The sequence below is a fragment of the Telopea speciosissima genome, chromosome 1 (genome assembly GCF_018873765.1).
Source record: "Telopea speciosissima isolate NSW1024214 ecotype Mountain lineage chromosome 1, Tspe_v1, whole genome shotgun sequence".
In the NCBI taxonomy this organism is placed as follows: domain Eukaryota; kingdom Viridiplantae; phylum Streptophyta; class Magnoliopsida; order Proteales; family Proteaceae; genus Telopea; species Telopea speciosissima.
The window spans coordinates 53,187,460-53,319,535 of NC_057916.1; the positions used below are offsets into that span (position 1 = coordinate 53,187,460).

The 132,076-nt window shown below is 39.6% G+C and overlaps 2 protein-coding genes and 1 pseudogene across 5 annotated transcripts; 1 reads left to right on the plus strand and 2 right to left on the minus strand.

The window, feature by feature from the left end:
- Nucleotides 1–27,002: 27,002 nt before the first annotated feature.
- LOC122646510 (cytochrome c-type biogenesis ccda-like chloroplastic protein) lies at nucleotides 27,003–34,105 on the minus strand. 3 transcript variants are annotated; one of them, XM_043840092.1, is made up of 13 exons: nucleotides 34,089–34,105; nucleotides 33,954–34,032; nucleotides 33,265–33,399; nucleotides 31,836–31,891; nucleotides 30,837–30,967; nucleotides 30,654–30,739; nucleotides 30,526–30,557; nucleotides 30,202–30,363; nucleotides 29,595–29,667; nucleotides 29,375–29,475; nucleotides 28,499–28,591; nucleotides 27,425–27,471; nucleotides 27,003–27,092 (listed from the first exon to the last, which is right to left on the minus strand). In XM_043840092.1, the coding sequence occupies exons 2-13, from the start codon at nucleotides 34,021–34,023 to the stop codon at nucleotides 27,020–27,022; spliced, it is 1,059 nt and encodes a 352-aa protein (XP_043696027.1). In that variant the 5' UTR covers nucleotides 34,024–34,032; nucleotides 34,089–34,105; the 3' UTR covers nucleotides 27,003–27,019. The 3 variants fall into 3 exon arrangements, with proteins under 3 accessions (XP_043696027.1, XP_043696020.1, XP_043696034.1); XM_043840085.1 differs by lacking the exon at nucleotides 34,089–34,105 and having other exon boundaries at nucleotides 33,954–34,065; XM_043840099.1 differs by lacking the exons at nucleotides 27,425–27,471; nucleotides 34,089–34,105 and having other exon boundaries at nucleotides 33,954–34,067.
- A 22,048-nt stretch (nucleotides 34,106–56,153) lies between these two features.
- Nucleotides 56,154–57,228, plus strand: LOC122648947 (annotated as a pseudogene).
- Nucleotides 57,229–83,530: 26,302 nt separating this feature from the next.
- On the minus strand, nucleotides 83,531–114,950 carry LOC122670871 (B3 domain-containing protein Os07g0563300-like). Of its 2 annotated transcripts, none has more exons than XM_043867899.1 (14): nucleotides 114,786–114,950; nucleotides 113,097–113,178; nucleotides 112,804–112,902; nucleotides 104,214–104,559; nucleotides 103,727–104,129; nucleotides 103,376–103,472; nucleotides 102,353–102,527; nucleotides 100,916–100,995; nucleotides 93,178–93,225; nucleotides 92,816–93,079; nucleotides 91,539–91,588; nucleotides 87,485–87,598; nucleotides 84,705–84,775; nucleotides 83,531–84,489 (listed from the first exon to the last, which is right to left on the minus strand). In XM_043867899.1, the coding sequence occupies exons 1-14, from the start codon at nucleotides 114,911–114,913 to the stop codon at nucleotides 83,711–83,713; spliced, it is 2,736 nt and encodes a 911-aa protein (XP_043723834.1). In that variant the 5' UTR covers nucleotides 114,914–114,950; the 3' UTR covers nucleotides 83,531–83,710. The 2 variants fall into 2 exon arrangements, with proteins under 2 accessions (XP_043723834.1, XP_043723826.1); XM_043867891.1 differs by having other exon boundaries at nucleotides 91,539–91,591.
- Nucleotides 114,951–132,076: the final 17,126 nt, after the last annotated feature.

Consider the following 132,076-nt stretch of genomic DNA (forward strand, 5'->3'; position numbering starts at 1 on the left):
GGGATCCCAAAGAGAAAGAAATTTCATCTCTTTTCCATCCCATAGAAAGAGGGATCCGTCCCATACCCAAATGCATAGCAAAAAGAGATCGATTCGGGTTTCTTTCACATCCCATGAATAATCATATAATTGAAACAAGAGGAATTAACAGAAACTTGCTAACCTGATGAGCCTCAAGTGTTGCTCCTCCAATAGACAGTGGTTCTTCTTCCAACGAGCACACTAGGTAAACAGATCTAAACCTCCAATGGTGCAACCAAGGTTCTCCAAGTTAAAACCAGATCTTCTTCTTCAAATCTTCAAGCACAGATCTGGGTTTCCAAAACCCTAACTCTCAAAAGCTAGAGAGAACAGGAAGGAGAGAGAGAGAGGGAACCAAAAACGTGGGAGAGAGGGGGAGCACCAAAAATTTGCCCAAGACTGAAAAAACTAAACTCCCCCTCCACATTTTAGGTGTTTAAAAATAGACAGGGCTTCTGAAGTCATGTTTGGTTAAATCCCAGTGAGAGTCTCTTTCTCTCTCCTCTTAGACTTGAACCTGGTTAAACCTGATGGGCTTCTAATTGGTGAAGAAGCAAAATCTAATAGGGAATAGTTTAATTAATTATTTATTTTATATTTAATTGATAAATAATAAATTGCACCATATCCAATAAATTAAATAAAAATTTAATTAATTAGCAAATTCCAATGATACCCTTACATAATAATTAATTATTATGTACCAACCCACCACTAATCAACATCACCATTATGGAATCTAGGGCATGTACACATGTACTGCCAAATCCCATTCCATAGTACATGTCCACACGAGAGCGTCTGTGTACGTGAACGGGTCCCGCAAAACACGATAAAATATTTTCAATTAAAACTACATATAATCTATCATTTTATGTAAAATAGGTTTTGCAAAAACCATTTCTATAACGGCACTGGATCCAAATTACGATCCGACCATCCATAGACAATCTCTATCTTGATGTTCCCCAATCGGGCAGTGGTGACCATGTTGAGTAACTCTCACTCACGAAATGTTTGCGCATTCCCAGAACACCGGCTTTGACTCTCTTGTATCTCAGTCATTGATGATCCAAAGAATGTGGTCACATTTCGCAATGACAATATCCTCTCAGGTACAGGATCTCGATGACACATGTTTATCCCATCCTACATCTGGCAATAATACATGAGGGAATCGACAAAGTAGATTCTTCGCCAATGCACATCGTAATGTGCACTCACATTCGTACCCTGACATCAACATGTCTAGGCATACCCAATGCGACGACCATATGATAAGGGTGCTTATGCTAAACCCTAGTCGTGACTACCATTTTAAGTAAAACTTACGGACACATAATGCTCAAAAAGTTTATATCGCATGTGATAATATTAAACCAAAATGTATAAAAGGTTTAATACAAAGTAAACTAGATCGAACCGGACCGAACCGGATTCGATGGACACATAAATCCAACAATCTCCCACTTATACATCAAAGCCAATTTCCTATACATTTTAAACCCATGCCCTTCATGTGTTTTTCAAATACTCTAGGAGACAAACTCTTTGTCATGGCATCCAACACATTTTCAATAGTGTCTACTTTGGAGATACTTATGTCACCCAACTGGATTATCTCCCTGATAAGGTGATTGTCATGCCCCTATCGCAAGCTTAGGAATAAGCACAGTTAAGAGGGTGATTAAGATGACATGCGCCACCCCAATTCCTACTAGGATCAATGATACAGTGTCCCAAGCCATAGTCAACAACCAAGGACCCACCCAAATGATTACATTTGCGTAAAAGAGAGGAATATTCCATTAAACATCAGAGTTAATATGAGCGGAAGCAATATGTATATAGCAATTACAATATGTTCAGCTGCCTAGGTGATACAGTAATAGTTTAACACTGACTACCAACTGACCATGACATAACTATTCCAAATAATAATAAGTTATTACAGAAATGTTCATAATGGGCACAAACCCCAAAAGAATCAAAAGTGGGGACAATCCCCAACAACATCAGTGCCCGTAAGCACAATCATCACAGGGGCAGCCGTCGCTGTGTTCATCTGACACAAACTTAGGTTCCTCTACGTCAATAATGTCATAATCTACCAGCTAAGCTTCTAGGCTAGCCAAATAGCCACCATCTGCATCAAAATCTAAAAAGTTGTGTACACAGGGGATTAGCTCCACTGAGCCAGTGAGGGGAAAGGGGAGTGCACAAACACACAATCACACATACTCCATGATGCATGTAATGTTAAATATATTTTCCACCTAACAAACATATCTAAGTCATGGTATATGCTACTGTGATAACTCGGGAGACACTGAGGGTCACTTAACTTATCGCCCCAGTCAAACCTCAATTATCACACGGGAGCCTACCCTGGTAGAAGCCATCAGACGACCCAATGGCAGACCCTGATAGCCATCACTACCCCTGACCTGGCCTCTCCCACCTCCACAGGCAACAGGTGCTTAGACTATCCAACACATAAACCCTTGTTGGCAAGGATCGTAGCATGAGAAAATAAAAATCCTAGCCACAGATATACTACATGCAAGTCCTATCGTCCCGAGAGGTATTCTGGGTGCATCAACGTCCCAGTCCATTAAATACCCGGATACCAGCACGGCACGACGCATACAGACCAGGATGGCAAGCAATGAATATAATAAGAATTTCCGGCATTCCGACACCGGTATACCCGACACCGTAACCCAATACAATAAGGTAAAGTAAACATATCCACATTTCATCAGTTCATATCCAACATGGTTTTATATGCAAAGATGCAACATGGTAAGGATGAATGCAAGCATAAAAACCATCATGTAATCTATATAGTTATATATTATATATCAAGCCCAAACATCACCCAAAGCCCACATACAGTTTGTTTGCTTGTCGTTCAGTGTGTTTGGTAAAGTTTGCTTTGGTGCACGTACTCTTGTACAGATTCCGAAGTCTGAAGGTGCGTAAGAATAATGTTAGAAGTGTATAGGTGAGTCCCATGAGGGGTCCCAGCAATTTATTTGAAGTTTGGGTCAAGACAGCAAGGGCGGATGCAGGAACGGAGGCAGCCAGATGAGTCCGCTCCTGAATCCGTCCAGGCCAAACTCTGAAAACATATGAAACGGATTCACGGGCAGGTGTCGAACATGAATCCGCTCGTACATCCGTCCAAACCCTGAGAAATTTCCGAGAGCGAATTGAGCTAATGGCAGATTTACCAAGTGCGTCTGCTCGTGGCTCCGCCCAGGCTAAACGGCTTGGTTAAATCGGACGGACTAACGTGCGGAAACACAACAGTGAATCCGCTCGTGGATGGACTTTCCTTTGAAATCTGAGAAGATTTTCACCGCCAGCCTTTCATCCATGGAACCACAAGGGTCCTAGGGTTAGGCAGGTGAGTCAAATCCTTCGTTGGGGGTCCAAAACATATATCCCATTATAGAACTTAGAGGATCCACGGAGTTGGATCCATCTCCAAGGTTTTTCCCAAACTTAATCTAGGTCTTCCATACTTTGAACAGCAATTTAGGTCATCAAAGCCATGAAGGCAGCCAGGGAAAAGGAAGTAAGTCTCAATTTGAATATTCATTAGGGATTACTAGGTTCCCAAGGGAAACCCTAGGCTAAGGATCGATCCCAGAGGAATGCACAACCATAAAATGGAAAAGAGGGGCAGAAAGGTGAGAACATTAACGTCAAGAATGGACCAAAGGATGGCTTCCACCTCCACAGCTCCTCCAATCTTCCCTCTAAAGCTTTCAAAGCTCTCCAAGTCTCCAACGTTTTGGGTAGGTAGGAGAAATAAATGAGTCTTAGTGACCAAGTTTTGCCTTTATAATTAATCCCCACTTAGGGCCTGTTTGGCTTGGGCTTTAAGAGTCAAAACTCATTTAAAAGCCTACTAGGCAAATGGGTCCACCTATATGGCACACACTCCAGCCGAGGAGACCAAGGGTGGGGCCCACCTTGTCTAGGTGCCTAGATAAGATGCCCGGGGGCACAGGGTGTGGGTCCCACACGAGGAAAACACCCAAAAGCCTAAAATAGTACCGGCGGTAGCAGTCTTTATGAGTCCGTTCGTGCGTCCGTTGCTGCTGTAAAGGGCAGAACCCTAAATAAATTGATTGGGCTTTAGCATACACTTCAAGGCCAACAAGGGGAAAGGTATACTAACATTCACAAAGGCAGTATCTTACCCCTCGACCATCACGACGTGTCCTTCGTGATCCTAAAGAGTTTTTCGATCCCGATGCTAAGCTCATCGCCGAAAGAGGTGTCGAGGTGTGGGGACACAGGGAACGCCTTTTGGTACTCTTTACACCGGGGACTCGTGCTAGGAAGATAGTCGACGAAATCACCATCAATAAATCTTCCCCACTGCCGATTAAGGAACCTCTTCTCCACAGGCAGGCCCGTGAATTGGTAAACTATCTTATGGCTAAGTTTGACCACAAGTGAAAACAGCTCACCAGTGTACACGGCAGCGGAATCTACACGTCACAAGAGAGAGAAATTATAATTAATAGCAATCCGAGCACGGATGTAACATCCTCCCCACCTTACAAAAATTTCATCCCCGAAATTTGTCTTACCTTGTAAGAATCCAAGGGAAGGGTACTTTGCTCGCATCTCCACCTCAGCTTCCCAGGACGCTTCTTCTTCTGGGTGGTTGCACCACTTCACTTTCACATAGTGAATAGGCCTATTGCAGAGATTCACCATTTTGTTGTCCAAGATTTTTTCAAGCTGTTCTTTATAAGACATATCCGCTGCCAACTCTGGTGGTTCTTGAGATAGAACATGACTGGGATCACGCACTTACTTCCGTACCATAGACACGTGGAAGACATCGTGCACACCATCCAAAGATGGTGGGAGCGCCAACCGATAAGCCACCGGTCCAATCTTTGCAAGAATTTCATAGGGCCCAATATATCTCGGGCTTAGCTTGCCCTTCTTGCTGAACCGCATCACGTCTTTAGTAGGTGACACCTTGAGGAATACCTTGTCACCAATAAGGAACTCTAGATCCTTCCGTCTTTGGTTTGCATAGCCCTTCTGCCTAGACTGGGCAGCCTTGATTCGTTCACGGATCAAATCCATCTTCTCACAGGTTGCTTGGATCAATTCCGGACCAAGGATACGCCACTCACCTACCTCGTCCCAGTATAATGGAGTATGACACTTCTTCCCATACTGAGCTTCAAATGGAGCCATTCCGATAGTAGCTTGATAACTGTTGTTGTAAGCAAATTCGATAAGCAAGATGTGCTCATCCCAATTGCCCTGCATATCAATGGCACAGGCTCGAAGCATGTCTTCGAATGTTTGTATTATCCTCTCCGACTGTCCATCGGTCTGTGGATGGAAGGCAGTGCTAAAACTCAATAAGGTACCCATAGCTTTCTAGAATCCGCCCCAAAACTTGGATGTGAACCTGGGATCCCAATCCGAGATAATGCTAACTGGAACTCCGTGCAGGCGAACCACGTTATCAATGTACAAGCGGGCCAGCTTATCCATAGAATAGGTAACATTTATTGGGATGAAATGAGCTGTCTTTGTCAGTCTGTCCACAATAACCCATAGAGCATCAACACCTCTAGGTGTACGAGGCAGTCCAGTGACGAAGTCCATGGTGACATGTTCCTACTTCCATTGGCAATGATTGTAAAAGGCCATGGGGCCGTTGTCGATCTGCCTTCACTTGCTGGCAAGTGAGGCATTCGACCACAAATTCAGCTACGTCCCTCTTCATTCCACTCCACCAGTAGTGTCCTTTCAGTTCCTTGTACATTTTAGTACTACCGAGGTGAATTGAATAGGGAGAATCATGTGCTTCTGACAACACTTCCTTCCTCAGCTGATCGTCTTTAAGAACACATAGCCGATCTCTAAACATGAGAACGCCGCTATCCGTCAATGTAAAATCTAGATCTCGCTGTGTATCACCCTGGATAGCTTCAATGATCCCCTGAAAGCGTTGATCTGAAACCTGAGCTGACTGATCCTTTCCACTAAGGTTGCTTGCACATATAAGGCTACTAGAGATAGGGTAACACCCTCTACCAATAAGTCCAAATCCATCCTTCTAGCTTCTTCAACAAGTTCCTTACTGACAGCCAAGGATGCGATGGATAAGGTCTGGGACTTTCGACTAAGAGCATCTGCCACGACGTTTGCCTTACCCGGGTGGTAATGGATGGTGCAATCATAGTCCTTCATGAGTTCCAACCAACGCCTCTATCTCATGTTGACTTCCTTCTGAGTAAAGAAATATTTGAGGCTTTTATGGTCACTATAGATCTCACTCTTCTCTCCATACAGGTAGTGTCTCTAGATCTGCAGGGCAAAGACCATAGCCGCCAACTATAAGTCATAAGTTGGGTAATTCCTCTCATAATCCTTCAATTGGTGAGAAGCGTAGGCTACCACTTTTTCATTCCACATCAAAACACAGCCGAGGCCCATCTTTGAAGCATCACAATAAACTACCATCCCTCTGGTACCATTTGGAATGGTAAGTACCAGAGCCGAAATCAACCGTTGCTTCAAATCCTGGAAGTTCCTCTCGCAGTCATCTGACCACTCGAACTTCACTCCCTTCCGGGTCAGTCGAGTCATAGGAGCAAAGATCTTTGAAAAATTCTCGATAAATCTCTTATAATAGCCAGCTAGACCGAGGAAACTGTGAATATCTGCCACATTCTTGGGTGTCTCCTAGTCAACTACGGACTGTACCTTGCCGGGGTCAATTTCAATACCCTTCGCAGAAACCAAATGACCTAAGAAACCCACTTGCTGTAACCAGAAATTGCACTTGCTGAACTTAGCATAGAGTTGCTTTTCTCTCAAGCGCTGCAGCACAAAGCGAAGGTGGTCAGTGTGCTCTTCTTCGCTCTTGAAGTAGACCAGGATGTCGTCAATAAACACGATGATGTACTTATCCAATATGTCGTGAAACACCCTATTCATTAATTCCATAAAAGCTGCCGGGGCATGGGTCAGCCCGAAGGACATAACCAGAAACTTGTAGTGTCCATATTGCGATCTGAACGCGGTCTTGCTAATGTCACTACCTCTGATCTTCAATTGATGATACCCCGAGTTGAGATCAATCTTGGAAAATACCCTTGTGCCTTGCAATTGGTCGAATAGATCATCGATCCTAGGCAGCGGGTACCGATTCTTGATCATAAGCTTGTTGAGTTCACGATAGTCAATGCACATACGCATACTACCGTCCTTCTTCTTTACAAACAAAATAGGTGTACCCCACGGGGAAATACTTGGCCGGATGAAGCCCTTCTTCAATAGGTCATTAACTTGCTCTTGAAGTTCTTTCAATTCTGATGGGGCCATTCTATATAGGGCCTTGGACACTGGAGCAGCACCGGGCATCAAGTCAATCATAAATTTTGTCTCCCAGTCCGGTGGTAACTGTGTGAGGTCTTCGAAAAGACATCAGGAAAATCTCTTACTACACTTATCTCTTCCATAGGTGTAATCTTAGCTTTAGTGTCCAACACGGAGGCTAAGTAACATTGGCAACCTTGCACTAAGAGCTTCTGAATTTGGAGAGCTAAAATTATTGTGTTTCTAGGCTTTTTACTTTTGCTGCCCTTGAACACAAATTCATTGCCTTCCTCTGACTTGAAGAGTATCTTCCTCTCTGCACAGATCAGGCTAGCTCCGTGAGTGGACAACCAATCCATTCCCAAAATGATATCAAAGTCCCTCATATCTAAGATTATCAAACTAGCCTCAAGTCCATGGTCGCTTACTCGAACAGGGCAAGAGTTGAAGGCTTGGTCAAGCTCGACCTTGCTTCCAGTCGGTGTACAAACTATCAGCTTTTATTCCATACTAACCGGCTCAATTGGTAACTTCATAGCAAACGAAGATGAAATAAAGGAGTGCACGCTCCCGAGTCAAATAACACATATGCAGGTAAGGAGCACACAAAAATCATGCCTGACAAACACTGAATAGCCAAACATGATAAACTCAACATAAGGAATTTTACTAAAGTGGTTGAGTGCAATACCTGTGATGACACTAGGGTCAGACTGGGCTTCTTCATGAGTGACAGAATAAACTCGCCCCTGAGTCTTGCTTGCTGGAGGAGAAATAAGTGGGTGAACAACAGTCTTTGCTTGGGGCGCCTTGGAAGTCACAACTGGCCATGAACCTAGTTGTTGAGGTTGTGGGCAATCCTTGACCATATGACCGGATTCTTTGCAATTGTAACAAACAAGAGTCGAGGGCCCATAATAAGGAGCAAATGTGGCTTTAGGCACCTGGGCCACGTCAGGTCTACGAAACTGAATTGGAGCTACATTCGTGTAAGCCCCTCCCCTCTGAAACTTATTAGGTCCCCTAGAGTCATGAGATGGCATTGGCCTCTTGCCAGCTTGTATGGCCCTATAGTTCTCCCTCTACTGATCTTCTATCAATTTGGCAGCTTGAACCACTTCCACATAAATAGGGTACTTGTGTAGTACCATAGAAGTACTCAGGTTGGCTCTAAGCCCCCTTTCAAACCTTCTTGCCTTCACTTCCTCAGTCTTAAAGTGTGTCGGAGCAAAGTAAAAATGCTCCTCAAAGATCTGTTGATATTCAAGGACCGACTTGGATCCCTGGTTGAGGCATATGAATTCAATTTCCTTCTTCTCTCAAAAAATCCTTGGGAAGTAATTCTCGAGAAAGGCTTCTATAAACTGAGCCCAAGTTGCATTTGGGTACTTGGCCCAGAAATGTTCCTTTGAGGAATGCCACCATGCATCAGCATCACCTCGAAGTTGGAAAGTGTCACGTCACTACACGGTAGTACCTCAAAGATCCTTTCTAGATCCCGTATCCAGGTAGCCGGGAACAAAGAGTCATGGATCAACTTATAAAAAGTAGGAGGACGATGCTTTTGAAACTTCTCAGAAAGTTTGGAGGCATCGACCCACTTTGGGGCCACATTTCTGACTGGTAAGGCAACCAGAGCAGGAGGAGGTGGATTTTGGAACACTTGCACTGCAGGGACTTCATTTGCAGCTGGCCTAGGAGGAGGAATGATAGGAGTGGTATTAGCTGTGGGATTAGGGACTTCGTGCACCGGAGGTGGCACTCTTGGTCCTTCCCGACTAACATTCTGAAGCTGGGCAGTCACATTCTGCATGAAAGCTCGCTGCTCATCCTGGGATTCCCAATGTTCCCTTTGCATATCTCGTAGAATGTTCCCTAAGAGTGCGGCAACATCCGCATTAGTGTTCAGTGGAGGTGGTGTAGGCAAACCTTCCTCAGAGAAATCACCGGCATCATTCCTAGGAGGGGAACCATTCCGATTGCGAGTATTGACCATGGTTTAGCACCTGATATAATTAAGATGCTTCACATGTTAGCACAAGGACAAGGGAAATAAGTGCAAGGTAAGGGACCTCAAGGGAAATAAGCACAAAATTCTATACAAGGTGTGTGTACCAACACACAAGAGAAACTAGGGCCCTAACGGATGTGGAACGTGAGTCCGTTCTCAGGGTGTTCATTTTGGCCCAAAAAACTGAGCCGAACGGAACTACGGACGGATCCTTGGATCGTGGTTCCGTTCGTGCATTCCGTGCAGTTCAACAAATAAAAAAGTTAGATTTTTATACTCAACGGATTCATGGGAGGAATCACGATAGTGAGTCCGGTCGTGCGTCCGCTCGAAAAATTTTGATAAGAATACCAACCGCGCATTTCATTTTCACTTTGGCTTGTTTGGGAGAGGCGGAGGCACAGAGTAAGGGAAACCCACACTTCGTCCGCTCGAGATTTCTAGCCCTAGATTTGCGGGTTTTTGACTCCTTCACCCTCAAATCCAAACTTCTTACTTCAAGGTATGAGATCCTTTCCCATTTTGACCTCTTTGATTTGTTTTTTAGTCTTCTTCTAGGGTTTTTAACTAGGTTTTTCCTTCCCTTTTCCCATGGTACTGTGTTTGATTACTTAAAGGATGTTGGAATCTTTTTTTTTTTTCCTTGTTTCCTTAACTTCCAATCTATTGATGAACATGTATTACCATGTTTATACCTATCGATTAGGGCTAGGGTTAGTCAAACCCTTGTCAAAATCGAAATTTCCCACTGTTTTGGGTAATTAATTTTGTGGTGGGTAATGCATTTTTATTCTCCATAGATTTCATGAGTTTGTTGCTATTTAATTGCACTGTTACTTGTTTGGCATCATTATCAATGCCTCAAAGGGAATTAGAAGAAAATTCCCAAATTTTTTGCCATTTGAGAAGGGATTTATTTTATGCTTTGGGTATATTTTACTCCTCTTTTGATTTCCCTTACAAGCATGTTGCTTGCAAAATTTGTTTTTTATCCTTATTATTATATCAAATCTTATAGAGGGTTTATTGGGATTTTCTTCCTTGAACCCAAGTTCAAGAGAGCTATTTTCCTACCAATTCTCTTTTATTATCTTATATGAGGTTGGATCATTCATTTGCTATGTTTTTACTCTTAATTCTCTATATTTTTGTTGGAGTTGGAGTGACTAAGCACTCACATAGTCCCCCTTTTCTTTTGTTTGCGTACGTAGGCAATTCTAAAGTGAAATGGCTCCCAAGACTAGGGGAAACAGGGCTCCTACAACAGCACCACCACCACCAGCTCCAGCCCCAGCCCCAGCCCACTATGATGCCAACTTCTTTGTGTCTACTGAAACAGAAAGACTATACACTCGAAAGCTTCATCACAGGAAGATTGACGTGGGAAGAGATGTCATAGTAGAGTAGCTAATTGCCTTCAAAGTGGGGCCAAGATTTGAGAATTTGGGGTGGTTCAATATGCTAACCTTGCCCAGGTACTACTACCCCAAATTGATTGGGCACTTGTACTCCAACATGTCAGTTATTTAGGAGGAAGCATCGAATTAATTCTTTTGTGAAGGGAGTCAGGATATCTTTCAATGAGGTAGAGCTGGGGGTCATTCTTGGGGTTAGTTCTGTTGGAGACCGGGTTTACCATCTACCAGGGAGGGATCCTTTGACTTGTGTGCCCAAAGCAGAGCACAAACATCTGTACTCCACCATGACCAATGACAAGTACACATACCGGATGAATATGACTACATTTGGTAAGTCACAACGGATTTTGACCATGATCGCCAAGACCAACCTTGTTCCTGTCAAGGGCCACAACACTGAGCCCTCTCTCATGTCTGCAACTCTAGGCTACTGTCTGCATCAAGGGGTCCAAGTAAGTCTGCCCTTCATCATGGTTAAGCACATGGAACAGGCCCTATTCAAGTCTAGAATATAGAGGACACTGCCCTATGGAAGGCTCTCACTTGCATTTTCGAGCATTTCCAGGTTAACCTAGAGAATGAGCCACCCTGCGAGAGCTACAAGGAACCTTTTGGGCGAAATTCCCTGGCCTAAATGAAGATCAAATGCAATACATTCAGTGATGGGGAGCCAGTGATCCCAGAGGGTGGTGAGGAGGTAGGTGCAGAAGGAAGTGATGGTGATGAGGAGGGAGGAGTTCCAGTGCAGTTTTCTGCTGGAGCCTCCAGTTCTGGAACCTCTGATATGGGCGCCGTCCTAGATGCCCTTGGCCAGCTGAACACTAACATGGCCAGGCTTAATTCAGATATGGTACAGGGATTTACAGGCATCCATGGACAGTTTGCTTCATACAATCATCGCTTCGAAAAGATAGAGAAGGACATTCACGACATCAATGCCTACCTGTATTATGAAGGTAACGATGAAGAAGATGGGGGCAACGATGAAGAAGATGGGGGCAGCGATGATGAGATGGGGGACTAGACCCCGAGCTATTGGAGTTACTTTTTACTTTCTCTATTTGATGCTTTTTGTGGTCTAGATGGACGTTTCTGAACAATGTTTTAGTTTGGCTTTTTCTTTGTCTTTTCCTTCTTTTCTTTTCTTTTTTGAGCAAGCATGTAATTATGGTTCTTCCAGTTGTAGTTTTTGAGATTTTCTTTTTTGGGTTTGTGTGTGGTTTGCTCGCCTCCAAAGGAGGTTGAGTAAACAGACAGTTGGATGTACATGGAACCTATATAGCTATATATTGACTCTTTAATTCAGATATTGTCCCTATTATTTTGCTATGATTCCCGGATTCCACCCTAGCTAATCTTCTCCCTATGTTTTGCACACATTCCAATTATGTCAGTTGAAGGCTTTTAATTTAGACCCTATTGTGTAGAGTAAATCAAGAGCTCTTGGTAGACCATGTTTGGTGCAAAGCATCATGCTCTGATACCACGCTGTCACGCCCCTATCCCAAGCTTAGGAATAAGCATAGTCAAGAGGGTGATTAGGATGACACGCATCACCCAAATTCCTACCAGGATCAACGACACAGTGTCCCAAGCCATAGTCAACAACCAAGGACTCACCCAAATGATTACATTTTCGTAAAAGAGAGGAATATTCCATTAAACATCAGAGTTAATATGAGCAGAAGCAATATGCATATAGCAGTTACAATATGTTCCGCAAGCTAGGTGATACAGTAATAGTTTAACACTGACTACCAACTGACCATGGCGTAACTACTCAAAATAATAATAAGTTATTATAGAAATGTTCATAATGGGCACAAAGCCCCAAAAAATTCAAAAGTGGGGACAATCCCCAACAACATCAGTGCCCGTAAGCACAATCATCACAGGGGCAACCGTCGCCGTGATCATTTGACATAAATCAGGTTCCTCTGCGCCAATACTGTCATAATCTGCCGGCTGAGCTTCTAGGCCAGCTAAATAGCCACCATCTACATCAAAATCTAAAAAGTTGTGTACACAGGGGGTTAGCTCCACTAAGCCAGTGAGGGGAAAGGGGAGTGTACAAACATACAATCACACATAGTCCATGATGCATATAATGTTAAATATATTTTCCACCTAACAAACATATCTAAGTCATGGTATATGCTACTGTGATAACTTGGGAGACACTGAGGGTCACTTAACTTATCGCCCCAGTCAAACCTCAATTATCACACGGGAGCCTACGCTAGTAGAAGCCATCAGATGACCCAATGGCAGACCCCGATAGCCATCACTACCCCTGACCTGGCCTCTCCCACCTCCATAGGCAACAGGTGTTTAGACTATCCAACACATAAACCCCTGTTGGCAAAGATCGTAGCATGAGGAAATAAAAGTCCTAGCCACAGATATACTACATGCAAGTCCTATCGTCCCGAGAGGTATTTTGGGTGCATCAACGTCCCAGTCCATTAAATACCCGGATACCAACACAGCACGACGCATACAGACCAGGATGGCAAGCAATGAATATAATCAGAATTTTTGGGGTTTCGGCACCGACATACCCGGCACCGTAACCCAATATAATGAAGTAAAGTAAACATATCCACATTTCATCAATTCATATCCAACATGGTTTTATATGCAAAGATGCAACATGGTAAGGATGAATGCAAGCATAAAAACCATCATGTAATCTATATAGTTGTATATTATATATCAAGCCCAAACATCACCCAAAGCCCACTCACAGTTTGTTTGCTTGTCGTTCGGTGCGTTTGGTAAGGTTTACTTTGGTGCACGTACTCCCGTATAGATTTTGAGGTCTGAGGGTGCGTGAGAATAATGTTAGAAGTGTATAGGTGAGTCCCATGAGGGGTCCCAACAATTTATTTGAAGTTTGGGTCAAGACAGCAAAGGCGAATGTAGGAACGGAGGCAGCCAGGTGAGTCCGCTCCTGGATCCGTCCAGGCCAAAATCTGAAAACATATGGAACGGATTCACGGGCGGGTGTCGAACATTAATTCGCTCGTGCATCCGTCTAAACCCTGAGACATTCCAGAGAGCGAACTAAGCTACGGGCGGATTTACCAATGAAGTCCGCTCATGGCTCCGCCCAGGCTAAAAAGCTTGGTTAAACCGGATGGATTAATAGGTGGAAACACGACAGTGGATCCACTCGTGGATCCGTCGAATTTCCTTTGAAATCTGAGAAGATTTCCACCTCCAGCCTTTCATCCATGGAACCACAAGGGTCCTAGGGTTGAGGTGAGTCAAATCCTTCATTGGGGGTCCAAAACATATATCCTATTATAGAACCTAGAGGATCCAAGGGGTTGGATCCAACTCCAAGGTTTTTTCCAAACTTAATCTCGGTCTTCCATGCTTTGAACAGTAATTTAGGTCATCAAAGCCATAAAGGCAGCCAAGGAAAAGGAAGTAAGTCTCAATTTGAATATTCATTAGAGATTACTAGGTTCCCAAGGGAAACCCTAGGCTGAGGATCGATCCTAGAGGAATCCCCAACCATAAAATGGAAAAGAGGGGGAGAAAGGTGAGAACATTCACCTTAAGAATGGACCAAAGGATGGCTTCCACCTCCACAGCTCCTCCAATCTTCCCTCCAAAGCTTTCAAAGCTCTCCAAGTCTCCAACGTTTTGGGTAGGTAGGAGAAGTAAATGAGTCTTAGTAACCAAGTTTTGCCTTTATAATTAATCCCCACTTTGGGCCTGTTTGGTTTGGGTTTTAAGAGTCAAAACTCATTTAAAAGCTTACTAGACAAATGGGTCCACCTATATGGCACACACTCCAGCCAAGGAGACCAAGGGTGGGGCCTACCTTGTCTAGGTGCCTAGATAGGATGCCTGGGGCACGGGGTGTGGGTCCCACACGAGGGAAACACCTAAAAGCCTAAATAGTATGGACGGACTAACGGGTGGTAGCAGTTTTTATGAGTCCATTCGTGGGTCCGTTGCTGCTGTAAAGGGCAGAACCCTAAAGAAATTGATTGGGCTTTGGCCCACACTTCAAGGCCAACAAGGGGAAAGGTATACTAATATTCACAAGGGCAGTATCTTACCCCTCGACTGCCACGACGTGTCTTTTGTGATCCCGAAGAGTTTTTCGATTGCGATGCTAAGCTCATCGCCGAAAGAGGTGTCTAAGTGTGGGGACACAAGGAACGCCTTCTGGTACTCTTCACTCCGGCTCGTACTAGGAGGATAGTCAACGAAATCACCATCGATAAATCTTCCCCATTGCCAGTTAAGGAACCTCTCCTCTACAGGCAGGCTCGTGAACTGGTCAACTATCTTGTGGCTAAGTTTGACCACAAGTGAAAACAGCTCACCAGCGTACACGACAGCAGAATCTACACGTCACAAGAGAGAGAAATTATAATTAATAGCAATTCCCAGCACGGATGTAACAGTGATACTTCTGCTGCACGTTCTTGTTCCTCTGATGAGCCCTAGGCTCCTTTGCTTGTGCAATTGCCTCTCTGTTGTCACATAACAGGGGAATAGGGCATTTTACAAGATCAGAGACTACTCCAAAAATGTTAGGAACTTCCTAATCCAAACGCCTTAATAGCCGCATCAAATGATGCAAGGTGTTCTTAAAAATTGGGATCGACTGTAGATTTCTGTTTTGCACTCCGCCACATAATGACACCTCCACCCATTAAACTGGTAACGACTCACAATACCTATTGCATAGCAAATGTCCGGCCTTATACACAACATAACATACATAAGACTCCCTACTGCTGAAGCATAGGGAATCTTCCTCATCTCTTCAATATCCGTCTGAGACTAAAGACATTGAGATTTGGAAAGACTGACTCCATGTCGAAAAGGAACACTTCCCCGTTTGGAGTTCTTCATATTATATCTGGCCAAGACTTTGTCTATACAGGTAGCTTGTGACAAGCCTAATATCATTTTCTGGCGATCTCTTACAAGTTTGATCCTAAGGATATAGCTAGCTTCACCAAAGTCTTTCATCGAAAAAGTAGTAGACAACTACTGCTTAGCAGACGAAAGAAACCTCACATTGTTACCAATAAGCAATATGTCATCTACGTATAAAACAAGAAAACATACTGCATTCCCACTAATTTACTTGTAAACGCATAGGTCATCCATGTTTTGATCAAAACCAAATGGCTTGATTTATTGATCAAACTTGATGTTCCAGCTTCTGGAAGCCTGCTTTAGTCCATAGATGGACGTCTGCAATTTGTATACTTTTCATTCTTCCTCCAAGGATGAGAACCCCTCTGGTTGTTGCATGTAAATTTTTTCTTGAAGAAATTCATTCAGGAATGCAGTCTGCACATCCATCTGCCAGATCTCATAATCATAGTATGCTACGATTGCCAATAAAATCTTGATAGATTTCATCATCACTACTGGGGAAAAGGTTCCCTCATAATCTATACCCTCTTTCTGGGTATAGCCCTCTACCACCAGTCTCGCTTTGAATCTTTCAACCTTTTCATCCGCGCCCTTCTTCCTCTTAAAGATTCATTTACATCCAATCGACTTAACGCCAAGTGGTCGATCGACTAGAGTTCAGACCTTGTTGCAATGCATCGAATCAATTTCAGAGTGCATTGCCTCCAGCCACCTAGTGACATCACATCTTTAAGAGCCTTAGAGTATGTTATCGGATCATCATCCGATTCAACTGACACCATGTTGAACTCTTCCACTGTTTTCTCTTCTTTGGGGAGAAGAGTAAACTTGGTGGGTGGTCTAATAGTCCTCCCACTGCGTCAAGGTTCTTAAGGTGTTTCCTTTTTAGTGGGTATGTCAACTAGTCTCACTTCTGGAACTGAAGTTTCTGAGTTATCTAATAACTCTTCAATAACTACAGGTTCAGTTTTTTTGGTCAACATCTCTTCCTCCAAAAATGTAACATGTTTGTTAACAATAACCTTTTGGTTAACAGGGTCATAGAAATAGTAATCTATCGTGCCTTTAGGATAGTATAAGAAATAGCACCTCGAAGTTCTGAATTCCAATTTGTCTAGCTGTTACTTTCGCACATATGCTATGCAACCTCATACCCTAAAGTGTTGTATGCTAGGCTTACGCCCTTTCCACAACTCAAAAGGGTGTTTTAGCCACAAACTTAATTGGAACCCTATTCAAGATATAGATCCCTATTTCTAAGACAAATCCTTAAAAAGAAAGAGGCAGCTCACTATAATTGAGCATCGTTTGGACCATATCCAATAAAGTCTTATTGCGTCGTTCGGACACACCATTTTGTTGTGGTGTTCCAGGATTAGTTAGTTGACTGACTATCCCCTGTGAAATGAGATATTCCCCAAATTCATCTGATAAGTACTCGCCTCTGTAATCTGATTCCAAGGCCTTGATGCGCTTATCCAACTGTCTTTTGACCTCAGCTTGGAATTCCTTGAATTCATCAAAGGCTTCCGATTTTCGACGCATCAAGTAGATATAACCATAGCTGGAGTAGTCATAAGTAAATGTTATCAAATACTCAAATCGATATGTTGCTTGTATATTTATGGGTCCACACATATCAATATGTATTAATTCTAACAGATCTGTGGCTCTATTACCTTTATTGTTAAAGGGTTTTTTAGTCATCTTGCCTTGAAGGCATGACTCACAGGTAGGAAATGGTTCCACCTGTCAAACCTGCCCCTAACTGGCTGGAATTTTTGATTGAAGGATAGGAACCCCTGACATGGCATCCAAGCACACTGTGGTGTATCACTCCAATGATTGAATTTAATGGAGAACCCCCGAAGATGTCCTCCTACATACCTGTCAAAAGATGGATAGATGATCCTTGCAGTTGCACTGTCCACAGCATAATGTACTTGATGGACCCCAAGTATTCTCTCTCCTCCCCATAAATGTGGGTCCCACACCAGAAAATAGGTGCAGAAGGCCCTGGGTTAGTGTAGGTGTTAGGCCCCAACCCTGGGCCAAACCCCTGTGCAAGCCCAAAGTGAAACAGCCTTACTATATTCTCTGGGCGATGCACACATCACCCAGAGACATCGCTCAGAGTGGGAAAATGCAGTATTTTTATCTGTAGATGTGTGGGGACCACCCATACTGGTCATGGGCACCCTCCATAGGTTGAAGGGAGTCTGGGGAACCACCTCATACCCTTGGACCCCTGTAGACCCCACCTGAGTGCCCAGAATGACTGAGAATCAGTCTAAAAACACATTCTTGAAATGGGCCTAAGCAGGTAAACAGACCTTAGCAGAGGGCTGGCCTATAAATAGAGGACCCCAGCCTTGTTTTAAAACCTATTTCACTGCTGAAACCGTGGGAGAGAAAAGAAGAGAGAAAAGAGAGAAAGAGAAGGAGAAGGAGAAGGAAGGAAGGAGAAGAAGAAGGGAAGCTTACCCGTTGTGCATTAGTTCAGTCTAGCAGCTATCCTAGACCATTACAGGTATAAAATCATACCTTAAGTATGTTGTTGTACTGCTATTACTGTTCACCTCCCTAGATCTCTGTGTTTTTTATGTATATCTGGCCATGGATAGCCTAGAGCAGTTGGGGGCTACCATAAACCACCTCAGATCCAACATGCAAACATGGTGCATGGAAGATCTGAGCTTTTAAATGATGTTTTGATTGCTGTTGTACACCAGAGACCGAAATCCATGCATGTGCCAGACTGCACTGTACTGTTGCACCAAGAACAGGCAGTCTGGGCTCAGATCTGTGTACACTGGCTGCACCCAGCCTAGCCATGTGTTGCAGCATCCCTAGGTCACCCTAACATACGTGGGACAGCACTTGAATGCAGCCCAATCCATGCCCAAAAGCTGGAACACAACTGGGTTACTATTCACTGGGTTGTTTGGGCAGCTCCTGACAGCCAAGAGATGGGCCCAGGTCAAAATCCAAATGGACCAGTGCAAACTACACCCCATGAGGTCCATAATGACCTAACATGCATGGGGGATTGATCAAGGCACTGCCCATGGTGCAAAACCTTGGAATTGGAGCCTGTTCACGTTCTAAGCAGGCTCTGGGCGATGCACTGGGCGATGCACACATCACCCAGAGACATCGCCCAGAGAATTAAAGTGGGTATTTCTGCAAATCTGTTTTGGGGGCTTCCACTATGGTACTGTAAGCAGTGTAAGGAGGTGGTAAATGACCAAAATACCCCTCCTCACATCTGTTCATATATATTTGTACCTCGGGTACCCAAGTGGGCCCCGCAGGGCTTGGAAACCCTGCCTATGTTAGTCCTGCAGCACTGCTGACTTGGGGACAGTGTTATGAGGCTATTGTGACCTAGAATCATGTACTACAATGGTAAATTACCATCCTGCCCCTAGATCACATTCTCCAGATGATGCACTGGGACTTGGGCCTAAAGCCCAATGCAAAGCCTAGAGAATACCAAGTGATGACTGACTGTACACCAAGTCAAACCAGTGAGCCTAGATCAACCCTAGGACATCCCAAAATAGTATGGAATGTTAAATGACATATTTCTGATTTATACTTAGGGTTTGATCCCATGCTCGAGGTATACTGCTAGACTACAGCCGAAAGTGAAACAACAGCTGATCTCGTAGAACCAGACCCAGGTAAGTGAAATGTTATCATGTATGTACATGTAACATAATGACTTGTTGAAATTTAAATTCCTATAATAATGATACTGTGTTACATGATCAAATTCAAATCTTATAACTATTACACACTGTGTGATTGTTGATCAATCCTGCTTAAATACTTCATGATGAATGCGAATGCTAGACTAGATGCCGTAACTGGCTTGGAAATGAGGCCTGTGGGAGCCCATAGAATGGGATACGGTTAACATCGCCTGACTCATACGATGCCATATAGACATGGGGTTAGAGTTTCATCACCCGTGTTACGTACCCTTGCCAACAGGAGTTAAGGTGTTGGATGCCTGTGAGGACTACCGTAAAACCTCGAGCGAATACGCCAGGAAGCCTCGGTAATAAGCTGGGATGCCTCGGGCAATATGCCGGGAAGCCTCAAGCTATATGCTTGGGAAGCACCGAAATGGTGAATTATGGTTATAAGCCAAACTAAGTAAATCCTCGAGCTATATGCCAGGAAGCTCCGAAAGGATGAATTATGATACTAAGTCGGTTACCTCACAGGTTTAATCACAGAGGGTTGGTCGGGCTGACCAAGGGTATGTACGCTGGAGCTTACTGGTCCTCTCCGACAACTCAATGGGTGTATCGCGGGAAGGGGTTTCAAGCCCGCACCAGGGATACATGTATTGGGGATTGTAGTAGCACTAACCTGTCTTAGTTGTATTGGTATGTGGTTAATAAATAACTGGACTTGCATATCATGTAGGATCATGTGGAATGTGGTTACATATGCATGCATGATGATATGTTTTACTCACGGGCTCAGTGGGGCTCACACTGTGTTATATATGTTTTTTTTTTCTATTAGATGATTGTGCAGGTGCATGCCACTATGGCATAGAGCCTTGGTGGTTATGATGATATTGGTATGGACCCCGATGATGTGAGCGTTCTCAGTGGTTATTGACGATGACCCGTGAAGGGTTCTCTTGATGCTTTTTGTCTTGGGGACTCTTTTTTGATTTTGTCAGGAGTTTATCCTCGTCTTTGTTTCTAGTCTTAGTTCTTTCTTTTTGGGGTTGAGTTATCTCTCCCTGTACATATGTACTTTTATTTCCGCTTATGTATATGATGGATCTTACTGTTCAGTCTGTGGGTTGTATGGGGGAAATGAACAACTTTACTTATGTATATATAACAATCATTTCCTGTATCGCTACGTTTTCTCTTTCTTCCATTTCAAACATAGTATATCTGTAGCACTCTGATTTTACTTGTGGTAATGTTATGGATGTGTGTTCGTGAGTGTATTAACTGCTTCTAGATCCGTGGGATTTGGTGGATTGCCGTTATGCAATTCGGGTCACCTACCTAATCCTCCTAGGGGGTGGTTTGGAGTGTGACACCACCCTTAGACTCTGCAAGGGACCATCTCTTACAAGCCTACTGATTCGGTCCATGTTAATGTGACCTAATCTTAGATGCCACAAATATATTGAGTTCACTGGAGCTGCTTTACGTTTCAAATCAACATTTAAAACTTCATTCATTCTAACCAGGCAATCTAGGAAATACAATCCACTTTGCAAATATCCAGTTGCCACAAAAATATTATTCAAACGAATGCCCAAATTAGAATTAAAGGAAAAATAATACTCATCCAAAATTTGTTTGGAAACAAAGAGTATCTTCCTCTTCAAAGAGGGTACATAATAACAATCCTTTAAAATTAAATCTAATGAACTAAAACTCAAAGTAAAAGTTCCTACGGCCAATGCCATGGCTTCAGCTCCAGTGCCCACCCAAAGACGCACCTCATTTCTTTTCAGTTTCCTTGTCTCCTTAAACCCCTGCAATACATTGCAAATGTAAACAGTGGAACCACTATCCACCAACCAAGGATTGGTCAGTTCAAAGGACAAATTAGACTCATAAAAAATGTTTACATCACATGTACCTTCTTTAGCAGTTTCTGTATCATCTGGCTTCTTGTCTTTCACAATTTCCATGAATGCATGACAGTTTCTTTTCCAATGACCCTCCTTGCAATAGAAGCACTTGCTTTTAGTCTTCTTATTGCCAGACTTCCCAACCTTGGGTTTCAGGGTTTTACCCTTATTTCCCTTTTTCTTCTTCTTCCCATTTGAAAAAGGGGTCACATCAATTGTATTGACCTCAGTCTTATCCTTTTTCAAGGTAGTTTCCGCCTCTACGTTAGCTAGCTCGATGAGCTCTAGCTCCTTATCTGACATCTTGTAGGACATCCGAAAATGAGCGAAGGTAGAAGGCAGTAATGACAAGATCACATTAGTCTTATACTGCAGGTCAAACTTGGTCCCCATGAATTCTAGTTTTTCAAACAGATTAATCATTTTCATGACGTGGTCCATCACTTGATTCCCTTGGGCCATTTTGTAATTATGGATCTGACTCACTACGTCGTAATGCGCATGTGTCAGTTGCTTGTTAAATAATTCAGCAAGCTTATCCATTTTACCGTCTGTAGTACATATATCCTTGACTGAGTCCAATACTGACTTTTCCAATGTTCCAAGAATATAGAGAAAAGACCTAGAATCCCTCATAAGGAAATCCTACATTCTCTCATGTTCCTCAAAATCATCATGGTGGGGTTCAGGAGGAATTTGTTCATCAAGAACGGAGAAGAAACCTTCTGCAGTCGAGCAATTTAATGCTCCAGTACCAGTCAACATAATTCGTTCAATTTATTTTGTAATCGTTAATGAGTGTTAACAGATTGGAATTAACGACAGCCATTGAATTTAGAATCTATACATCTACCAATAAACCACTTGCATATTAATAACCATCGATAAAAATTGAGCATACATATCAATAGTCTCTCATAATTTAGGTCTCCCTCGTGACCCAAAAAATGAATTGGATACCTACAACCCTTGGATGCATAATTTACCCTGTCAGAAGTCATACACACCGTGATAGTGTGGACTACTCTTCCACCTCTTGGGCTTCCAATATTTTCAGCCTCCAGGGTGTCATGTCCAGATTTTGTCGACTGACATACACCCAAGTCACGTATACACCTATTGCATTAGTTAGAATCATGGAATCATAAAAGCTGGCCCACTGTCGCAGTGCCCTCTCACTATTCTTACCCTAACGTATCTAGATAAAGATAAATATAAATGATCATGTGATAATGAGCCTGGCAATGTCCTATCGGCATATGCAAGGTCATATCACATAACCTCTACGCTTACCTTCAATAGGAGGCCATGGATATGTCTACTAATCTAAACTAATCCATATCATACATGTATTGTAATCAAAGCGGGATAATGAAACACTCTCACAACATATCATGGATGTCATCAAATAACATAATTAATCAACATTAATTATAAGTGATTCTGGAATGGCAGCATTTTTATTAGAAGCAATTTAAAAATCTCTCCCAAAAAAAATAAAAACTAATAATCTTCATGGGCGCATCATCATGCCAAGGATGTTCCATGCTTCAACTCGATCATCTCCTCCATGTTCTCTTCCTTCAAAATTGGCGATCATCATCTCCATGAACTTTGAACACATGCGGATCATTATCAACATGCTCTGAGAAATCTCATCTTCTCTAAAAATTATATTTGAAGCCTAGGAAAATTTCTCTACACTTTCCTTTCAAATATAAAGACACCCCCATGGAGAAACCAACCCACTATTTTGGGCTGCCCATGGGGTGGAATACATTTGTTTATAAAAAAGTTAGGAGGAGAAAGAAAGAGAGAGAAGCATACATCCACTCATTAACCCCATAAATTAAATCCATGCCATAAATAACCATCCACATTATTAGATGGCGAATCCGATAATCACATCCATAGCACAATACTAAGTACGGGTATAACCATGCAAGTAAACAAAAACATATGGATCCATCAAAATTTGAACCACCACATCACATGTGATAACATGTACTCATGCCCTTTTCATTAAAATCCAATTTTAATCTAAGTGGGTGAATAGAAGAATCTCTTCATCCATCTTCTTCCTCTGAGTCACAAAACTTTTTATATAAAATAAAATTCTGTTTTGCCTTTATTTTTTATTTATTTATTGAGGGAAACAACCATAGTCACACATAGGTCGCACACACACACACATAGGGCCAATCCATGGGCTATGCACGGCACGCGCCAGGCCCACAAGCCTCGAGCAGCAGCCTGCACACAGGCCGCGCGCTGGCTGCCCATAGGTTGGCTTGGGGTGTGGGTGTAGGGCAGGGGTTGGGGTGGAAGCGTGCATCATGCGCTCTACCCTCATATCCATAAAAATTAAAATTAAAGAAATAATAATAATCATCACCCCCAAAGAATACAATCTTTTAAATTTGGGAAAAACATGATTTTAGAATAAAACAAACTTATAACCCACCACATAGGCAAGTTGTTAAAAAATAACAACCTTGTAACTACCCATGTGTACATGGGAAGGTTGTTACAATAACCATGTAACTACCCATATGCATCCATAACTAACTCAAGAAAAGTCTTAACTTACATCTCATACATAATATTTGCTAATAAATTTAATTATGTGATATCCATAGGTGAGAAAGGTGGCTCTGATACCACATTGTTAGTCAAATACCAGTCCATGGGATTGTTGTACTCATGTATCAAGCTGGGTTCACAAATATTGGAAAGTTTGGGTTGCCCTAAGGCACCCACATAAATTTTAGGGTTGCCCATGGTCGCCCATGGGCACCCTAAATAAATTATAGGGTTTCCCATGGTCGCCTATGGGGCGACCTAAATAAATTTTAGAGTTGCCCATGGTCGCTCATGGATGCCCTATTGTGACCCAATTAAGATATGGTATGATAAACCATTACCTAATCCATCTTTTACTTATCCCATAAAATTATAGGATCCCCAAGAGAGAAATTTCATCTTTTTTCCATCCCATGGAAAGAGGGATCCATCTCATACCCGAATGCATAGCAGAAAGAGATCGATTCGGGTTTCTTTCACATCCCATGAATAATCATAACACAAGAAAAATTAATAGAAACTTACTAACCAGATGAGCCTCAAGTGTTGCTCCTCCAATAGACAGTGTTTCTTTCTCCAACGAGCACACCAGGTAAACAGATCTGAACCTCCCAAGGTTCTCCAAGTTAAAACCAGATCTTCTTCTTCAAATCTTCAAGCACAGATCTAGGTTTCCAAAACCTTAATTCTCAAAAACTAGAGAGAGCAAGAAGGAGAGGGAAGAGAGAGAGAGAGAGAGAGAGGAAGCCAAAAACGTGGGAGAGAGGGGAGTACCAAAAATTCGCCCAAGGTTGAAAAAACTAAACTCCCTCTCCATGTTTTAGGTGTTTAAAAATAGATAGGGCTTCTAAAGCCCTGTTTGGATAAATCCCAGTGAGAGTCTGTTTCTCTCTCTCCTCTTAGATTTGAACCTATTTAAACCTGATGGGTTTCTAATTGGTGAAGAAGCAAAATCTAATAGGGAATAGTTTAATTAATTATTTATTTTATATTTAATAGATAAATAATAAATTACAACATATCCAATAAACTAAATAAATAAATAATTAATTAACAAATTTCAATTATACCCTCACATAAATTAATTATTATGTATCAACCCACCACTAATCAACATCACCATTATGGAATCTAGGGCATGTACACATATACTCATGTCCATACGAGAGTGTCTGTGCACGTGATCAGGTACCACAAAACACGAAAAAATATTTTTAAAACTATATATAATCTATCATTTTACATAAAACAAGTTTTGCAAAAACCATTTCTAAAACGACACTGGATCCAGATTCCAATCCGACCATCCACGGACAATCTCTATCTTGATGTTCCCCAATCGGGCAATGGTGACCATGTTGAATAACTCTCTCACTCACGAAATGTTCACGCATTCCCAGGACACCAGCTTTGACTCTCTTGAATCTCAGTCATTGATGATACAAAGAATACGGTCACATTTCGCAGTGACAAGGTCCCCTTAGGTACAGGGTCTCGATGACACATGTATATCCCATCCTACATCTGATAGCAATACATGAGGGAATCGACAAAGTAGATTCTTCGCCAATGCACATCATAATGTGCAGTCGCATTCATACCCTGACATCAACATGTCTAGACATACCCAATGCGACGACAATATGATAAAGATGCCCAGCCCAAACCCTAATCGTGACAACCATTTTAAGTAAAACTTACAGACACATAATGCTCAAAAAGTTTATATCACATGTGATAATATTAAACCAAAATATATAAAAGGTTCAATACAAAAAAAACTGGACCGAACCGGATCGAACCTGATTTGATGGACACATAAATCCAACAGAACCAAGATAAACTCAAGCTTAATTGGCACCTCCTTACTTAACCAGCTTGGTAAAGCTCAATTGACTTTAGATTGAAAGCTTTTCAGTACGTCATCTCTACTTTCCATTGATGTTACATTAACCTAATAATAGAACCAACAACACACATGATCCCTGTCATAGTTTAGACAAACCAAATTTCTCTAGAGTTATGCTATGATCTTTCCTCAATGTCATTAGTAGCAACAATTCTAACCTGTCTGATCTTGATGGACTTCAATTGATCTTAGGCGTTGGTTACATTTCTATACAAGTTCCTATTTTGCATTTCTGATTCGCAAGATCTTTGCCGCACCATCTTGTTGCTTTTTTGAATCTCTTTCTACCAATTAGAGTTCAGAAAGTAATAACTCCAATCCTGGTTCTGGTGGTCCCAACATTTGTATGGTGAAAGCATAACATCACCATTTGTTTTCAGCAACAATCATGTCAAAGCAACTTCAAGTAAAATTACCATAGAAAATGTACTTCTAAATGGAAATTTTCCTTTCCTGAAGTTATAGCAGGAGACAAATGGATCATTGAAAGCTTAACTTCAAGTCATGACTTAAGTGAGTGTCTAATGGCATTTATGTGACGATTGCACAATAAAACATGAATTCCAGCCATTGGCTCATGGATTATAAAGACTTACACAAGCACAAGAGTCCGCAACTGCAAAGAGATTTTGTCTAAAGAGTTCAAGAAAAAAAATTCATGGTTGCAGCACTTCCACGGTGGTGAGAAGATAAGGATTACAATACAACTGTTAATATGTTGTTGTCTAGCATTAATTGTTAAATTCTTGTTTAAAAAACTGTTTTATTAGTCAAAGAAACCCTGAGAAAGCGTCCACGGATTTACAATGTTATTAACTCCCTTGTTTTCTTTTTCTCCTTTTGGGGTGGGGTACACAGGGTTTATGAAGCTAAATACAATATTTCAACTCCTTGTTCTAGTTTAGGTAAAGAAAAAAACCAAAAGGCAAAAATTGAAATTTCTGCTTATCTGAGCAAACCGAGTTCAACCATCTCAGGTTCTCTCGTAGGTTATCAAACAGTTCACATATACACAAGTATAAAGAATTAAAACATTTGGAGCAAGAGAAAGAACAGAAGAGTACATGACATTATTGTTCTAAAAAGAAGGGGAAAAGAACTAGTAACCTTCTGCCACTTTCATCCCATATTATAATTGTTGCTTTTTTACTGTTCATAGTATGTTGCTACATTGCCATTGTGGTGGGAAAGAGCCTATCCAACAGAGTATATACACCTCCACCTAATAGGAGTCCGCCACTGCAAAACCAATAAAAAGTTCAGAAGTGTCTGAGAAACAAAAGCTATCCAAAAAGTTAAAGGTAATAACTAGCCAGCTATGAAGGATAGAGACAATTCTCTGTCCCATGATCACTATCCTATCATAACTTGGTGGTGATAACCTGGGCTTCATCCCTAACAGTTTGAGTAAGAGCACATGTTAAAAGATGGTGAAGCCCACCACAGTCAACAAGATCACAAGTTCATGAAAGCAAGAGTCGCTGGCATACAGTGAAAAAAAACATGTAGGAATCAGGTAGGTATGCTGCACTATCATCCAAAATTCAGTTGTGTCAACTAAAAAGGAGTACCTCATTGGGTTAATCCATGCTGAAAACTTGCGAAATGAAAGCAGGCTCTGCACACAACAATATATCCAGATTCCATTGTTCAATAATTCGTACAAGAGTTTTTCTAGATATGAAGATGCAACAATGAGATGAATGCTAAGAGTTCCTTCTAAACTAGGTTCCGAAATGCTTGCATTTATTTTTACTTTTGATAGATTTTCATACAAATGGGCTCCGCTAAATGCAAAATCAACTAGTGTCATAACCATAGTTGTCAATGCATTGCCTAGGCTCTTTCTTGGGTCCCAGATGACAGCATGCCTTGTTGACACTTCACAAATTTACGTTGCTTTATGTTTATTGTTTTGTTTTTTGATGAATATGTTTATATTCTATCCTATGGTTTCTTTGTTGTATATTAGTTTTCTCATATTAGGTCATTATTAGCATAACTGTATCATAGTGCATTGATATGGCTTCTATATTGCCTATAAGGACAATTAAATAAAATTATTATTGCTATATTACATATAGTCATATACTGCATGCCTACGGCACAGAGCCGTCGCCTAGGCGGGTGCTTCCTCGTTTAGACGCCACTCCAAAGCCTTGGGTCGCCTAGTTGCCATGACAACTATGGTTCGTTCATTACTAGAGAAAATAATCTACTTAATTGAAATAGTTGTCAGGATGATAAATAGAAGAAACTATCCTCCACCAGTGTGATTTTCTCTTTATGTAATGAGTTTATTAAGAGCCACCATTTGGTGAATCCATTGAGTGCAACCTCAAGGTAATGGAAATACTTGGATTGATCTCTATGACCAACCAATCTCTAGATCTCTCTCTTTGAATGACACCTTCAGCATATTTTACTGAGAGCACGAAGAATGGATCATTTAGATTCCCACTGATCAACATTAGACCTCGATGTCACGGATGGGATCCATCAAGTGGAAACCATTCCCCTTTCATGTTCTCCATTTGCTATCAGGGGGCATGGTGGACAGTTTCATTGCATGCTTCTATCTACCTAAGCAGCTCTCATTGAGGACTTCCACCATGAGCAAAAGAAGAAAAATGTATGACATTTACCTGCAAGGCGCCTGCAAAAGAAGCAGCCAGAAGTAGAGGAGCAACATAGCCAGTTGTGTATGTAAGAAGTATGCTGCCACCTATAACTGGATCCTGTCATTTGATTGAGTCCACTTATTCATGAACTAGGCAACATGCCACCCAAAAAAAAAAAAGAAAAAAGAAGTCCAAATCCAATAACAATGCACATAAATGAAATAAATAAACTAATGTTAGTGAACAGAAGTGGTAAACGAATATGAACTTGTATCATAAGAACTTTTCAAGATACATTGCAGACAAATAACATTATACTTGCCGTTAGGAATTATATGAAAGATTTAAATTTAAACTCCATATGGACCAGAACTCTAGTTTCCAATATCAAAACCTCAAACTGTGATTGATGTTCCTATCTGTAATACTCCACTTGGCTCTTTTATCAAGAAAACAAGGCTCTGTCCTTGTTTCCAGGTTCTGTTCCACATATTATTCATGCTTGCATGGTTCTCCATGTTAGTACTGCAGAGAACAGATGAACCATAAATTCGGTTCCATCCTTCTACAATCTTTTCTTCTCTTTTTTTTTTTTTTTTGGGCAGAGTGGTGAGAGAGTAGTGGAGGTAAAACAATACTGTATCACGAAGCTACTTCTTCTAGCAAATGAAAAAATTGAAAAAAAATTGGCTCCAGCTCTGAGCATGACCATCTTTCTGACCCATAAACAAGGCACACATGCAGAAAACGGGAGGGGTGTCAAGGTCTACAATTAGTAGGCCCCAAGGAGAAACATGAAACAAAAGACCATCACCTTGCCGACTCAGAAGTCATTCAGAATTCCAATCCAGGCGGAGAGAAGAAGGTCTAAGTTAAAAATGAATTCAAGACCATGAGTACCTTGGTTGAAGCCACATATCCAAGCAGGGTGGCCAGCACAGGTGTACTACAAGGAGAAGCAGCTAAGGCAAATGTAAGCCCAGCCAAGTAAGCTTGCACACCTGAAAATTCAAACTTCTAATTGTTAGAACGATGCCACCTGTCCACAATTAGCGCATCTGGAAAGTGCTGTTAAAAACTGTTTTCCAAGGAAACTTCCAATCAAGGAAGGGTGAATTACTAGAAGGGAAGTTAGCTGCAGCAGCACGGGGGTCGAAATTGTTGAATAATGAGGGAAGCTTTATTTCAATAATCTGCACCAATAACAACCAACATGAACCTTACCAAACTAGTCACAGTGATTAGATAAAAATCATACAGGATGGTACTAGAACTGAAATTCATAAATAGACAGTTCATATCATTTAGGAAATTACAGAGAAATATATAGATGTACTCATGATGTATAGAAACTCCTATTTGAATAATTTCTAGAGTTTCTTTTTTATGGTTAAAATTTCTAGAGTTTCAAGAAGGTGATAAATCAGAAACTGCATCTTCACCATCTCAATGGCCATAACTCATAACTGTCTTATGAGTTATTACTTTGCCACTAGAAAGTTAGTCCATTCGGGTGGAAAAATCAGAGGTCTCCACTAGGAAATCCCATCCGAAAACGATGGATGAAGAATCTTAATGATAACTTAAGACTAAAATACAGAACAATGTTTGCTAAAATTTTAATTAATCCATAATTTTTAAAATAATCATTGGAAATCATTAAAAAATGGAGAACATAATAAGTCAACTAGAAAATAATCTCTAATCATGTCTGAGTGGCTAATTACCTCCAGAAGATTCAAGCCCATGATGACAGCCAAGCCAGAAGCAGCCACAGGTAAGCCCTGCCCAATCTGTCCATAAGCTTTGCCAGCGAATGAGGCAGATATTCCTAAGATCGCTAACGTTGTTGCCAATCCCAATGAGAATGCAACTGAATCTCCAATAATCTACCAAAAGCATTGGTTTGGTTGAAGAAATTAATTAGGCTGACTTAAGATATAAATGAAACTTTTCACTGAAGAAATTCAGTAAGCAGGAAAAGTACAGGGGCAACTAAGACAACAAAAAGAATATGAAAAGAGGTCAAATTTATTAATGAGAGTAGTTACCTCAACTCGGCTTTTCCCAGAGCCAAATGCTCCTGGATGGTTTCCCACAATATCTTAAATCAGCATGGACCATGAAAAAAGAAATGAAAACAAACTGCAACCGGTTTTCAGGGTCAAATAATGCTTACCAATGTAACCAAGAGTAAGTGGTAATACACTTAATGTACAAGGAGATAGGCTGGTCACAAGCCCTGCCCCAAAGATAACCGCTAAACTGGGAAAAGGAATAAACAGCAAATAGTCAGAGCACTATGTATTGATCATTTGATCTTCCAATATTAAATGAGAATAAAAATGACACAAAATTCAACCTGGTAAAACTGAGTGCTGACAGCTGGTCCTGAACAGCTTCATTAGCCTGCTGTCCAGCTGAATACACGAAGCCTCCAAACCAATCTCCAAGGCCTGTATCAGCCAAAGTTGGGAAAATTGCTGCTCCTTCCTGCCTTGAAGGAAAATAATTCCATTTCCTGAGGTTATATACACGAAGTAAAGCTTGCATGTAACTGACATAATAATCTGATCTGTCAAATATCAATCACCTATCCTGTTAGGAGAAATGAAACATAAAAAATTGTAAATGAAGAAAAGGAGACAAGTTATTGTCAGTAATATTAATTTGGTCACCAAGTTAGAAAGTAAATTTTCTCATTAATAAAATTCAATAAAATATATGGAAAGTAGTTCATGAATCATAATTCATAGCAACTATAAGATAAAAAAATCTTGTGAATCTGAATGAATGTTACTATCATCAGAAACAAAGTTAACATACACATATTTGGTGTGTTTTTTTGGTTTTATTTGATCAAATATTGAAACAATATACTTTTTTGACTTGTAAGAAAACTCTGGTTGATAAAAGTATCGCAAAGTCCATTGCTAAGTGAAAGTACGAAGGAACCTAAAATCCAAGAATGCATTAATCATAGTTGTGGTTGCACAAAGGGCCAGCATGGAACGGAGGGGGGAGTGAATGTAGAAACATGGAAGTAGAGGTTATTAGAAGCTAGGATATGACACAGATAATGTTTGTGGTCGATCACAAAATTTGCTGATCCAACATTTCATTTTATAAGATTAACAACTCAACATCAACTAATTATCAAGTCAACAAAGTCTTATCTCAATTCCTCTTTTTCTGTTGCAATTAAATTCTACAAGTAAACAATAGAATGACAGACAGTATTGATCGCACCACAGCAGATATGAATGATAAGTTGAGAGAGAGAGAGTGTATAGTTGTCAAGGCGTCAAGGCACCTTGGTCGCCTAGACGCCGTGACAACTAAGAGAGAGAGAGGATCTCACCATCACGTTGTTCATGGGCAAGGCCTTTGTTGTGTCTGCTATGACCAAGTTTGCCCCTGGAACAATGGAAAATCAGCCATTGCATATAAAGCTGTGTCGAATTCTAAACTCATATCAGGGTTATAGATAAGTAGCTTTATTCTTCAGATCAATGGAGATGTACCAAATCATTCATAAAACAAAACAAAACAAAAAAAAAAAAACCTTAATTCTTTACCTAAATAAGAAAATATGACGCTAATGTAAACTAATTCCGAGCCAGAAAAATCCAGTGAAAAACTAGTACTGACAGGATCACAAAACAAGGAATATAAACCAAAATAGAAAGATAGAAGGGATAGCAGGGCAGGAATCCACCTACAACAGTTTTGGAATCCACGAAAACCTGTGAAAACAATCCACTTTTCCACTAAGGAATCCATCTTAGTCTTTACTTGTAAACCACAAAGCACACTACTGAATCCACATGAGCAAAAATTCAGAAAAACTAAACTGATATTATTTCAAATTGTTGGAGAGGCCTATGGCCTTAAATATATTTATAATGTGAGCTAACCCAAGTAGGATAACGTTAGAACTGATTATAGATAACCTAATCCAAAAGAAAATAATTAAAAAACAGCGATCTATTCTACTAAAAGACTAAGAGATAGAGATATGCTTATTGCACATCAGGGCTATTCTAGCTAAATGTAAAATAAATAATAAATAAGAAGAAAGATAGAAAAACTACTACTAAGATCCCAATTTAACTAACTAATAAATCCTGTATATCTACCTCCTACCCATTACATAGGCCCATTAAAGAAGCCTATTACAATAAAAACCCCTTGGACCAAATGCCCAACACATATATAACACAACCCAAGGCATATTTCCACTAAAATAAGCCGAAATTCTGTGATTTATCTGCAGCACATGCATTGGTTGGAAACCAAATTCAGATCAAATTCTCAAAAACAGATTTTTCATATTGTCTTAAAACTCAGAAGAATTGTACACAATACAACAATGACTCGGCTACAGGACCAGCCAAAATGGTATAGTTGCAATGTTTAATCCATTCTAAGCCCGAAAAAATCAAGCGGCCAAAGAAGCACTTCAGCGAACAATGATTAAGGCCTTCAATAAGTAGTTAATAATTCAATTTAGAGTAATAAATAATCTCCAAAGTAACAATAATCCACATTGGGCTTAAATTAGGGGATATAATGATATATGACTGTTAAGTACAATTATACACTTTCTTCGTACTACCCAGCAATCCAACAAAGAATAAGACTGATCAAGTTCTATGAATAAGGATGAAGATAAAGACACAAAAAACATACACACCAGCACATGAACATGCATGCACGTGTACATGGAAAGAGTGAGAGGAACACATATAACGTATTTAAAATAAAGATAAGTATGAAATATGTTATACCTGCAGCCAAACTAGCCAAAGTCTTTATTTGTAAGCTGCTACTTCTGTTGGTCTTTGATAAACTAGCAGAGTCTTGGGTATTATCCTCAGGAGTAGAACTACTCATAATTCTGTTGGTAGGTACTTTATTTATCCCTTAGCAAGTACAATGAAAGAATTCACTTTGTTAGATAAGGAAAGCAAAACAACGATGAGACTATATCACAACAAGAAATAAATGAACTACTAAAATTTAGAAATAAATTTTCTTTCCTAAAACTATCATTTAGAAGACTTACACCAATGTAATTTTCATGATACTCAACCTACAGATACCATATCAATCCAAACCGAGAAAACATAGAAAGAGATTGAAAGCCCACTGAGTCAACCCGACTTAATGGAAATTCAAGGCAATTCAAACGGGATAAGACGGTACATTAGCACCCAAAAGAACTGATTAATTACTAAGTTAATTTATCACAAATAATTTATAGCTATCACCTCTCTAGAGAACCAGTTGAGCAGCTTCCAAACATCAGTTATGAATTTCAACAAGGAGAGCCATTTTAAAACAAAATTAGATGGAAACTTAAGTTCGGAAACCCTATACCATACTCAACATCTCTTACAGCGCAGGGGGGAGAAAAAAGGAGTCAGGAAAAAAGAAAAGGAAAGGAAACGGTAATAAGCAGGAAATCTAAACCCACCATGAACGTTTCTTGAGAATCGAGAAGGATGCATAGCACCGCCACTCCAGTGGCTTAGAACCAAAGTCATCTGTGGTACTTACAAAGATGAGAGAAGACTATATCCCTGCAAATTTAGTAAAATTATAACGGAAAGAACAATTTATGGAAGATATGGAAAAATAAAAGTGAAAGTATTTATATTTCTACGGCGAAGAGCCCTGATGAGCTCTCATTCTTTGATAGGAACTATGAAACGTTACCCAGAGAAGGAAGAAAAAAAAACGTCACCGAGCGGAAGAACGGACGGGAGATTTTACACAGCTTGGCGCTTGGGTAGCTCTTATCTTTGTTTTTTTTTGTTTTTTGTTTTTTTTTTCCGGTAAAGAGTGGCTGTCGGCTATCGCTTCTACTTTTATTCTTCTTCTTTTTATTCTTTTTCTTTTTTTCTATTTTTTGTGGGGCAGGTTGAAGGAATGCTACCTGGTTATGTGCGGCTCATACGCCTTGACACAGGGCTGTGCAGAATGACTGCCGCACCCCATGGAAAGGCATAAATCCATGAGGGTGTGGCAGTCATTTCGAGCTACCCTGTGTCTAGATGTAGGAGCAGCGTGCCACATGCGACCAGTTGTGTTTTCTTTCACAAAAAAAGGGGGGTCGGGTTGAGGACCACTGCCAGGTTACCTGCACCAGCACCCCAACCAATGGGACAGTGCATGGGGGAATCCAAATTGGGGTTGCTTGGTCATTTCACAGTACCTTGTGAGAGGGCATAGGGGAATGCAACCAGGCAGCATTCTTTTTTTTTTTTTAAATTTATAAGGAAAAAAGAACGTTGTCGGTAGTGCCCCCACGCCCAAACGCAGTACACCGTGAAATGACCACCCTGCTACCTGATTGGATGCCTGTGCACACTCCCATTCGCCCCACATTGATGCAGTGGCTACGGAACCGAACAGTGATCCTCATTAAATAAAGGATTTTCTCAGTGACATCCTTAAGGTGTCAAATAATATGTAATCTTATTTTTTTTTTACCATTTTAATACAGCACATTTTTTTTTCCCAATGAAGATTAAATATTGTCATTTCATATATGTATTCGAAAAATGCACAAGGCAAATGATAGCTTTGATAATGAAACAGTGCCATGCTTACTAAAAGCCTTTGTTGGGCAGTTGAAAATTCAGTTACCAAAACAAAAGACAGTTACCCCAAGGGGGTTGCTTAGTTGGCAAAGATCAACACCTCAAAAGTAAGAGATCATAAGATCAACTCTCCTTGGGGCCTCCCCCCGCGCCCCCTCCCCCACCCCCACCCCCACCCCCACCCCCACCCAAGTAAAATATATATATATAAGCTCCCAATTCCAAAAAAAAATACAAAAGAGAGTTGAAACTTCAATTACGATCGGATTGGTTTATCCATTACCTGGGTCAATCAACTCAGGCAATCTGTTCCCACTTGAAATCTTTTCTCTTTGCTTCTTTTATGGGAAGAAGAATGTTGCTAGGTTGCATGGCTTGCAACAGTACAGGAGCATCCAACAAGGTTGGGATCTTTCATTTCACGGGGTGGGTGGCCATTTCACCCTTCCTTTGTCTATGCGTAGGCATCACGCAACCTGACAGCCCTTTTTTCCCATCCAACAGTTTTATACTTATACTCTTGGTGTTGGTCCTAGTAGCACCTTCTTGTAACTTGGGTCTCGCCAAGTTATGAAAGGAAAACTAGAGGATAAGCCCAGTGAAGGATCTGATGCAGTTGCTCCAAATGAAGGACCCTTATCTAAAGTGAAAGATGTAGTAATTGAACTCAAACCTCTTTCATGCCTTTGCACCAAAAAAAAAAAAAAAACTTAATCTTGATGTTTCCTCCAAGAATTCAGAATTCTCTAATTTCCAATCTTTTACTTGAGACCTGCTTTCCAACTCTCTTGCTCCTTTGGATCTTATTGAGGAAATTAAAGAATAGGGCATCGTAGTGTCTATGGGAAAGGAACAATTCCTCTTCATTCCCTAGAATGATCAACCAGAAGAAGAGCATAAGGACATGAGGATGGAAGGGGGTAACTCTACCCCTAGTCGGGTAAATATCAATTTCAATTTACTCTTTCAACCAAAAAGCTATCTGGTGTGAATTCAACTCTTTGCATGCCAATTCTTAACCCAGGTAGTCTTTTTGGTTGATTCTGATTATCTTATATGTTTAAATCATTATTCCCCGATCAATTTCTTTTTCTTTTGCAAATTTTGATTTCTGCATATCTTATACTTTCTCAATGTCCCCTCATTCACTTTATATTTCCTTGTTCCTCTGTTAGTTTTCTTTTGTGCAATGAATATCTTGGCCTAGAATGTTAGAGGATTTCATAAAGAAAAAAAAAGATGTTTACCATCATATTGAAGGAGACACAACTCAAACATCATTTTCCTATGTGAAACCAAGTGCAAAGACTACCATACCATACCCATTCCTAAAAGCCTTGAACCTTACATATCTGTGGCCACGTTAAACAGTGAAGAGAATAAGGGACTAAAAGGGGGTATGTGGATTCTAGCATCATCCAAGTATCTTTCTTTGATGTGGAACTCTTCAAGAATTTTGTGGTTGTGTGTATTAATAATGTGATCAGAGGCCCTTGGTGTTGTAGGTACCGCGACCTCCGGATGTGGGTAGTTCTCCGCCTTTCGGGTGGGGGATCCGTCGATTTCCGTGGCCCCTTGGCGACGAGGTTTCTTTTGGGTTATTGACATATTATTTCTATATTTTAACATAAGGGGTTGGGATCATGCTTCATAAATTAAAATGAATGGAGTCGCAATCTAGGGTTAGGGCCTAGAACCCAATGGATGTAGCCCTATCCGAAGTAACAGATAAAGCCATGTGATTCTATTTGATCAGGTCAGAGATAGAGTAAGGGGTCAGGTTACGGGAATGGGAAGGTATTAGCACCCCATCCCACCCGGTTGAACCAGTCTTTATATTAGATGCCAAGTATCGAACATTCTCCCACTTTATGATTCTAAATTACTATAAGATATTAAACAATGTGTGCTTAAGAAAACAAGTCTGACAGCACCTATATGCATCAAATAACAAACTTACATCATGCATGAATCCTATAAACTAATATGTACACTACATGGCATGTGATGAATGTCTATATTGTGCCAAAATATAATGCGACGAATATACCTTTATAAGATGATGAAGAGGATCTTACTAGCTGATTATCTCCTGGCTCAGGTGGAGATGGATGGTGGAATCGCTTTTCTTTCACATGGTATGAACTAGGGGATGGTTTCAAATAAGGTAACCGAAGGATCTACCCATACTTGCTCTGACAAAACGAAGACTCAAAAAGGATAAAATGAAGGACAATGGAATTGGGAGGGGGTGTGGAAGTCTCTCCTTGGCCACCCTCCCTCTCCTCTATTTCTCCCTTCCTTGGCCTTCTTTGACCTTGTTTTTTAGGGTGGGGGTCCCTCCTATTTATAGAGGTGATCCCACCTTTCGCGGCACCGCATAGACACACCGCGAAGCCGCGGTAAAAATTTCTGTGATGCCATCGTGATGTCACTTGGGTTTTCATTGGCTTTCATGAGCCTTCATGGGTCTTTATGGGCTTTTATGGGTTCGGAGTGCAGTTCCTTTCATCCGTGTCCTGTTTGTCATCATTGCCAAGAGTGGTGACCAAAATTTAGTGTCTACAGGTGCCTTATTGCTGAGATGCCCAATATTCCTTTTTGATAAGTTGCATACTCTCATATACCATAATTGGAGACTTCAATGAGATTATGTCTCAATCAGACAAATTTGGGGGCAATTTCTTCAAATCTTCTCCATCCTTCGTACAGTTCCACAGCATTCTAACCTCTCTTAACCTTGATGAAATCCCCTTCACAGGTTCACGATTTACCTGATCCAACAAACAAGCCCCATCTAATCTTATCAAGGACCCTTGATAAAACATATGCTTCCCCAATTTGGATGGGCTTGTTCCCATCAGCCTCTATTTCTAAACTACCATCTATCGGCTCGAACCATAATCCCATCATTCTCAGTATTGTTGTGCACATTGTTACCTTTAGAAAGTTATTACATTACCAAGAGGCGTGGTCATGTAAGCTCGGACCATAATCCTATCATTCTTAGTACTGTTATGCCCATTGTCACCTTCAGAAAGTTGTTACATTACCGAGAGGTGTGGTCCCATCATCTACATTTTCTTAATTTATGTCTTAATAATTGGCCTCAGTCAACTGATGACTCCTTGACATCAAAGTTGGCCAGTTTTAGCATAATCCTAAAGGTATAGAATTCCTCAGTTTTTGAACATATTGATCATCTCAAGGATAATCTCATGAAGGATTTCCTATCTGCTAAAGATTTCCTTAAACCTCCTCATAGTTATAATCTTGAATCTATTGAAAATAAGATCAATATTAATTGGACTTATGAGGTAGAGAAGAAATCCTGACTTAAAAAATCGAGACATTTACATATAAAAGATGGTGATAGAAATACAGATACTATCATGCAATGACCAAGCACCACATCCCAAAAGAGAGATTAACTTCATTGTTGATGAATCTAGGACTCACATCACTAGTGCTCAAAACATTGCATGAACCTTTGGATCCTTCCTAAGGGACATTTTCACAATCTCTAACCCCTTTGACCCATCCTTTAGGGAGAGCCTCTTCTCCCTTGTGCTTACCACCTTTGAAGCACATAACATGTATATTTCTCCTTTATAGGAGGAGATAAAAATGTGGTATTTTCTATGGACCCTACAAAGCACCAGGTGTAGATGACTTTCAAACTTATTTCTACCAGAAATTTTGGGATATTACAAGAGTTGGATATTTATTTATTTGTTATATATTTTTTCCATTCAAACCTCCTCCCCTTTGGTATCAATCACACTCTCATTTTCCTAATCCCAAAAAAAGATGATGCTTCCAAAATAAGAGATTTTAGACCTATTAACTTATGCAATGTCTATTATAAAACAATAGCAAAGCTCTTAGCTAATAGGCTCAAAGGTCCTCTCCACACTTTTATCTCTCCATTTCAAGCAACATTTATCCTAAGAAGAAAGATTTCAGATAATATGATTCTGGCCCAAGAAAATTTTCATTTCAAAAGAAAGAAAAATAGAGGCAAACAAAGCTATATAGCCTTAAACTCGACATGACAAAAACATATGATAGGATTGAATGGGGTTTCATCAGAGTTATCTTTGAATATCTAGGATTTAGTGAGGATTGGTGTGACCTGATCGACCATCTCCTATCCTCAATTACCTACTCAATCATATTGGAAGGTAGCTCATTTAATTTTATAGATCCATCCAGAGGCATACGCCAAGGTTGCCTCCTCAATCCACATCTCTTTATATCAGCCATAGATGTTCTTTCTAAACTTTTGTCTACCAATAGAGAACCGAACATGTTTAAAGAAATCAAACTAGTTCAACATACTCCAGAAATATCTCATTCATTTTTTGTTGATGATACTTTTTTTTTTTCTATGCATCAATTGAAGATACTCTAACAATAAAATCTATCATTGATCTTTTCTTTGATTTATTTATTCAATATATTAACTTAGACAAAAGTGGGGTTTGTTGTAGTCGTAATGTTTCTGTAGAAGATCGTAGGAGATTCTCTAGAATTCTCGAAATCAAAGAAATGTCCACTCTCGATCCAAATCACAAAGTCTCCATCACATCATTCAAAGAATCAAAAAAAAAATTTCCATGCTGGAAAGCAGATCTTTTATCTTATGTAGGGCGCAAGATTCGTACACAATTTGTTCTATCTGTAATTTCCTAATTATCTTATGTCTTGTTTTGTTTTTTCTCTTAACATTTGTTAATCTATTGACTCTGTGTGCTTAAGATTTTGAAATGGAGACAGAGAAGGATCTCACAAGAGTCACCTCAAATCTTGAAATACAATTTCCTCCCCCAAGTTAGAAGGAGGATTGAGTCTTTAAAAGGCTGCCACTTAGAATAGAGCCCTTTTACTCAAATTGGGATAATGACTGCTTAATGACTCCCACTCCCTTTGGTCTAAATGTCTGACAGCGACATATGCTCACAACAGATCCCTCTTTATCCCATGTACCATTAGGAAAAAAGAGTCCTAGACATAGAATAGCATTGTTGAACGCTTGGTCACTGGTTTAAGTCTTGGAAATAGCCTCTCTGAAAATAGGGGTAAGGATGTGTACATTGACCCTCCCCAGACCCTGCTAAATGCGGGACCTTGTGCACTGGGTACGGCCTTTTTTATTTTTTTAGACATGGAATAGCATTGCCATCACCCTACCAACACTCAATAAAATAGTCACTAAAAAATTAGAACATGTATGGATACTTTCTTTTGGACAGAACCTAGGACCTCACAGGGAAAATCATCTTCTATTCCCATAAACCAACCACTCTTAGACAACCACATTAAGGTTTCCTCTTTCATTGAATCTTCACATTGGAATATTGATCGCCTCTCAAGTTTTCTCCCCCCCCCCCCAAACTATTCGATCCATCAACAAAATTATCATTTCTCAAGAACTTGACATTTGGTGCTACAACTTATCACCATCTGGTACCTTTTCAACCAAAGTGGCATATCAGTACCTCAACAAAGTGTTCAATCCAAATAATACTCAATATAATCGATCAGCCTATCTCTTGATGGTGGAATTTTCTATGGAAGCTCAAAATCCATCCCAACTTCAAATTACACCATTGGAGAAATCTCCACAATGAAATCCCAGTAAAGGATACTCTAGCAAGGCGGGGGGCACCACAAATGTCCTATGCCCCTTGTGCAACTCAGAGCAAGAAACTGTGTGGCATGCTCTCATTTCTTGTACTATACCCACCAGAATTTGGGTCTCTGGACCTCTAAGATTTGAAACCAATCCTCTTCCCAGTGGTTCTCTAAAAACCTTTCTTGTAAATATGTTCTACTTTCTATCATCCAACAAGTCTACTTGTAGATGGATCTTTAGGGTTATTGCAATATCATCCTATTTCATTTGGAAACACAAAAATCATGTAGCAATGAGAAAATTAGACCCTAATCCAAGACTTATTCTTGATAGCATTAATCGATGGATTGTTGAGTTACAACTTTCCCCAATCTCTTTACACACTATGATTTAACTTGACAATGAAAATGGTAATGTATCTATCCTCAGCCCCATCTCAATCATTACACGTCTAATCGAACCTATTTTGATCTGTACAGGATACTTCAACAGATGTCTAAACAAATCATGATGGGTTGTTGATCTCTTGTACAACGAGAATTTTGTTTTTATAGAACTTAATAACGTCTTGACATGTAATTATATATATGCTGAAGAAGGGGACTTCTAAAAGAAATACAGTTTGGTATTAATTTTGGCTAGACTAACATACAGGTCTGGAATGCATCCCAGAAGCTGCATGATCTGATCAAAGATACTCTCACACCAGAAAACATGTGGAACTCTTTTTACAATTTTGAACTCTTAGGTCTCGTTTGGTAACACTTCTGTTCTTGGAGAATGTTCTTTTCATAGAAGTGCTCTTTTTTTATTCTGTGCTGTGAGAGTAATCTCGTGGAAGAGAAACAGAGCTTGGTAAAACTGTTAAATTTCTATTCCACGATAGAAAAAGAACAGAAACAGTGTTTGGCAGATTTTACAAAATCACTTCTTTTATACAAAAGAATTACATAAATGCCATTATATTCACTATTAATGTATAATAATTATGATTATATTACTCATTATCATAAATAATACTATAATATGTACAATTATTTATAATTATTTTGATAAAAATCAACATAGTTTTTTTTATCTAAGATTCTCTTTATCAGTTTGATACCTCAAATCAATACCTTACATATAACTTTTTGAAGTAGCCAACCAAATTTCTTATCTAAGATGTATAATTTAAATAAGTAGGAAAATCGTCTTTAACATTGATATACCCATAATGTCAAGATTGAAATTTCAAGAACCTATAAATTACAGAAAATGCCATGCAAAGCTCATCATCATACATGTCAACAACATGAGCCATAAGAACGCAATGATCGACCAACCGACGATAATATACAACAACCAATAGTCCCTACTAATTACTATGTGACCTTGTGGATATGCCTATGCAACTTGTGTACATGGTTGAGGTATATGTTCAAGGGGATTTTTAGACTCATACACGTTCACCCACATAAGCGACTTCGGATGCTTCCCATTGACAGGGCACATGTAAAAACTATGTCTAAAGTTGGCATCCGTATATGTTGTTCTCTTGACCATCCGACCAAGGCCGCATGAAGACATAAGATGCATTTCAGTGTCTATCATGTTTCTACAAGTTATAATAGGTAAGCAACATCACAATAATGAAATATGGAATACAAGAGTGAAAGTTTTCAATATAAATTTGTAAACGTACTAGTACCGCATTCAAGTTCAGAGTAATGAGAATTACAAAATACATTGTAATAAACAAAACCACTCCTCAAGTGTTGAAATAAAAACAGATAACAATCATAATATAGTAAAACCGTTATGTCTTGCCATCTGATTCGCAATTCATTTCCTTAGGTCATCCATCTCTGCATATTTTCGTTGACTACCATAAGAGCGTATTGTAGAAAGACCAACAACATCCTCGACAACATCGCCCAAGAATGGTCATGATATTCATCATTTCCATGTAATACAAATAATGTGTTTGTTTGTTGTTCCTCTCGAATGTAGTTATGAATCCCACAACAAGCTATGGTAATGAATGTTTGGTACCTAAGGGAGAATTGAGGCATCGAGCGAAGCAAAGGGAATCTGTCTTTTGATGCTCCAAATCTACGCTCAATCACATTCCTTGGAGAGAATGTCGATAATTGAACAATTCCTTAGTAGTTATAAGTCATCTTCTTCCTCTGTTATAATCTAGTAAATGATATTTATTTTCTTTGAAAGGTGTCAAATAGCCTTTAATTGAACTCGGGTAACCCGAATCTACTAAATAATACTTACCTATAAATTAATTGAAAAATACAAAATATTAGAAATCGTATAGAGTAGGAAAATAAATGAGAAGATATAACAAGAGAACTTAACAATTGTTGAGTGATATACCTTGGGGTGGATGAGAAAGTGCCAAAGTTGGGTCTTCTAAAGCTCTAGTAAAAACATGACAATCATTTGCATTACCTTCCCAATCTGCATATACGAATGTGAATTTCATGTCAAACGAATATACACACATCACATTCTGGGTTGTTATCCCTTTTTGACCTTGATCTGAAATTTGTTTGCCCGTAGGGACTAAAGCTGTGACATGGGTACCATCTATGATATCAATGCAGTCCTCGTACATTCAACATAAATACGTATGTGTTAAATAATATGAGAAATTTTCTTAGTATCACATCTCTTGTGACCTTAAAAGAGAAGTTAAGTGTTGAAGTTACCTTAAAGTAAGGGTTGTTTCTTAAGTAAATGATCATCATCATCCGGAAAATCATATGCTTGATAGGCACCACCATTCCCACTAGTATAATGATCCCCGAAGATCAAGACTAATTCAGGCCAATGGGGTCGCCCATTCCTCCTAAACATCTGACCATGTAGGGTTTGCCTGAAAATATATAAACACTGCTATTAAAAGAAAATCTATATATTTTTCTAATATCAGAATATGATATAACAATGCCAACTTTTAATTTTTACTTCGATATGTCTATCCTACACACTCTCATCCTCAATAGTATAGGTTTTAGTCACAGAATTCCAACCAAAATCAGTAGTCTCCAATAGTTTCTTAAAATCACTATAATCAAGCCGCATCTTATTCATCTTGTTCCTTAATTGTAATATGGTAAATGAACGAGCAACAAAAACCTCTATTTGCTTTTTTAAATTGTTCCAAGTAGTCTTGTTGAAAGTAGTGGCTGTCTTGTTTCCAATTTTCACTTGTTCAACCATTAACCTTAAGAACTCATCATATTCTCTTTGAGACTATTTTGCTGCCTTATTCGGGACTCTTGATGAAGATGATATTTTACTAACATTGAATAAAATATAATTAATTAGCTCCCTAATTAATTTACAAACAACAACCATCAATACAAATTCTATATTTCTAGTATGCTTTAAACTTTATTAATCATTGAGTTTCAGCTTTTAATTGAAATTGAAAATAAAATGTATAATAGAGAAAAAAATTCCCTTCCAAACCAGACATAGTTTAAGTATTGTTCTCTTCTCAAACTAACCCAATCGAACATCCTTTCCTCTACCATTGCCTTTTTCTTATTTAGTTTTCATCTAGAGGTTCATCGTACAACAAGAGAAACATCATAATGGTCAAAAGAAGGGACTTCTTGTTTATAAAATGATGTTTTAAATAAATATTTTAAACTGAAATTTAACACTCAAATAAAAGCACATAGCTCCATAAAGATATATAACAACATCAACAAAAGCAAGGAAACAAAAAAACTAGTGTAAACTGAAATTTAAAAGCACTACAAGTAAAAACTGAGAGCATAAAAGCAAATAGAGATACAACACACTATTAAAGAGATTAGAAATCCAACACTAAATGCCTAAATAAAAGCACATAAGCAAACAGGAAAAAACAAAAAGCAAACACATAGGAGAATATTTCTGAAATAACCCACAATCTGTCTTGAATTTGTGTTAAATCTAAGTCAGCTTACATAGGCTATTCAAAGCTTAACAAATGTAAGGCTTACACTTGAGCTCACATATATACACTTCTATAGAAAACTAGGCATGCTCTTGTAAATCCTCCACAGACCCCCCTACACACACACACACACACACACACACACACACACACACACACACAAAGAAACAAACAAGAAGATAAAAATTGATCTATCCAAAAAAAAAGAAGAAGAAGATAAGAACAGCAAATCATTGGCCCCATGCAAGTAATGCTTGTATTGTATGGGCATTCTGTTAATTTGTCAATGCTACTCGGTAGAACCACCTCAATGATGATAACAACAAATCATTGATGGATTGTTTTCAAAACTAAAAGTTTTTAAACTTCATGAGAGGTTTTCATATTTTTTTCTTCTTAAAATACATGTTGGGATTTCTCATAGACCTATATGACTAGAAAAGAAATTCAGGGGAACAATCATCTGTTTTTTTTTCTTCTTAAAACACAGTAATTTAGGGGAACAACCACATGCAACTCCATCTTGCCAATGAGAAATGGCGCAATCCACAATGGGAGAGAGAAGGGTAAAACAATAGAAAAGAAATCACACTAAAATAACAAGCAACTATTATGTTCAATCATAGGGTTTTGCTTAGTTGGTAAGATATACCCCTTTGCTTAGTTAAATAGTTCGTTTGCTTTACCAGAAACCCTAGATCAGGTTCCAAATTTCTCTTTTCTTTTCCCTGGAAAAAAATAAAATCCATTAAGTTCAATGACTAAATTTTAGGGTTACAGAAAGAAACGATAGTGAGAGACGAGCCTCAATCAAGGGATTTGTAGGTTTATCTCCTGCTGTTCATTACAGAGTATTATTGTGAGTAAATTCAATCCTCAATTTATGAATCTCCAATAGAGAGTATAAATACAATTACATGAGAGAAGAGTCCTACATGGACTTAATAAGGAAAGAAGATATATGCTATAGGGTTTACTATAAGATAGACTTGGAGAGCAAGAGTTTCTATAAGTGTGAAATTCCACATCACATGTGACCCATAGAATATAGAGTTACTATAGGAGACGCAAGCTTGATATCGCATGTTATGCACACCACAATGGGTATCCCAAAACAAGAAAGATCTCAATATTACTCAATACACCCCCTCAAGGTGGAGAATCGAGCAAGCGAATCTTCAGCTTGTCTTTGAGAAATTGAAAACGGGTCGTGCCCAAGGCCTTGGTGAATGTATCAACAAGTTGGTCTTTGGTAGAGATAAACTGGACCCGCAATTGCTTCTTCACGACATGATCACAGACAAAATGAAAATCGATTTCCACATGTTTAGTGCGTGCATGAAAAACAAGGTTGGTAGAAAGATATGTCGCACCAATATTGTTACACCGAACCATGAAGAGGAAAACCAAGCTCACCAAATAGAGATTCAAGCCAAAGCAATTCTATCGATGCATCTGCTAGAGCCTTGTACTCGGCTTTAGTGGAGGAATGGGCAACTATCGTTTATTTACGAGAAGTCCAAGAGATCAGATTTGGACCAAGAAATATAACAAAACCTCCAGTAGACTTGCGATCAACATTGTCACTAGCTTAATTAGCATCTGAGAAGGCCTAAAGAGAACATGAAGAGGACCTCTCAATGAGCAAACCATATGTTCGAGTACTCTTCAAATAACGACGAATGCACTTGACAATTTGCTAGTGCTCCACAGTTGGAGCGTGCATAAACTGACATGCATGATTAACTGCAAATGAAACATCCAGGTGAGTGGGGGTGATGTACTGAAGTGCCCCCACAATGGACCGGAACTCAGTTGGTTCAGAGAGGGAAACACCCCCTTGGTCCGAATCTACCTTGGAGGTGGCCATTCGTGTGTGAACCAGCTTACAATCATCCATGCCAGAACGGTGTAGGAGATCAAAAATATACCGCGACTGTGAGAGGAGGAGATGCTTGGAGTGTTTGATGGCCTCAATGCCCAAAAAGAAATTCAAGTCCCCAAGGTCTTTAATAGAGAACTCAACAGACAGTCATGCAAGAAGAGAAGTTACCAAATTTGAATCATTGCTGGTAACTAAAATATCATCAACATATATCAAAATGTAACACACATGAGTACCTTGTCACCAAATGAAAAGAGAGGTGTCAGTTTTTTAGGCCATAAAACCAAGTTGGAGAAGAAAATCAAAGAGCCGATGAAACCATGCCCTAGGCGCCTGCTCGAGACAGTAAAGAGAACGATACAGGCGACACACATGATGAGGATGAGCAGTATCAATAAATCCAGGAGGTTGGGACATGTAGACCTCCTCTTGTAGACGCCCATGGAGGAAGGCATTTTTAACATCTAATTGCCGAATAGACCATCCCTATGAGATGGCAATGGACATAACACAACGAATTGTTGTAGGCTTCACCACAGGGCTGAAGGTCTCACCATAATGTTGTTGGTGAAACCCCTTAGCTACTAATCGCACCTTATAGCGGTCAAGAGACCCATCGGCCTTTCTTTTGATGCGATAAACCCATTGGCAGCCAATTAAATTCATGGTGGGAGATCACAAAACGAAAGATCAAGTGCCATTTTGTACTAGAACATTGAACTCTTCTACCATGGTAGTACGCCATTCCGGAACCTTAGATGCCTCTGTGAAAAACAAGTGGGCTCAGTAGAGGTGTTAGTAACAGCCAAAGCAAGGGGACAGGGCGCAACTGCATAGAGTATTGGGGTTGGCCCGGTGGGGGGGTCAAGTAAAAATCTCGCAAAGGGCGAGTATGTTGGGCTGGGGAAGGAGGGGAATCATTGGATGGTTGGGGGATTGGCGGTGAAGCCATGGGAGATGGGTCATGGGACCTAGGGGAGGATAGCGGTGTTGGGGACCGCGGTAAGGGCGTACCAAAGGGGGGGGAGGGGGTTGCATAGGGGAAACCCGTAGTGGTGCACCTGCCCATGGAATGGACGGGGAAGGGGATGAACCGGAAGGAAAAACAGAAAGGGGTTGAGAAAAAGGGGAAGCAGACTCATCGAAACGGATGTGACGAGCTATGATAAAACGATTAATAGGAATGTGAAAACAATGATAACTTGTGTGGGAAGGGTTGTAGCCCAAAAATACACAAGGAAGAGAACGATAATCCATTTTATGTTGATTATATGGTCGCATATAAGGAAAACATAAACACCCAAAAACTTAAAGAAATTTGTAATCAAGTTGTTTATGATAAACAAGTTGGAAAGGAGAAACACCATGAGAGATAGAAGTGGGCATCCGATTAATAAGAAAAATGGCAGTCTCAAAGGCAAAGTGCCAATAATGGTGGGAAACAGAGGCATGAGCAAGAAGGGAAAGACAAATGTCGACAATATGGCGATGACGACGCCCAACCGCCCCTTGTTGCTCATGAGTATGGGGGGCCGAAAGGAAATGCCAATTTTAGCAAAATAATTAGGGAGGGTGCGGAATTCACCACCCCAATCAGTTTGGATGGCTTTGATTTTGCAACTAAAGAGATGCTCAACAAGCACTTGAAAATTAAGAAATACAGAGAAAACCTCAGATTTGGGCACAAGAGGGTAAAACCAAATAAACTTAGTATTATCATCCACAAAAATTACATAATATCGATGACCCAAAATAGACAGAGTAGGGGAAGGCCCCCCCACACATCACTGTAAATAAGAAGGAAACAAGCTTCGACTAGAAGTAACTGGTAAACTAAGGCGACTAGCTTTGCCCAATTGATAATCAGTACATGATTTACTAATACTAGAAGAATGATAAGGTAGGTGGCCAATATTCAGCATATAACGTAGTAAGCACTCATGAGGATGACCAAGGCGGTTGTGCCAAACATAAAGAGAAGAGCGAACAGAGGAATGCACGGAGGGAGAAGACAATTGCAAGAGTTCAAAGAGACCACCCTTACTCGGACCGGACAATAGAGTGGACTTGGTGACCTGGTCCTTCACAAGAAATGAGAGGGATGAAACTCAAAGTAAGCATTGTTATCACGAGAAAATTGTTGAACAGAGAGAAGACGTTTAGAAGTTGAAGGAACATGAAAACACATTATTTAAATGAAAAGAACGAGAAGAAGAAGAAGGGAGAGAGACTGAACCAATATGTGAAATAGGTAAGCCCTTATCGTTGCCCACATGAAGCTGATCCGTACCTGTGTATTCATCATACTGAGAAAGGGAATTTAGATCTGGGCTGACATGGTGAGATGCGCCGGTATCTGGATACCAAGGAAGGGCGGTAGAGGGGTGGGGATCGGTAGAAGAGGGGGCTGTTGTTGGCCATAAGAAGGGACATGCATGGGGTAAGATGGGTAGGTGTAATGGGCAGTTGGTTGTTGGGAAGAAAAGGGATATGAGAAGGGTCCTTGTTGTTGGCGATAAAACCATCTATCTGTGGAATTATTAGTACACTAGCAAATAGCACACCAAAAATGACTAGCAGAGGGTCCACCAAAGTACCCACGGCTCCTGCCACCACGGCCACTCCCCCCAACGACCACCACGACCACCATGATTGGAAGAGGTGGAGCCAGAGTCAGGAGGGGAAGTAATACGTTGAATAGTGTTAGCAGAGGGAGCTCCGATTGTAGAAGGAGCATCCGCAACAGTAAGCTTGCCCATGGAAGTACCATGCAGAAATTCGTGATTCAATAACATGGCATGAAGATCATCATAAGAAATAGGATCGGTGCACATCAGAAATGACGAAACCATGTCACGAAAATTCGTTTTCAGACCACGATAAATATGCATGTTAAAAGTACTGGGGCGTAAGTTTTGACCAACGGCATGAAGTTCAGCCATGATAGATTTCTCGCATTGAAGAAATTGAGAGACTATTTTACCTGGTTTTTGAGTAAGATCTTGCAAGGCCATATTAAGAGACATGATCCTGCTCTCAGAAGGAGAAGAAAAAGCAGTGGAAAGAGTTGTCCAGACCTCGCAGCTTGTCTTCTTACCAATTATTAAAGGGAAGACCTCCTTTGTCAAAGAATGGATGAGGAGACTTCGAATAAGAGAATCCTGGCGATGCCAGGTTGCTACGGTTGTGGGATCATCAGGGAATGGTGTCGTGCCGTCGAGATGTTTGAAGAGGCCTTGGCCATCAAGAAAACGCTCAATTTGAGTACACCAAAACAAAAAATTCTGGGGGAGAGTTTGATAGAGATATAAAGATGAGAATTAGGCAAGGAGAAGGGAGAAGGAGATGAGGGAGCTTGAACAAGACCAAGCGTAGAGGATTTTGTTTCATCGCCCATTGGAAAAAAAAAAAAAAAAAAAAACCCAGGAACAGTGGGGAGAACTCATTGGAGTATTTTATGCTCTAATACCATATTATTGTGAGGTAAATTCATTCCTTAATTTATGAATCTCCAATGGAGAGTATAAATACAATTATATGAGAGAAGAGTCCTACATGGACTTAACAAGGAAAGAAGATATATGCTATTGGGTTTACATATAAGAAAGATTTGGAGAGCAAAGTTTCTATAGAGTTTCTATAAGTGTGAAATTCCATATCACATGAGACCCATAAAATATAGAGTTACTATAGGAGACGCAAGCTTGATATCGCATGTGATGCACACCACGATGGGTATCTCAAAACGAGAAAGATCTCAAAATTACTCAATATATATATATATATATATATATATATATATATATATATATATATAGAGAGAGAGAGAGAGAGAGAGAGAGAGAGAGAGAGAGAGAGAGAGAGAGGTGAAGGATTCGATTTCCTTGCAATGGAGTTACACTTCAAAGGAGTCGATTTGCAAAGGCGTTTCAAGCGTGAGAGAGAGCCATGTATTGGTTTTGGCCAAAGGTTGTTTCATCGAGAACACAGTGAATTTTTTTTTTTCACCTTTTGATCTTTCATTTAAGCTGAAGAATAGAAGATGCTTCAATTTGGTGTTTCTCAATTCCTGATCTTCACATGTTTTTTCAACCGGTCTAGTCTGTGAGAATAAAAGATTGAACCATGTGTGCCAAACGCATTTCTATTCTATATTCATTCCCGTAGAACAAAACATCACCAGAAGTACTCTCCAGGAGTGTTACCAAACGAGACCTTACACTCTCTCTTACAGGCATTTTCTTTTTGTAATTATGGGGACAATTGTTTGATCAGCTTGCTGTCAAAGCAAACACTCTCCAAAACGGTATCTGGGCTAATGGCCATATAAACAATATTTTATCTTTACTTTAATGTTATATTTCCTTTTCTTTATCAAAAAAATAAAAAATGAAAAATAAAAGAAAACCTTACAACCCTTTTTTTCCCATAAACAAAGAAAGAAAAAAAAAAAAAAGGAAAGAAAAAGTATCCTTGCCAGGTCGTGTGGCACCCATGGTTTGAGGTATCGGATTGGATCGGTATCAACCTAAATCGACCCAATACTGATCCGATCCAGCTATACAGACAGGGGTAAAAATGTAAAGAAGTTAATTTTTTTTATAAGAAAACAGGGATAAAAGTGTCATATTTGCCCGAATTTGGATGATCCTGATCCGTATCGGTTGATCCGATCCGATCCAGCCGATACCCAGATCACGAACCATGGTGGCACTTGTGCCAAAATACAGGGGAGTGAAATGATGGCACCGTCCCCATGTAAAACCCACCCTTGTTGATGCCCCTGCAGACCCCCTCATTTGGCGGATTTTAATCGTCTCCATTTCCAGATCCATTATTTCTTGTTATTTCCCCTCCAGAGTGCGACACGTGGCAGTCTTCAATCCAACGGCCTTAAATCATTCTCTTGTTTTTAAGTAATGAACTAACTATGGTTACCCAAACCCAAAACCTAACCCGGGTCAAGTTTAACCAAACCAATACCAAACCCATGATTAACTCAAACCGAAAGACACCCAACCTAATCTCATTGTCTCTCTCTTATGCCCTCATTGAGAGACAAACAGAGAAGCTCAACGAACAGAGAAGCTGACGCTGCCTCTGCCGCCAGAATCGTCGAGCTGCGACGCTACAACACGAAGGATGGAGATCCTTTATTTTGTTGTCGCCCCCATCTCATCGTAGCCCCCATCTCGTCGGATCCGTCGAGGAGAACCGGAGTTGCAGTCGATAGGGGTTGTCTCGCTATTAAAGGTACTAAAGATGGAACTGATTTATCTGAAATGGTTTGGAAGATTGCGTGAACTAAAAATGTAAGGTTTAATCCTAAAAGTGGGATTAGATCCACATAGAAACATCCGTTCTCTCTCTGATTTTTTTTTTTTTGGGTAGAACCGTTCTTTCTCTGATTAATGCTTCAAATCATGAGATAGCTTTCAAATTATTTCCTGGATGCAACTTCAAGTTTTTCCATCAGCAATCGAACTTGGTTGTCTACTAAGCTAAAAATTAATTGTTGACTCTAAGTTTCACAAAACCCTGATCCTTAGCTCCAAGGCTTGCCTACCCCAGAGACCCACCCACATTTTGTGTCCTTGGGTTTTCAGTTTTATCACCAATAAGATCACAGTTTTATCATTAATAAGATCTACTGCGTGTAACCCCAGTTGCTCTTCCATTTTGAGCCAAGGGAAATTTAAAGCTGACCAACCAAAGATTAATGGAGAGAGCCACTATTTTATTTGACAGCCTCACCAAGAGAAATATTGGCATAAGTCTATTTTTCTAGATTTTATAGTTTGACAATTTAGATTTTTTTGGATTGATTGCTCCTTAACTAACATGGATTATGCAAATATATGAGTCTTTAGCTCAAAAGGAAGAGCTCCTGGGTTTGTTCCCAGGAGATGATGGTCCGAGTCCATCAAGACTCTCATGTATGATTCAGTAGGTTCTTTATTTATTGGATTTCTCTTTAAATCTGAGTTCTTGATGATGGTGGTGAGGCTATTTACATGTACTCCTAGTTTAGTCTCTTTTACTGTGTTACTCAAGAATTCACTCAGTTTTGGGGTCGGTGATCCTATAAATCATTTTTTCACTGTTTCAGGGATTATGAGTGCACTAGGTTTTGGGTTTCTTTTATAGATTTCTCTTTGTACTATTGGAATAAGTTTCTATCATTCCTTTTGATTTTCTTGGTGAATAAGATCTCTCAAAATGAAACTAGCTTGATCAGGTGTCTCAAGCTAATGCGAACCATTTTCGGGTCTTTGATGGCACTTGTAGGAGCATTAATGAGCTCAAGGAGAAGAAGATGAGTAGCCTTGTGCTGGTCAATAGCTTCAGTCTTTGAAAGTAATCAACACCAACAACAAAAAGAATTTAAAAAAAAATAATAATAAAGACAAGGACATTTCAACATTGCATGCTCGATAGCCATAGTTGGTAATATCATATCTATTTAGCAGTATGAGTCCTGATGGATTTGAACCATCATACCCTGGAATTCCCAGGTGCTCTACCATTTTGAGCTAAGGAGTCACCATCCAATCATTAATTGATTGTGATATCAACAAAATGATAACGAAATGCATGATGGATTTTTAGAAACAAAATAAACTAAATTGGTTCAGTTATCCATTGAAGATTACAAATTCTGAGATCAGATGTGCATATTTTAAGTCAGTTATCCATTACATTCTTCAATTCCACTGTTGCTTATAACTCTTGATGTAAAACGAAGCAGTCCATGAGAGAGTTGTAATGGTGAATGCCATTGGGAGACCATAAATCACATGTCTCCTGCATCATAGTATCCCCCAACCAGGCCCACCTGAATTGAAACAACTCAAGGAAGCGTAGATTTTTTAGGGAGAGAGAGTTAATCACATTAGCTTTTTTGCCCTCTTCAAGGCCAGGGTCTCCTATCCAAGGAAGCCTAGGTTTTTTAGGGAGCTTCCCTGACCTCTGTGCCTCCAAGAATATAATGGATTTAGTGAGTGCCTCCTTGTAGTTGAAATCACCATTGACAACACTACAAACAATAACCCATTGAACAGAGCCAACCAGGTCACAATAATGGTAGTTGATGCTCTTAGAATAAGCATTCTCCTACTAATTATGTTGTGTTCTGCTTCAATCATTCTTTCTGCTGTACTAATATAGTAGACATTACAAGGTCATATAGACCTCACATTCCCAATGATGTGGCTGAATTGCTCTGGTTTTGGTAGGTTGGTCAATTTGGAGACTCATAATTTCTTCTCTAATTTCTAATGTGCTACTGCAGTGTCATGGGCCCCCCTCAACCTGTGACTGCCCACAAAAGCTTTCCTCAACTCAACTTTGAAAGATACTCACTTGGGAATGCTGGTCTCTCTCTCTCTCCCTCCTGCACAATGGATTTCAAGTTCATTCAAGTACCATGTCCTCACAATTTTGCAGCTTCACACCCACATCCTGCATTTTTGCAGATCTGGTGCCATCATTGATTACAACAGATGAAGCATTCGATATAGAGAAAATATGAAACATAACTGTGAATGAAAGGGTGAAAGCACCACTGTTAACAGCCAGTAAGCTCGCCGAAACCACCAGAAATTAAGACCCATTAAGTATTTAAAGGAATAAAATATCCAAGACAAAAAAAATTCTAGTTTGATCAACTGGGTTTCTTTCCATTAGCCTCTGCAACTGAAGATATCAAAACTACAAACTATACCAGTGAGAGAAAAATAATTACCAATTTCAACCACCTAAAACTCTGTGTTCTGTAGCAAGTAAATTACAATATTTTAAATCAATAACACTAATTTACTTACTTACATGACAGGGCTTTCATGTCCTTCTGAGTCACTGTTTTCACCATTCAACATTATAACCGATGAGCATGCATCAAATTAATCAATGTCGGCCAAAATACAATTAGATTATAAATACATTTTTTTCTCTGATGATAAATTCAATAAGCTGTACATTCAACGATTAGCCAATATAGTTCACAGAATGCAACAAGGCGTGGAGTAACTAATTTTTGAAGATCGATTTTGAATACACAAATACATTCCTAGCTTGGATCCGCATATGCTCCTGGCTTGGATGAACTAATGCTCTTCCGATTGATTTTCTTCTTTAAACAAACATCAAAGAAACCAAAACAGAGAGAGAGAGAGAAAGAGGAGTGAGAGAGTGGCTCGAACCTGAGTGAACCGACCACCTTCGCCTTCACGTCTGAGACTGGGAGGAGTGGTAGCGGCACAACGACGTTGCTCCGGCACTTTTTCCCGCAATCCGAGAGGAGTTAGGGTAACGGTTTCGCCGAGAGAGCGCCTTCGCCTGAGGTTGCAGAGGTACAGAGGAGAGAGAATAGCGGGAAAAAGTGGAGACCGGAGGTTGAATCCCAAGGTGACTAGCCTTCGCCGCCTTCGCCGCCTTCGCCGGAGGTTGCAGATCAAACCTGACTCAAACAAATCTGCCTTCGCTCGCCGGGGGTTTCTTCGATTTCGGAAATGAGTGAAGAGAGGAGAGAGACGAGCGATAAGGAGAGGAGAAAGAGAGGCGACGAGATTAGGGTTGAGCTTTCGGTTTGAGTTAAGCATGGGTTTAATGTTGGTTTTGTCAAATTTGACCTGGATTACGTTCTGGGTTGAGATAACCATAATTAATTCATTACTTAAAAGTAAAAAAATGATTTAAGGCGGTTGGATTGAAAGATTGCCATGTATCGCATTTTGGAGAAGAAAATAACAAAAAATAATGAACCTAGAAATAAAGAGCATTAAAATCCCTCATTGCCCCCATACAAGTGCAGGGGCAAGGGGCCACAACGCCTCGCAATCAGACAACGTTCTTCCCATAAAAGAAAAGAAATTAAGAAAAGTGGTTTTGGGATAGACGGCCTGAGTTGACTGATCTAGTCAATTGATGGACCAGTCCGATGGTAATTAAGTTTCAGCGCTCAAGAGCAAAGGCATTTTCTGCGCCTGAGTTACATGGTTTTCGTAGGCACTGTGCATCCGCACCCGTGACCATCATCGCCCTCTTTCTACACGCAACCGCCAGCACCTTCTTCCCTTCCCCTCGTCATCTCTCTCTCCTCCAAATTCCATTTGCCAAGTGGAACATCCATTTTTTTGACGTTTCAGTCGCTGTAAGTTCTCTCCCTCACTAGTTTCTCCCTCTATCTCTCTCTGCTTTTGCTTGATCCTTTCTAATTTTGAAGTTTTTTTAAAAATTAATTAAACAACCATTTACAGTTATTGTTATTCTAAATTGCAGAGATAGATTTTTTCAAAATTTTGTTTTCGAATTTTATTTTTCTGCGTTTTAGGGTATATCAAAGCATTCAGAATTTGGTTTTCGAATTGGCCCCCTTTCTTGTTCTTATGTAACTCGTTTTTCGATCTCTTACAACTGATTAAGGTAACAACGCAATGAAAGGGTTGCTACAGAATATCTGATCTCCCTTATTCACCTCTATTCTCTAAATCTTAAAATTTTTTTTTTGTCCTTTTTATATGCTTTTCCAGTTCGTCCTTCTGGTTGCAATCCCTTTTTTTATTTTATTTTATCTTGTCTTACTTTTCAGGGTTTTCTTAATTTTGTTATTATTTTCGCTTATCTTTCATTTATGATGATTTTTCTTCAGTGAAGAAGGTCCTCTGTGCGCGTGTCCCGTGCTCTTCTCCATCCAGTTCCAGTAACCAAAACAAAGCAAAAAGAAAAAAAAGTTCAAATTTTGAAAGGAGGAAATCAATGGGAAAAAATACCTTCAGTTTGTTTCTTCCAATTTCAATGGAGGTGAATTTATGGAGCGACAAGCGCGAGCGGGAGATGTACGGCAACTTTGCAGACCTCTACGCCATCATCAAGGTCACTGAGAAGCTCGAAAAGGCCTATGTTCGAGACATCTTTTCATCTGCCGAGTACGGGCCGGAATCCCTGAAGCTTATTGCCCAATTCAAGACCCTAATTAACTTCCACACTCAAGGACACTGTCCCTAGCGTTGAACGCTTCGTCGACACCTACAAAATGGATTGCCCTGCTGCCCTCAACCGCCTCATTGTCTCTGGAGTCCCCGCCACCGTTGAACACCGGGCTGCTGCAGCTGCATCTTCCACAACATCGGCGGCCATCGTCGCTGAGTGTGTGCAAAATTTCATCACCGCAATGGATTCTTTAAAGCTTAACATGGTTGCTGTGGACCAGGTTTACCCCTTGCTTTCTGATCTCTCTCTTCTCTTAACAAGCTCAGTATATTGCCACCTGATTTCGAGGGAAGAGTGAAGATGAAAGAGTGGATTGGAAGGCTGCCCAAGATGGGAGCTGCCGACGAATTGACAGAGCAGCAGTCCAGGCAGTTGCACTTCGATCCAGAGTCTTCCTATAACTCCTTCATGGCTGCTTTGCCTAATGCTGGATCCTGATTGTTTCGCATAAAAGCTAAAAGCTTGAAAGTAAGGAAGGAGCTGCACTTTCATTTGGTTGTTTTATATTGCATTATTTATGTTTGATGGTACCAAGAACCTTATGTACTGCTGAAAACTGACATGGTTTTTTAGATGCTAAGATGTAGATCTTTGAAACTATAGTTTGTTCCAGATCATGAAAGTTTAGCGTTGCATATCGTTTCCATCAAATGGAATTGCATTTTATGAGTGACAATTGAGATTTGAAATATTATCTGATTCTGATGTCTCTCCCCAAAGCATAAAGGTTTCTCTATTGTTACACTTCACATTTTTTGGATTTTTGTTGATATAGCTTGTATTTATCTTGTCTAATTAAATCTCAAGAAATATATCTTAGAGGGCTAATTCTTGAAAACTTAAAAAATAATCTGTGAATGAATTGTCCGTCTAGAGGAAAACATTCATAGCTCTTGGTGCAGCTACAGAGTGAGCGATCTTATGGTACGCACCATGTGATATTGATAAGTTTGTACAGTACACTTTGGCTTCAGGTACAGAAGGATATATGCTCAACTTCTTTGATATTTTTGAATCCTGCAAAGGATACAGATAACACTCAAGCGGACATTAACCTGCGCAACCCAGTCATTGCAGTGGCTTCCTTATGTGCCATTGTTTTGGATTTAGATGATACTGTTTCATTAAACCTTTTTGAAGATAACTTATGTGCCAATCCTTCCAAACTTCCAGCTTTGTCTTTCTTGCCCCTTGGTTTTTTCCCATAATAGATGAAGGCTTTTCAAACCCCAACCCAAAGGAGGGGAGGAGGGGGGAGGAAGAGATTGGCTACAAAATTCTTTTATGGTGTTAGAATGTGGGAAAGATGGGTTTGTCATCCTGCATATTCTGGCAGAAAGGCGCTACCAAGAGGCACAATGAAAAAGGCAGGCAGCTTCCAGCAGGATCCCGCTAGACCCTAACGATGAACAGAACAACATACAACCCCAAGACCTCACCCTTAGGGCAGATCTTACTACTGGATGTCTAATCTACATCATAGTACCAATTACTGTTCTTTCGCTGACTTGCACACTATAGCATTATTTCAGTGAAGCCTCCAAAAGAATGAAATGTATCACTTATTGAGATTTATGTACCTAGTAAAACATGCAATAGAGAAATTCATTGATGAATAAGAAAATGTTTTGGGTAAGCTTGGATTACATACATCTTAATCCATAACAGGACATTGTCTAAAGAAGAGGGATGTGATGGTTCCAGCTGTTTTCTAGTTGCCATTCATCACAGCTAATGGTGGAACTAAAAACTTGGGCATTTTCTTTGCTAGTTTGATTCTACACTTAAGTCTAACCACATGAATGGGGATTTGATACTCTTGGTTGAATTAGGTGCTGAAGCCCTAAGAAAATAAACGTAATTAAAGTTCTTAAATTTGGGAGTTGTCCATCATCTTTGAAAATTCTTAATTCCTCTCTGCTTGAAGTCAAATTATAGTATGTGTTAACATTGATTGGCAGGCATTTCTGTTGCAGATATAAGTGCTGAAGTTGGAAGACTTTTAAGAGTTGGATGCACGTTCAGGGGGCAGTCCCAAAGTCCCAAACCATGGTTGATCTGGTTGGTTCGGTGTCTAATGGCAAGCTATAATTGTTGCATTTTTTATGATCCTCTTTGGATCTTTATAGGTTTCCTGATCACAATAGTGATACATGTATTTTGTAGGTTTCCTGATCACAATAGAGATACATGTATTTTGCTTATTTGGCAAAGTTTGTGGTGGTGTAAAAAGTTTATGGAAAGGCATTAAGATACTAATCTGGAGACTTTTGTAATCATTATGCCCATGTGTAAATAACTCCAAAACATTTCAAATATGATAATCCATTAAATTTTCCTTTATTTTATAATCAAATTCTTTGATTTAAAAAATAAATAATTGTTATATTTAAAAAATTTTTACCAAATATGATTAGAGTGATGTGAAGGGTTTTTTTGTGTATTTTTTTTTGGTGAGGGGGGGGGGGTGGTGGTGGTGAAAGTTTTAGGAAGGTTGTACCATCATGATTACAGAAATTTATTAATAATGCATGTCTCATGTGAATTGTCCTGATTTTTTTTTTTTATAATAGACTTTATTAACTGATTCCCCTAGGGAAAGATAAGTTTCAAGAATCGGAAAAATAGCCAAGGGGAAACAAAAGAGGGAGAGCACCCTTCCCAACAGAAGGGCTGCTGAGAAGTTGCCCCTAAATCTACAAGAGCATTGGCTACAAAATTATCCTCCCTCTGGGTGTGTTGAAATCTGACCATGGACAAAGCTCTAACCAGCAGTTGACAGTCCCATATGATGTGGGAAATCCTATCGGGTATAGCAGAGGAGTAGGCACTAATAATATTCATGATCATAAAAGGTTGTCACTCTCTATACATAGTCTGTCCATCTCGTGATTTTGCGCAACCTGAAGAGCTTTTCTTATAGCCAGTGCTTTGCCATGCAAGTATAGGTATGCTCAATTCCTTCTTAAAAGCAATAGCGAACCTGATAAAGATGAGTTTTGCAAACACTGTCAATGCCAACCAGGTCTGGGTTTCCTTGACTTGCCCCCATTAACATAGATTTTGACCATATCTGAGTTTGGAGGGTGGCAAGAAATGAGCCACGGTTCTCTAGTGTTGTGAACCCCTCTATGGACTTGAATAAATTCATTTGTAAATGACTGGGCTTTGGCAATTAAAGTTTCTGGCGAAATTTCAGTTTGGTGAAACACCAACTCCAAATGAGCAATCGACAAACCCCAGCAGAGATGTAGTGAACATGATTTGTTTGGCTTTACTTCACCTTGCTCTCTTAATATGAGGTTATATAAGATCATCCCGATATCTTACGTTCCCATCAGAATAGAGAAGCCCAAGTGAAGCCACATCTCCTGTGCCTTGTAACATCTAAGAAACAAGTGGTTTATGTCCATAACTGGATCCCCGCAGCGAATGCAATGAGGGGGAATATTAATTCCCCAACTGGAGAGGAGGCCAGCAATCAGAAGGCGACCATAAAAGAATTTCCACATGAACATCTGCACCTTTAGAGCTGATGGAATATGCCACAAACGAAGCCACACTGGTTCGGAGTTGCACACATATCTTGAATAGCCAACCTATAAGCAGAAGCCACGAGGAAGTGTGAAGCCAGATATACCTGTCTGGTCGAGGAAATAAAGGGATGGGGATTGAGAGAATTTTTTGAGCAACATCTGATGGCCAGCATTGATGTATCAGGTTAGAGATCCAAGATCTGATAAGGGGGGTCTATTAGCTACTCAACCGAGAGTGGGGCATGGAGAGGGATGGGGGTACGGGGCATCCGGGGAAGGCACATTAGGTATCCAATAGGGTGTCCATGGGTTAATAGAACACCCATTCCCTACTCGGATGAAAAGACCCTTTTTAAGAAGGGGGAGGGCTCTCAACAGATTTCTAGTCCCATGATGCATTCGCCGGAGTCCGAGCGTAGAGGAGGTCTAAACGCAGGAAATACTTCTGCTTCATGATTCTCCCCTAAAGCAAACTAGAAGGGTCCAATAATTCTTAGGCTTTCTTGGCAAGTAGTGATTGATTCATTGGTTCAGAAAACTTGATATTGAGGCCATCACATCTTTTAGTTCTCCACTATAAGCTGGAGAGCTGAAGAACTATCCTACTGGCCACAAGTGAAATCCAATGACATTGGGGCCTACCCCCCATGAGCTTCTTCTTCATGTGTTGAATGAATTAATTAATATTCCTTTGTTGATACCATCCCAATGCCCGAGGGACAAGGGAACTACAAGGGGGAATATTATATGAGGAATGGTGGTCTCAGTTTTGAGCCTTCTCAGGTAAGTGCTCTACTGCACTATGCTCCAACCATGAGCACCATTGGTGTCTCCTTATGATTGTGTGAATGGTTACTAACCTTCATCAAATTCATTAATCATCTTTGTAAAGAGGACCTACCTTAGGATCTTCACCATTATCACCCAAGCTCATATAAGAGAAGCACTTCTTTGGCCTATTCAACCCACTATAAAATTGGGTTATTCTCATCATAAATAAATATAGGAAAAAAAATCCATGTTAGGTTGCGTGGAGCTTGCGCCCTAACATAGGAGAATGAAAAATTAGTGTTCCATCCCCCGTGAAATAAAAAATTCCATCCAAATTGATGCTCCAACGTATGTTCCCATTGACCTTTGTGCCGGTGCAATCTGACAACGATCTTTTGCCCATAAATGTAATTGGAGTCAAATCGGATTGAAGTACTCATCTTCTCTTCGTGCATTTTTCATTTGGTGCGGCTAGTGCCTAACATCTCATGACTTCATAACTTTTTAGAGGCAATAAAAATATCTTTTAATAAAAAAGATCAAGGAGAAAAAAAAATTCCAAAGTCTTAAACAATACTTACATCCATCCATGATACACACCATATAAATGGCATGCATTATGTGCCGAATCACCATGTCCAATCAGCACATCCCTTTAATAATTTCCACGTAGCAGTTCATGGAGCTGAAAATTTGTGAGACCCTTGCTCGCATGTCAAATATTAGACTAATTCATATTTACTAAACGGGATTTTCTTATTGGCACCCCCAAGACATCAAATTGTAACGTTACTTTTTTGACTTTTTAGTATTACACAACTTTTTTCAAATGAAGGTAAATATTGTTATTTCACATGTATACTCAAAATATGTGCATTATAATGACACCTTTTGATAATAACATAATGATTGTCCCTTTAAAATATTTTTCAAGACCTTTTATACCCTACCTTAAAGAACTCTTAAGAATAAGATAATGAGCAATTTAAAAAATATGTCAAGTTTTAAATGCACCTATAGAGGTGTCACTCAGATACTCCCTTTTTTATATATACCTTTATAACTTTTATGAGGGGAATAAAAACACAAACAATTTATTTGGTTTTTTTTTTTTCTAATTTAGAAAATGAAAAATTTTAACTAAGAGAGGAAAGAAGACAAATCATTTAAAATACAAATACTATGCTTTTAGACCCTAGCCCAATTTATTATAGTGTGGGCTATTGATATGCGGTCCCTACCTTGCTTTAACACCTAGACATTTTTAAACAACTTAATTACAGTATTGATATCCAATAAAATTATAAAAAGTTTTCATGTCCAACTATCCATATACTGAGCAACCCAATCCACCAAATTTTGATAGTGAGTCTAGACTTCTACACCTGTGGCTCCCAAATCTTTTGCTTTTTGAAGTCCCTATAAGAGCAATCCCCTTGCTTCTGATTCTTGTGCACTCCCTCTGTGACCAAAACAATGAAAATAACTACAAAATATTTATCATAAGCAATTACAAAAGCCCAACCTGTTTCAAAGTTAAAACTTCCATGACATATAACAATGTAAACCCCATTAGGGAGAAGCTCATGGTATTCAGCTAGGGCTAAAGGGGAAGGCCAATGTTCCGTAGGATGAGATGGGATATGGACAAGATGTAAATCTGAGATCCATTTAGAAATATTGCTCATAGTTCTTATAAGGCTAGTCTGGCATTTTGGATATGACATAGTGGTTACATCCATTATTGATAAATTAGATGAAGTTAATTAATAACTTCATCAATAATTAAAAAATGACTCATTCTATCCTTAGTAGTAGCAATTCCACCCTTAAGTAGTTTCCACATGAAAATTCAAAATTTAGGGTGGTTTTAGATTTCTATAGTAAAGAACAAAAATTTGATTGCAACATCTCTTCATTCACACGCGTAGTGTTAGAAAAGTGTGTAAATTAAAGAGGAATCTGGTTGCAGCCTCGGTTGTTAAAATGCTGTTTTTGGTGAAGAGGTAAAAAGGAATATCTTCATGCAAGGTCGACGCTAAATTAGATGTTATGGACCTTAAATTAGATAAATTAGATGAGTCTGTTAAAAAGCTAGGTAGTATAGTTAATATAGATTTAAAATATATATGAAACAAAAAATCAACTACATGATGTACGTAATGTCGGCTTTGAAAGATTTGTCCATAGATATTCACAAAAACCAGCTATATTATGGAAATGATCATGAAAAATTATTAACCCTTCAGACAGAAGAGTTAATGACATTTCAGCAGACAGAAAGATTCCATAAATTAGAATATGATTAGATAATTGAATTATTAGAATATTGGCATAATATGTATAAAAATCATGATTTATTCTTAGATGAATGTCTTGGTCAGAAAAATCCAAGACACTTATTAACAAAATGAAGAAATTTTGAATTATTTTGGATTTAATATTGAATGTTTATTTTGTTGATTCTTCAGATTGCTAATCTGAAGACAATTATGAAACCACAAAAACCTTCTCTGATATGATAGACAATCAGAAGAAGAAACTGAGGTAATTCAAACCTTCAGTGATGATACTTCTAGTCAGGAAGATATCAATGATGATGATTCTCTAAAAGAGATACTTGTAGGGGAAGATAGAACATCAACCTCCACAGACCCTCAAAACAAAGAAGAGGAGCATTATCCAATTCATCAGAGAAGAGATGACTTGAATAGGCAACCCATTGCGCAAAATGGGACTCATTTAGACTTAAAAATGTTTAATTTAGAGACTAGAAACGAACAATTGATGATTGGACACAGTCATTACCTGTACTAATCACCAATTATAAAAATACTTGGTCTATAAAATGATTTTTAGATTATCGTAGCTACACTTCAAGTTGACATGTTGCAATGGCTTAAAGGCTGGGAACAGTCTAAAGCAGGTAAACAGTAGAAAACTATTTTACTTGCAGATTTTAAAAGTTTAGAAGGATAGAAATTCTTAAAGAAGAATTCATCGGAGAAGCTAGTAATGATATTCTTCAAGAAGATGCAATTTACATTCTGTTTTAATGGTAAGAACTAGCAGAAATAAACAAAAGAGAAGAGAAGAACCAAGATCTAACGTGGTTCGATCACCCAATGAGGATGCCTACGTCCACAGTGCAACTCCCCACTCAACTATCGACTTGGGGAGGGTTTATTCCCTTTAAATAATGATGTGTACAAGAGAGATTTAAGAGAATTACAATCACAATAATATTTGGATTCTTCACCACAGAGATAAGACTTGGACTCTCCCAAATTACTTGACATACTAGGACTTTGGTGTCCTAGTTGATCTACTTCTCTCAAACCGCCAACACTCCCCCTCCAAGTTGGAGCGAAAACATCATATGAGGTCAACTTGGACATCATATCTTGAAAGACTTGCTTAGGTAAAGCTTTAGTAAACGCATCTGCCAGTTGATCATTACTTCGTATGTAGGGCGTCTCAATAATTTTTGCTTGGACTTTTTCTCGAACGTAATGACAATCAACTTCGATGTGCTTGGTTCTTTCATGAAACACAGGGTTGGAAGCAATGTGAATTGCAGCCTGATTATCACAAAATAATTGCATAGGCGAACCTGTCTTGAAACCCAATTCTTGTAACAAGAGATGAAGCCAGACTAATTCACTAGTAGCAGAAGCCATGGCCCTGTATTCAGCTTCAGCACTAGATCTAGCAACGACACTCTGCTTCTTACTTTTCCAGGTTACTAGATTTCCACCAACAAATGTGCAGAATCCAGTAGTTGATTTTGTCTGTTGGGCTACCGGCCCAGTCAGCATCCGCATACCCCATAATATTAGTATGTCCATGCTTTTTCATCCAAATTCCTCGACCTGGACAAGATTTCAGATATCTCAGTATACGATCCACAAGATTCATATGATCCTCAGTTGGAGCATGCATGAACCGACTAACATAGCTCACAGCATAGGCAATGTCAGGCCTTGTAATAGTCAGATAGATTAACCGTCCAACCAATCTCTGAAATTGACCAATATCTTGGAGAGGACCACTATTGTCACCGAATTTGCTGCCATAATCCATAGGGGTGTCAGCTGGTGAAGCACCCAACTTCCCTGTTTCCTTTAGCAGATCTAACACATATTTCCTTTGAGAAATAAAGAGCCCTTTACTAGAGTGGGCAACTTCGATCCCAAGGAAATACTGTAATCTTCCTAAATCCTTAATATCAAACTTCTTGTTCAGATGTCATTTGAGAGCCTCAATCTCATGGGCACAGTTCCCAGAGATAACAATATCATCAACGTAAACAAGAATAGCCACAATATTACTACCCGTTTGTTTAACAAACAATGAGTGATCAGAATCACACTTCTTGAACCCAAAAAGGATAAGAGCCGAACTTAACTTGCCATACCATGCCCGTGGTGATTGCTTAAGGCCATAGATGGCTTTGTTAAGCTTGCATACCATGCCTTCCTTATGCTCCATATTATGACCAGGAGGGATGTCCATGTACACTTCTTCCTCAAGGTCGCCTTGTAAAAAAGCATTCTTGACATCCATTTGAAATAATGGTCAGCCACAATTAACAGCAATTGACATTAACACTCTGACAGTATTCATTTTTACCACTAGTGCGAATGTTTCTTTATAGTCTTCTCCATAGGTTTGAGTGTACCCCTTGGCGACAAGCCTAGCTTTATGACGTTCTATGGACCCGTCATTCTAATATTTGATTTTGTACACCCATCGACAACCAACAGATTTTTTCCCATTAGGCAAGGGAACAATATCTCAAGTGTGATTTTTATGAAGGGCATTAAGTTCCTCATCCATTGCTTTTACCCATGTGGGAGATTGCTTTGCTTCAAGAAAGTTCACAGGTTCTTTGTGTTCATCTATTGCAGACAAAAAACCTTGAAACCGTTGTGATACATTCCCATAACACAGGTGGGTTTGTATGGGATACCTAGCCGAGTGATATGTGGTGAAATCCTTGAGCCTAGTTGAGGGTTGTGGCACCCGTGTCGACCTGCGAACAGGTATAGGCTCAAGTACAGGCGTGGGGACAATAGCCTCCCCATCATGTTGACTGACGTCCCCACCATGCTGAGTAACATCCTCATTAAGTAAAATGTGTTTCTCCCCCTGAGTTGGAGTGGCTAGACTGGGCAGACCAACCGGTAGAGGAACAAATTCTTCTTCTACATCAAAATCACTATAATCCAGGTCCTTTACAGCCTCCCCCTGAATTTGGTTCCTACCAGAGAAAAACATGTGAGTTTCATAAAAAATAACATCTCTAGAGATAAGAACTTTCCGTATCGTAGGATCAAAGCATTTATACCCCTTTTTAACAGAAGAGTAGCCAATAAAAACACATTTTGTGGATCGTGGATCATGTTTTCCTGCCGGAGCATGAACAAAGCATGTACTACCAAAGACACGAAGATGAGAGAGAGAAACAGGGTGACCAAGGAGAATTTCCATGGGAGACTGATAGTGTAGGACTCTACTAGGGAGTCGATTGATCAGATAGCAACTAGTAAGCACCGCATCTGACCAAAACACTTTGGGAAAATGCCCTTGAAAGAGTAGAGAATGGGTCACCTCAAGTAAGTGACGGTTCTTGCGTTCAGCAACCCCATTTTGTTGAGGAGTGCCAACACACGAGGTTTGATGGACAATTCCTCGATTCTTAAGGAAAGACTCAAAAGAAGAGTTGGTATACTCGGTACCATTGTCGGTCCGCAAAACCTTGAGACAAGTACCATATTGATTTTGAATCATATTACAAAACTCTTGAAAAATTGTAAACACCTCACTTTTGACAGTCATCAAATATAACCAAGTAGTACGAGACTTATTATCAATAAAAGTCACAAAGTATCTAAAACCATTCCTGAAAACCACAGGAGCCAGTCCCCACACATCTGAATGAACTAAGTCAAATAAATCTTTTGACACATGTGAACTAGATGAAAAAGGTAGTCTATGGTGTTTAGAATAACTACAAGTGTCACACAACTTAGAATCAAGAGGATAATTAGGGTGCAAACATCGCAACACAGTATCAGATGGATGCCCCATGCGCCAATGCCATAATTGAGATGTAGTGTCTTTATTGTTACTGGCAACCAATGCTTCTCCTAGAAAGTCAATCATATAAAGGTCATGCCTGAATGCGCCTTCACCAATCATCTTCCCCGTGCTGTTGTCCTGAAACACCACCTTTTGTTTGAAAAAAACAGTAGTACAGTTTAGATCTTTAGTGAGTCTGCTAATAGATAATAAATTGGAAGACAAATCTGGCACAAACAAAACTTTACAAGGAGAGGAAAATAAGGTAAGAGTCCCACGACCCTTAACTGATATGTTAGTTCCATTAGCAACCGTAATAGGGGAATGAGACTTATCATCAATAGCATGAAAATTACTCAAAGCATGTGATGTGGAAACCATGTGATCAGTGGCACCTAAGTCAATAACAAAGTAATTTGAAGACCAAGTAGTGAGTGCAAAGGTATTACCAGAATGAGCAACATTGCCAGACTCAATAGAGGAGGAACCCTTTCCAGTAGCTTGCATAAACTGTTGAAGTTGTGAAGCAATTTTCCCCAAAGATGCCTGGAAATCCATGGTAGTACTCTGAGTAGCAGCTTTAGCTTCAATCACATTATCCTTGTTGGGTCGCAGATGTGGGTTTAAAACCCAACAACGGTCTTTAGTATGACCATCCTTATCACAATGTTCACAGTGATATTTGGTGCTTCAAGTTTTCATTTTCCCTTTTCCTGCTGAAGAGTGGCCCCCAGTAGTAATTTGGTTCCCAGTACTACCCTGGTGACTGATATTGGCCTGAATAGCATTAGCTGAATTCTCACTATGTTCCATATCAGATTTTGAGTTTGGATTCATAACTCGCCGACGGGTTTCTTCCCATTGGATGATGGCACAAATATTAGTAAAGGAAGGAAGGGTTGGGCTCATAAAAATTTGCCATTTAAGGTCTTCAAATTCAGGTCGGATACTTGCCAAGAGTTGAAAAATATGGTCTTGCTCTTCACGCTGGGTATAGATATCAACAGTTTGTGCAGGGGGATGATACTGCCGTAGTTCGTCCCATTTTTTCTTTAAATTACCCAAGTGAACAGTAATGGATTGTCCTGGTGCTTGAGATAAATGAGCAATATCCTGTTGTAATTCAAATACACGTGAGGCATTATCCTCATGGCCATACATATCTTTCACAGAGTCCCATAGAGCTTTGGCAGTCTCAGAGTAAGCGAATATCTCATAGATGGAGGGATCCATGGAATTAAAAATCCAAGACATAACTAGGTTATCGTTTGCCATCCATTCAACATACTTCGGATTGGCAATATCACAGTTAGGGGTTTTAATGGTCCCCTTGATATGGCCTTGCTTAGATCGGCCTCCAAGAGCAACTAGGACTGCCCTAGACCAGGGCAAATAATTTCGCCCATTGAAAAAGATAGTAGTAAGTCTAGTGTTTCCTTCCATGGAGGTTATTTTTCCCCCATCGGGTTTTCCTCCCTCAGAGGATGTAACAATCGCATCACCCATTATAGAATTAATTCTTAATTCTCAAAGCACAAAAAATAATGCAAGGTAACACTTATCTCAACCAGAAACAGCAGCAGTAAGAGAGTAACAGACGCACAGTAGCAGGAGAAGTGCACGTTACAGTAGTGCAAAGTAACAGTAGGCAATACCACAAATCAATGCACGCCACAGGTGTACAAGCAACAGCAGGTAACACACAAATCAGATGCACCAGATCGTTGATAACACCACAACAAGTGGCAAATTGCAGCACAACTAGCAACAAAGTTGAAGGCAGCCCAACAGATAGCAGATCGTTCAACAGGTGACAGATCGCAGTAGTAGCAACAAACCTGAATGCAGCACAACAGGTAGTAGATCGTTGAATGAAGAACAACGATCAGAGAGCAAAGCAGATCGTTGAATGAAGAACAGCGATCAGAAAGCACACAGTTGCAGATCGTTCAATGAAGCAGAACGATCAGAGAGCACACGATATTCCAATCGGCAACGAACGCAGCGAACTCACGACCAGAGAACACGATATTCCAATCGATTAGAATACTACACCCGCTCTGATACCATGTTTTAATGGTAAGAACTAGCAGAAATAAACAAAAGAGAAGAGAAGAACCAAGATTTAACGTGGTTCGGTCACCCAACGAGGATGCCTACGTCCACAGTGCAACTCCCCACTCAACTATCGACTTGGGGAGGGTTTATTCCCTTTAAATAATGATGTGTACAAGAGAGATTTAAGAGAATTACAATCACAATAATTTTTGGATTCTTCACCACAGAGATAAGACTTGGACTCTCCCAAATTACTTGACATACTAGGACTTTGGTGTCCTAGTCGATCTACTTCTCTCAAACCGCCAACACATTCTTTCAAAATTAGAATTATGTAATATTTTCCAATTTGAAGGAATCTCAAAACTTATCCAAAAATATTACTATCTACTAGACCAGTTGAAGCAAAGTTTTTGGATACAACTATACGTTCTTTCATAAACTTCCAAGGATGGGATGAATTATGTATAAAAAGTTGCCCTGAATTTCTAGAGAAAAAAATAGATAAACAGGATACTTTAGGATTTAGAATTAATTATGTCTTAAGAATAATAGCAGAATGGTATGTTGAAGTTAAATCTAAAAAACAAGTAAAAAATCAAATTAGCAATACCATTTATGGTCAAAGGTATTGCAATAAGATTCTCGAAGAAAATTGGGAAATTTGGTGTAATATTCCTAAAAAATGTACTACAATCAGTAGGAAACATTTTAAATGGAAAACATGAAAGAAAAGAAAAATTTTGAAAAATAAGAAAAATATTAGAAAAAAATGAATTCCAAAAAATATCGTTGCTATATCTACAATGACTAAGGTCACTATGCAACAGTGTCCTAAAAATAGATCAAGTGCAAGAAAGATGATTAAAACTCTTGAGCAACAGGAGTTAGAAGTCTTATTTGGAGATGAAATCTTTGATATTGAAGATGTTCTTTTTTGAAGTAGAATCTGACGCAGAAAGCTCAGATGAAAGTGAAGACGAGCAAGTCTTCATGAGTAATGAAGAAACTTCACACCAATTGCAAAATGTGATAGGAGAAGAAATCTCCCTCACTGAAAATCAATTAGAAAAATGCAGAAAATCAAGAAAGAAGATATATATAAAATTTCGGTGTTTAGTCCATTTTTCAGTTCGAAGAAACATCCCGATATTGTGAGATATATTCACCTAGGATTAATTCAAGTTACATTGACTGCTTTGTTTAGATAAGGCATTGATAGTCCAATATTAGTTGTAGCGTTAGACAAACACTTCAAAAACGAGACCCAATAAGAGCTTTGATTGGGGGAAATAGAGTCGATCCATTAATCTAGTAACAGGTGTAGTTTGGTTTAATATTAGACCAAATTACTTTGTATCAATCAATTGATGATCCTAATATAGATAAATTATGTATGATCAAAATTATGACAAGGAATTAGGTATAAGGTCTAATCTTTTTGATGTTGCAGTTCATTGGAAGACACTCCATGAGCTGACTAAAACTACTCAAACATCAATAAAGTATAAATCCTTAGGAAAAGTTTTGTTCAGTTGTATGAACCTCACAGTTTTGATACTACAATAAAGCCAAAATTAATTAATCCTAAGGATTTAACAATCCCAACAGATTGGTTCATCAGCGAGTTCACTTAAGAAAATGAGGAACCTCATGAAAAATCAATAGATATTTTGGCATCAGGAAATAATATTTATTTTCGAAAGCATAGTTCTTCCGCAAAACAAGGAGAACCATCCAATAATTGGACACCATCTTTACCAAGACTGAGTTTAGATGGACAGAAAACTAGACTTAATTTCGATGAACCGAAAATACAGTCTAAACCACGTTTAAGCTTAAGTCTTGAATAGCAACCAATACAAGAATATACTAAAGAATCTAAGCAAGATTCCATAGCAATAAATATTGTAAAAGTTCTTGTAATGCTAGGAACAAGTTTCAACAAAGATGAAGAGTCAAATGCAGAAAAAGTGTATTTGACCAATCAAGGTAAAAAGAGATACACCTATATAATAGGAGAACTAACTCAAATTCACAAGTTATAAGCCCTATAACTTGTGTATGATAATAGTAGATACAGGTGCTACAACTAGTGTTAGTATGTAGGATGCATTGCCCTCAGAAAAGTGGGTGAAGATGAAGCGTCAAACTTGCCCCAGTCTGACTTAGATTTTGCTTAAAGAGCAAGAATCAGCAGCCACCCACTCCAATGACCTGTGGTGTATCACCCCAGTGGTTACAATCAACAGGGAGTCCCCACTGATGACATCCACCATGCCTGTGAGAAGATGGGTAGCAACACCATGCAGCTGCTCAAATCCATTACCTGCAGTACAACACAGAGCATAGGTAATTCTCTCTCCTGAGGATTTGGAGGGTTATGCCCTTGAATATGTCCCTTATATGTGTGGTGGGGTGTTGGGAAAGTGTCATGTGGACAGACAATCCTCTGTAGAAACCATAGGCAAAACACAGCAGTGATGTATTCTCTGGACGATGCACTAGACGATTGGCCCAAAGCTCCAGTGAATCATCCAGTGATGCCAGAACCTACATTTTTTCATTCCAAGATTGTGGGAGCTGCACCTACTGCCTTCAAACACCTCCAATAGGTACTTGAGAATTTTAGGAACCAAACCCCCTCTTGGAATCCATGTGGGCCCCACCTATGTAGCTAAACTAGGCCAAAATTACTTTAAAAATGCATTTTCACTATGGGGCTACCTTACCAAACAGGCCTTAGTTTTATAGAAATTATAAATAGGGACCCAACCCATTTCAAGTTATTTCTACTGTTCAAAACCGTGGAGAGAAGGAAAATAAGAGAGAAAGAGAGGAAGAAGAAGGAGAAGGGAAGATTGGATCCTTTGGAGCTTGGCCAAACCTTCCACAGCCCTAAGGTAACCCAACCAAACTTAGAACTATCCTCTAACCATGTTTCAAATCTGGTTCTCTGATTTTGAACCCAAGACCAGAGCATACATGGCTGTCTATGTAGGAACTCCTATGAGATCATTGCCTGGAGCTTCAAGAATGCTTAGATCTTACATGCATGGTTAGTTTTAGGGGTTTTGTATGTGATTATACTGCCTAAGCTTACTGTTACAAGCATTCTAAGTTCCAGCCATGCATTTAGCTTGACTTCATATCTGATCATGCATGCAAACCATTGACAGTGAGTTGAATGCATAGATCCTTGCATGCATGAGCTGATTTGCATTCTAGGGCCTGAGGTTGTAGCTAAAATGCATATGCATGCTTGTTATTATGTGTGTAGATAAGGTTTGAATGACTGTGTTACGGCTTGGCATATTTTTTACCCAAACCCTAACTCGAATCCAAATGTAGATCCAGAACCCGAAGTCGTTATTTGATCATGCATGCAAACCATTGACAGTGAGTTGAATGCATAGATCCTTGCATGCATGAGCTGATTTGCATTCTAGGGCTTGAGGTTGTAGCTAAAATGCATATGCATGCTTGTTATTATGTGTGTAGATAAGGTTTGAATGACTGTGTTACGGCTTGGCATATTTTTTACCCAAACCCTAACTCGAATCCAAATGTAGATCCAAAACCCGAAGTCGTGGTACCGTGTGCGTTATAGAGTATTGATTTGATGTTCGAACGGGTAGAAGATGAAGAAGGAATCCCGGTGGTAATATGCCGGTTGCCGGTAAAATGACGTGTACCTCCCCCATACAATTTCAAAATTTATAATTTAAAGTATAAATTATGGTAATCGACTCTAATCATGCCTTGTGGCATTTTGGGCATATGAATAATGCTGAAATTTTATTTGTGCGCAAGAAAACACCGACACTCGGTGTCCCGGCACAAAGATAACAAGGATAGCAAACACTGGTTGATGGCATTGGTCGACTACTACATCGACCAGAGATTGCTGTCACAACAGATTTTGGTCTCGAGAGTGCGAGGCCCAATGTTTTGAGTCGAGGATCTCGCCGTCACGTCCCAATTATTTAGTTAGAAGGTTTTCCCAACATTGTGGATACACGGGCCCACTAATCAGTCCACATGTGCGTGTGTCGGCTTTAAACATGATTTATTACAAATTAACTCATTAATCGACAAACCATTATAACAATTGTTTAATTAACTATATAAACAAAACCCTAAGACTCTATTTATTTCTCTTCAAATCTAACCGACCGAAATAAAGTGAGGAGAGAAAAGTCGAAAGGGAGGGCTGATACCTTGATCCATCCCTGTCCTAAGGTAAGATCATCACCTTCATCACCTCTAGTCATCTTAAATCATTTTTTCTTCTCAAACCCTTGCTGAATCAAAAGGAAGATCATCAATTTTCGATCTATGTTGATGAATCCATTGCTGGATTCATTCCTTTTTCGAGTAGACCTCAAACCATATGAATTCCTACTCTTTTTACTCTTTTCTCTTAGCTACACCAAATCAGTTTCAAAAATTAAAACTATGAGATGGATTCTCTACTATTTTTCCATGACAAAATGGTTTGGAAGTTTCAGAATTTAAACCAATTACCCCATGCATGATCAAGACCTAAACCCTAACCCTAGGTTGGCCTATTTGCTATCAAATTCACATACCTACTGTTGGAATTGAAGCAATAGAAACTTGATTCAGCCATATGTGGCTGTTATACCAATTTAAATCAAAGAATTTCAGCTATGGTTATACCCATCTTCAAAACCCTCAATTTCTCATATATGTGGATCATAATATGGTTCCAATTCATAGTGATGCTCATGTGAACATCATCCCATGATCAATTGGATGAGATTCAACCAAAAACCTCATCAAAACCCTGAATTTCAACCCTACTATGTTGCTGTAAAATCTCTGTGGGAGTTCTGGTCGATTGGTACATCCACCAGAGAATGTTGTCTCAGTCTTACCTACTGTTATCTCAGGATGATGTCCTGGTCTACTGTATCATCATCCTGAGTTGTTGTCACACTCTTGAATGAGTCTTGGACCTTATCCAACCTAACTCCAAGGTAACCTTAGGACTCCACATGTACTTGGACACCCTCTAACACTGTGTGTGGTTAAATACTCTTAGGACTTTACCTTTCGATCATCGAATTGTACCGACAACCGACTCGAAGCATAACCCGACTTCACAACTACAAACATAACAAGGTAAGTGGGGGTAGGCTTTGATTTCTTTTAAGAGTGTTTCTTTCATTCTTAGATGTATTTGCTAGGAATCATTTGCATATTTAAATTCCTGTTTTATTTATGATATTTATTGATTTCATTATTTATGACTTATGGACATGAACGATGTGATGTGAAATGATGTGCAATATGAATCTTTGTGTTAGAATAGATGCCGTAGTCGACTTGAAAACGAGAGGTATGGTGTGCCGTAGTATGGGATGCGGGAGCACTGTACACCTTGTACTATGCCATTTAGACTACATATTCCTTGATGCTACAACCCTTACCAGTAGGGGTTCAGGTGTTGGATGATCATAGCCCCTTGTTCTGAGGAGTACATACTGGGATGGGGTCCAGGCTATGATTATTGGGGTCTACCTATGGGGAGGTATATAATACCAACGATCGGTGTAGGTCCCATACAACAATTAAGGTACGTCTCAAGAAAATAGGAAGGAATTGAGATTGTTTCCCGAGTTGTTGGCGTAACATTAACTTAGAGACTTAGGCATTGTTTGTTAGGTGTAATTAGGATTAAAACTGAATCCATGTATATAGGATTCTTGCTTGTGTGTGTGGTCTATCCTTTACTTACTGGGATCAGTGGAGCTCACCCCTGTGGAATTTCCCCTTTTTAGATGAACCTGCAGGTGGATGTCATGGTGGCAAGGAGGATAACTTTGAGGCAGAAGATTTCGATAATGGTATGTTTGCTGGTTTGGACAAAGGGGGTTGTGACCCCAATCATGCGGACAATTAAGGTGTCCTTGAAGAACAAGGACTGATGACGTTGTGTTATCTTCATGTTTTCTTTTGCTAAACACCATCCTTTTTTGTGGAAGAATTTCTACTGTTTATATTTTAGAATAGTTATGTGTTGACCCAATGGTCGTGAACTTGGGAATATCGAGTGAATCATGGAACAGAACCATGCTACTGTTCCCAAAATTGTTGAACAATGTTGAGCAAACCTAAACCAAACCTGGAACTCTAAGACCCTTTGTAGACAATATTTAATGTGTTCTAATGGTTCGGTCAACATAGGTTATAACCCCGAACACGAGGTGCTGTGTCAGACACCGACTGGGACAGAGCCGGCTGAAGGACAAGCAGGATTGACATAAGGTGAGTGGAATTACACCATGGGTGTAGGTGTAACATGACTGATGAGTCATGACAACAACAACAACAATATTTACTGTTTTATTTATTAAATTACTTTATATTCCTATTTATTTCTGATTCGTATCTGCTGGCTATTGGAATTGAATGTTAATGTTATACTTGTGGAAATGTTAGATTAGATGCTGTAGCCGGCTTGGAAATGAGGCCTGTGGTAGCCCGTAGAATGGGATGCGATTGACACCACCCAACTCATACTATGCCATATAAAATGCATTGGGCTAGAGTATCATCACCCATGCTACGAACCCTTGCCAACATGGGTTAAGGTGTTGGATGTCTGTAAGAGAACCTATATCAAAGGAAAAAGGCAAAAAGGAAAAGAATTATGTTACACTGGAAAGGTGATTACTTGGTTGAATGCCAGAGAAAGAAAAATATTATATCAAAATGGTGAAAGGTGATTTCACAGACTAATCCCAGAGGGCTAGTCGGGCTGACCATGGAGAGCATGCTGGAGCCAACTAGTCCTCTCCGACAACTCAATGGGTGTATCGCGGGAAGGGGTTAGAAGCCCACACCAGGGATACATGTATCGGGGATTGTAGTAGCACTTTTACCTACCTTAGTTGTGATGCTAGGTGGTTTAATAATAAAAAGAACCTCATCTCATGTAGGACTCATTTGGTTGTGCTTGCATGTGCATGCATGGTTATATTTCATTCACGGGCTCAGTGGAGCTCACACTCTTGTATATCTCTTCTTCTTTAGATGATCTTACATGTGGACGTGATGTTGGCGGGGAGGCTTATCATGAGCAAGAAGGTGGTTTTGATTATGACTGTGTGGGTGTGGACTCGGACAGAAGCTATCCCTCTAGTACGAGTGATCTCGGTGACGGTTGAAGATGGCCCGTGAAGGACGGGCAGTTTACCTCTCCTAACCTAGGGAATTCTTTTTTATGTAGATACTTGTCTACTGACTTTTTCCTTTTTGTATAGCTTGCATGGGGCTTTTATTGAGTGCCCCTTTTGTTATTTTGTGAGCTATTGGTTGGAGGTGTGGTGACTGTCTGGATGGTGGTGTTGAGAAACTTGAAAGTTTATGTAGATATTAGTTTCTGCTATACTCTGTAATTATGTTTTATCCATCGCTATGGGTGTATGTGTTTGTGAATGGTATTAACAGCTTCTAGATCCTTGGGGTTTGGCGGATTACTACCGTGCAATTCAGGTCACCTACTTAATCCTTCTAGGGGGTGGTTTGGGGTGTGACATGAAGAAACCAAAACCGGTTCAGGGAATTAATGAAAGTAAGATAATTGGCCAGTATAAAGCTAAGGATATAGCAATTTGGTTAAATTAAAGAAAATCCATAATCCCAAAAATAATATGTCTTCCTCTTATGCATCGTAATTTTATTCTTGGAAATAATTTCCTAAATAATTATCTACCAATGCAAGTTCTTCATAAATCGATTTCACTAACCTTAGCCAATGAGTCAGTAGAAATACCATTGCTAGACCAGCATATGGATAGAAATTCTAATACAAAAATTATTCAAGTATTAGAGGATGGAGAAGAAGATGCAGAAGAAAACAAGAAGCTACAATTCAAAGGGTAATATAATTACCTGAAGAAATAAGAAACAATATTTACACAAGAACAATGTATCTACCAATCATGGAATTACTAGAACAGTATGATTGGTCAATATTTAGAGAAGGAATAAATACTTCAATTAAGATGTTTTCGAACAATTTTAATATTCAAGCTGTAGAACTTGGAATTGTTTCTCTCTTAAAAATAGATAGAAATAATTCAGGGCAGTTAAACCAATTTCCGACAACAAATAATTTAGGTGTGACAAGATCAAAACTTTGGATATATATTTATTCGTCTCTAGCCGAGAGACCTTCACCAACAAGGTTTTGCCAACCTTATCAAACTTGAAGAATATCTACATCCTAGAATATTTACAAAGGAAAATAGAATTTATGGGGGATAGAAAATCCTATAAATTGGAGAACAGAAAGATTTCTTAAACTGGAGAAATTGACCCTAAAATATGAAGAAATTTCAAATGGAAAATATTGTTTGACAATAGAAGAATGGTTACTTTACCACAAATACAAAATTATATAAACTGAAGGGTCTCCGCGTCCACCCCTGCTATCTTGATGAAATGGAAATCCTATAGAGATAATAGAACATAGAAGAAATTTTGAAGATTGGTATAGCACTATTTGGCTAACGGATCAAATAGATGTATCAGATGAAACCAAAGAAGATTGGTAGAATCGTTATTATGAAAGACAAATTTTATTACATAGACATCAAATTTCGTAGAATTATCTAACAAAGTTTTTAAGTGCAGATTATAATTTTGAAGACCACTAGCCAAGTGGACTAACAAATATCTAATCCAAATGGATCATTGAATATTTATCTACAGGGTTAGAAACCTTCCTAGACAAGGAAGATGGATAGAAGACAAAAGTCATACGGAGTTAGACCAAACTCTTATGATCAAGTTGGAAAGGCTAGGCCAAGCCCCAACAGACCAGCCCATTATGCTGAGTGAGTTACACCAACAGCTAGACAAGCCCGAAATTAATCTTATGCATCAGTGGTTAGACAAGCTCGAAATGAATCTTATGCATCAGTGGTTAGACAAGCCCCTATTCCATCAAAGCAACATCAATTTCAAAGAGAAGTTGATATCAAGGATTTTTATAATCTAGGAATACCCACATAAATCTATGAAGAATTAAATAGCACATGGAAAGCACACCTTCTAGCCAAGAAGGGTCATTTTCGTAAGTATATGGGTAAACTTGCAGATAAGGTGGTTGAGCATACAACACATCTTAAGTTTTTAAAGAATCTCAGTTTTATTCTCATTACACAAATGAATTGGGATGAAGATTTTTCTTATGAAAAAATCTCATTATTTCTGGAATTATCCGACTTCTTAGCAGAAAGCTTTGAAGATCCTAGATTTGAAAAAATACGAAGAATATGTGTCTTGGAGAAAGTAAAGGCATTACTCCCAAAAGTAATCTTCACAAAAATTAAAGAGAAGATTGAAGATCAAGAAATTATAATTAAGCAAATGTTATTTTCGAATATCAACGAGATAAACTGTTTCCAAGGTATTGCAAAAATAACCATTTTTTTTGGACTACAGGCAGTGGAAATTCAAGAAATAGAGTGGAGAATTACTAGTCAAATAATTTTCCAAAGCAATGATTTTGATCAATTCTTCAATGATCAAGACCATGATTATTCATGTAGGAGCAATGTGGAATTATTCAAAATATTTAACTTTTTGGATGGCAAGTTCAGTTGGATGGAGGGTCAGTAAAAAAGTCCACCAGCCATATCAAATCTGGCATCTCAAAATATCTGATGAAGAAGAGCTAAATAGACAACATATTTCAGTAGCTTCAAGATTTATTGAGAATATTTTTATGCCAAATTATGTTGTTGATAGTCCTTTGTACCTAAGTAAGGTGGTAAAAGAAATTCAATCTGAAAATTCTAAATTCATGGTGACTAATGGTAGAAGGCTATTCGTCACTAATCTTAACATTATGTATGGCTGGTGGAGATATTATCCAACAAATGATAGACCGCGCCATAATTGATATTCCAGAAGACCAGTTAAGGATGGCTGATAGTACAAAAATATTAAAACAACAAGAATATAATACTATCGCATCATCTGCAAGTGAAGATTCGATTTACATCCATAATATATGATGGACGCATAAAGTAGTCAAAGATTCCCTATCTGACTGCAATTTTATCTAGCACACTTAAAATTTTATTTACAATACCGTCACGTGAAGATCCTAGAACGGTGTCCACGTCGACCGCATGATTTGCATAATACAGATAAAGATCAACACAAATGTAAAGAATTTTACTGTACCTGACACATGTCACTTTTCATTACTTTTACTATGTAATTTTTGTTTTATTATAACTTCGTAGTCTATAAAAGGAGACGATAGTTTCATTTGTAAAATAGTGGTCTTTGGTGTGTTAGCACTAGAGAAGGAGAAGAATCTTTCGAGAGTTTTCTTCTCTTTAAAAGTCTTAGTGTTTTGTCATTCTCTTTCCCAAGTCTTCTCTCCACTAGTCCATGTCTCCGCTCTTCTCTCCACCATCTCTTAATGTTTCACTAGTGTAAGTGTACCACTTCCTTTTGTCTTCCTTCTTATCTCTTTTTCTTATATTTATATAAATTCGTATGTATGAAGAGTCTCTAGCCTAGAATATTCTATGTAAGTTCTTTCTTTTCTTTGTTATAATATAAAAGGTCTATGTATGCTTTCTAAGTTCTTCTCTTCCCTCTTCAACTCTCTTCTCTTTATGCAATCTCTTTTATGTAATCTCTTTATGATACCAGATTACAACTAAGAAATAAGGAGGATCTTACATAAAGAGATTACATAAAAGAAATTGCATAAAGAGAAGAGCATTGAAGAGGGAAGAGAAGAACTTAGAAAGCAAACGTAGAACTTTTATATTATAACAAAGAAAAGAAAGAACTTACATAGAGTACTTTAGGCTAGAGACTCTTCGTACATAAGAACTTTTATAAACATAAGAAAGAGAGATAAAAAAAGGAAGACAAAGGAGAAGTGATACACTTCCACTAGTAGAACACTAAGAAATGGTGGAGAGAAGAGTGGAAGACATGGAGTAGTGGAGAGAAGACTTGGGAAAGAGAAGGACAAAACTCTAAGACTCTTAAAGAGAAGAGAACTCTTGAGAGATTCTTCTCCTCCTCTAGTGCTAACACTCACCAAAGACCTATCTCTTACAAATGAACCCTCTCCTTTTATAGACTAGGGGTTACTGTTGGAATATATAATCCAGAATATCATGGGGGTATTCTGGTCCTTTTGGGGTAGATTTATTCTTATGATATTAGGATTAAGTTGCTGCTCTTACAGAGTTAGCTAGTTAGGGGTAATTATGTCTATTTCAGTCCCTTTGTGACTATCCCCTCTATTATAAATAGAGGGGCTTACCTATCAATGAATCTAACACATTCTATTCTCTAAGTCTCTCTTTCTAACTCACGGTTCTACTAACATGGTATCAAAGCCAAATCTGATCTATGTTCGAAAGAAAGAAAAAACCCTTCTTCTCTTCAATTGACTTCTCCCTCCTGTCTGTCTTTCTCGGTTTCACCTTCTACTGATTTTTCTTCTTCTCATCCTTGTAAGGAGGCAGCACTAATGAGGTAAAAACCTAAACCAATGATTTAGTTGCTGCCCTCCTCCATCCTATCTATTTTTTCCATTGAAATTCTGCTGGAAGCATACCTGCGATTTGGAGTTTTTTTCAGAATTCCTTGAAGATCAGCTTCCTATCACTATTGAAGGCTGATCTTCCACCATTGGAGCTCCCTTTGCTTTCTTTTCCAGCACCTATCTACCCTATTCCATTGTTCTCATTTCCTTTTTTTTCTCTAGCTTTCATTCACCTTTCCAGCCTTGATACCCTAATCGATCTCAACTTGCAGGGTTTTTCAAAACCCTGACTCCAATCGATTCTAGGGTTATAATTCTCTGTTCAAGCTGAACTTTTGTGGGTTGCTTTCCTCCATTACAAGGACCACTTGACCTCATTATTGCACCTTTGTAAGCTTTTTGAAGACCCCTACCCCAATCGATCTCTAATTTTCAGGGTTTTTCAAAACCCTGAAACAAATCGCTTTTTGGGAGAGGGATGCTTGCTGCTACTGAAGTGCTTTGGAGGTGGTTCTAACATTAAAAGTGACATACTCCTTCATCAATTCATGGATTGAAGAAGTTTTATTTACTGTGATACCTGCTGCCCTAATTTTTTGCAACTTTTTGGTGTCTCTCCCTCTTGAAGATCAATTCTCATTCCAACTGGGGATTGGTTGTTCGCATTGGAGGTCCCATTGAAGCAGTACTAATCAGCATCTATTGCAAGTCTGCATTAACAATTACAGCCCCCTTTCCCTATATCGATTTCAATTTCAGGGTTTTCCAAAACCCTGACTAGGGCTATCCTATCACGCTAATTTTTTGAGGAGAGTCTTATACATATCAGAGGAGTATTTGACCCACGTTTCAGCATCATTCATGGAGTTTTTTGACAAAATTTAGGTTTCTTCCTTATGGTCAACTTCTACAACTATCAACCTATTTTTTTCTAGTTCCTATGTGACTAGCTGCATCAATTCCTATTGGATCTGCTGAGTTATTGTTTACTACTTGCTGATTCTATTGAGCCTTAGGTCATCCCTTGTTGGTTTTGCTGCTTGGTTTTTGTAAGCATGACTGGTTAACATGTTACTGCTGCCTTTATGAGGACTACCGTTGTCCTGCTCTTGAGACTGAATATCCTACTATTGGAGATCGAAGTTCTTCCACATTGTTGAAGAGTTGAATCTACTACCCTGGAGATCAGTCTATTTGGGATTGCAATAGTGTGTTCATGGTTATTGGTTGCGACTACGAATCTATATAGTTGTGTGAAGCTTTTCTACTAGTTCAAATCCAGCTTACTTTGTGAGGCTGATCCTATCATTGTACTCTAACTCAGGTCTGATCCAAGTTTTTTTTAAGCTTATTACATCAATTCTGCCTAGATATCTTCATCAGTTCTATTCAACATATGGGAGTTTATTGGAGTTTTGCACACTGGTTCTTCCTTGTTTGAAGATTGATCAAGCCTTTAATATTGGAGTCTTTCCTTGCTTCAAATCAGATCTGTTTATCTTATATTAGATCAAATCTGAATATTGGAGTTTGGTGTTTCTCTCCGGCATGAGTTTCCATCTAAGGAGTTTGTTTGATCGTTTGAAGATGGTTGACAATCTATATGTTGAATTATTTTTCTCCGTGATTCATTATCCCACTGCTTTCTTTTTCACTTCACCACCTCCCATACCGTACCTTTGGCATATACACATAACCACTTTGAAAGTTTATGGTATATCTCTACCTCCTCGTTCTGTGCTTCAGATCTTTCATACACAATGTTAAGATTAGTGACGAATAGCCTTCTACCATCAATCACCATGAATTTAGAATTTTTCGATTGAATTTCTTTTGCCACTTTGCCCACAATTAAATTGACAACCGTGCTTATAGAAGAAATTGGATCCCTACCAACCCCAATATACATCTAAGGTCAACAAGGTATCCAAGGATATTTCCTTTCATTAATTGAAGAACCAATGCCCACCTTTCAACAAACAGATTCTCTAACGTTAAACCTAGAAAGTTCCAAATTAATTGTATGTTTTAGATATGAAAACCTGATGTAATCTAAAACCCAACCCCCCCCCCCCCCCCTCTTACCTTGTCAGGTTAATAAATATCAAACCACAAAATTAGAGAGAATTTCTCTGTGCTCCTGAGATGACCCTCGCTGATAGCATCCAATTTAGAACAAACGTTTTTGGGAAACAGAAAAACAAAAGACACAAGGTACCTAACTAAAGAGACTTCAAATAGGATTGAATGCCCTGCCTGAGACAGCAAAAGCGACTTCCAATTTGCCAACTTGCTGATTATACAATGCAAGAGCCTACTTTTGGCAAGAGAATTCAATGCAATTGGTCAGTAATGGCTTTCAGCTAATTGGTCCTTAATTGGTCATTTTTGGGCGATTCAACTAATTAGTCCGAATTGAATGGTCTATTACATTATTCCGTATTCTCTGATGTATGAGAAGGGATGTTTTTGAGTTGGGTTCACGTTCATGTACGTGAACGGCTCCCAACTGTTCAGATGGAATCCATCCATATGGGTCTCACAAAGTGAATTCCATCTATACAGTTGGGAGTTGTTCTCGTACGCTCACGTATGTGAACATGAGCTGGACTCGTTAAAAACAACTACACTACGATAGTCACTGATAAACCCCATGAGCGCCAGTGCCAAGGAGATACATGATTGGTTAAGTCACACAACCAAAAGGGCCACCAAGCAGAGCACATACCAGCAATCTGGAAGTACCTATTACCTTCATGTAGTCTTTTTTTTTTTCCCCCCCTAAAAATAACTGGAACAAAATAGGTAGGTATTAAAAGAAGAGAACCACCAAGTTGTCCTGAGCGCAGTGAAAAGCAAAACCTTAAAAAAGGATTAAAAAAAAAAAACGAGCTACTATCCCCACTGCCCATACTACTCTTGCTGTTTAAGAGGATGAGAATCACAACACATCGATTCGATTCAATACCCCGTTTGAGTGTTGATCATGTTATCTATCTAACTCTTACCTCTTTTTCTTTTATGTACAAAGGTAATGCCTTTTGCTTGTGTGGTTGAGGTTGAGTTTGTTGGCGTCTGATGTGAATGTGGATCCGAATGTACAACGAAGCTGTCCCCAACCGCTGAAATGTTACAATTGGCACATATCAGTGCTAAGGATCTAGCCCGTTGCTGATGTTGATGTTGACATGGACATAGGCAAAGTGACTGGATGCTCCATGTCACCATCAAGATGACCACTACCACAAGGAACACCATCAAGCCTCCCCTCCACCACTCCACCTCCGACTGCTTCAATTTGATCAGTGATTGGATCTCCGTCACTCGCAGAACTTGATAATCTCTGTTCCCTGAGATATCTCTCAGTGGCATCTTGGATCAAACTCATGTTACAGGAATCTGACGTTGGTGATGGCTCATCCTCCCTCTCTGGCTGGATGTTCAGGTCAATCTGGCCTTTAAGAGGTGAAGAGGAAGGTCTTTTACTGTTGGGGTTCTCATCATCAACAGTCTCATTCACCAGTGGGTGTTTTGGGTTTGAACTGCTGTTACTTGTGTTACTACTCAGTGGTGGATCATCCTCTGGTTCTGCCTTCGGAGACTGCTGGAGCTGTTCTTTCTTACGTGCAGTTTCTGCTACCTTCTCTGATTGTCGTTTCTCGCGCCGCAGCATGAGCGTGCGGAAGCGCCTCTTCACAGTGAGGCATACATTGCATGTGCACGTCGGCTTGTGCTTCGGGCCCTTCCCACTCGGAGGCTGGATGCAGACAATGCATGTACAGCCAGGCCGATGGCGAGGGTGCTTTGTGGTGGCTTGGGACGACGAAGGGAGAGCCTCTCCCTCTCCCAGAATGGCAAGGTTTGCAAGTGTGTCAAGCCCCTCTGAAGCTTCAACAGCCTCGGTCACCTGTTTGGCAGCTTTGGTTTTCTTGGGAGCAGCTGCCCAGTCACAACCACAAGAAATTTTCACATTCCATCTTTTGATACTTCGGGAATTTGAGAATCAGGGCACAGTATAACATGACACCACTACCAATAGTACAGTAACAATACAACTACAATAAACCCTAAATGGTACCCCCAAGAGCATCCAATGCTCCACAATAGTCATGTTTTAAAAATGTCATCACAATCATATTTCAAGTTGTTCATACCAGTGCTCTTAGAGGACAACAGATCTTCAAGCTGTTCTGTAGTTAATTCTTGCGGTGATGAACATGTAGATCTGCTTGCATGAAGTGCAGAAATGTTAATAGAATGCCTACTTAAGATCATGTTTAGGACACTGATAACTAGATATGAAATATCAACCAGATCAAATTGTCACAAGATCTGTCACTATGAAAATTGATATATAGGAAAACAGTGAAACAACTGTTAGAAAGGCTATCACCCATATTGCAAGTATTTAACATAGACTACCGAGAGGGTGCATAACGCAGTCTAAAAAATCCACAGGGTTATGGATCTTAGATGCAACAGCAGAGTAGTGAACCTGGACAGAATGTTGCAACAAGGGGAGAGAGAGAGAGAGGGAACAACAGGGTTGTTTCCCTTTGGGGGGGGGGGGGCAGCTCAATGGAAGAGGAGAGAAAAGGGATGGACCTGCCCCCGGAGAAGAGAAGAGGAATTGACAGGGAAGAAAGGGGAGGAGAAGAGAACGCGATGGGGAGAATGGGTAGAGAGAACAGCTCTCAATATCCAGTAAAAATATTTCTTCATTCAATGCCAATCGATTGGAAGTTACATCTCTTTAAAATAAATAAAATTTAAAATAAAAACTAGAGTTCCAACCAACTAAGACTTCCTAATACTACTAACACTCAAAGACTTAAATGAAAGATTTAAAAGAATAAAAATCTACCTAAACAGAACCAGTGACCAGATGTGCGCCCGATGACTTAAAGACATCTATCTAATATAATTTTAAAATAAAATAGGATGCAGTACAAGGTCAGCCCAAACAGGCCTCTAAATAGTCCAGATGAGTTAAGTTAAAACCAGCCCAAACCAAGCCCTTTTCGTCCAGCAAAAATTAAGGAGATCTCTTGACAGATTTGTGGGCCCCATGTGGACAGGTGGCATTGGAATGGTGGGAGCTGCCAAGATCTTTGAGTTTCTATTTCTATTAGTTTCTCTTCCCTTGTATTGCTACTTAGTTAATAGCTAAGCTAAGTAGGCTTCTATTTCCATGTACTTTCTACTTTCATTGTTTAGTTTCTATTTTTAAAACTTGCTTGGCAGCCAATCTACTCCCCACGCCATACTTGGAATGTTCTTATGCTCATTATAAATAAAGTGGAAGGGGCACAAGAGATCACTATATTGGTTGGAGCTATTTTCTCGCTCTATGTGAGTGGTGAACTGTGGTGATTCAGTCACATCCTAGGTGATTTCTAATCTTCTTCTTTGCGTTTATTTATTTGAAGTTGATAAATTCTATTAGTTTTTCCAGCACTGTTGTTGGGTCTGTTACCTACTGTTGTACAGCAACATCGCTAAGCCTTCAGCCGACAGATTCTAATAATCTATCTGGCCATCGCAGATATTAAGCTGTTACTCTCCTCCATCCTTCCATTCGATTTAAAGTCCATGTTCATCAGATGGCTGGTTAATGAGTTATGATCATTGTTTGAGGAATCGGTATCGGATTGGCCGATCCGGCAGATTCGTAATGATATCAGTGGAGACCAATACCGATCTCTGACCGATCCCGTATCGGTGGATTGGTATGGACGGGTAAAAATGGGAAAAAAAACTAATTTTTCAATGAAAACAGAGCCAATCCAGACCGATACGGCCAATCCGGATTGGTATGATAGTTTTTTCAACTTACTAACTTGCCGATCCGGATTAGTATGATAGTTTTTTCAACTTACTAACTTGACGATCCGGATTGGTATGATAATTTGTTCAACTTAATAAAACCCTGGTTATGAGAGTTTTTTCAACTTACTAACTTGCTGTTTGTGACTTTCTATTTTGTCCATGTCAGTTTCTCATCATTGACCGTTAACTTCCATTGATATTTTTACCACTTAAGCTCCCCCATAAGTTCTCTAGGATATATTGATTTCACCTTCATTGAGTTCATCGTTTGTGAGTTCTGTTCATTCAAAGTTTCTGCTGTGTTTTAGGATTACTGCGATTCTGTTTTCTGTAGGTTTATTAGTGTTGATTTGTGCCAGCCTAGCATACCTCATCAGAATAACTTCCTAACTAATAGCTAATGGGCCCCACTACTATTGTTATCGACACAAATCAACAAAACAACTTAAAAAATTATCCTATGTATCTAGCCTATATTATTACAATACAATCAATCCAATGGTGATGATCATACTCCTGAATCAGTGCATGCTGATAAATGGAAGAATATATTATTGAATTTGAGTCTGAAATTCGATACGGGCAATCCATTCCATTTCCTAGATTTCCAATGATTGGAATTGCCACATCACCATTCCACATGGCACAACTAGGTGGGCAGTCCATAGATATACCCCTCTAGATGGCACAGACCAGAAATTTTTTTTCCATTAAACAATATTCAGTTTTTGTCTCCTAGGTTTTGAGGATTCTTCAACTGCACTGACATTAAAGGTCATTAGGCAGATTCACCACCTTTATTCCCAACTAAATACCTCATACCAATGGAACCAATTACTGCCAGTGATGTTGGCTAAAATTTAGAAAGGCAGGGAATGGTTCATCCAGGATATAGTTTGCAGTTTTTGCTCCCAATTGTACTTTTATTTTTCTTTGTACACTCTGCTTCTTTCTCTAATTAAGTTGTTATTTATTAAAAACAAAAACAAAAAAAGGGCAATTTTCACTGCTGAAGCAATTTTCAACAGAAACCAAGAAGCATATACAACACCATAGAAAGTGCAAATGGCCATGTCCCAAAAGCAGAATATGGTAGACCCCATACCTTTTGGGATCCCATGAATTATAAGAACAGATCCACCTTGACCGAAGAAGCACATTGAATGGCAGTTTCCGCCACTTAGAACAGTCTTCACACTGAACCCATTGAATCTTCACACTGTCACATATGAACCAAAGCATTAGCATTCACTTGGCAAGGATATATAAACGTAATAACCAATCTTATGCTATAGTAAAACGAAAAAAAACCCCATTAACGATTAAAAGTTGAACAAAGGCCGCAGAGACACTTGTCCTGAGGTCAGCTAAATCAAGTGGACACTTGTCAAGGAAGGATTTCAGCTTCTTTTTTTCCCCACTTTATCCTTGTCTAAGTATTGTGTTAAGAAGATGCGAAAGCAAAATGCCCGGTCTATGACATGGCAAAGAATCTTTCAAAAGTACCCTTGAAAATTAAAGCAAATACCATCCAATCTATAATCTAAAATATACCCCATCAATTTATGCCAGAACCTATTAAAACATTAGCTTGGCCTGCACAGGGCACCATCATACATGTGCCTAGAGTTAAGAAATGCCATTATGCAACAAGGGTTTCCCATATCAACGCAAAACTATAGATAAAATGTTTTTCCATACAAATGTCATATCAAACTTGTTAAGGAATAGCTTTATAAATCCCTATAGTAAAGTATTGTACCATAGAGGGTACTTCTTTTCTTCTTATTTATACTTTTGTTTTTAAGTACACTTAAGTTGGGGGTGTATATTTAATTACACCTGTTATATCCTTACAAATAAAGGTAGTACTAGAGATAGGGTAACCATCTATTTTTCTCTCTACCGGATAGCTATTCTCTTCTCTTCTCCTTCTCTTCTTTGCTGGTTATTTTTTATTTTTGCTTTGTTACATGGTATCAGAAACTCAATAATCAGTGATCTCTGGTCTTCACTTATCTGTTTTGAGAGTCTAATAAGAAGCCAGGTGGTATTTGCAGCAAACAATGATGTTTGTGTTGATGTGTGATTGATTATGAGATCTGTTTAAGCCATTGTCTAGTCTCCAACAGAATATGGATTAGATCTGGTTATTTGTTTTTGAGATATCTAATTTCTCCTAATCTGATCCCTTTCTGTGCCTGGTGGACTCTGGTTCTGCGATGTGGAGTTGGAATTTTATTATATACTTCTGTACTGTGGTTTGAGAGTTGTGTTTCTATCTTCCTTCTGAAGTGCTTCTTCCAGTTGGTATTGCGCTGATTATTCTATCTGCGACCCAGAGTACTTCCTCAGATCTGGAGTTTTGGTTGCTCTGCAATATGGAATCTGAGATTCTGTCTTTGATAGATATGTTGATTGGTGGCTGCTGTTTTGACCTGCAATTTGTGCTGCAGCTTCTTGGAGATCATTGCTGATCTGATCTGTTGATTCTTGGTGTTTCTCCTCCCAGCTGTTGATGGTGTATACTTGGTGACTGCTGTTTTTCCCTGCAGCAAACTTTATTTTCTGTTATCAGTTATCCTACTCCAAATAAGAGACTGCAGTATTTTTTCATCCATTCATTGAATTGATCTTTGTGCGCACTTGATATAATTTTCAACCCATTAAATCAGGTGTTCAACCAAGACACTGTTCAGATCTGCCTGTGATGCGTCTCTACCAGATTTTTCCTAAATTCTAGATTTTTTTTCTTCTCTTCTGGGGTGTAAACATTCTGTTGTTATTGGTTGAATTCAGCCTCAGATATTTTTATCTTTCAGCAATTGCTACTGATATCAGATCTAAGTCTGTGATTTGATATTCTTTGTTGATGGTCCCTGTGACTACTGTGTTGTTGATATTATTGGTGTTTTTTTTCTCTGCTCAGATTTATTTCAATCTGTACTATCTGGGATCTTAATTATTGCTTATGCTTCTTCGCTATGATATGATTTATTTATGTTGATTCTGGTTGTTGCTGCAATGTGATGTTGGGACTGAACAGATCATCTTTTTATTCTCTCCGACGTTATCTGTCCACGTGTAGAGCTACATGTGAGGGGGAGAATGAAGATGTTGGGAGTTATAAAGATTTCTCCTTAATAAGATTATTTGCATGTCTTCTTATTGAAGATTCTTTCTATCTTCTCATTGACGACTTGTTATTATGGATTTCTTTTTATTGAAGATTTCTTATATGTCTAGAGTTCTTCTAGCTTTCAGGTTTTTAGCCTGCAACAATGATTTATTCATCTTCCACTGCAGCTATTTTCTGGGCTTTTACTGTTTTCTGGCCTGCAACTGATATTTTATGCCACTTATATTGGTGCTTATTATCTGGGTTTCTTCTTAACGGAGATTTCTCTGTTGCTACTTATGCTGGTTGGTGTCTCTGATCAAATCTACGCTGGTCTGGTCTGTTTATGCTGTGATTGAAAGAATTTCCTCTCTACAGTTCTTTTGTTTACTACATCTCTGGGTGTGGTTGCTGGCCCACAGTCTCTACTTCTAAGATATTTCTTCAAGCTGGAGCTTATGCTGATCATTTATCTTCTGCTTGTTTCATGTTGCACTGTAGGAGATATATATGCTCCAGCTTGAGGAGTGTTAAGGAATAGGTTCTTAAGTTTTTATAGTAATGTGTCGTACCATAGGGATACTTCTGTCTAATGTAGAAGTAGTTCAAGTAAGAACCACTCTACAGTAGGATCGATGATAGGCCAGAATTGATGCTGAAAATTGATATTCAATTGCTGGACAGACTAGGAGATCAATCACTTTGTTCAGCAGCATATTTACTCTTCGATCGCAGTGCTTGTAGCAGATCACAGTTTCACACAAGAAAATAAAAAATAAAAATGGAAAAATAGAAGATAGGATAGAAGAAGGATGATTTGGATTGGTCCTCTCACTCTCTCCCTTGGGCCTCTCACCCACGGCCTCTCACTGTTGTTGGGGTTGGCTATCTCAGCCTGGGCATCTCACCCTTCTCAGCCTCTCTCAGGACAATGCATTGCAAAACAACAACATAACTTCATTCATTAAATCGTTGGGGACTCCAAGGGAGTCTATTACATTATATAAGCAGCAAGGCTCATCTCAAAAAAGAAAGAAACAAAAAATAGAAACTTACAAGAAAGGAAACAAACTGGAAAAGGAAACTAATACTTTCCTGTACTGAAACTAAGTTGCTTGTAAAGACAAACCAAATTATTACAAAAGGAATAAGCTAAAAATAGAAATAAATAACTAACAAAAATAGAAACTAGATCTATGCCAAAATAGAAACTAATGAAATAGCAACTAGGGACATGATATTGGCAGCATCTAATCTTCCATGCCAGCTTTCCTATGGCCCACAGCACTGTTCACGTGAACAGTGTCACATGAAGAGTAATTTTTTTTTTTGTTTTTTGAAATCTATCTTGGTCCCTTCTCTTCTTCACGCTTCTCTCTGGACTGGGGCTGCCTAATGTGATGCTGCATCGAGCCAACAAAAACCTGCCACATCATCAGACCGGGCTGCTTCTCACAGCAGTTGAATCCCACAACTACACTGGACTGGTTTTGGGACTTGTTCATGCGGCTACACATGGACTTGTGATCTACATCACTGTCATTATTGCTTCTTTATACTATTGTTTTAAGTACACTTACGTTGGGGGTGTTTATTGTAATTACACCTGTTATATCTTTATAAATAAAGGTAACTAATTCTTTTCTTTCTACTGACTAGCTATTCTCTTCTCTTTTTTTTCTTCTCCTCCTTTGCTGGTTATTTTTTATTTTTCTTTGTTACAAAACTATTGTCCACCATAACAAAAAAATTTTTAAGAGCCAAACAAAAAAGGCATTTCACAAAGGGGACTGAAATGACTGCCCCACCCCCATGAAAAGCGGAAATCCTGCTCCCGTAATGCCAATGAGCGCGCTCTCATTGCCCCCCCCCCCAACACGATCTCATTGGCCACTCCCCCACAGAGAATGAAAACCCATATATTATATAGCAGAAGAAAGAAAAGAAATTCTGCCACATGTCAAGTTACAGCTTGAAGAGGATTAATTAATAAAAATAAGCATTTCATATCAAAGAACCAATGAAAAAAAGATGAGCTTACCCCAATTGATTGGTTGTGAAAATTGTAGGTTTCCCAATTATTGGTGCTTCCTGCTACAAACAATAAAGTCAGACATCCACATGAGAGGCAGCCTTCACTGTTCTATACTTTCATTTGTTAACGCGGAAAGAGATTCATCTCATTGTAAAGATCACAACTGCCAATAATAATAGAAAACTCTACATTACAAGAAACAAATGACACAAAATCATATAGAACATATCTATACAAAGATTAACAAGTTGCTATTACAATGCAATTCCTTTGTGCATCCAGGAAAATCTTGTTTCAGCAGAGGAGAGCATGCCTTTCCTGCCCTGCAGGTTCTTCATACATCAACGAAGCATAGTTCAAAAACTCGCCGAAATTTCAGCAGTTTCAACATGTCAGACGAAACAGGATGCGAAACGAAACAAGCACTGTTTTGCCAAAATTTCGGTCATTTTGTTTTGATATTTCGATCATTTCGGTCTAAAAAATGCACTGTTTCATCGAAATTTTGGTAATTTTAGCCATTTGCGCCCCGAAATGGCCAAGCGCAACTCATGGAAAAAAAATACAGTGTCAGTAAAATTTTGCCGAAATTTCGGTATATCTCTCATCTCAGTCTGAAAAATAGCCCCCCCCCCCCCCTAAAAAATAAAGTTTGTTAAAACTTTTAATGAAAACCCATCACACACTGAAACATTTAGAGTCCAAACAAACTCATGAGTTGTAGTACCCATACCCAGTGCACAAGGCTCCTGCGTTTAGCAGGGTCTGAGGAGGGTCAAATGTACGCTGCCTTACTCCTGTTTCCAGAGAGGCTGTTTCCATATCATAATGGAACTCCCAGGTAGGTGGTCTTCTAACCCTAATTTTCTTCTTCTTTCCTCTTCTATTCAAGGCTTGGAATGAATTACCAACATAATATCCCACAATGCCCCATATGTAGCTTCTTTATTTTTCAGACCTTTATCTAGCCATGATTTTCTCATGAGATATGCAAATTAAAAATACAATTTACTGATTTCCAAAGAACTTGGCTGCTGAAGAAGTGAACTGTTGAGAAAATGATTAATTTCTTCACCAAATTTGTTCTTAAAACACTTATCCACCCAACAGAGCCTAACTACTAGGGTTCATTTACAGGAGAAGAGAACTTCATTAGTTCTTATTCATCCCCTTTTCACTGCTCTGGCATTTATTAGTTACAGGTCCATAAATATAAAAAAGAACTAGCATAGTCTGCAGACAGTGAAAATGAAGTACATAAATATATCACTCGAAGTGCATACCCCAAATTCCTCAATTTCCAGGCCTTCAATTATCACAACACTAGGATCGTGATTGGGAGGTGGCCGAAGCAGCTCCTGAGCCTCCTCCCATGTAATCTTGAGCTCTATTAAGTCCTCATTTTCAATGCGTAGGCGTTTACTCTTTGAACCTAAGGTGCTGCTTTTCCTCTTAGTTGGAAGGGAAGCCTTAGCTCCAGGTATTTCTTTTGCTATGTATCCTGATTTATCAACTTTGGACCAAACACTTGGATCTGCCGAATTAACCTGGTTAATCAATGAGTAACTTGTTTATTCAGGACTACTTTTAAAGGAAAAAATGGGAATAAATAGAATTTCAGTAGGCTGGGATTTTCAATATTAACCTCTCCATTTTTTGGGACACCATTCCCAGGCTTGGGTGTCTGCATCTCCTGTCAATAGAAAACAAGTAAAGTAAACAAAGTTATTTAGGGCACATAAACTGAGATTTTGTTGCACCATATTACAACCGTATGGTTACAACAAGATTCCGATGGAAAGGTAACTAAATAAAAGAAGAGTAAGATCTGTGTCTATAGAGTAGTGATTTAGGCAACCATTTAGTTTTTTATGAGAAGGCCACCCTCATGGTAAATAAAAAAAACACCTTTCATGGAAAATAAACAATCTTATGCTAATGAAACCTTAGTGTCTTGCCATACACAATACAGGCAGTTTTCACTTCTGGGTGTCATCATAAAGACAGGACTCCCAAATCATTGTTACGAGTCCCTGAACTTGGGCTTGGTAAGTTATTCATTCTTGGAAAACCAAACAATTTTGCTGTCCAAAAAAGAAGCGTTGAATATCACAATAATTGATTTTCTGGTCAGAACTTCACATTGAGTCACAAAAAAGATTAATCAAGACGCATATTCTAGTCTACAGCCTATATAATTGCTAAGCAACCCCCTGCAATCTGCTAAGCCCACTGTATTAATTTAATTGGTGAAACTGTAGTAGTAGAATAATATACAATTCTACGTGCAATAGAAATTTCCAGTAAAATGAATTTAGGACATTTTGTCAGATTTTATGCAGGTAATCACAATAAGATCAATTCATACTTCACCTGAACCTACCATTAAAATAAAAATTTTCATTAGGAAAAAAAACAGGAATAGATTCTGTAGTAAACCAAGAAGATGAAAATGCATCATCTGCTTTCTTGGGATTTGGGAACCCACTGTAACAAATCCTTTGCTTTGGAACATATGATCACTCTGACACGGTTTTGTTTCTCAATACTACACAACAAACAAGCTGACTCAGTTGACTATATGGAGTAGCATGAGCAAGTGAGCAACTACAACATTGGAACCACATATATTATTGAGCATCTAAAACCATCAAAGAAAATGCTATAATGAAGGATCTGCATGAACCATCAGCATAGTTCAAAAACTCGACGAAATTTCGTCGATATCTTGGAAATTTCGAAGATTTCGGTCAAGCTGAAACGAAATGACACCTCGAATTGAAAAAATACATTATTTCGGACGAAATTTCGGCTGTGTAACATCTCGCCAAAATTGGGATCATGACTTTCGGTAGAAATTTCGACCGAGAGCTCTCTGGAAGTCCCATTTCGCCAATGTACGATGGTTTTTGGAGATTTTGTGCATTCTTCTCCGATTCTTTGCCGCATCAACGCCGGAATCACTAGCAAATCATTGAAGCTTCCTAGCACATCCTTGAAGTTTGTTCTACAATTTCAGGTAAACCATGTTCTCCAAAAATGTTTTTTTGAGAAAAATATGATCAATACATGTTAGTTAGTGATGAATTTATTATATGTTAAGACACCGGAGGCCGATCTACAACCTCACGAAGTCACGATGCCGAATTTTTTTTTCATTATATCTATTATTATTTTATTTTTCTGCTTCAAAATTTTGATTTTCCTATAACAAAGGTCTAAAAAAATAGGGGTTATGTAAATTGTATGGGAATCAATTAAATATATGTTAGACACCATTGGCCAATCTATGGCCTCAGAGTCTCGAAAATAGTTTTATACCAATAATTAATTATTTTAATTTTCTAAAATTATGAAAAGTATTTAAAAATTCAAAAACATTGCAGCTATGGAGGACTATACTCGTTTCTTCTCCCAGACTATGACATGACATTCATATGTCCTATAGTCAGAGGACAATGCACGTCGGCTCCATCGGACTACGAGTGGGATCGATCCTAGACGGCGTAGTAACTATTATTAGTAGACACTTAACTTGTATTAGGAGAATATATTGATGTCATCCAAATTATGTATTTAATATTATGACTTATGAGTTGACTTTATGTTTGTATGATTTACTTGTTTAAATTGCTTATTATGTGTTATCGAGAGTATGGGACTCTCGGTATTAGCGCCTGGTGCTAATACCGAGAGGAAAGAGAAAGGGCAGCTTTGGTATTAGTGGTTTGTTTTATTATTTGGGTATTTACTGTAATAGCCTTTATTTTATGCGTATTAAGTGATGTTTTGAGGGAAGACTGATTTAATTTCTTCTCTCCAAGGTAATACAATCTTGGCTTCTCTCCCTCTCTCGTTTTCTCTTCTTCTTCTTCTTCCCCTTCTTATTTTCCTGCTGTAATTCACATGGTATCAGAGCTATAGGCACTGTTACAGCTCTCGGTGGGATTATTTTTCTCCTTTTGGTAGCCTACAACTGAAGATTGAAGTGTGTGAGAGAACTTGAAGACTTGCGGTTTCTTCTACTCTTTGTTTGAAGGGGTGCAGCACCCTATGCTGTATTTTGGGACTGTTTAGAGACTAGTTCATGATATAACTTAAGAACTAGATCTTTATGGAGGTATTTTATGGCGTTTGATGGAGTAACGAGTGTATTGGAAGCTGAAAATTAGAGTCGACCTCACTTGTCAGGGTTTTGAATCGATTTTTCAGGAAGGAAGAAAAATCAATTTTTACAGGGTTTGCTGGAATCAATTTTTTGATCTTATTTGTTAGATTGGATTTTTTGGAGTACTGGACTGTTTCAGCCATTACTTGGAAGCAGAATTTAGGACAGAATTTTCATGAAATACCTTCTCTTTACATCGATCTCTGTCAAGGTTTTGACAAAATCGGTTTTTGTCAAGGATTTTAAGGTTCGAATTGATTCCAGAATTATTTTTTTCTTACTATTTACATCTTTACTCCATCGATTTGATCTTACATAATGGGTGATAATTCAAAGGCAGTGATGACTGAAGTTTTCTCTTCCTCCTCCAATCGTATCACTGAAAAGAAATTGGAGGGGATTACCAACTTCCAACAATGGAGAAAAATTGTTATGTTGGTTTTGACAGGATGTGATCAGCGGGATCACTTATTCAAGACTAAACCTGATGATGACCCTTTATGGGATACTGTTGATGCTAGCATCTTGGGACAGATGCTGAATTCTATGGACCATCAGATTGTTGATTTGGTGACACACATTGATACTGTTAAGGAGTTGTGGGAGTACCTTAATGTTTTGTACTCTAGACAAAACAATCTTTCCCGCATTTATGAGTTGTCCCAGGAGTTTTATAGGGTTGATTGGAAGGATCGTCCTTTGACCCAATACTTTGCTGATTTTAAAAGGATGTATGAGGAGCTTAATTCACTTCTTTCTATTACTTCTAATGTGGAAGAAATGCAAAATCAGCAGGAGCAGTTGGCTGTTATGGGTTTTTTGGGAGGACTTGGGGGTTTGATTCAATCTGTTCCCAAATTCTTGGTGGTGACAAGGTAGCCACATTGTCTGATACTTTTTCCAGAGTTTTGCGTGTTTCTCGTGAGAATTCTCCTGCTGTTGATACATCAGCTTTGGCATCTTTTCCACTCAACCGTGGGCCCAATAGTGGGGCTGGTCATGGTGGTCGTGGTAATAGTGGTGGTGGTCGTGGACGTGGGGCTGGTTCTGCTAAACCACCTACTTTGGGTACTCAAAGTACTTCTGATGTTCGAATTTGGTGAGGACTTGTCACCATTGTGGTTGCTCAGGACATATCCAACGTTTTTGTTGGAAACTTCATTGCAAACTAGCTCAGCAACAGTTTGCCAATTTTGCTACAACTACAAAGTCTACAGCTTCCGCATCTCCACAGCCTGAGGGAAAGATTGTGAAGAAGTCTGATGAGGAATATGCCCATTTCACTCAGTTTCAGATTTCTCAGTCAGCCCAGCCTCCAACCGCCACCTTTGTTCAGACAGGTAATGCTACTGCCTGTATTTCGACTGCTACTCCTCGTCCCTGGATCAACGATTCAGGGGCTTCGGATCACATGACTGGGGTTTCAGGTATTCTTTCTTCCTTCCAAAAATCTTCTTCTAGTGTTACTTTAGCTAATGGTTCCTTAGCTAATGTGACTGGTATTGGTATTGTTCATGTTACACCTTCTTTATCTTTGTCTTCCGTTCTCTATTAGCTTGATTTCCCTCTTAATCTTTTTCCTGTTAACCGATTTACCAAACCCCATAACTGTTTTGTAACCTTTTTCCCAGACTCTTGTGTATTTCAGGATCTTACAACGAAGATGATTGGTAGAGGTCGTGAGTCAGAGGGCTTTACATACTTGAGGACACTTCATCTATGACGTGTACCGGTGTGGCGTCATCCCATTAGATTCATTGTCGTTTGGGTCATCCTTCATTGGCGAGTTTAAAGCTTCTGGATAAGCGTTTTCGGTCTCTTTCTAGTTTAAATTGTGAGTCCTATCAGTTTGGGAAACTTCATCGTGTGCGTTATCTCCCTAGAGTCAATAAACGGTCTGACCAACCTTTTTCTTTAGTTCATTCAAATGTATGGGGTCCGTGTCCTGTCACTTCTACTTTGGGTTTTCGGAACTTTGTTACTTTTGTTAATGATTATTCCAGGGTTACCTGGCTTTATTTAATGAAAGATCGTTCAAAGTTATTTTCCATCTTCTGTGCCTTTGTGAATGAGATAAATAATCAATTTTCGACTGCTTTGCATATTCTTCGTGGTGATAACGCTAAAGAATATTTTTCTGCCCCTTTTGCTGAATTTATGGTCCAAAGTGGCATTATCCATCAGTTCTCTTGCACTTACACCCCACAACAAAATGGTGTAGTTGAGAGGAAGAATAGACATTTAATGGAAGTTACTCGTTCTCTTTTGTTTGAGATGAAAGTCGCTAAATCTTTTTGGGCTGATGTTGTTTTGACTTCATGTTACCGCATTAATCGCATGCCATCCTCTGTTTTAGGTGGTGGAATTCGCTGTTCTTTGTTGTTTCCTTCTATGCCATTGTTTGTTTTACCACCACAAGTATTTAGGAGTGTTTGTTTTATTTGTGATCATAGTCCAAGCGTTTCAAAGTTGGATCCTATGGCTCTCAAGTGTATGTTTGTTGGTTATTCTCGCACTCAAAAAGGTTATCGTTGGTATTCTTTTGAGTAGCAAAAATATTTTGTTACCGCTGATGTTTCTTTCTTTGAGTCTACTCCTTATGATAGTTCATCTTTTACTGTGTCCGACTTGGATAATGATCTCCCCGTTTCCGTCGTTTAGTCTCTTGTTCACCATGTTCCGTAGGCTGCCTCATCACCGGCACCTCTCCCTATTGTGTTTCAACGTCACCAATAGAAAGTATGGGCTCCTCCCGCTCCTGCGAATTCTGTCCCATCTACTTCTTCGCCGGCAGATCCTTAAATAGGTAATTCTCTTTCTCCTTTGGAACCTCCTTCTGATCTTGATATTCCTATTGCTCATCGTAACTTTTTCTCCTGTAGCGAAGCTTGCTTCTGTTAGAATTCTGATTTCTCTTGCTGCTACTTACCATTGGCTTTTGAATCAGCTAGATGTCAAGAATGCTTTTTTGCATGGGGATTTGAATGAAGAAGTTTATATGGAGCAACCTCCTGGGTTTGTTACTCAGGGGGAGGCTGGCTTGGTGTTTGTAAGTTGAAGAAATCTCTGTATGGGCTGAAATAGTCCCCTAGGGCTTGGTTTGGCAGATTTACTGAGGTTGGGTTAGAATTTGGGCTGACACGGTGTGGTAGTGATCATTCGGTGTTTTTCTGCCATTCTGGTGCGGGGAAAATATTTCTTGTGGTTTATATAGATGATATAGTTATTACAGGAGATGATGTTTCGGGTATTGAAGGTTTGAAGATTCACTTGCAACAAAAATTTCAGACCAAGGATCTGGGAAAGTTGGAAGTACTTCTTGGGTGTCCTTAATCTTCTTTCAGAGACAGGAATGTTGGGTTCTAAACCTCTAGATACTCCGATGGATCCCAATTTGAAACTTACTGTTGATGGTGGTGATGTCTTACCTGACCCTGAGAAGTATCGGAGGTTAGTTGGGCAGTTGAATTACTTAACAATGACTAGGCCTGATATAGCCTTTCCTGTTAGTGTGGTGAGTCAATTTTTGTCTGCTCCTCGAATGTCTCATTGGGAGGCTGTTATACATATTTTACGCTATCTTAAAAGGGCTCCTGGACGTGGTCTTCTCTATAGTGATCATGGCCATGGATGGATAGAGGGTTTTTCGGATGTTGATTGGGCAGGATCTCCAGTTGACAGAAGATCTACTACAGGTTATTGTGTGTTTGCTGGAGGGAACATGGTGTCTTGGAAGAGCAAGAAACAGACATTAGTTGCTCGTTTCAGTGCAGAATCGGAGTATAGGGCCATGGCACATGTTACTTGTGAGCTGATGTGGGTGAAACATTTATTGATTGAGTTTGGTTTCGTTGATGATTCTCCAATGCGGTTGTGATGTGACAATCAAGCTGCTGTTCATATTGCTTCAAATCCTGTGTTTCATGAAAGAACGAAACATATTGAGGTAGACTATCATTTTGTTCGAGAGAAGCTTCAACAAGGGCTGATTTCTCCTTGTCATGTTCGTACATGAGAGCAACTTGCAGATGTATTTACTAAGTCTTTGGGGAGTGTAAGAGTGGATTATATTTGTAACAAATTGGACATGATTAACATCTACGCTCCAACTTAAGGGAGAGTGTTATCGAGAAGTGTGGGACTCTCGGTAATAGCGCCTGGTGCTAATACCAAGAGGAGAAAGAAAAAGGGAAGCTTTGGTATTAGGGGTTTGTTTTATTATTTGGGTATTTACTGTTATACCCTTTATTTTATGTGTATTAAGTGATGTTTTGAAGGAAGACTAATTTAATTTCTTCTCTCCAAGGTAATACGATCTTGGCTTCTCTCCCTCTCGTTTTCTCTTCTTCTTCTTCTTCCCCTTCTTATTTTCCTGCAGTAATTCACATTATGTTCTCTAGTACTTGAACTGATTCGACCGTATACTACCAATCAAGGGTGCAAATCCAAAACACCACTTTGGGTGACTATTTTTTACAATTTGAACATTTGCATGTGTTTATATAGCCTAAAATAGGGTTTCCATGAAGTTTCAGACCATAATATGGCCTAAAACCCACATAATCTTGCAGAAAAAATACCAAATTTCGGCGTGTAAAATTTCGGTATCTCGGATATTTCGATCAGGCCGAAATGGCCTGCCGAAACGAGATTTAATACTATGACCATCAGTGATGCAAACTGGAACCAGTTACAAAGAAAGAGAAACAAGAGTGTTAAAGAGTATTGCTATTATATTAGTGCTATTGCCAGGGGGTATTTTGGGTATATATACTACTGGTTTTAAGAGTCTTTTATGAAATATCTAGTATTCAGGGGTATACTTGTAATTATTTGGGATGATATGTTATATACTCCATCATTGTGATCACGGTTAGGTATTCAGCCAAAACCGGGAGCCTGCTTTCTCCTCGAGAGGCTGCAGTATCTTCTTCTCCTCTTTTTTTCCATGGTATAAGAGCCAGGTTTGATCGGTCACTGTAATCTTTTCCTTCCTATTTGAGAGGCTTTTATTAGAGTTACTCTTAGTGGTGTGTAACCACCTATTGCTGGTATTTTTTATATTACCATGAAAACCCTAGTTATATTGTATGATATGTTATATCATCCTGCAAAAGAAGGATCTGCATGAAGTATCAGTGACGTTATTCTTACTATTATTTCAAACCCCCTCCCCTCAATAAAAAAAAGGGTTTGTCACTCTTATGAGCCAGACCTGGTCAGATGGTGGAATATTTGAAGCCTTTCTGAATCCCATGACCAGCTTTCCTTCTGGATCAATGCGGCTGAATGTTACTGAAAAAACAACTAATTATCAGATCCAAAATAATCATTAGCAATATACTCACACAAAGCAAGGCAAACACAAATACATGAAACATTGGAATCGGAAGTTCAAAAGAATAGAAGGGTTGAATCTCCGCAGAAACAGATTCATGGCCACAAATAACCAGAAGGTGGAAGAATGGAATTGAAGGAACATGAAAGTTGAAGTGTTTGGAAAGCTACAGAATGACTTTGAAGCCACAGCTTTGCATGATATGACTACAACAAACATTGTTGCTTACAAATGACAGAAGCAATGAAAATAGACCATAAGTCAATGTTTTAAAGGGCAAGGAGAGAGGGAAAATGTTGAACCATGAAATGCATAACGCATAAGCCTCAAAGTTCAAGGTTACATCCCAACAGTCCCCTATCTTTTAAGAAGCAAACATTAATAAAAATTAAGATGATAAACCAGAAAATATACAAAATGGTTCAACCATTATGAAGGAGGGGAATTAAAACAACACGACAAAAGCCTCCACTAAGATTGCATAAAAACTTGGAATAGGGAAATATAATGCATATCTGAAAACCAAAAACCAAATGACATTTCAGAGATCCAGTTATCAGTTTATATCAATAATAAAAATCACAGCTTTCCATGAAAAGAGACAGTTACAAGGAACTGAACAAATCATTACACTACCAGCAGGTGGCTCTAGCACTATTAGAGAATCCATTTAACAAAAATACACTAGTAGAAAATCCAACAAGGGTGTACCCAGTGCATGAGGCTCCCACAACTGCGGGGTCTGGGGAGGGTCTTAATGTAGGCAGACTTACCCCTGCTTCACGGAGAAGCTGTTTCCTGACTCGATCCCGCAAACACTAGGCCACAATGGAGCAACCTTACTATTCCGCCGAGGTCCACCCTAGCACTAGTAGAGAATCCATTTAACAAAAACATAATCTAGAAGATTCTCTCTCTCTCTCCCTCTCCCTCCCTCTCCCTCAGTCCCCCACCCTTCTGCAGGAAACTCAAAGGAAGTTGAATGCCAAAAAAAAAACCTTTGATAAATGAGGCATCCGTTTAAGCAACTAAGAGGGTATTGGTAAGTGATCATGTTTACAGACAATCTTGTGAAGAGGAACCTATTTTCGATTATGGAAGCCACTCTGATACAATGTCTGCACTTCATCCTCTGAAGTGTGATACCCAAAGGCAGCCCCTCTAGCCTCAAGCCCTCAAGGTGTCATCCTAACATGCCGCTTCAAACACAGCCAGTAGCATACGAGTTCTAGATAGATGAACTCATCGACTAACACGAAGAATAAAAATAGGAAACAAGTATGATGTCGAATTCCAATTAAATTTGGTAGATACCTGTGTCACCTGCTTGCAATTGCATTGACTGAATACATGGTGTCACACCCTCCAAAACATACATCCTGCTGTTATTATTGGGCCAGAAACGGAACTGGAAAACCCACTCTTTGCCTCTTGCATCCTGGACTCTTAAAGGCAACCCTTCTGGCTGTGAAATTGCAGGGAAGTAAGCCTGTCCATAGAAAGTGTTTATCAATAATAGTTGTTGGATCCAGAGCCAAAAGAAATATAATGCATGTGATATACCTCATGTGATTTGATGAAGACATTTCAACATGTAGCAATAATAAAGAACAAAGACGATAGATCTTACAATGAAAAAGCCCAAAAAATCTCACATGGCAACAAAAACAAAAGAACATAACTAACACCACCAAACAGCCAACCTGATCTTTGATCCATATGATTCCACAGATCTCATTCGACAAAATAAAGTACTCAGAAGAAAATATACTGAGGTCAAAATAAATTCAAAATATCAAAAAAATGCAAACACTGCAACTACAGCACCAGAATTGACAGTTGCATTAGAACATTTGACACTTGGCAATCACAGCCTCCACAAATGCTTTGGAATGAACATTAAAGTATGATACCATTACCAAAATAAACCAAAATTGGAAATAAACAAAAAAAAAAAAAAAAGAGGTCCAAATCACCAAGGTTCTTTTCCGAGCATCAGCAGACCAGTTAAATACATTCCAAAAGACGAGTTCAGGGAATTGTCGACATGAAACTATTCGGATTCCTCAATAGTAGTCAATGCTGATCTTAACATTTGGGGACAGAGAGTGGAATCTAATTCCCAGTGGGGAATTTTTTTGCCTTTTTCTCGCATCTCTTATAGAATAAATACGGGACTTGTAGCATTTGTTCCAAACTACAGAAAGGAGCTACATTCTTAAACTATAACACAATGAATTTAAAGGCACTAATATTGAACACATTTCTATTTTTATACATAAAATATTGAATACAATTAAAGGCAAATTTAGAAGAAAAAAAAAAGTACATGCTCACCTCTGCACATTTTTTTGGGAGTACCAAACGCCCTATTCGCCCTGCGTCACTGGCACTTAACATCTTCTCAAACAAAGGAGTGATGACGGAGTTTGAGCTTCCATATGGTCAAGGTTCATAACATGCTAAATTTTCAGAGAACCACAAAAGGTAGGTAGGGAATATCATACAACGAATTATATAGCAATTAATTTTTAGGTTTCAAATCTAAAATAATATATAACCCTACCAAAATATCAGTGTATCTGAGATCAAATTCTGAAGCTGATTTTATCATTATGACTATTAATACATCTAGAATTCTGCCCAGAAATCCATTGATGTCAAAAGACCACATAAAATAGTGGATACTCTCCTGAGATTTGTTGCAACTCTTGATCAGTTATCCTTGGCCAGTATCGTGGAAGTAACTGATGTCTTCCCCTTGTATCCCCACGAGGTCTTCCATTGCGTACTTGAGTTTCAGCAGATGATTCCACTCCATTATGCGGACCAGCCATGAATGGCTTTGTAATTGCAGATGGAGGCATTAGTCGTTGTGATTGAGATCCAGAAACATTGCTAGGACCATTTGTCTCATTACATGATGAAGGTAAACCAAAATTGACATGTAACGATGATGTATCATCCTTTGGAAGAGACTGCACTGAAATATTTACACTTGGATGTGCCTCATATTTTATTCCTGCTGCAGGAGTGTTCTTACCAGGTTCAACAATCACTCCTTTTTTCGTCTCTACCGGATTGTTATCTCCTGCAAAACAGCATTAGTGTTACAAGCCATCCAGAACCATTTCTTCTCTATGGAATGTACTTAGTGCAGGTGCAGTATCAATACCAGCATTTTCATTTGCAAATCTTTCTGGTGGAACAAATTTCAGGCTGCTAGATGCGACTTTTTCAGATGGATCTTCATTTCTCGTCTTCTCCATGGCAGAGGCAGATGGGCGCTCACCACAAATCCGTTTATCAATCCCATTTGATCTGTCAATCTCATAAGGCATCCTTGGATGTAATTCAGACTGAGCCGTAGCTGTATTCCACAGATTGGGTGCATGACGCCACTGTGCAGCAACTGCACTTGACCCAGAGAATTGATTCCAGTTTTTAACAGAGAGATCTTTAAGTCTCTCAGGAAGGGGTAGATGCAGAAAGAAAGGGGAGGGCCACATAGGGTTTGGTGCCTGAGAACAAGATACAAACAAATTATTGAACATAAAATCATAAATCATACTTTTTATGAAACCAGGGGAGGGTATGAAGAATTCCAGCATCGGGATAAGGCAACATGGAAGAACTACCACTTGCAAGCAGGAATTTTACAATAACTAAGGAGTTTGAAATGGATGAGCCCCAATAGACTGGACATGAGATTAATGATGGCAATATTTGTTAAAATGTTATTAATTAAATAATAAACATTATCCAAAGGGAGTAAATATAGTAAGCGTAGTGATGGAGGAACTTAGATCCCATATAGATAACTGAAACAAAGAAAATGTATCTTGAAATTTCTACAAACTGACACTGCAATAATAAATTATAAAGCCTGAAAGGAAAAACTGAAACAGTATCTCAGTGAAAGGAATGCAGGAGGCATAGTAAAAATATACTGGTATACCATTCTGCTCTCAGCAAAGGTCATAGACTCATAGAGACAAAAAACTAACAAAACAGAGCATGAAAATGTAATATAACTTTTCACTTTTACATCGGATCAGTTCAATGCCATTATCAAGTTTCCTTGCAACAAATAAATAAAGAACTAGTCCCTACTTGTAACTGAGCACTTAGAAAACGGTATATTATGCCAAGCCATCATGTCCCTACTGAAAGTGTTCTTAATTATTGGATCAAGCACTCACTCAACCTCTTTGTTTCAAAAGCTACAAAATATAAGGCACAAAAGGCTTTTCTTTCAAAAGATGGCAAAATCTCGTATGAAAAAGTTTAGGAAATACGGAGTAATCATTGACTATGTCATCTGGCACCCGTAGTTGTATTACTCGGTAAGTTTAATTCAGGAATCAGCTGATCCACAGGAGATCAGTCACTCACCTGGTTAACTCGCACCTCCGGGAATTGTTTTCCAATTCTGTGGATAGACTGAGAGGGCTGGAAAAACAAACTTGAGTTAATTGGAATATCATCCAAGATGACTCAACAAAGATTTTAAAGTAAATTTTTCCTGAAACCTTTGTAACCCAATGTCGAGGCTGGAAAACAAACCTGAGTTATTGGAATATCATCCAAGATGACTCAACAGGGGTTTTAAAGTAAATTTTTCCTGAAACCTTTGTAACCCAATGTCCTATTCCAGTTTACCCTTTCCATTCTTCCAGAGTGCCATCCACCCCCAACAACTCTCTCTCTCTCTCTCTCTCTCTCTCTCTCTCTCTCTCTAAGTCAGTCATAACTCATATACTGATTATCAGGTCACTCATTTTAACTATGTTGGAGTTGGGGTTTTACTTTTCTCCTCAATAGTTCAAAGGCTGTAGAGTAGGATTTTTTGGGGGTGGGGAGTATTTTCCCTATTTGCCTGGATTTTCCCTATACATTTCCTCATTTCTGGTTTTTCATAATTAAAACTTCTCATCATCGGTTCACCAATGGACTTAGATCTGCTGACCAGCTAAGTGGTTGATTTCTGAGTTTTATAGCACTGAGATCTACATGACATTGTACCCAATAATGCCCCAGGTACTGAACTTGTACTTAAAGAGTATAGTTCTCTCCACAGTATCATTGATAGTCTCTCCTTACAGTATTGAAATTTTAACGTAAAAGAGAAGTAGTATACAAAACCTCATTACAATATCCCAATTGAAACATCAAGAGGTAGTGAATACCATCAAAATGAAATGGGCAAGAATGCCTCTTGAATTCCAACTTTCAAGCATCAACAACAACAACAACAACAACTCAGCCTTAGCCCAACTAAATGGGGTCAGCTACATGGATCCTTGCCCTCCAACCAGCTCTATTCGACGCCATACTTGATAGAAGGCCTAAGCTATCCATGTCTTTCCTCACCACTTCTCCTAAGGTCATTTTAGGTCTGTCACTGGCTCTTTTAGCTCCTTCAATCTGAATCAACTCACTTTTCCGTATCAGAGCATCCAAAGACCTCCGTTGAACATGACCATGCCACCTCAAACAACTTTCTCATAGCTTATCATGCATCGGAGCTACTCCCAAACCAGCTCTCTAATATGATCATTCCTTTATCCTTCCTAGTTTTACCACTCATCCATCTCAACATCCTCATATCCGCTACACTGAGTTTATGTATATGATGCTTCTTAAATGCCCAACACTCCGCACCATACATCGCATCTGGTCGTATGTCTGTCCTATAAGATTTTCCTTTAAGTTTTAAAGGAATACACCGATCACACAACACTCCGGATGCACCTCTCCACTTCATCCATCCTATTTTAATTCTATGTGAAACATCATCCTCTATATCACCTTCTTTATTTATGATTGAGCCAAGATACCTAAAATAATCACTTTGCAGAATCTCCCTCATCAATTTTCACCACCTCATTAACCATCCTAATGTAACCAAAGTTACACACCATATACTCTGTCTTCGTTTTACCTATCTTAAAACCTTTTGATTCCAAGCATCAAATAGAGCCAATTTATTTATTCAAGGCCCACTTTCCATTTATGTCACCGACTATTAGTCAAACCCAATCAGGATAAGGCGATGAATAAATCAAACTTGAGCCTCTCCCAAGACGAAAAAGCACATTTTCACCCTATTAGAAAACACGGAGGAAGGAGAATTGAGACAAGAAGTTTGAGACTCTAAAATGTTCCATTGCATATCTTGTTTCTACTTCTCCTATTTAAAAATTAACCTCTTCTTTAATGATTTTTATTATTCCACAACTACCTCCCCCCCCCCCCCCCTATAAGCCATTTGATGCGAACCTGGATTCTGAACCCTTAAATTCGGGATCGCTATGGGCCCACAAAGATAGCAAATAACTCAATTTAACAATGGGATGAAAATTTTGCAAATACCCTAAAATATAGAACCAACAACAAAGAAGATTACAGTTGTGTACGAGACTGTAAATAACTTCTTAGCGGGGGTATAAATGGAAACTAATAAAAAATGGTAAAGGGTAGGGGGTAGGGGGTAGGGGGTATTTATGGAAGACAGAAAATATGGGTTAAAAGCAATGAAGGGATGGTTGTCTTCTTCCTTCGACAACAGTCCAGCGCCAAGGGTTTTCGATCGAAGGAGAGTTCTCCCTACAAGAGCTCAAATCGACCTGAAGCTTAGGAATGTAAATCGCAACCAAGGACTCTATAAAACGCAGGTAAGAACAAACCTACACACTCACCTTAATAATATGATAGAGCCTCTGAAAGCTTGCCGGCGGTACTTGCAGGTCCAGATCTGCAAATGGTTGGATTTCTCACGATAGTGGATGAATGGGAGGGATTCTATGGGTTCGATCACCAAGGGAAGGTGTTCTTCGACCAAAAACTCAGGCTCAATTGATGCAAATAAGCCACTTAGAGGGATGATTTTATTGAAAATAAGCTTTGGGTTGGGTTATGTAGGAGTTGAGCTTTTGATCCCATGGGTTTATTTTGTAATTGGCCAATTTAATGGGCCTAAAATATGGGTAGAAAATAAGAAAACGGGATTTATTTCCTTAGTTTAGTTAGAGCCCCATTTTTTAGTTTGTTTTCTTCATCATTTCACTTTCCTCATCATTTTAGGTTACCTTATTAGTTAAGGATAGGGTTAGACCTTTCCTTTTTAGTGTCTAAGTCTATTTTTGAGTCTTCTATATAAGTTTGTAAGGGAGGCCAGCATTGAACACGAATTTGATTAATGAAATATTGGCTTTAGCCTTTGTTAAAATCCTGAGATAGGTTGGGTGAGATGCCCATTCCCTTCCCCATCCCCTTCCATCGGTTATTGAATCCAAACCCTAATTTTGTTCAAATTGAGTTCAAGAGTTCTACAAGCTGCTGGGATTTCTTTCAACTAATTGTCACATTGATTTCTTGAAGATTATTACATCAAGATTATTGCTGCTTCAACAGGTTGCAAATTTGTGGTTTTTTTATTTGTTACTTCAACCAAGGAAATTGTTCCTTCGTTTGAGTTTCCATTGTTCTCTTGGTTCCCATATTCTTACTTCCCATTGTTCTCTTGGTTCCCTCATATGATTTTTGTTTCCATTGCTCTCTTTCTTGTTCTTTGGAGATTTTTTTTCTTTTTGATCCTGCCTGGGATTAGACCTATTCTGGTCTAGTCTTACATTATCAACAGATTGTTTATTAGAGAGTTCTACCAAGTTTTCTATCACCAATGAGTTTGACAGCCACAGAACAAAGGTAGGGAACAAAGGGAAGGATGGTAATGGAAGAACAAGAGATAATAGAAGAAAATAAAGGTAGAGTATAGATGGATTGTACCTGAAACGAAAGAGAGAACATCAAAGGAGGAGAGAGAAGGATGTGCAGCTCTTAGCAGCTAACAGTATCAACTCAAAACTTTTCATTCCATTATCTCTTTGATTTTTGGGTACATGCATGCATATAGAGAAAACAAATATCTCTAATTATCCCTATGCCTAACTACATCAACTCTCCTATTCTTAAAAGAACTTGACTCCGTCGAGTTAGGTCATGAACCCAAGATACCTTTATAGTTATCTTGACACTGGGTGGCACGTATCTCAGGAAAGACGGTCGACTACAACTCCATGAGTGGGGAGGGGAGAATGATCCATAACTAGAGGAGACTGGTTGTTGTTGCCGATGAGGCATGTCTAATAATGTGTGTGCCAACATCAATTACGTATGACCTTTACCTTGTTGGTGTTTCATACTTTCATGCACCATCGTAGAAAATACCAACATGTCATTGCCCAGGTCATTCTGAAAGAATGCCACAGTGTGCCAAAAGGGGTGACTAAGCAATAATGGCCCAAACTGTAGGTGAACCTGAGCTACTACACTGGCCTCTTCTCGAGTTGTAAATCCAAAACCTCACACATGGATCTTTTTGAAGAGTTGCTTATGTGGGAGGTTGAGTGGTCAAACAAAATCAATAGAGATAAAATTTGCCTTTGCCCCAGTATCAACTACTATATGAACATCTGTTGAACCATCACTAGACAGAAGAATTCTTTTCTGTCTGAAGAGGGGAGCTTTCTCAACTAGTCTACTAGAGAATGATGTAAGAGTAGCGGAGTAGCTTCCATCTCATCATCATGACCATAAAGGAGGACATCCACTGGATCTGAAGGAGGCTTAAGATATTCCACATCATCTTTGTTCATATTGGCCAACACTACTCCAACTCAACCATAGTCAGAGGATAGGTATTGTTAGGACACTTACTGGCAAAATGACCTTACCACAATTACGGCACACAATGCTCTTCAACGATTCACTGCCTTTGATAACCTCTAACTTCCTTTCCTCCATACTGCGGGGTTCAGGCTTCTTTTCTTCGATTCAGGATGGTCTATAAGCTCAAAAGTTTTGAGCATGTTCTTCAAATAATTGTACTTCTCTTTAGTTGTCTTGTTATAGGCAGCCGCCACATCAACTAACCTGAAATCACCACTGGCCAGCTCTACGAATCTTGGTACTCAATCCACTGATATACGAAAAAATCCGTTGTTGCCTCTTGAAGTCAACACCTCAAAGACAATTTGTGGAATTCTATCGTGTAGGAATCCACATCCTTGCTTCCTTGCTGAACATAACCGGTTTGTGAAATAGTACCTTCTCGTAATTAGGAGTGGTGAACTTCTCATTTAGAATCTGCTTCATGTCCTCCCAATTAGTAACAGATCTAAGTCGCCTAAAAAGCCTCGAATGTAGTACGTCATCCCACCATGAACATGCATACACAATAAACTTGGTGGGGATGAGCTCGCATTTTTTATCGTCCGGAAAGGATTTATAAGTGAAAATCCTTTCAACTTGAGTAAGCCAACCAAGAAAATCTTCTGGCCCCTTTTCACCACTAAACTCTAGAACCCTCAATCTCAATGCCAGTCCAAGTCTGAAAAATTGCAGTGTAAAATCCTGGGGTATAGCTGGATCAAGTTTCTGCCTATGAGCATGAGGAGTATCTTCGAATGGTAAGGTACCAAACTGAACTGATGTAGACGTTCCAGTTTTTTTTTGTTTGTCAGTCCTTCTCATGAAGGCACAAAACTCTGTAAAGAGGTTTTGTGTTTATTCCATGAACTTATCAAGCTTGGCCTAGTCTTCTGCTGACCCTCAGCCAGTATCCAATATAACTTGTGCAACTCGGGATTGGTGATGTGAGATTGTCCTGTCATGATTGGTAACTGCTAGAAAATTCAGCTCTGATACTAATTGATGTGATCCCAGATTCCGAACCAACAACAAAGAGGATAGCAATTCTGTAATTACCTTAAAATTCAGGACCAACAACAAAGAAGATTATAATTGCATACAAAGCTGTTAATAGAGGGCGGGCCTTGGTGCAACGGTAAGGTCGTTCCATTGTGACCAAGTGATCACAGGTTCTAGTCTGGAAACAACCTCTCTGCAAAAGCAAGGGTAAGAAGTATTTTCACCTGCTCCATTTCCTGCCCGCTCCATTTCCCCAAATTCCTTTAATAGAGGGGGGTGGACCCCACCCAGGCAGTGTGTTTAGGCAGCGCCGCAGCGGTAGGGTGGTCATTTCCGCCCCCCTCTATTAGAGGAACTTGGGGAAATGGACCTGCCCAGGAAATGGAGCAGATAAAGGTCTGGGGTAAGAATGCGTACATTATGACCCTCCCCAGACCCCGCAGTGCACTGGGTACACCCATTTTTTTTACAAAGCTGTTAATAACTTCTTAGAGGGGGGTATAACTGGAAACTACTAGAAGATGGCGAAGAGTAGAATAAAGTAAAGCATAGGTGGCATTTATGGAAGATAGAAAATATGAGTTCAAAGCAACGAAAGATGGTTGTCTTCTTCCTTCGACAACAGTCCAGCAGCACCAAGGATTTTTGATCAAGGAGAGTTCTCCCTCAAAAGAGATCAAATCAACCCGGGGTATAGGAATGTAATCGCAACCAAGGATTCTATAAAACTTAAGTAAGAACAAACCCACACACTCGCCTTAATAATAGGATAGGGCCTGTGAAAGCTTGCTGGCTGAACTTGCAGACCTGCAAGTGGTTGAATTTCTCACAATAGTGGATGACTTATGAGAGGTATTCTAGGAATTCGATCACCCAGGGGAAGGCATTCTTTGACACAAAACTCAGGCTCAACAGATTGCTTATTAGAGAAGTTTATCATGTTTTCAAACACCAATGAGTTCGAGAGCCACAGAACAGAGGTAGGGAACTGAGTAAATAGGGAAAAGGAAAGATGATAATGGAAGAGCAAGGGATAACAGAAGAAAATAAAGGTAGAGGCATTCTTTGACACAAAACTCAGGCTCAACAGATTGCTTATTAGAGAGTTTTATCATGTTTTCAAACACCAATGAATTCGAGAGCCACATAACAGAGATAGGGAACTGACTAAATAGGGAAAAGGAAAGATGATAACGGAAGAGCAAGGGATAACAGAAGATAAAGGTAGAGTATACATGGATTGTACCTGAGACGAAAGAGAGAAGATCAGAGGAGGAGAGAGAGGGATGGGCAGCTCTTGGCAGCCAACGGTATCAACTCAAAACTTTTCATTCCAAAATCTCTTTCATCGTTGGGTACATGCAAGCATATAAAGAAAACAACTCTCTCTAATTATCCCTACACCAAACTGCATCACCATCTCTCATTTCTACTGTTATTATTCTTTAACTACCCCTCCACTATGTATTTCTGTCTTTCTTATTCTTTACCTACTACTCCACTTTATGTGACCAAAGAAAAATAATAGAACTTTGCAAATTGTTTCTTTTTCTTCTTTTTGCTCTGTTTCTTCCTGTTCTCCGTGTGCATGAAATATACTTGGGTTTTAGGTTACCATGTCTGGTTTGAATTTGAATCTAGGAGATTGCAAGCTTATGAATGGTTTCAGTGGATTCTACACAGAAAAAAGAAGAAAACAATGTATCAAAATTGGAACTTGATGGACCGTGTTCTGTTGGGTCCAGATATTCCTAGACCCAGTTTGAAAATCAATCATTTTATGGCCCCAAAGCAAGGAGAGCTATTAGAATTTGTAAGGCAAAGAGGCTTATGAACAGACACTAAAAATAGAAGCTAAAGCCTGTGCATCATTGATAACACTCTAGCATGAAAATTTTGTTAAAAAAAAAAAAAATGATCAAGCAGAGACTCGAACAAAATTTAACTTCACATAGTGATCGAAATGAAATAGTGTTAGGAAGACAAAGGAATAATAAGAAGAAAAAAAATGAATTCTGACCAGAATGAAGTGTCAGAGAGAGAGAGATCACCCTGATGAAATTTTTATTAGCACATGCCATGCACTCAACTCCTCCAGCATCCAATAGTGCAACTGCATGGAATGAAACAATACATCCGCAGTGCACCCGCTGCAGGCAGGAGAGCAATTCCATTAGAAGATTCAGAACATAAATAATCATGATGTCCCCAAAAAAGAAAAGAAATATGCAAGTAAGGAGACATAAGTAAGTATTTAGTATCAACTTCTCAAAAGTAATTACATGCATCTACCAAAGGCCGAACAGGGAAATGTGAAAACCCATATGTTGAATTTTCAACTCACCTTCCCACATGATTCACAGCTCCTCCAACCAGCAGCATCTAAGTGAAAAGTTTCACAATATCTCCCCCCCTCAAATGCAGAACTAGAGTCACATAAGAAATATCACCATATAAATTATAAAGAATATAAATATTAAAAACAATAGAAAATACCCAATCAATGTATATTTTTATATTTCTAGATACCACCAGTTTTAACCGATTGGAAACAAGTCTTGGTCCTTTTCTTTTTTCTTTTTTTCCAGGTGAGAAAGAGAGAGAAATGTTGTCTCAACTCTGCTTTAAGATGGAAAACTTTAACTCTTTGAGCTGCAGAAGCATAGTGAAGATGGATAATGGATGCAAATCTATTTCACCAACACACTTCAAAATTGATTCTGTATCTATTAGAGATATTTCAACATATATTCCTTATGCACACCTAAGTCTTGCTGCATATGGGTAGCATAGATCTAAATCTACACTGTATATTAATATTGATGCAAGTCAATTCCAGTTTAGCAAAAAGAACAAAAGAATTAAACTTCCTCACCCACAGAGAGCAGCCCTTCTACACATACACTTCCATTTCTTAACTAAGGAAATTCTGTAAATAGGTGGTGACCAATTGCAAAAGAATTAACGTCTCTTGGTGGTGGCAAGAAAATATTAAGAATAACCTTGAAGTGAGCTTGATCAAAACATAATGTAATACCAAATGGAAACCTGTTCTAAGATTGTGACCACATACATGATACACCCATAAAGAGGCAGCTCGGATTCAGATGAGAGGATGCGCAAAAGAGCATAGGCTAATCAATTAGCTCATGTTTCTCATTACAGGTCAAACAAAAGTGAGAGGGAAAGAGAGAGTATTAAATGAATCATAAGTAGTTGACAGAAAAGTTACTCAAAGTTTGGACAAGTCAGACACACTTTAAAAGCCTCAGTTAAACCTAAAAGACAATAAAAATGAGGAGAATAAACCCAGAAAGGCGTGAAAACGCCTATCGCACTAGATAAACAAGAACCTGAAATAGTTTCAGAACCTAGGAATTTAATCCACAAGAGAAAACGACCAGGACAAATTTCAAAACAAAATCCATCAGTGCCAAACAACAATCTTAGAAACTGGCAAACAGAGTAAACAAATGATTGACCACAGAGTTCTATGGACATCCCCTTCTCAAGAGAAATACAGAAAACAATAGGAGGGAAAAGCCTCCAACAGTGGATGCAATACACGGAAACCAACCATTGAAGCTCAAAACAAACATTCCAAACTGAACCACTCCTCTCCCCCTCCCGGCCCTGTACTACTCGTTAACTCCATGCAAAACGAGCAGTGAACAGTTAAAGAAGCTTAGAAACCACAAGAATATAAAACAAAGACTTGAAGACGTCCATACAGGAACGAAGCTCAGTCATTCAGTGAAGCACTGAAGCTACGAAAAGAAAAATTCAAACCTTTAGCTTCAAGAAAACCCAATTAACTAAAGCAGAAGCCCAGAACAGCAACAAAACCACTTAATCAACATATAAATTGATCGCGGGACATATCAGAATCCCAAGAGAACCGATCCAAAAACTCCCAACTCACTTAAAATTGGAAGAAAAAAAAAAAGAGTACTTTTCCATAACATCCGAGAAGCAGACACACACACACACACACACAGACTCAAGAAAAAGAAAAACAATAAATTTTGCTTACGCGCATCGATCGCAAAGCTCTGCAAACTCTCCATTCCGAAGGCGCCATCCATTCCGGGGCCGCTCTGGTTTAGCATCTTTACAATCCGGATTGAAACAACCGATCTTTGCAGAAGAAGACGACGACATCAAAGCTCTCAAATCTTTGTTATAAGTACCGATAAAGACAAAGGCCAAAAAGAAGAAACAGATGCGAAAAAACAAAACCCTAGGGATGTACTAGAAAAGGAGGAGAGAAGTCGATGGTTGTTGCTGCCGTGATCTGTAATCATGAGTGAGATTAGACAGACACAGAGAAACGTAAAGAGCGAGAGAGAGAGAGAAGGGTAGAAGAGAGAAAGAATAAAACAAAAAAGACAAACCGCCTTTAAAAGAAGACGACGAGGCGTGCCGTCGTCGTCGTCTCTCCTCTTTCCCCCTTTCTCTCTCTCTCTCTTCTGCTTTCTTTTGGTTTTCGCTCTCGTTCCTCACACTTCTTCTCTCCGTCTTTCTTGTCCTTGCTACTCTCTACACTTATCGTCGTCATCGTTGTAGTCGTCAATTCCGGGTTTATCGCTCGCTTTCCTATCCATCTTTCCTCCCAGTTCCTGCGGTTTTATTAATTAATTAATATATTATTTAACAAAAAAATTTAATTAATATAATAACCAAAAAAATAGTAATAAAATACTATTATATTAAATAAGCATGCATGGCCCGCGAGCAAACGTCATGCAGGCACGTAAAGTTCAGTGAAAGTATCCCTCTCTTTCAACTCAAGGACGATTATTCCCACTCTCACGCGCAGAATCACGCGCTTATTACTCCTTACTCTCCCAACTCCTCTCTTCGGACCTTTATCTCTATATTTCTTGGACAGGTCCATTTCCCCAAGTTCCTCTAATAGAGGGGGGTGGATTGACAGAAATGATCACCCTACCCTTATCCGGGCACATTGGCCTAGTGGGATCCACCCTCCCTCTATTAGAGGAACTTGGGAAAATGAAGCGGGCACGAAATGGAGCAGATAAAAATACTCCTCTTATGTTTGGGTTATTGGCGGCAAAGGAATAACAATTGTATCCTTCGTTACCAAAAAAAAATAACAATTGTAATTAATTAACAATTATGGTACAATCAAACCCGCCAGTCTATGGTAGTAGGACTGGTGCAGTAACCCATGAGTTGAGTCACAGTTCCATTGGGCCATTAGTATCAAATGGTCAACATTATTATGTGATAATTTTATAACATAAAACAGCATGGATTACCGCTTGCAAACCCATCCTAAGCGTAAGAGTTTCATCCACAATTGTTGAGGAATGGAATAGATGATTTGTGGCAGCCAAAAGAAGCCAACCCAATTCATCAAGAATGAAACATTCTTAACACATAGCCTAGTCCATAAATATTTGGTGGCCCCAAAGCTTTCGGCCTGATCCTAGTCCACGGCAAGATGGGAGTGTTGTGATCTTGAAGAAGTTGAGGTAAGGGTTATAAGTCATAATCTCTTCCACGTTCATATTAACCATGGCTATACAAGAGTGAAAAGGTGGCACGGTCACTTTGAACACTCTAACATTTCTTTGCTTCCAAATCTCCCACATTAAGTTATACAAGGTAAATAATGTAAGACTAATCTGTAACAGAGTAATAGGAAGAATACCTGTTATCAGTACCGAGACACGAACCAGAGAAGAGAACTCCAAAGAGCACTAACAGGAACCAGAGACACGAACAAGGTGAGTTGAGTCGTATCTAACATATACTTTCCTTAAGGTTTTAGATGCCCCCACTTCTACAACGGGGTTGACCTTGCACCTAACCCTCCAAGATGAAACAACTCCTAAACGTATAGGTTGTAGAACCTAATACGAGTACTACGGATACCAAACGGCTATACTAGCCCTCTGTTTATAGAAGATACAGTAAAGTAAAAAATCGTCTTTGGAATGAACAATTGCAGAGACAAAAAACGAAATCTGTTGTATATATAATGACAGGCAATACCTGGTATTTATAGTGTTGGAGTACCCTTTCATGAAGGCATATACCCATACGAATGCAGGTGACCTACGTACAGGGGAGCAACTCTTACAAGGGAGGTGTGACAGTACGTGTTTCCTTCACGTACAGGGAGGGGGTGTATCTATTCATATACGTGTACATCGTATACGAATAGGCATGTATGGTTCAACCGTATAAATGAACCATGGCTGAACCAAACCGAGTTTTAAAATAAAAAATTAAAACTCAAAAGTGCAAACCATATACTATCTAAAAATAAAGTTTTGCCCAAACCCACACCCACACCCCGACCCCGACCTTGGCCACGACCACGGCCCGACCCGGCTCGGCTTGACTCGACGTGTGCGCGTAATTCAAAAGCACCCCAAGGACCCCCCACACACTAGAGAGTAGGGTGACTACCTCTCCAAAGGGCTCACACCTTGAGGAACCAACCATATATATATACCCCTCAAGTTACTCTCTCACAACCAATGTGTGACTATTCTTGAGATCAATATTGCCTCTTGCACACAAGAGTGCACAACAAAATCAAACAAAAAAATGGAGGGAAGTAAAAAGGAGGGAATGAATAAAAAACACATTTTTGAAACTTTGACTCACTTTGACTCTAACGTGCTTTTTTAAAATAATGCATTGACTCAAAAGTGCTTTTTTGAAATAATAATACAACAATTCCCCCACAAGTTTCAAAATAGTGATACATAACGAGTGATAAGTATATTAGACATAGTAGGACACATCGTTGCAGGTGTCTTCAGGACTTAAACCTACACTAGGTCTGATGAACTACGCTACGGAGTACGAGTGAAGTCAGACTTGAACCTTTTCTCATCGATGTAGCCGACTAGTTCACTAGCCACATCCTACTAGTCGACCTTTTTGTGATATCCCTTTTATGAAGATGGACATTTTTAAACTGGCCTTGTCCCCTATCTTCTCTATAGATGTTTAGAGAATTCGCCTATAAAACTCTCATCGGTAGGCGACCTCACCTCCTACATCTATTTAGGTCAGTCCATAGTGTGCATCATAGTTAACACACCCCCACATTACATGAGATCCGACTTGATTAAGAGTCTATAAAACTCATCCTCCTTTTTTTGTGGTAGTACTACTTTTCCTATCTACCTAGAATGAGCTAAAATGTAGTAGTATAAGGCAGGTCATCTAGTGATTTCGTTTGTACCCTTTGAACCTAATTCAGGAATGTACCTTTTCACATAGGTTGGGTGTCCATCACATGACCTATGTCACAGGCCTTAAGCTCATTCCCTTAGATGAATCATGAATTATTTTTGTAGGCAACGGTTTTGTGAAAACATCAGCTAAATTACTTTCAGATTTCACAAAGTCAACAGCTATTGTTCCTTCATTAATATACTGTCTTATAAAATTATGTCTTAGGCAGATGTGGCGCTTCTTTCCATTGTACATTTTATTCTTAGCTTTAGCTATTGCCGCTTGATTATCACAATGAAGTGATATCGAAGGCAACGATTTTGGCCACAATGGAATATCTGCCATCAAAGTTCTGAGCCATTCTGCTTCAGTTCTCACCTTTTCCAAAGCTATAAACTAAGCTTTCATGGTGGATCCTGTTCCACAGGATTGCTTTACCGATTTCCATGAAATCGCTCCACCTCCTAGTGTGAATACATATCCACTAGTTGCTAATGTTTCTTTGGTATCTGAAATCCAGTTAGCATCACAATAGCCCTCTAACACGGCTAATTTTTCGCTATAGTGAAGACCATAGTCTATCGTTCCCTTTAAATATCGCAATAGTCTTGTCATGGCATGCCAATGCTCTCTATACTTGGATTATAAGTATATTGACTCAATTTTTCAACCGCTAAGGCGATATCTGGTCTAGTGCAGTTCATTAGATATGTAACTAATCTAATAATTTGTGAATATTTCTTTTGGGAGACAGATTCCCCCAAATTCTTTTGTAAAAAACAATTAAGGTCTAAAGGTGTTTTAACCGGTGATAAATCATAATAATCATACTTCTTTAGTATGTTTTCGACATAATGGGATTGAGATAATATAATCTCCTTTTCTTTTCTGATGATCTTAATTTCAAGAATTACATCAGCCTCCCCATGTCCTTTGTATCAAACTTAGACATTAAAAAATCTTTAGTTTGCTTTATAATGTCTAAACTTGTTCCCATTATCAACATGTCATCTACGTAAAGTACGATGAACACACATTTATCTTTATAGAACTTGCTATACAAGCACCTATCAGCATCATTTATGAGAAAATCATTCGATATAAGTACCAAATCAAGTTTTTCATGTCACTGTTTTGAAGCTTGTTTTAATCCATAAAACGATCTAACCAACTTACACACCTTGTATTCTTATCCAGGCATAATATAACCTTCCGGTTGTTTGATGTATATTTCTTCCACTAAGTCGCAATTTAGAAATGTTGTTTTCACGTCCATTTAGTGTATCACCAAATTATACATAGACGCAACAGTCATCATTACTCGTATAGCAGTTATTCTTGCTATCAGAGCAAATGTGTCAAAGTAATCTATATTTTTCTTTTGTCTAAAGCCTTTTACTACTAAACGAGCTTTAAACTTATTTAGTGATCCATCTGGTTTCAATTTCTTTCGAAATATCCACTTAGTGTCCAATACTTTGGAACCTTTAGGTAAGTCAACTAATATCCATGTGTGATTGGCTAGAATGGAATCTAGTTCACTTTTGATGACCTCTTTCCAGAACACGGCATCTAAAGATGTAACCGCTTCTTTATATGAAAAGGATCCTTGTCTACAAGGTAGACAACCCAATCACCGTTCAAAAAAGTAGCTTTCCTTTGTCTCTTACTTTTTTATAATTGACTTGAATCACTAGGTATAGGCTCAATTTCCTTTGACACTTCTTGTCCAAAAGATGATATAGTACTATCAACCTTACTTTCTAGTAAGTTAGACTTAAGAGGAAATACATTCTTAAATAATTCTGCATCCCTTGACTCAATGATGTTATTTTCTTCAAACACATCATGTATTGTTTTAATAACCATAAATCGATATGCAGTACTGTGCACTGCATATCCAACAAAAACATAATCACATATCCTTGGTCCTAGTTTCCTTTTCTTTGGTTCTGGTATAGTCACTTTGGCTAGACAACCCCATACCCTTAAATGCTTTATAGTAGGTTTTTTTCCATACCATAATTCAAAGGGTAACAATCCCATTTTCTTGTGCGGAACTCTATTTAAAATGTAACATGCCGATAAAATGGCATCCCCCCCATGTCTAGGGGTAACCCTGAGCTTATGAGCATTGAATTCATCATTTCCTTCAATGTTCGATTTTTTCTTTCTCCCACCCCATTAGACTCAGGTTGATAAGGGGCGGTGGTCTCATGAATAATACCATGTTCCTCATAGAATTGAGCAAGATTAGAGTATTCAGTACCTCTATCAGTTCTAAGCCTTTTCACTTTCCTCCCTAATTGATTTTTCACCTCTGCCTTATAGGATATAAAAGCATTACTTGCTTCATCCTTGGACTTAAGAAGATAAATCATGGTGAATCTAGAATGGTCATCTATGAACGTAATAATATATTTTTTGCCTCCTCTAGATTCAAATGACTTATAATCACAAAGATTACTATGCACCAAATCAAGAAGGCCACTTTGTCGTTCTATTGACCTATGTGGTCTTTTAGTGAATTTTACCTCCACACATGTGGGACACTTTGTCAACGGTTGCTTAATATGATTGTCTATTAAGCCTATCTCCACCATGCCATAAATCATAATAATCAATAAGGTTAGCAGAAGAAGCACTTGGCTTTTCTTTTATTATGTCAGTAACACTTAGTACAAATAGTCCATCACTTAGATACCCCTTGCTCACAAATACATCATTTTTTAGAACAACAAGCTTGTCAGACTCAAAAAGTAACTTTATTCCTACTTTGTTGAGAAGTGACCCTGAAATAAGATTGTGTCTAATTTCTGGCATATGCAGCACATTGTCCAAGACAAGTGTCTTTCCTGAGGAGAGCTTCAATGTAATTTTCCCTTTGTCGATAACCTTAGATGACTGGGAGTTGCCCATATAGACCTAATCATCTAAAATAGAATAACTCAAAAAAGAGTTTCGGTCCCCACAGATGTGCCTTGTAGCACCTGTGTCAATTATCCAGTCATTTGGTTTTTTAACCAAAAACACTTCGGTTATCATTGCTACAAAGACTTCCTCTTTAACAAGATTGACTTTTGCCTTATCTGGCATCACCTTCTTCTTATTTCTGCAGTCTTTCTTGAAGTGACCCGGCTTGCCGCATATGAAGCAATTTTCTTTCTTCTTCTTGAAGTTTGTATTTTTCTGAACATGATTCCCTTTCCTCTTGAGATTTGGTTTCTTCTCTGTTTCTACCAGATTAGCATTGGATCTAATATATCCAATAGGCTTTTCACCTTTGTCTTTGATACGATTTCGTTCCTATATTTTGATTTGAACTACCACCTGATTAAAAGACCAGTCTTTCCTCTTGTGTTTCATAGTAGTTTTGAAATCTTTCCAAGAGTCAGCTAGTTTATCAATCAAAGATTTTGTGACAAAAAGATCTGGTAAAATCATGTTCTCTTTAGCCAAATTCCCAACCATAACTTGGAATTTGTCTACTTGAGCAGAAATGGTTTCACCTTCCATCATCTGGAAGTTCAGGAAATTTGACACCATATACTTCTTTAAACCAACATCCTCAAGAGTATATTTGATGACAAGAGCAGTCCAAATCATGTAGGCATGGTCAAAGGAATTGTAAACATTGTACAGTTCATTTGACAGTGCATTCAGAATCCTGTTTTTGCATTGAAAGTCTACTTCTATCCAAGCAATCCTCTTCATATCAAGAGCAATATCCTCACTTGCCGAAGGCTTGGGATCAGTCAATGCAAATGCCACCCCTATTTGCGTCAAGGCAAATAGCATCATCTGTTTCCACCGTTTAAAATTCTGCCCGGTGAACTGTGATATCTTATCAAACTCTGAGACTATTCTTAGTTTTTCTATACCCGGTTGTATGGCAGCAATAGTATTTTGGGCAGCAGCAGCAGTAGGTGGAGGGTCCACAGTAGCAGGAGGGTCCACAGTATTATTCTTAGCCATAGTCTTACACAGGTAAAAGCCAAATAATATAAAACCTTAAGATTGTTATACAAGGCAAATACTGTAAGACTAATCTGTAACAGAGTAATAAGAAGAATACCTGTTATCAGTACCGAGACACGAACTAGAGAAGAGAACTCCAAGGAGCACTAACAGGAACTAGAGACACGAACAAGGTGAGTTGAGTTGTATCGAACAGATACTTTCCTTAAGGTTTTAGATGCCCCCACTTCTGCAACGGGGTTGACCTTGCACCTAACCCTCCAAGATGAAACAACTCCTAAACGTATAGGTTGCAGAATCTGATACGAGTACTAAGGATACCAAACGACTATACTAGCCCTCTGTTTATAGAAGATACAGTAAAGTAAAAAAACCGTCTCTGGAATGAACAATTGCAGAGACAGAAAACGAAATCTGTTATATATATAATGACAGGCAAGACCTGGTATTTGTAGTGTTGGAGTACCCTTTCATGAAGGGATATACCCATACGAATACAGGTGACCTATGTACAGGGGAGCAACTCTTACAAGGGAGGTGTGACAGTACGTGTTTCCTTCACGTACAGGGAGGGGGTGTATCTATTCATATACGTGTACATCGTATACGAATAGGCATGTATGGTTCAACCGTATAGATGAACCATGGGTGAACCAAACCGAGTTTTAAAATAAAAAATTAAAACTCAAAAGTGCAAACCATATACTATCTAAAAATAAGGTTTTGCCCACACCCATACCCTGACCCCGACCTCGACCTCAGCCTCGGCCACGGCCACGGCCCGGCCCTGCTCGGTTTGGCTGGGCGCGCACGCACGCCATTCAAAAGCACTCCAAGGACCCCCCACGCACTAGAGAGTAGGGTGACTACCTCTCCAAAGGGCTCACACCTTAAGGAACCAACCATATATATATACCCCTCAAGTTACTCTCCCACAACCAATGTGAGACTATTCTTAAGCTCAATATTGCCTCTTGCACACAAGAGTGCGCAACAAATTCAAACCTAAAAATGGAGGGAAGTAAAAAGGAGGGAATGAACAAAAAACACATTTTTGAAACTTTGACTCACTTTGACTCTAAAGTGCTTTTTTGAAATAATACATTGACTCAAAAAGTGTTTTTTTGAAATAATAATACAACACATTATGATAGCATAAGTGATATACATAAAAACAATCATTCAATGGGTGGATGATGTATACATGGACGAAGACCAGTCAATGCAGGAGTCTAAGGCATAGCTAGAGGGAACCGATAGAGAATGGACTCTTAAACATCATGGCCCAGGCAAACTCGAACTTCATGCAACAACCAACTCCTCACCATAGGCCACATTCTCCGAATCAAGGGAGGGACTACCCCCATTCTGCCACATAACAAGGATATTTGAATCTCCCCAAGCACAAAAGGACCCCAATTACCATAAGGACCCGACAACCGTTCTAGCAACTACCCTTCCTTTATATAACAAAGGGGCCCAAGGTACGATTCATTCTCTTTTACTCTGACTTACTGTTCTCTTCGTACTCCCTCCATATTTTACTATTGCGTGGGTCTGACTTAAGCATCGGAGAGTCCCTCCCTCGGAGTCTGCTCCGGATCTCTCTTGTTCTCTTCACCTAGTACAATTCTCTGCATCACCAATCCAGATTTCGGCGACAATAGATTGTCGCCATCTGTGGGAATAAGAGAGAGAGAGAGTAAGAGCAATCCATCTTGACGACAACAAGAAGTGCACATGTAGCAGCCTCAAGTCAAAATGAAGAAAATTGCATCGCCTCTCAGCATAGTTAAGGGACTCCATGTCTCGAGCGAAGCCTTCCCAATCCTCCGCAGTCCCACTGGCAGTTCGTCACAATGCAAACCGTGGCGGTAGGACCCATAGCCGAGGTACTCAGCAAACGTACCAACGACATAACTAGGTCATCTAGGATGTGCAACAACCTAATCTACAGGCTCCTATGACCCATGAGCAATTCCTTACCCTGCAACAACAGTTTTGAGAACTAACGTAAGCCATCTTACAAAATTCTAAGGCACTAGCCCAAGGCCATTCGCATGAGGCTCCACCCCTATGTCTCGGGACAACAATGGTAGTTGACACAGTAGTTTAGGGTCAACAAATTTAAGCCGTAACCCATGGAACCGCGTTAGTGACAAGCAGTCAAAACCCAATGATGGCCATAATGAAGTTGTTTAAAGCGCCAACTTTAAGAATTGTTGGGGACTCGAATTGGCACTGTTGAGGATGTTCCTAAGGTCCCATCCTGAATCCCGGCTCGAACTATAATACGCGTTGGCTGGTCGTTGTTTAAGGAAATAAAGTTGCACCAGTTCCAAAAGTCTAAGCTTTTGGCAGACTGACATGCTCTTGATCCTACAAGTGGTATCAGAGCAGGTGGTCACGGGTTTGAGTCTCCTTAAGGGCATGTCCTTGGGGGGATTGTTGGGGACGTGGATCAGCGACTCTAAGGGCCTTCCTAAGGTCCCACACCAGATCAGGACTCGAACCGCGTCGATAGTTGGTCATTATTCAAGGAAATAAAGTTGCTCCTCCTCCATTAGTCCAAGATTTTGGTAGACTGATAGGCATAAATGCTTGGTCCAACAAGAACCTTGTAAAGGGGAAGCTGACCAGTAACACCTCAACAAGTAGGTTAAAGAACTCTAGGAGCAATTCTAGAGGGTGATGAAAAACCAAGCTGAAGTAAAGAAACCAATCTTCTCCAGTAAGACAGCTGACGAATTCATGCCATTCCTAAAGGGCTTCAAAATGTTGACATTTGAGTATTACGATGGCGCAACCAATCTTGTACAATATCTGGAGGGGTTCAAGTCGCTCATGGCCTTCTATGGGGCCTCTGATCTAATCATGCGCTAAGCCCTCCCTACTACACTAAGAGGAGCGGCCAGGACCTAGTTATGCGCTTGAACCTGAATCGATCAAGATCTTTCGGGACCTTAGCACAACTTTTGCCACTACTTTCATAAGTAGCCAAAGCCACAAGAAGACTTCGGTCAATCTAACGACTGTGAAGCAGAGAGCCAATGAGATTCTCAAAGACTATATAGCCCATTTCAACCGGGTAAAATTGGAGATAGAGGACCTTGATCCCTCAGTTGAGTTTACCACGCTCCTTGCCTGGTGTAGACGTTGGATTTTAGCACCCCCCAACGATGACGACAATCGGATGCGAAAGACTGGCAATGCCCTTTAAATACTCTTTCCCTTCGGAGTGACTCGGACACCCCCTGTTCCACCTCGTTTCCACCTGTGGTCCCCCCCACATCCCTGGAATGACCCGACTGATGCCCTCGCCTGAAGCCCTGACCCGGCGGCATTGCGTGCGGCTGTGGCACTACATAGCAACATCGCGCACGGTAGTGGCACTGCACAACAGTGCCACGCCTGGCAGTGGCACTGCCCGGTAACGCCGCGCTCTACCACAGCGCCAACCGGCAGTTCTATGCCCTGCCACGACACCACCGACAGTGCCACATCTAGCCGTGGTGTCGCACAACAGCTCTGCGTGGCAACGCCGTGGCCAGGAGGCCTTACCCCTGCGGTGCCGCCAGGTACGCCAAACAAAATTTTTTATTTTTGGCGACGCCATCGATTTCGCCGTGGTGCTGTTAGATGGATTTTTGGCTATAAATACCCCCACCCCTCATTTCAACGTCTCAAGTTGAGGAGAGGGGGGACCCCAGAGCACCAGTTTTCAGTTTTTTTTCCTTTTTTCCTAGTTTCGGGGCCCTGCCTTTGTCCGATTTTGAGCTTTCGAGCCTCATCCCTCTATCTGGAGTCTAGGTCCTTCGGACCCGCCTTTCCTAACCCATTTCCGCCCAAAACCCCGAAGCCTCCCATGGCCTAGTCACCCTGCCCGACATCCTAATTTCTAGTTTCTGAAGCGCTTTCCAACGTCGTTATTCTATTTGAGGTCCTAGTACCCGATGCATGTGTGTCGTTACTTTGCCCGATTTTCAAAGAAGTCTAGTTTCCAAAACTTTCCGACGCCGTTATTCTGTCCGAGGTCCTAGTACCCAACACCCGTACACTGTTACGCTGCCCGACATCCGGGTAAGTACTCTCCAAATATTTTTTGACATTGTTATTCTACCTGATATCCAGGTAATTACTTTTCGACGTCGTTACTCTGTCCGACAAAAGACAAAGCCAGTCTTTTGCCTCCACCTGAGCTGAGGGACACGACTCATCCCGTATAACTGCATTGGTTTAAATGCATACAAGTTAATCTTTTCATCGCATTTTAATTCCGTAACAATGTAGACTTTTAAATTATGACTGTGTAGTGTACAGTAGTTAATTTAATTAAGTAGTGTGTGCATCATTTTAGCTATACATGTGGGAATAGGACATTTATGAAGGAAGAATATTTGAAAACCAACATCTAGTAAAAAGACTGGTTTACCCGGGCGAGGTGGGTGCCTAACACCTTCCCACTCTCGTAACCTGATCACTTACCCTGAATCTCTGACCAGACCAAACAAAGTCCCATAGCCCTTCACAGGGCTACACCAATGGGTCCTAGGCCCTAATCCTAGGTGGCGACTCCATTTCATTTAATTGTATGACCCCCATCCCTTGATAAACCATAACCATTTGAGAAGATGCATTCCTTCTCTCTCTCCAACCGAGGAGCATAACCCAAACCCCCTTCGAGCTGCGGGGAACCCCCCCTGCAGTTTTGGGAATGGATCTTCACAATGGCGACTCCACTGGAGATTGATGGTCAAGCTTTCAATACTAGATGCTACCGTTGAACGCAAGAATATTCCCCCTTTGGCATTGTTTGATTGATAACATGTTTGGCTAACCCCTTTTATGTACTAACTGCATCATTCATCGTGTTCGAAGTGAAATCAAACGATGAGAGTACTCCCTTTTGTGCCTCTACCCTCGGGGAGGTGGGGTACATCATACTAAGTACTCAAAGATCGGATGATACCCACTTCCGCCACCACTATCATGCACACACAACCCCGTGGTTAGTCATTGGACCCCATATGTAGATATGGGTAATTCATGGCAAAGCCACAACCCTTGATATTTACTGTACGAGTTTAGAATCACCGACAAGGAAATTCACTAGTGTGCTGTGGGGTACTTTGCTACTAAAAAAGGGTACTAGTTTGATTACTTCGAGATCGTGTGACCTACTCTCCAGGTATATTAAAAGCACCACGTACTGATGATTCGCAATCATGAGTGATAGGTATATCGGTTTTATCAAGGGTGACCTTTTTCTATCCTATCAGCCTACCCATTGTATGCATCATATAGGAAATTTGACCATATATGATTAGGATACGCCATAAACTAACATAGCAAACCTTTGGCGCCAAAAACGAGGTTCTTGGCAATATATCCTCCTTAACGTAGTTTACTCATCATGGGAAAGAACTTCATTTGTCCCTCGACAGTCCCTCGATGAAAGGGGCACGATCGTCTGGGATGGTGTATTAAAAAAAATGTAGCCTCGATAGTCCCTCAAAAAATGGTACACCACCAAGGACATTATGTCGATAACGGAGCTCTGGTTATCCCAAAATGGAAGGTACTCTACATTAACTGAGGATAGACCGTCGGGAGATCCTCGAGAAAGCCTTTTTGTGATGATCCTAATTCGATCTCTGGGAGCCATCAAATAAGGGAGGATTTATGGCAAGAAATGGAGCGAAGAGGTCAGAAACGGATCATCATGCTACCCAACCACTGTTTGTATATTTGCTTTGTAAACCAGAACATAGATATGTATATATACATATATAAAGAAATTAAAAAAAATGATAATTTGTTCGTCACAAAAAATCCTTTATTTCCCGCTTAGAACTGTCAGGCCGACCGATTAACTCGGGTCCACCTCCACTAGTCTCCATCCCCATCGTCCAACAAAAATCCCAGCCCATCTTCTTGCCCCGCGAGGCAGAGTCAAGTAAGGTCACCTCCTCTTCCGAGTAACATGGATCCACTAGAGGCCGTTTCTTTGGAAGAAGTTTTGAGTCAAGAAATGGTCAACATGCGAAGAGAGATGACTGAGATGAGGCAGCTAGTCACACAGATGGTTCAGGAGATGCAAAGTTAGTTTTAAGGCGATAATGCGCAAATCCTCGGAGAACCTAGGGTGACGCCAATACCCATAGTACAACCCAAGGTTGTGATAGAGGAAGAAGAAGTTGTGGTCCTTAACACCCCATAGAATCCCCCTAAGACTGAAAGAGAGAAACAGATGAGGGAAAAAGTTGAAAAACTAGAGATTGCTGTACAAGGGAAAGCAGTAGCAAAACTAGAAGATGATTTGGTCTTCTTCCCAATGGGGAGGATACCTGAAGACTTTAAATGGAGGCTTAACAAGTTTAACGGGATGGGGGACCCCAAAGCCCACCTGAAGATCTTTATTATTGTGGCCAAGTTATGGGAGCTTATAGAGAATCAAATGGGTTAAGCCTTCCTTTACTCATTGGCTGGATCAGCCCTGAGGTGGCTCACTCAATTAGACCAGACTTAAACTCAAACCTGGTCGGCAGTGGTGAAGGAGTTCACCAAATAGTACTCTTACAACACTGAGGTAGATATTACTCGACGTGAGTTGGAAACCTTGAGGTAAGGGGCCGACGAAGGATTTTCCAATTTCATTATGAGGTTCTGTGAGAAGGCATCTAGGATGTGGAAACGTCCGAATGAAGTAGAACAAGTGGAAGTAATTCTAGAGAACTTACATAGGGAGTACCACGGCCGCCTCTATTGTCAACACATCAAAACCTTTGAAGCACTCATAGCTATGGGGAAGTGAATTGAAGACAAGCTCTTTAAAGGAAAGCAAGCCCAAGCTTCGACTAAGGAGGCCTCTGGATCTTACCTTAACAAGAACAACAAAGTAGGAGGAGGGAAGGGTCCAGAGGTGAACGTGGTCACTGCCGGCCAGTACACCGAGAAGAAGACTTTGCCGACAGCCACTGCGCCATTGGTTATCCAAGTAGAACAATCAACCTCTCCTAGACAATTTACTTTTGGTAATATGACTCTTACTCGCCTCTTCTTCAAGCTCAAGAGGGAAGGGATGCTGGATGTCATATCACCGAGATATGTAGATTTGATCAATCTGCCTCCGAGATACAAGCTAGAGTTACATAGCTACTATCATAATCAGAAGGGTCACCAGATCGACAGATGCATACACCTCAAGCATGCCATACAAGACCTGATCGACGTAGGGAAGACAACATTGAAAGTAGAACAACAACCCAATATAACTACTAACCCTTTGCCAAACCATGGGGTGAATATGTTGCAGGAGGATCTTCCTTATGAAGACCCAACATTCATGATCCAACCTACAAGATAAGGGAGGAATCTTATGGATTCTTGAATTTATAGGGCTATCCTAGCAGCCTAAACCAAGGAAAATGAGAAGAAAAGAAAGGAGTTGGAAGCTCTAAGGCAAATGCCAAATGAAGGATTCTCTGACTTCGTCAAAAGATTCCGTAAAGAAGCAGACCAGATGCAACCTAGCCTAATGGAGGAATAGAAAGTAGGCATAATCCTGGAAAACCTGCATGGAGTATATCATGAGTATCTTTACCCTCAGAGGTGTGAGATACTGGAAGAATTCGCCACCTTAAAGGGGTCACTTGATGAAAATAAACTTGACTCCCCGAGATCATCCATGGAATCTGTAAATGCCTTGGAAGAAGGGACAATGGGTTTAGACCCAACCACTCTAATTCGGCCCGTAAGAGGTCCCTTGAAGGAGTTGAAAAGAATTTGGAGGGGTAAGGTGCGTCTCATGTGGCAGATGGACCTCCCAGCAGAAGCCAGAACCAATATCAGTAATTTCCTAAGAGATATGTACAGAAGAGAAATGATTGAAGCTCAGCCCATACCTTTTCGCAGCTGAAGCCGATATGCTCGGAAGAGGAGAGCAAAAAGGATGATGGTGGGTGTCTATTGTGCAAGAACCAACTGCAATGGAAAATTCAGAGAAGGTGGACAATGGTGTGATCGAGGGAAGGGAATAGTCTTCGACCATTACATGATGAAGTTGGAATACCTAGAGAATGGGTTAGATATCCTTGGGCCTCATGCGCAATTGAGAAAGTTCGGGTTCACCGATTATGAGATCAGCCACATGGCATATGTGGAAAACTTAGAAGATGAAGAAGAATGTGCTAACCCGATGGTTCACATTCAACCCATTAGGGGAGAGCCACCTGAAGATAATATGAAAATCATTGAAGAGGTCACACCAAGCTTGATCCAAGCTGTATCCACACTGGCCATTGGTGAGACTCTCTCTGGAGACACTTTCCTTATCCAAATGGGAGGAAGTACCGATGACAGTGAAGAAGAAGATGTCGAGTCACATTCTGAAGATCAGTTCTCCATTTAAACTACAATAAACAATATTGGAGCAGAGAATGATGGAATGGACCCAATTGATCTCATCCAACCCATACCTCCCGAAAATGAGGGAAGTAGCAGCATTGAGGGAGAAAGGTCTCTCAAAAATCCGAGAAGAGTATGGTTCATCAAAGAAGAAGACTTCAATAGATGGGGCATGAGCGTCTTCCATCAAGTGCAAGACATCCTTAAGCTAATATCCACGACCCACAACATCATGTATGAAGCAACTTTCAGTTTCCCGAACATGGTATGTGGCCATTTGGCGGAACAAGTTGAAAAGATAGAATTACCTATAGAAGAAGATGCACTTCAGAGAATGTTGCATGAGCTGAGGAACATGGCTTGGCTGAACCTGGCATTAACCAGGAATTTCTTTGGGAATCCACCCCAAGATCCTATGTTATACTCAGATGATTTCCCCTACGCCGGTCCACCAAGAATGATAGAAGAATGGAAAAATTGGGTCAGTAACATCAATACCGGAGATCCATACTTTAATCCAACCAAAGGAATTCACCCTATTGATAGCAGTGGGGAAGAAGAAGAGGACTGAGGTCGTCAGGATTTTGAAGAACAGACAAATGAAGAAACATCTAGTGAAAGTTTAAACAACAAAGTAATGGATGAAGGCACTGGTAGTGAACTACCCAGTGAAGCATCTGAAACAGAGGAAGAACCTATCATCAACTAGTATGAGGAAATCTATGGGCCAAGAGCTTGGTCCCTTCCATTCGAAGGAAGGGGGATCCTCAGAATGGTTGATAAGATTCACCAAATGCTCTTTAAGGTAGTACATACAGATGAAAGCTATCAGGAAGAACTGTAATGGCAACAGCCGGTGAATGAGAAATGGCCATTACCTCAAGTCCTAAAAGAATTGGAAGATGAGGTCACTCTCGTGTTCGCTCTGGCAAAAGATTTGTGCGGAAGTCCTCCAGCATCTCCAAACCGTGGAAGTGAGGAATATTATGAATGGGCACAAGCACATGATAAGTTCTATCTCTACAACATCAATGTGGATGATCAGGTGAGAGAACCCCCAAGGAACATTCATCCAGTGATCTCCAGTGATGAAGAAACATTAGAAGATGAAGAGCATTTTGGATCCTCAGCTGAAGCCATGAGGTTCCAAAAGTTAGCTAGTGAGGTCTTGGAAATGATCCAGCAGATGATGCTGGTAGGCCCGAGAAAACCAGAACATGACCAACTTGTCAGGCATCTTTATGGGAAGCAAGAAGCCTTGTCCAAGATTCTTCAAAAGGCTTGAGAGACGATCGCTGCCTTGAAGGCGAAAAGTGAAGTCACTTGTCCGAGAAGGAAGAGCCCAATGGTAGGAACCCTGGTGATAACTGAAAGTGACCTGGAGGATGATGAGCTGTGCCCGGTAGAGCTTATTGTCAAGGGAAGAGAACCTAAAGTATCAAAGACCTAGAGTGGAAGAAATTTCAAAGATAAGGGTCTGATTGTGGAGAAACCGTACTCACCTGCCTTACCGCAAAGTAAGTACAAGCCATAAATTCAAGTGTTGAACAAATTGAAGAAGATACAAGCCAATATCTCTGGAGGTTGTTGATGGCCTCCCCGCCACATCGGGAAGCAGTCCTGAAGGTACTCAACAAAGTTCAGGTACCAATAGAGATGGGCCTAGAAGAACTTTCAGACATCGTGGGGGCTACCTGGAAATGGGACACATTCTCTCGT

Coding starts and splice junctions, on each gene's coding strand:
- LOC122670871 (XM_043867891.1), bottom strand. CDS start 114,913: ATGTCGTCGTCTTCTTCTGCAAAGATCGGTTGTTTCAATCCGGATTGT. Junction 113,179..114,785: donor GAGCTTTGCGATCGATGCGC/GTAAGCAAAATT, acceptor ATGTGACTCTAG/TTCTGCATTTGAGGGGGGGA. Junction 103,473..103,726: donor TTGCAACAAATCTCAGGAGA/GTATCCACTATT, acceptor ACCATATGGAAG/CTCAAACTCCGTCATCACTC.
- LOC122646510 (XM_043840092.1), bottom strand. CDS start 34,023: ATGACTTTGGTTCTAAGCCACTGGAGTGGCGGTGCTATGCATCCTTCT. Junction 30,364..30,525: donor CTGGGAAAAGCCGAGTTGAG/GTAACTACTCTC, acceptor TGCTTTTGGTAG/ATTATTGGAGATTCAGTTGC. Junction 29,668..30,201: donor TGGGCTTGAATCTTCTGGAG/GTAATTAGCCAC, acceptor TTATTGGTGCAG/ATTATTGAAATAAAGCTTCC.